Genomic DNA, 144179 nt, shown 5'->3' on the forward strand with positions numbered 1-144179 from the left:
GACAAAAGGCAGGTAACTATAGGCCGGTTAGTTTAACATCTGTAGTGGGGAAAATGCTTGAAGCTATCATTCAGGAAGAAATAGCGGGACATCTAGATAGGAATAGTGCAATCAAGCAGACGCAACATGGATTCATGAAGGGGAAATCATATTCAACTAATTTACTGGAATTCTTTGAGGATATAACGAGCATGGTGGATAGAGGTGTACCGATGGATGTGGTGTATTTAGATTTCCAAAAGGCATTCGATAAGGTGCCATACAAAAGATTACTGCAGAAGATAAAGGTACGCGGAGTCAGAGGAAATGTATTAGCATGGATCAAGAATTGGCTGGCTAACAGAAAGCAGAGAGTCGGGATAAATGGGTCCTTTTCGGGTTGGAAATCGATGGTTAGTGGTGTGCCACAGGGATCGGTGCTGGGACCACAACTGTTTACAATATACATAGATGACCTGGAAGAGGGGACAGAGTGTAGTGTAACAAAATTTGCAGATGACACAAAGATTAGTGGGAAAGCGGGTTGTGTAGAGGACACAGAGAGGCTGCAAAGAGATTTAGATAGGTTAAGCGAATGGGCTAAGATTTGGCAGATGGAATACAATGTCGGAAAATGTGAGGTCATTCACCTTGGAAAAAAAAAACAGGAAAAGGGAATATTATTTGAATGGGGAGAAATTACAACATGCTGCGGTGCAGAGGGACCTGGGACTCTTTTGAGTTGACCTGAAAAAAAAACATAAACATTAAACCGTGCCACCCGCCAGGGTGACACAGCAGACATTTTCAAGGTCCCTTTTTTCTCTCCTTTTTTTGTGTTTTTTTTTTCTTTTCTTTTTTTTGTGGTTTTTTTGGGCGCTAAAATCACATTTTTCCAAGTGCCCCCTATAAAAGGGGAGGGGGACACTAAAAGCACCGGCAATTAAAACAAATTAAACTTTAAAACGTAAAATCAAATTAAAATTTGCTTGCCGGGCGTGATGATGCACTCCAGTCCCTCCGGTGCCCACCTCTCGCGGAAGGCCGCGAGCGTACCGGTGGACACCGCGTGCTCCATCTCCAAGGACACCCTGGACCGGATGTAAGAGCGGAAGAGAGGCAGGCAGTCAGGTTGAACGACCCCCTCGACTGCCCGCTGCCTGGACCGGCTGATGGCACCCTTGGCCGTGCCCAGGAGCAGTCCTACGAGGAGGCCTTCGGACCTACCCGCTCCCCTCCGCACAGGGTGCCCAAAGATCAGGAGAGTGGGACTGAAGTGCAGCCAGAATTTCAGGAGCAGCCCCTTCAAATAATAAAACTCCTTGTGCATGAAACTCTTTTGAGTTTACCTGCAAAAACATAAACATTAAAACCATGCCACCCGACCTGGGTGACACAGCAGACATTTTCAAGGCCTTTTTTTTTTTTTTGGAGCGCTAAAATCAAATTTTTCCAGTGCCCCCTATAAAAGGGGAGGGGGACACTAAAAGCACGGCAATGAAAACAAATTAAACTTTAAAACGTAATCAAATTAAAATTTGGTTGCCGGGCGTGATGATGCACTCCAGTCCCTCCGGTGCCCACCTCTCGCGGAAGGCCGCGAGCGTACCGGTGGACACCGCGTGCTCCATCTCCAAGGACACCCTGGACCGGATGTAAGAGCGGAAGAGAGGCAGGCAGTCAGGTTGAACGACCCCCTCGACCGCCCGCTGCCTGGACCGGCTGATGGCACCCTTGGCCGTGCCCAGGAGCAGTCCTACGAGGAGGCCTTCGGACCTACCCGCTCCCCTCCGCACAGGGTGCCCAAAGATCAGGAGAGTGGGACTGAAGTGCAGCCAGAATTTCAGGAGCAGCCCCTTCAAATAATAAAACTCCTTGTGCATGAATCCTAAAAAGTTAGTTTGCAGGTGCAGCAGGTAATCAGGAAGGCGAATGGAATGTTGGCCTTCATTGCGAGAGGGATGGAGTACAAAAGCAGGGAGGTCCTGCTGCAACTGTACAGGGTATTGGTGAGGTCACACCTGGAGTACTGCGTGCAGTTTTGGTAACCTTACTTAGGGAAGGATATACTAGCTTTGGAGGGGGTACAGAGACGATTCACTCGGCTGATTCCGGAGATGAGGGGGTTACCTTATGATGATAGATTGAGTAGACTGGGTCTTTACTCGTTGGAGTTCAGAAGGATGAGGGGTGATCTTATTGAAACATTTAAAATAATGAAAGGGATAGACAAGATAGAGGCAGAGGTTGTTTCCACTGGTCAGGGAGACTAGAACTAGGGGGCACAGCCTCAAAATACGGGGGAGCCAATTTAAAACCGAGTTGAGAAGGAATTTCTTCTCCCAGAGGGTTGTAAATCTGTGGAATTCTCTGCCCAAGGAAGCAGTTGAGGCTAGCTCATTGAATGTATTCAAATCACAGATAGATAGATTTTTAACCAATAATGGAATTAAGGGTTACGGGGAGCGGGCTGGTAAGTGGAGCTGAGTCCACGGCCAGATCAACCATGATCTTTTTGAATGGCGGAGCAGGCTCGAGGGGCTAGATGGCTACTTCTGTTCCTAATTCTTATGTTCTTATGTTATGTTCTTATGTTCTTATGCCCGCTGTGTCCATTTGAAACTTAAAATAGCAATCGGGTTCCTAGAGCCGCCAATTTGCATATTGAGATGGGCCTACTGCCTGAATCAAGCAGGCACTTTAGGTACCTAGCTGTATGCCTCTTTCAAAATGGCACCATCTACATCGTCGCGGTTAATAGGTGTTAAGGCCACCAACCCCATTTTGCGGCCGCTATCACCCCTATTAACTCCTGGCAAAACAAGATAAAAACATCAACCCCATGAACTTGTCCAGCTCCATTTTAAAGGACTGCAGGGTATCTGTACTCATTGTCCATTGATTAAACCTACACAAAACATTCAGTATTCACTTACACAAAGCAATAGATTTTAATAGGAGAAAATTACGTGCACATTTAATTGGGCATTTCAGCTTTGAGTAGAAGCTTTCCACTGATCAAGATACACCATTAACTTGACCTGTTTTAGTATAAACGTGGTTAATGGTAATGTTCTGAATTCAGTCAGTTCATTGTTTAAGTGGAATCGTTGCTTAAACCAGAGGGTAAATACTGAAACGCTAAGCATTAAACGCATTGCAATTTGGTGCATGCATTATACTTTACAAATCATTGTAAGCATAGATGTGACCAAATTTACTGTGCAGCTGTAGAACTGGCTTTCATTTGTAAAAATTTGTGCTTGTTCAATTAGGGAAAAAATAATTTAAAAATTGCACTTAAGGAAATATATTAATCTGCTCTGCCCCTAGTTCAGTATCACACTTAATTTCTCTCGAGATGGAAATATAGAGACAAACAGGCAAACAGAAAGCCCTAGATTGCAAAATAAATATATTTATCATTTGAAAAAACACCTAAAGTCTGTTAGTTGGTCTACTTGACAGAGTTAGCCATTGACAGGATTAACGTTTTCTTTGGTACACATCTGCATTCACTTTGAAGATAATCTCAAACAGATGCACTTTCATCTTCTCCTTTCATTTACTTGGTTGCAAAGAAATCATGAACCTATAAACAGTGAATGGCTATTTAGCCTCAGTCAGTCAGATAGAAGATATCTGTCAATAACTGAACAGGCAAGTCTTAATTTCCAGGAGTAGGTGGGACTGCACGCATTGTAACATCTGTAGAATGAACCCCTGCCACATCAAGTGTTTCTGGATATTATACTATCACTTTTATTTTAAATCACCTTCTGTTGGGTTCATCGGTTACAGGAATCTTGCAACATTAACTGCCTCATATTAGAATTGAGACAGTATCACCCCACACATGTATGAATGACACCAAGATTATTAATCCAAAAATAAAAACCCATCTAAGTTCATCAGTTAATAGACACAGACAGTGTGTGTCCCTCTCCCCTAGAGGGCAGTCGGGACGTTTGCAAAGAAGTGAACTTCATCCACCACTGCAACACTTTCCTTTGGGTGAGGAATATTCAGGACTTTATTGTTGACAAAGTGACTCATAAAACTGGAATCCTTCTTTCATTTCTGAAAATTAAATGGCACACATACACGCACACAAGCTTCCATTTAGTTTGTTGTGTTAAGATTCCTCAGAGAGAGTGTATTCATGTTAAGAATTTTGATTCTACCCCCCTCCCCCATTTATTTATTGCATCTTTATGACTTGATACATTGAATGTTTCAAGAAATACAATTGTGTAAACACTTTGGATTACTCAATATAAGAATATAATAGGAGCAGGAGTAGACCATTCAGCCCTTCGAACCTGTTCTGCCATTTAGTAAGATGATGGCTCATAGCTGATCTTGTGCCTCAACTCCACCTTCCCTTACGATCTCCATATCCTTTATTATCTCATCAAATAAGGCCAAACAAAGTGGACAACTTCTAAAGGCAATCTAAAACATTGGGAATTTGAAGGTGCATTCACGCCAATGTCATTTGGCTTTATACCGATGCTGCAATCTAAACACAGCCTGAATCCAGCATCAGGGCTTGACCCCACATTAGATGTATATTGAGTGAGATCCCTTAAGGGTGGCATGGAGGGGTGCATTGTTTTAATCAGCTTCCCTTCAGAGTCAATTTGTGCCTTGGCAACTAATCTACATTCCAAATATAGCATTGGTGTGATGACACTAAACTTCTGAAGTGTGAATGCACTCTTAGGGTGTCTAACTGTAGTGTCAGTTGGAAACAGATTCTGCTTTGCACCCATGTTAAAGTTGTAGTGTGAATCCATAGATGGGGCCTTACACTGTATGGATGTACAAAAATGACAGGCAGAAAAAAGCCAGCTGGTCCATCAAGCTTGCCCCACACTCATTATAACTGGACAATCATGACTAGGTACCACCCCCACCCACCCCCGCAACTGCTCTTCTCGCCATGTAATCAACTGGGAGAGGCAAAAAAATCCACCAAGGTCAATAAGGAAAAAAACTGCTGGAAAATTCCTCTCCGACCCCCTCCAGGAATCGAAAACAGTCCAGGAGATCACATTGACCATATGTACATTAATTGTTTACCCACTTACCTTTTATATGATGCAATATCTGCCCCAGCCAAGAGGTATAAATACAGTGTGATGTTAATCCAAATGATAGAATACCGGGGACTATCTGGACATTTTTTAAACTTACCTGCAATTAATATAAATGTTTAGATAATGTGGCTACTGCTGCCTACACGATCTAAACTGACCAGGCCAACATTCCCAGCATTGAAGCACTGACCACACTTGACCAGCTCCGCTGGGAAGGTTGCATTGTTCGCATGCCAGACACGAGACTCCCAAAGCAAGCGCTCTACTCGGAACTCCTTCACGGCAAACGAGCTAAAGGTGGGCAGAGGAAACGTTACAGGGACACCCTGAAAGCCTCCCTGAAAAAGTGCAACATCCCCGGCGACACCTGGGAGTCCCTGGCCAAAGACCGCCCGAAGTGGAGGAAGTGCATCTGGGAGGGCGCTGAGCACATCGAGTCTCATCACCGAGAGCATGCAGAAATTAAGCGCAGGCAGCAGAAAGAGCATGCGAACCTGTCCCACCCACCCTTTCCCTCAACGACAATCTGTCCCACCTGTGACAGAGACTGTGGTTCTCGTATTGGACTGTTCAGCCACCGAAGAACTCATTTTAAGAGTGGAAGCAAATCTTCCTTGATTCCGAGGGACTGCCTATGATGATGACTAAACAACTGACATTTAATTGCTGGGAGGCACTGAAACCTGAACTGCAGCTGTGGATCTCAGGTTCTTGAAATCTCCAGTCATATTAACGTTCCTTGTTGATCTTGTCTAAATGTATCGATTCAGTAAAAATATATCCATGATGATCGATAAGAAATAGTGGACTATATTTTCCTCTAGATGCTAAATATGATCACAGAATCATGTAATGTTACGACATGGAAACAGGCTATTTGTTCCATCGAGTGTCAGTATTTCTCCACCTAGTCGAATCCCAGTTTCTTGCTCACTCCTCCACTCTTTAATATTACTCTACTTCAAGCAACTATCTCATTCTATTTTAAGATGAATTTATGGACTCTGCTTCATGGCAGATAATTCCACATTCTAACTATACTTTGTGTTAAGGAATTTTCCTAACTTTTAATTCCTTTTGTGATTATCTTAAATTTGTGACCTCTCATTATCATTTCGCTATTTATCTTTTCATAATCTTGAAGACCTTAATCAGAATGCTCCCTAACCTTTTTAGTTCTAATGACAAAGCCCTAACTTTTGAAGTCCCTCTTCGTACCGGTATCATCCCAGTGAATCTAACACAAGTCATGAACAAATTCAACATTACCTCTTTCTTTTTGCACTCCAAGCCTCTGGATACAAACTCAAGGAATCCATTTGCCTTTTTATGTCCTTATCTACTTGTGCCGCCATTTTATTGACCTCTGCGTCTGCGCAACTAGGTCCCTCTGCCCCTCTACTCCATTTAAAATCTTATTGTTTAGGAAAATGAATGAGTAGAAAGGAAAGCAAGACTTGTAATAAGTGAAAAAGAACCAAACATTTTTTAATTTGTTCTTGGAATGTGGACAGGCAAGACGTATTTATTGCTCATCTCCAAGGGTACTAAGAGTCAACCAAATCTAGCAGCATACATGGTCATTTGTTCTGGTGCTAGCGCACAAATGACCAGATTTATGGAATTCAATTTCACAACTTGCCATGGTGGGATTTGAACTCACAACCTCTGGGTTGCTAGGCTACTGTACCCAATTCTATTGCTAATCTGCGCCTTGCTCTTACTGTAAAAGAGGTAAAAGGCATTCATTAGAAATTCTTGTTAACTGCTTATTAAGGCCTTGTTTAAAAAAATCATGCAGCTTTGTCAAAGGAGGAAAGAAAACAGAAATTGAGGTGGGAATTCACAGCCCATTCTTAGCCATAAGGAAGAAGCCCAAGGTTTGGATACCTATTACTTGATAATAGTAAAGTTAGTAGTAGATTGAAAGAAAATGCTGCAACATCTTATGTATTAACCCGATCCTGGAGACAGCCCTAATTTGACAATTTATATTCACCTCTCCATACTAAGAGTGCCTGAATTGGCAGCTACATGTTCGTTTATATGGATGTGTTAGTTGCCAGCAGGGATCAAGTTGAGTCAGTGCTGGCAGCTGCATTCACTCCTGTTGGGTCAGAGCTGTCAGTGGATAGTTTAGGTTGGGGCATCACACATTTTCGATAAGCTATATAACAAGATCTCTATGTCTGTAAAAAAGGATTCCTAAATTTTTCAAAAGCAAAAACTGCAGATGCTGGAAACTGAAATAAAAACAGAAAATGCTGGAAGCACACAAGTCAGGCAGCATCTGTGAAGAGTTAATGTTTCAGGTCGATGATCAACAGTTCTGATGAAAGATTATCAACCTGCAATGTTAATTCTGTTTCTCGCTCCACAGATGAAGCCTGAACCTGCTGAGTTTTTCCAGCATTTTCTGTTTTTAGTTCCTGAATTTCATTGGGCAATTACAATACCTTGTGCAGTCCACAGCTGGATGAACAAAACAGTTACAAGTTGTGTATTTGGAAGAATGAGAAATGAGCATTATTATAGGTGTGCCAGTTTCATGACATTCCCATTTCACAATGCACGATGGATGAAACTGGTTGAAGTAAATTTGAGAGTATCTGCCCTTTTATATGGTGGCCATTAGATGTAATTAAACATTGAGTAAAAGAGAAAAATGTGTCCAAACTATTACAACAATTTTGCATAAAGAAGTTTTGCTTAGTTTAAGATTAACAATATCTACAAATGTAAAATTATCTTATTTTTTATTTGTAGATATTGTTAATCTTAATAATTTCGTCGGAGCCTAATGCAGAATGTCCTTATGTTTCAGGTTATCAGTCCAGATGTTCCCCTATTTTTTTGCTCAAAAGATTTTGCGCGCTTTCAACCAGTGTGCGAATTTAAATGTTCTGTATGCTTACAACACAAAAACAGGCCATTCGGCCCAACCAGTCAGTATGGGCATTTAAGCTTCCTGTGAGTAATTGACGGTTCCCTTATCCCTTTATCCTATTTTCTTTCAACCACATATCCAATCTAATCTTGAATGTTTACATAGAGGTTGAATTTCCCTCTTGTCTCCCGAACTTTGAAGAGCCACAGAACCCCATCCCCCCGACACACACCTCAAATAAAACAAGGTAAACACAATTTGTGCACTTTTTTCCGGACGTCTTCCGCTGTTGAGAGAACCCCACAGAAATGCATCCCCATACTTTCTGCCTCAATCACTATCAGTAGGAGAGCGCCAAAGTATCACAACTTGAATGCTCAGGACCGAACATAAAATCTACTTTTAGTTTTCCGACAACAACAACTTGCCTATATAGTGCCTTTAACGTAGCAATGCGGACACAACGTATCCGATTGAGAAAGTCTACTTCGAACGCTTGTATATTGCGCTAAAAACATTGCAATATTAGTGCAAGCCACCTTACTATGACAATCTGCGGTGCGCTTTCCCTTAGCAATGGCGCTCTGATACAGTCATGTAAACCTTTGTTTGGGTGAAAACACGTGTTTCTTGTCGCAGTCGTGCAAAAAATGGTTAAGAATGTGTTTCACCTTTGACAATGGCATGCTTTAAACTCAACACACTTGAAAATATTAACCCTTTGGAACACGAATAGCAGCAAATACAAGATCTCGGCTGGTGAAGTAGCAGATCCCATCTGTTTGCGGGAGCTGGGATGTGAAGCAAGGAAATCAAAGTCGCCTGAGGGAAAGCTTGCATTGAGTTGTGGTGACTGACATCCTGTGCCACACACATCGACAGATGGCGTTCTTCTGACACTATCCATACTACAGGACTGTCGGTAACACTGGGCTGGATAAAACGAGAAATCTGAAACCGATTATAATAAAATATTCAGAATTCTTGAAATTTTACTGAAGAAGTTTGCATTAATGAAGCAATGCTTTTTTTTCTCTGAAACAAAAGTGATACAAACTTTTAATTGCGCTGGGAGAAATGCAACATTGCCCCCTCCCCCCTTAGAAATTAAATAGCACAGATTTTAATTGTAGGAGATTGTCCTGCAACTGTCCACGGGTGACAAATGAAGATGCGGTGAAAAAGATATTGAACAGGGAGATGAATCGGGACTGACGTAAGGAACCAATTGGAATATCAAGCCCTCCTCCCTGTGGCTCCCTGTGGTACAGTCTTGGCGAACACACTATTTAAACGGCGGCTTTACAATACTCAACACGAAAAGCAATCAGCCTTTCCACAGTGAGCAGTCGCGTTCAGAGACCAGACCACAACCATCTCCTCTCAACTTTTGCAAAGTTAAACTTTTTTTTTCGCTTTTCTTTTCTCTCCCCATTCCGCCTTCGAGAAAGCATCCCCCCACCCCAAAACAAAACTGCTTCCAAAGATGCGATCTGTGTCAAGCGGTCGCGTCTTCTTGTACTCCACCGTGGTTTTCGTCGCTCTTGGTAGCACGGTCGACATCGACGTGCTGGTGCTGTTGCCGGTGGAGAGTTCCTACCTGTTCTCCATGAACAGGATCAAACCTGCCATCGACTACGCCATCCAGAACCTTGAGCCCAGGCTCAACTTCAGTGCGCGCTACTTGGACTCTGACTGTGGCAACAAGGCTCTGTTTCACCTGGTGGACATCAGTATGCAGCAGAAACCCGATGTGATCGTGGGTCCCGTCTGCGACTATGCGGCTGCCCCGGTCGCCAGGCTGGCGTCCCACTGGAACATCCCCATGGTTTCAGCCGGACCCTTGGCCTCGGGTTTCGTCCACAAAGTCCCCGAGTACTCCTCCCTCACGCGGGTCTCCCCGTCTTACACCAAGATGGGCGAGATGTTCGTGGCCATGTTCCAGCGCTACAGGTGGAAGAGAATGGCCGTGGTGTATGCCGACGACTATGAGGAGAGGACTTGCTTCTTCACGGTCGAGGGGGTCCACTTGGCCTTCGGTGGTAAAGATTATTACCAGCATTCAATTGTTATCTACGACGATGAGGACCAATACGACCACATCATGCAGGATATCCAGGACAATGCCAGGGGTGAGTGCACTTTTTAACAACTTTGCAAAACCAATGCATTTTTTTCATGCTTGCCACTGCGCCCTTACAAGAGATAGATTACTTTTGGTAAAAGTGGACTTTCTGGAAATAGGGTAAAATCCAACTGCAGATACTTATATAAACCGTACGTAGCATGCATACAGATAAGCACGAAGATGTGTAGAGAAAGGTGAAACCCGATCAGGCCGTTACCCAGTTGCGCCTATAAACAACTGAAGGTATAAAATGAAAGGGCAGATTAGGTAAAAGGATACGGATAAGTAGACGGCATGAAATAGGGATTGACACACACACGGATCTGACAGGTGGACGAAAGAACCATCGCAGTAAGCAGGCGCAAATTACAGGGAATTTATGAAAAGCCTGGCTGATAAGGAAAAGTGGTTCGCCTACCTTCTGTTCGAGGCCCGGGTGTAACATTACAGGGGCCAGATTAGATCACAGGGAGAGGATGCTGCAAGATTCAATGCCAGTTGGGTTGCGTATCAGCTCAACAAATAGATACTCTGCAAAGTAAATAATGTTTTGACTCGTTTCTTTAATGTAGTGAAGATCTGTGATGCCATAAAAGAGCGTGGGAGAAGTAATAGGACTTTGATGAAACTGCCTGCTTCAAGCGGACCTGCGTGCATTTCGTTTTAAATCCACACACGTTACTGTTGCCAATGACAGACAAGTTTGATATTTTGGGCTACATTTTATTCCAGATAAACGTTACGCATTAATATTTATTTATCCAATGATTTCAGCTGTGTTTAGTTTGAAACCTGCAGTTTGTGCAGCTAGGGATTGAAATAGTAATCCGCGCCAAAAAAGCACCTTAAAAAACTTACCATCCAACCTGTTAAAAGCATTCGGTTCTAGACCGCAGTATATACAGTATTGCTACTGCAAAGCGCGCAAGGTAACACTAGGCGCTACTATCACGTCACAAATCAAAACTGATAGCGCATTTAACCAGACCAGTAGACAGAAACAATGTGTATAGTGCGATCCATATTCAGAAGTTCATTGATTCTAAGGCAATTCACTAGTTGTGTGGCCAAACCTGCAGGACCCTATGACGTGACCAGAAGTGTTTGCAAAAACTCTTGTAGTTGGGTGCACAAACAGATTGGGTAAACAGGGATCTACTTCACTGCAGTGACACTGACTTCGCCGAGCATTCTATCTGATTTTTAAAAGAAATAGACGTTTAATGTTGCTTCTTATTTCTACATCGTGTAATATTCACGGATGTGGCTACTCCGGATCGACAATACAGTCATAATTGGAAAAACAAAAAAAATCGTCGAAGCAAGGCGAGAAATGCAAGGTTGAAAAGTATGATTCAAAACACCAGTTTGGAAAAGAATAATGAGCACATGGCAGGGAAGTGTCCAGAACGTGTGTGTAGGCCAGAGAGAATGTGTGCTTGGGTAATTCAATAGTGTGTGTCAGGGTATTTACTGTAACAAGGCTACACTTTCAACTTCAATGATAAAATTAAAATGTAAGTCTTTTTCACCACCATCGTTGAATAATAGCAACTGAACATCAGCATAGCTATTACACTGTAAAATACTGAGGGACCTCTACCTGCTTTAGGCGACCTAAATATTCATCCCTATTACCCAATGCTTCATCATTGCTCTCTCTCCAGTGAACTCTGCATTAAATTGCACAATTCACAGTCTCTTCAACCTCCTTTACTGGTATTGTCCAATTGTCTAAACATGCATTAACATTGGGACTGTGCATTATCCAACCTCAAAATCCAGTGCAATCTTGAACATTTATATTTACCTAAAGTAGCTCAAACCAAGACAAAGATGAAATCATGACTTTTTCTTTATTAAATATTTTGAACTATTATATTCCAAATATTAATTTCTCAAGTATAAAGTATCTCCAGGCTGGTCTCCCACCTTGCACTCTCCGTAAACTTGAGGTCCGCGATAACGCTGCTGCCCATATCCTAACTCGCACAAATCCCATTCACCCATCACCCTGTGCTCGCTAACCTACACTGGCTCCTGGTCCAGCAACGCTTCAATTTTAAAATTCTCATCCTTGTTTTCAAATGTCTCATGGCTTTGCCCCTCCCTATTTCTGTAACCTCCTCCAGCCCCACCACGCACCTAGATTTCTGCGTTCCTCCAATTCTCGCCTCTTCTGCACCCCCACTTTTAATTGCCCCACCATTGGTGGCTGTGCCTTCTGCTGCTTAGAAGATGCTCCTTAAAACCTACCTCATTTGGTCATCTGTCCTAATATCTCGTTATGTCGCTCGGTGTCAAATTTTGTTTGCGAGTTGCTCCTGTGAAGCACCTTGCGGCATTTTCTATTTTAGAGAAGCTATATTAATGCATTGTTGTTGTTCTTGTTGTTATTTTGTACTTCTTTCCATCTTCTGATGGAAATTTCTCCTTGACATCCAAATAAAATCCTGAAGATCTATCCACAGCCCCTATCTTCACTATTCAGCCATGGATAGTTGTTTTCTACAGATGACATTTTCTTGGTTCCAGAAGCACAGGGAATTCATGTTCCATAAAGTATTTGATTATCTTTAACTGTACCTTGTGCATGATTGAACTTAGCCTCCTCCTGGGTTCCCCACCATCAAAGATGCCAGACTCCACATGATATCAACAAACAGCTGAATGCACTAGATACAGCAAAGGCTATGGATCCCCATAACATCCCCGCTGTCATGCTGAAGACTTGTGCTCCAGAACTAGCCGCACCTCTAGCCAAGCTGTTCCAGTACAGCTACAACACTGGCATCTATCTGATAATGTGGAAAACTGCCAAGTATGTCCTGTCCATGAAAAGCAGGACAAATCCAGTCTGGCCAATTACCACCCCATCAGTGTACTCTCAATCATCAGCAAAGTAATGAAAGGTGTCGTTGACAGTGATATCAAGCAGCACTTACTCACTTACCTGCTTAGCAATGCTCAGTTTATGTTCTGCAGGATCACTCCGCTCCAGACCTCACTACAGCTTCGGTCCTAACATGGACAAAAAAGCTGAATTTTAGAGATGGAATATAATATTGGAAAGTGTGAGGTCATGCAGTTTGGCAGAAAAAAAATCAAAGAGCAAGTTATTATTTAAATGGAGAAAGATTGCAAAGTACAGCAGGACCTGGGGGTACTTGTGCATGAAACACAAAAGGTTAGTTAGTATGCAGGTACAGCAAGTGATCAGGAAGGCCAATGGGATGCTGGCATTTACTGCAAAGGGGATGGAGTATAAAAGCAAGGAATACAGCGTACAGTTACGAAAATATTACATATATTACTTGCTTTGGAGGCAGTTTAGAGAAGGTTCACTAGGTTGATTCCGGGGATGAGGGGGTTGACTTATGAGGAAAGGTTGAGTAGGTTGGGCCTCTACTCATTGGAATTCAGAAGAATGAGAGATGATCTTATCAAAATGTATAAGATTATGAGGGGGCTTGACAAGGTGGATGTAGAGAGGATATTTCCATTGATAGGGGAGACTAGAACTAGGAGGCATAATCTTAGAATAAGGGGCTGCCCATTTAAAACTGAGATGAGGAGGAATTTCTTCTCTCAGCGGGTTGTAAATATGTGGATTTCTCTGCCTTAGAGTGCTGTGGAAGCCGGTACATTGAATTAATTTAAGACAGAGATAGACAGTTTCTTAAACTGATAAGGGAATAAGGGATTATGGAGAGTGTGCAGGTAAGTGGACCTGAGTCCATGATCGGATCAGTCATGATCGTATTAAATGGCGGAGCAGGCTCGAGGAGCCGTGTAGCCTACTCCTGCTCCTATTTCTTATGTTCTTATACTCTTATGATAAATAATCCTTTTATTTAATTTTCTTGTTCTCCTCCACCTACTTTGCATCCTTCTCAGTATACACTCAGAGTACACCTCCCATGGTACAGAAGGATTTTCTTGGCTGAAGTTTCTGAAAGAAGTGGCATGCTTAGGCCCAGGTTAAGTCTATTGAAACAGATCTGACATTGTGCTTTAGAAGCTGATGGAGCTGTATATATTACCCAACATTATTAGTCTAACAAATGTCATTTAGGTAAAGGTCCAGCTGAAGGTTCTTATTGAAATACAATGGACATTCTTTAAAAGCGCTCTTTAAAAAATCTTAAGCATTCTGTTGGTCCATTTTACAATTCATGAAATTGTGTTGTTTTCTGTTGGAATGAATTTATGAAGTGCAAATAACGGAATACCCTCTGTGCCTGTTCACATTCTTGAAACTATGGTTTATGTTTGATTCATAAGCAGCAGAAAGGAATGATCACCCCATATATGTGAGGTTATCCACTTTGGTGGTAAAAACAGGGAGACAGACTATTATCTGAATGGTGACAGATTAGGAAAAGGGGAGGTGCAACGAGACCTGGGTGTCATGGTACATCAGTCATTGAAGGTTGGCATGCAGGTACAGCAGGCGGTTAAGAAAGCAAATGGCATGTTGGCCTTCATAGCGAGGGGATTTGAGTACAGGGGCAGAGAGGTGTTACTACAGTTGTACAGGTCCTTGGTGAGGCCACACCTGGAGTATTGTGTACAGTTTTGGTCTCCTAACTTGAGGAAGGACATTCTTGCTATTGAGGGAGTGCAGCAAAGGTTCACCAGACTGATTCCCAGGATGGCGGGACTGACATATCAAGAAAGACTGGATCAACTGGGCTTGTATTCACTGGAGTTCAGAAGAATGAGAGGGGATCTCATAGAAACGTTTAAAATTCTGACGGGTTTAGACAGGTTAGATGCAGGAAGAATGTTCCCAATGTTGGGGAAGTCCAGAACCTGGGGTTACAGTCTAAGGATAAGGGGTAAGCCATTTAGGACCGAGATGAGGAGAAACTTCTTCACCCAGAGAGTGGTGAAGCTGTGGAATTCTCTACCACAGAAAGTTGTTGAGGCCAATTCACTAAATATATTCAAAAAGGAGTTAGATGTAGTCCTTACCACTAGGGGGATCAAGGGATATGGCGAGAAAGCAGGAATTGGGTACTGAAGTTGCATGTTTAGCCATGAACTCATTGAATGGCAGTGCAGGCTCGAAAGGCCGAATCGCCTACTCCTGCACCTATTTTCTATGTTTCTATATGTCTGTGGATTTTGGAGTGTAGTTGAGATTAGAAAACTACACAATTCTTAAACAACCAGAGGTAAGGATGATTAATCCCCAAAAGCTGTAGATTACCAATTAAACTCCCAAGACCACAATCATCTACACAATTGTCTTCCATTTCAAAATATACAGATCACATATAATCACAGGCACATATGACAATCACATATAATCCATGCAACGCTAAACTTCAGCTCCCATTATGGCCCTAAAGTAGGATCCCAATTGCATAATCACTTTCATAAAGCGTAATATATTAAGAACACAGGAAGATCCAGAGCTAGAAAAGGACAGTCCTCTAAACAAACCCGCATCAGCCAGACTCCATGTACAATTATTCTATCATGGACCTCCCTTCCAAAAACCACCTGTTCATCCCTACTTTAGAGAGCATTACTTTACTTCCTCCACACTGGAAAAAAATAAGCACTGTTGTTCAGTAGCTCTATTATCCTCAATCCTGCTTCGCAGGTATTTATCCAGCTCTTTTTTAGAAAGTGCTGAAGTGACTCTGGGAATTGGCTCCAATTATTGACTGTCTCGCAGGATTGTTTTCTAATCTCAAGCTTTGATTGACACTTGTGAATATTGTACTGGTGTCCTCTAGTTCCACACTCATCGTCAAAGATAAATAGCTTGTTTATTTCCACCTTATCTATACATTTCATTATTTTAAAGATTTGTATCATTAATTTCTCCAGAAAAAGTAGATTTAGCTTCTTGCATCTTTCTTTATATTTTAGCCTCATCATTTCTGGAAGTGACCAAAGCTATACACTATGCTCCAGAAATGGCCTCATCATTATTCTGCAATGCTCGTGTAATTTGTTCTCACTTCTAGTCAATGCCTCTCCGATGCACCCCAATACCTTCCTTCCGGCTTAGTAACTTCCTCACAGTGACCAAATGCTTTGTGAGTTTGATCACTGGTTCGTCCCAAATCGTTTTTCCTTTTCAGCCTCTGCCAAAAAAGATATAAAATAAGACTCTTTCATGCTTGCTGATCTTGGTTAATCAATTTTTTAAAAATTAGAAAAACTTTACGGCAATAATGTGAACAGGGGCAAGATATGAACAAAAGAGGGTGAGTTTGATAGCAGGGTGAATCTATTCATTAAGTTGTTTATGTAGGCAAATAGCATTGTTAAGGATAAACATGTTCTAATTGTCACCTCAATACTCTTCATGACACACACCTGTGGACTTTTGCTGTAATAGAGTGCTCAACTGTGAGGAACATGCTCGAGTAAGAGTTTCATCAGAAGCTGTCAACAGAAATGTAATTAATATGGGAGGTGGGTAGTTAGAAGAGCTGGATGCATTAACAGAGCTACCTTAGCAAAAATTAATCAGCGTGGGTGCAAAAAGAAATCTGCTGCTATAAAGAAACAGAAATAAGTGACAGTGCATGAATTAAGTTGTGTGCATTAAAATAAATAATTGCAGAGCTGTTGGGATGAAATACAATCAGGACAGATTCATTACTGGAGGAGTTGGAAGGAAGATAAATCAGCACTATAAATGACAGACTATATTTGAAGCATCATAATCACATATATAGCACTAACAATATAGTGCTAATTCTGGTTTGGCCATAGTTTTCCCAATCATCTTAATAAAGGTAAAAGGTCAAAATAAATGTTTGGAATTCATCCATCAGGACAGGTCTATGGCCAAGAAAGCATTATATCAGTGAGTATTATCGGAAAGCACTACATGTAATAGTGTTATTACATAGAATTACATAGAATATATAGTGCAGAAACAGGCCATCCAGCCCAACTAGTCTGTGCCGGTGTTGAAACTCCACACAAGTCACCTCCCATTCCATCTACCTCAAATCAGCCTTTCAGCACCTTTATTCTCATGCACTCATTTAGTTTCCTTTTGAAAGCATCGAAGTTACTTGTTTCAACCACTTCCTATGGTAGCGAATTCCATAATTTAACCATTCTCTGAGTAAAGAAATGTCTCCTTATTTCTCTATTGGATTTACTAGCAACTATCTTGTATTTATGGCCACTAATTTTTGACTCTCCCAGAAGTGGAAACATTCTTTCCACATCTACGCTGTCCAACCCATTCAGAATTTTATCGACCTCTATCAGTAAGAGTTTATATAGGTACATAAAAAGGAAAAGAGTGGCTAAAGTAAATGTTGGTTCCCTAAAGGATGATACTGGGGAATTAATAATGGAGAACAGGGAAATGGCAGAGATGTTGAACAAATATTTTGAATCTGTCTTCAAGGTAGAAGAGGGAGGGAGGAACTTAATATAATCACTATCGATAATTGTGATATATTCACAAAGCACAGCACACACAGCTTCCTAACATGGCAGGCAGCTCTCGGAAGTCTCCGGAAATCTGCGGTTCTGTTTATTATTAACCCTGCACTTGCAGTACACAATACGTCCACATCCACAGTGTGGAGCTACAAACATTACAAGCTTGCAGACATTACACTGCTCCCTCCTTAATGAAGAAGCCATCATAACAAACATGATAGATAACTTTCATGTTGATACATAACACAGGATATAAACTTTTTTTTCATATTTACAAATTTAACTTTACCACTTGTTTTGTGTTTCGAAGAGGATACCTTCGCTCTCGAACAGAACCTTCCAAACATGGTGTCGAATTTAAACTCATTCGAGGCTCATCCTGAGGAACGTTTTCCTCCACGAAATTTTGTTGATTTTCATTTGAATTCACTCCAACTTCAGTCTCTTTATTTTCCTGACTCGGACTCAGACTTTCATTCCGATTCTCGCCTGGATTTGTTTCCAGTACATTGAATTTAGGATTTGCTACTGGTATATCAAAATTATTTGATGAGTCAGAAATAATTGAATCATTCCCACCTTCAACTCCTTCCATGTCTGTAGGTAAAATATGATCAATATGAACAAACCTAACCTGTCCATTATCAAACATCTTTACCAAATATGTGCGAGGACCACATATCTTCACCACTCTTCCTGGTAACCTATGGTGATGGTTCTTCACTCTCATCTTCTGGTTTAATTTCACACTTCTCTCTTGTACTCTATCTCTATCCTGATTCTCTTTCTGTCTTAATTGTGTCTCTTCTACGGACTGTGCCAAATTTGGCTTTAACAACGAGAATCTGGTTCGAGGCTGTCGTTTGAGAAATAACTCTGCTGATGTTCTACCAGTAGTTGTATGAGGAGTATTTCAACATGTAATCAAAAAATTAGCCAATTTGTGATCCAATGACAACTGTCGTTTCCTTGGATTTGGATCTGACATTTGTTTTATGTGGGCACATTTTACAATTTGTACAATGCATTCTGCTGCACCATTCGAAGCAGGATGGTATAGTGGAACCTTGGCATGTTTCACACCATTTTTGCTCGTGAATTGTGCAAATTCTGCTGAATGAAATTGTGGTCCATTATCCAAAACAATTTCTTCAGGGAGGCCAAATGAAGAAAATAATTTTCGTAAAATGTCCAATGTTTAATTGTTGTTATTTTCCACATTGGAAACACCTCAACCCACTTCCAATGGCTATCAATCACAATGAACAATTGTTGTCCTTCTAACTCAGCAAAATCAATATGTAGCCTTTGCAACACCCTGGGAGGCCATTTCCATGGCCGTACTGGTGGTGGTTGCTTGCTTACCGATTGACATGTCATACACTGACTCACGATGTACTCTATATCTTTGTCAAGACCTGGACACCATAAATAACTGCGTGCAAAACTCTTGGTCAAGCACATTCCCAGGTGCTGGTCATGGAGGTCTCCTAATAATTTGGACCTGAATTTATTTGGTATAACCACTCTTGCACCCCACATGATACAATCTTTATCGACTGATAATTCATTCCTACGAATGAAGAATGGATGTGTATCTTTGTCTGTTACATGGTTTGGCCATCCATTTGCAATATACTCATACACCTTTGACATCACTGGGTCACATTTGATTGCTCTACCAATCTCTTCAGCTGTGACTGGCAGTTCATCAATGTATGAAAAATAAAACATTTCTTCCCTATCGGGTGTAATTTGTGATGTGAAGGCAATCTAGACATTACATCAGCATTACTGTGATCAGCTGATCGTCTGTATTCAATATCATATGTATATGCTGACAAAATCAAAGCCCATCTCTGCATTCAGGCTGCAGCTAATGTTGGAACTGGGGACTTTGGATGGAGGATTGCTGTTCGGGGCTTATGGTCTGTAACGATAGTAAACTTACGACCGTACAAATATTTGTGAAACTTCTTGACCCCAAAAATTAATGCCAAAGCTTCCCTTTCAATTTGCGCACAATTACTCTCACTGGCACTGAGAGTGCGTGAAGCAAAAGCAATTGGTCTCTCCTCCCCACTACTTAATACATGAGAGATTACTGCCCGAACTCCATACGGAGAGGCATCACATGCTAGCTTAATCTCCTTAGATACGTCATAGTGAACTAACATGGTGCTCTCTACCAATTTGCTTTTACACTTCTTGAATGCTGTATCGCATTCTTTTGACCACTTCCAATGGACCTGTTTTTTCAATGGTTCATTCAGTGGATATAATACTGTAGCTAAATTTTGTAGGAACTTCCCATAATAGTTCAAAAGACCCAAGAATGAACGAAGTTCAGTGACATTCCTGGGAATGGGTGCATTTCTAATTTCATCCAATTTTTCCATGGTTGGATGTAAACCATCTTTGTCTACTCTGTACCCCAAGTACTCCACTGAGTTTTTAAATAACTCACACTTACGAGCAGGCACTCATATTCTGTGCTTCTCTAGCTGTTTGAGGACTTCATTCAACATGTTATTATTAATTTGCCTATTTGGTGCTGAAATTAGTATGTTATCCAAATAACATACTACCCCTTCAATACCTTGCAAAATGTGGTTCATCACCCCTTGGAATATGGCAGGGGCAGAAGACACTCCAAACGGTAGCCTATTAAATTGATATAGGCCTAGATGAGTATTTATAGTCAAACATGACTTGGACTCCTCATCTAGTTCAAGCTGTAAGTAGGCATTCGTAAGATCCAGTTTTGAGAAGATCTGACCACCTGTCTGTGTTGTGAACAAATCTTCTATATTCGGCAATGTGTTGGGGACATTACCCTCTAGAACCTGGTTTACGGTTACTTTATAGTCACCACACAATCTTACCTTACCATCGGACTTAGGTATAACAACAATGGGTGTAGCCCAATTTCATCGATCTATCTTACAAATAATGTTCTCAGTCTCTAGTCTTTTGAGTTCTTGCTCAACTTTCTCCTTGAGTGCATATGGTACGGAACATGGCTTGTAGTAAACCGATCTACCGTCCTTCTGTACCCTGACACTCACCTTGAAGCCTTGGATCAGACTGCCCGTTTCGCAGAACACCTTTGGATACTGCTTGATAACCTTATCCGTTGATGAAAATCTCGGCTTCCACACAGAAAACCTTAATCCAATCCAGCTTCAGTGAGCTCAACCAATTTCTTCCTAGTAAGGCCGGCTTGTCTCCTTTCACTACTATTAGAGGCAAGTTCTGAAATTGATCTTTATATTTTACCGGTGTGGTGATACGACCTACCACAGGAATTTTCTCTCCCAAGTAGCCTCGCAGCTCTATTTTGGATTTCTCCAGTTGGAAATCACGCAATTTGTCGCAATATAGTGACTCCGGTACTACACTCACTGATGCACCCGTGTCAATTTCCATTGGTATCCTGAATCCCGCAATATCTATGTGGATTTTGATGCTTTCCGAATTGCTGTACATTAACCTCGTGCTCCTGATGACGTGTAACTCTAACATCTCCTCATCCTGTTGTTGTTCTTCCATGCTATGTAGTCTCTTTGGATTTCTACTCATAGCTTTGAACGCTGGACTCTTAGCTTTGAAAACTGGTTTACGCTTCAGTTGGCATGCCTTCGCAAGATGCCCAGTCTTCCTGCAGAAGAAACACTCTGTCTTCACGTATGGACAACTTTGAGCAATGTGTTGTCCCAGGCACCTATAGCACGACTTCGACGCTCTGTTAGAACTTCCAGTTTTTGAGACTTTCGGCCATAACCGTCTTTTACTTTGAACCTGCAGGTGATTTACCTTGGTTGACTGATGACCGTAATCATTATTTAATTCTTGGGAATATTGTTCGGTCATGCTCATCGACCTCGTTGTCTGACAAGCAATCTCAAAAGTCAAGTCATCCGTCGTCAATAACTTCCTTCTGATCGCATCATTTTTCACCCCACAAACAAAACGATCCCGTAATGCTTGGTTTTGAAAGTTTCCAAAATTACATTGCATCGACAGCTTTTTTAATGCTACGATGTAATCACTGATACTTCCATCAGCCTTTTGATTCCGAATCCCGAAATGATAGCTTTCAGCAATTTCTAACGGCTTGGGGTTATAGTGCTGCTCCAGCTTCATTAAAATCTCTCTAAGTGTTGTGTCCTTTGGCTCGTCAGGCACAAGCAGATTTACAAGAGTGTCATATAATGCCGGACCTGCCTCCGATAAGATGATCGCTCTCTTACGTTCCAACACAGCCCGGTTCTGGACTGCATTGTCTGGAACTTCGATTATGCTATTTGCAATTAAATACATTTCTAGCCGATCCACATAGGCTTTAAAACGTTCCCGGTCGTGTCTACATTCCCCCAAATATCCGATTACACCTGCTATTTTAATTTCTAGCTGTTCACACCGTGTGCTGTATTTTACCTCGGATTTTTGTAGCTTTTTCCAAAGACAGAAACTTCCAAAGTCTCTCTGTCGGCTAGCTGAATCCTTCACCAACAAAATTTTTGCTTTAAATCATCCAAAAAAATCCCATCTCAATTGCCAAATGTGATATATTCACAGAGCCCAGCACACACAGCTTCCTAACATGGCAGACAGCTCTCTCGGAAGTCTCTGGAAATCTGCCAGTTCTGTTTATTATTAACCCTGCACTTGCAGTACACACTATAAGTCCACATCCACAGTGCAGAGCTACAAACATTACAAGCTTACAGACATTACAATAATGAAGTAGTACTCGGTAAAATAATAGCACTAAAGGCGGACAAGTCCCCTGGACCTGATGGCTTACATCCTAGGGTCTTAAAAGAAGTGACTGCACAGATAGTGGGTGTAATCTACCAAAATTCCCAGATTCTGGAGTGGTCCCACCGGATTGGAAAACCGCAAATGTAACTCCCCTATTTAAAAAAGGCGGCAGACAAAAAGCAGGAAACTACAGACCAGTTAGCCTAACATCTGTCGTTGGGAAAATGCTGGAATCCATTATTAAAGAAGCAGTAGCGGGACATTTGGAAAAGCATAATTCAATCAAGCAGAGTCAGCATTGTTTTATGAAAGTGGAATCATGTTTGACAAATTTGCTGGAGTTCTTTGAGGATGAAACGAGTAGGGTGGATAAGGGGGAACCAGTGGATGTGGTGTATTTGGATTCCCAGAAGACATTTAATAAGGCGCCACATAAAAGGTTACTGCACAAGATAAAAGTTCACGGGGTTGGGGGTAATATGTGCATGAAACACAAAAAGTTAGTATGCAGGTACAGCAAGTAATCAGGAAGACAAATGGAATGTTGGCCTTTATTGCGAGGGGGATAGAGTATAAAAGCAGAGAAGTCCTGCTACAACTGTACAGGATATTGGTGAGGCCACACCTAGAGTACTGCGTACAGTTTTAGGCTCCGTATTTAAGGAAGGAAATACTTGCATTGGAGGCTATTCAACAAGTTTCACTAGGTTGTCTCCGGAGATAAGGGGGTTGACTTATGAAGATAAGTTGAGTAGGTTGGGCTTATACACATTAGAGTTCAGAAGAATGAGAGGTGATCTGATCGAAACATATAAGGTAATGAAGGGGCTTGACAAGGTGGATGCAGAGAGGATATTTCCACTCATAGGGCAAACTAAAACTAGGGGACATAGTCTCAGAATAAGGGGCAGACCATTTAAAACAGATGCGGAGGAATTTCTTCTCTCAGAGTGTTGTAAATCTATGGAATTCTCTGTCCCAGAGAACTGTGGAGGCTGGGTCATTGAATATATTTAAGGTGGAGATAGACAGATTTTTGAGCGCTAAGGGAATAAAGGGTTATGGGGAGCGGGCAGGGAAGTGGAGCTGAGTCCATGATCAGATCAGCCATGATCTTATTAAATGGCGAAGCAGGCTCGAGGGGCCAGGTAACCTACTCCTGCTCCTATTTCTTATGTTCTTATCAGGTCTCCTCTAAGTCTTCTCTTTTCTCAAGAAAAAAGCCCCAACCTGTTCCATCTTTCCCAATAGCTGTAATCTCTCAGTTCTGGTACTATCCTTGTAATTTATTTTGCACTTTCCCCAGTGCTTCTATGTCCTTTTTATATTATGGAGACCAGAACTATACTCTAAGTGCAGCCTGACCAGGGTGTTATACAAGTTTAACATAACTTCAATACTTTTGAATTCTATACCCCTAAATAAATACCAGTGCTTTGCTAGCATTTTTAATTGTTTTGCTGACCAGCAAGGCTGCTTTTAATGATTTGTCCACTTGGATCCCTAGATCTCTTGATTCTTGCACCCCATTGAGTTTCTTATTTTCCACGGTGCAGGTCATGTTTCTGTTTTTCCTTTCCTTTCTGCATCGATTTCCATTCTCACCAAATTCCCATTGCGACTCTGATTAGCAAGCCATTGCTTTTAGTACTTTAGTATCACTCCCAGCTTTGTACCACACAGCTCTGTTATAAGATATTAATTCCTTTACTCCTTAACTTTGTTTCCTGCATAACTACAGTGACTACATTTCAAAAGTACTTAATTGACTGTGAAGTGTTTTGGGATGGCCTGAGTTTGTGAAATGTGCTATATAATGTGCAAGTTCTTTCTTTAGAAAGCTCTTCATTGACGGACTAAATAAGTGAGCTTGAATCCAAAAATGCACTATCACCATGAGTTATATAATTTTGGCAACACCCTTGACGTTAGAGTCAGTCCAAAGAGAAGCCGTTTTTGTTGGTAGTTGTTCATGATTCAGTCACCTTTGGAATCATTAAATAGGTTCTCTGATTTACTACAAATTTCCCTGATATTCTAGGAACAACATTTGGAAGCACAGAATCAGTTTTGACATGTATGTCAATGACACCCAGCTCTATCTCTGTGTCCCCCAAGATCTCATGGCCAGTATTAAAATCTCTCATTATCTGACCAGCATTAAGATAGGAACTGATAATTTCACCAACCAAATGTAGGAAAAACAAGAGCCATTCTCTCAGGCTTCCACCACCATCCATACAGCTCTGGCTTTGACTGCATCAACTTTACTGACTGCAATTTAAGTACAGAGGTGCGGAATATTGGCGTACTGTTTGATCCCCAATAGAGTTCCTTCCTCACATCTGATCTGTTACAAAGACTTTCTTCCACCTCTAAAACTGTCCACCACTGCCTCTCCCTCTTCCCACTGCTTCTGAAATCCCAGTCCAATCAAGGCTCACCTTCTCCAATGCTCTATTTGCTTGTCTTCCACTTTACTCTCCAAAAACGATCTTATTCACAAAGCCAGGGCTAACTCAGCAGAGACTCAAGAATCAAACCCGTCTTATGTCTCAGTACCACTCAAAGCAGAAAGGGGATGCCACAATGATTCAATTTTAAACTGTCCCTTTTCCATTTTAATTCAGCTGAAGTCCTTAATAGTGGAGAGCTTTTAATTTTCTTTGGTATTATTGTGTCTATTTGGCCCAGCCATAAGGTTCTGGTTTCGCAGGACTTGAACACATAATATAAGCTGACACTTCAGCACAGTGCAGAAAGAGTACTGCATTGTCAGAGGTGCTCTCCTTCAAATGAAACATTAAACTGAGGCTTTATCTACCTTTCAGGTGGACAATAACTATCACGTGGCCCAATTTGAAGATATTGTGGGAGTTGAAAATAGATTAACCTATCATTTATCTCACTGCTATTTATTGAATTTGTTGTGCAAAATGGCTGCTGTGATCGGCTACATTAACAACAGTGAACCTACTTCAAAGTAATTCATTGTTTGTGTGATGTTTTGTGATGCCCTGAGAGATGCAGTAAGATACTATGTAAAAATAAAGAAAGAACTTGCAGTTATAAGATACCTTGTGACAGCCTCAGGATATCCCAAAGCACTTTACAACTAAATTAATAACTTTGGTTGTGTAGTCACTGTTGTGGAGGCAAATATGCCAACTGATATACATGCAACAAAAGTCCCTAAAACTTCAATGAGATAAATGGCAAGATGATATGTTTTGCTGGTATTGGTTCAAGGATATATGTTGGCCAAGACACCGGGAGAACTGCCCCGCTCTTCTTTGAAGAGTGTAATGAGATCTTTTATGTCCACTGAGGTCAAATGGAACCTCAAGTTAATGCCTCATCTGAAAGACGGTATCTCTGACAATGCAGCACTCCCTATATAAAATCAATGCAAATTCTTTCTGATGGATATGAAGACATTTCTGTCTTTTTTGGTCCTCAATCCGAACATATAGGGAGTTAAAAATTGTTTTTGACGGTGGAGTGACAGCGAATTGTAGCTATTTTACACTGCCTGATTTTAATGGAAAAGAAAATCAGCTGATGTGTAAAATGGGCTGCCGATTCACTGTCGCCCGTTTTACTCTACTGCCCAAGTCAAATTTCACCCCCATTCTTGTCATTATACCTGCTTCATCATCTTAAAGATTAAGGGCTAGAAATTGCATAGCGCCCCTTTTGGGACGCTAACTTTTGCGGAAGCACAAAAGTATCGCCAGGCATTACCCAATTCCACCTCTCCCACAGAATTAATCTTGTGACACTCTCATATTGATAGTCTGGAGTAAATTATGTAGCCTGATGATGTCAGAAATGAGATGGTCTATTACACCAAATCAAATAATAAAGAAATAGAATTTTCTTGGTTCCAGTACTGAACCAATTTATCCATAGTGCATGCATGGCCTGAAGACAAACTGTATGGAATTGGCAAGACAATTGTTGGCTATCGGCTGGACACACAAAGTAATAAGAAGCATTGCCATGCATAAGTAACAGAATGTGTTATGCTAAATGATTGTGACAGGGGAGACATATGTGTTCTATGACTGAAGATCGTAAAGAAATAATTTGCATTTTATCATTCAATGCAATAAATCTGCTTTAGTTTTACCTAGTCAAAATCTGCCAAAAAGAGTAGAATTCAGCAAAGGAGGACCAAGAAATTGGTAAAGAAAGGAAAAATAGAATATAAGAGGAAACTAGCGAGAGACATAAAAACAGACTATAAAAGCTTCTATAGGTATGTACAAAGGAAAAGATTAGCAAAAGTAAATGTGGGTCCCCTACAGGCTAAGACAGGAGAAATTATAATGGAAGAAGACACAAAAAACCTCCGGGAAATAGTGGAGTACCAAGGGTCTAGTGAGAATGAGGAACTGAAAGAAATTATTATTAGTAAAAAAATAGTACTGGAGAAATTAATGCGACTGAAAGCTGATAAATCCCCTGGACCTGATGGCCTACATCCTAGGGTTTTGAAAGAGGTGGCTATAGAGATAGTGGATGCATTGGTTGTCATCTTCCAAAATTCCATAGATTCTAGAACGGTTCCCGCAGATTGGAAGGTAGCAAATGTAACCCCACTATTTAAGAAAGGAGGGAAAGAGAAAACAGGGAACTACAGACCAGTTAGCCTGACATCAGTATTAGGGAAAATGCTAAAATCTATTATTAAGGATGTGGTAACAGGGCACTTAGAAAATAATAATAGGAGTGGGCAGGGTCAACATGGATTTATAAAAGGGAAATCTGTTTGAATTTTTTGAGGTTGTAACTAGCAGAATAGATAAGGGGGGACCACTGGATGTCATATATTTGGATTTTCTGAAGGCATTTGATAAGGTGCCACAAAAGAGGTTATTGAACAAAATTAGGCTCATGGGATTGGGGTTAATATACTAGCATGGATTGGTTAACGGACAGAAAACAGAGATTAGGAACAAACGGGTTATTTTTGGGTTGGCAGGCTGTAACTAGTGGGTGCCGCAAGGATCAGTGCTTGGGCCTCAGTTATTGACAATCTATATCAATGATTTAGATGAGGGGACCAAATGTAATATATCCAAGTTTGCTGATGATACAATGCTAGGTGATGAGGATACTAAGAGTCTTCAAGGGGATATAGACAGGCTAAGAGAGTGGGCAAGAACATGACAAATGGAAAATAATGTGGAGAAATATGAAGTTATCCATTTTGCTGGAAAAACAGAAAAGCAGAATATTTTGTAAACAGTGAGAGATTGGGAAATGTTATTTTTCAGAGGGACCTTGGTGTCCTTGTACACAAATCACTGAAAGTTAACATGCAGGTACTGCAAGCAATTAAGAAAGCAAATGGTATGTTGGCCTTTATTACAAGAGGATTTGAGTATAAGAGCAAAGACATCTTACTGCAATTATATTGGTCCCTGTTGAGGCCGCAACTAGAGTATTGTGTATAGTTTTGGTCTCCTTACCTAAGGAAGGATATACTTGCCATTGAGGGAGTGCAACAAAGGTTCACCAGATTGATTCCTGGCATGGGAGGGATTGTCGCATGCGGAGAGATTGAGTAGACTAGGCCGATATTTTCTAGAGTTTAGAAGAATAAGAGGTGATCTCATTGAAACAGACACAATTGTTACAGGGCTTGACAGGGTAGAAGCAGGGTGGATGTTTCCTCTGGCTGAGGAGTCTAGAATCAGGGGTCACAGTCTCAGTAGAAGGGGTCGGCCATTTAGGCCACTCAGAGGGTGGTGAATCTTTGGAATTCTCTACCCCAGAAGGCTGTGGAGGCTTAGTCTTTGAGTATATTCAAGACAGAGATTGTTAGATTTTTGAATATTCAGGGAATAAAGGGATATGGGAATAATGCAGGAAAGTGAAGTTGAGATAGACGATCAGTCATGATCTCATTGAATAGCGGAGCAGGCTCGAGGGGCCGAGTGGCCTACTCCTGCTCCTAATTCTTATGTTCCTAAGTTTTTATGGTAATAGGATCATATAGCACAGAAGGAGACCATTCATCCTATTGTGACTTTGCCACTGCTAACTTTGTGTCCATTTCACTTGTTTTCTCTATAAAGTCCATTGGGATATCTTTTTGATATTGGGGCACTGTGTAAATGCAAATTGTTATGGTTGTCCCTGGGTTGCACTTAATAAGAGGTGATATGAATTTGTATCTTAAATTTGCAGAGAAGGGAAGAGAGCCAGACCAGCAATGCTTTATTTTGCTATGTTAAAGCAAAGGAAAGAACTGGCATTTATCTAGCCTCTTTCACGACTTTAGGACGTCCCAAAGTGATTTACAGCCAATGAAGAACTTTCTGAAGTGTAGTCACTTGTTGTTGTATACCAGCGAGAAATTCGGTTGTTTAGAGCCACCATTAGCACCAGAGAGGGGCGCTAAGGGGCCGCTAAACACCTACCGCCCGAGCGCTGGCGCTGACAGTTTGCGCTGCACTCGCTAGCACCGCCCACTCGGTCACCAAGTGTGCAATGCCTCCACAGTCCTGTGTTTGCAAAATGTACTCTTTTGCCTGTGGTAGCGCCTGGCGCTGACACCAGCAGGGAAAAGCAGTTGGTCCAGCATCGATCCAGGGGCGATATCGTCCGGAGTGCAAGGTAAGTGCTGAAATTTGAGGTTTTCAACTTCTATTTATTTGTTGCAGTATTGGGGAAGTGTGGGTGAATTTTATTGGCATATTCACAAAGATTTTTTTTTTCACCTTCTGGCACTAGGATGCCGGCACTCTGCACTCCACTCGCCTCTTGGGGCGACACAACTGAATATCGCATTATGAGGCAGTAGACATCGCCCAGCGCTAAAGTTAGCACCCCAGCTTAATCTTGTTCTGAAACTTACTTGAAATTACAGTGTGGAAGAGAAATCAGAAAGAAAAAGAGCCCAAGGTTAGAAATCAATTCAGTATCCTCTCCTGATTGGGTAAATACACTGCCCAGTATAATACATAATGTTAGGTTTGGCACGAGCACCAAAGATGAGACATAGAAACATAGGACATTGTAAGAATTATTCTTTCATGCAAAGGGTTATTAAAATAAGGAATGCATTATCACAAGTTGCTGTTGAAGCCAAGTCACTTAAAACATTTAAGAGTTTATTTGAAAAACATTTGAAAAAGAAAAATATTAGAGGTTACAATAGAGAACTGGGATTAGAGTAGGTGGCTCCAAAGTAAAGCTGGCACAGGTATGATGGGCTGAACATACTCCTTTTGTGTTGAAATTTCAATGATTCTAAGCCATATGGACTAGGCATTTGACGTTCAATTCCTGACCTCTCCTAAGTTAATTGATCTTAGCTGGGCTGGCATTTGGCCACAATATCCCTTCGGCAAAAGACTGAAAAAAATGTTAGGTTTCTTGCTCCTGATCATTATTCAATGACTATCACTGACAAGTACGCATGCACAGACATTAGAGGAGAACAAGATCAGGCTTGGTTGTGACGACTGCCTTGGTTGAATAGCTTGTAAACACACCCTGTCAATACTTTCATGTGAAGAATGGTCAGTTGGGAGAGCTGTCAGTATCTGTGGAACTGCATCCCAATATGATTCAGTATCATCAGCAGAGGGTGGAGAGGATGTTAATTCATTAGATGTTTGTTTTAAAGTTATCTCGGTGCTAAATTTGTGCCTTTCCTTGTGTAAAAACTGCTTTGCTTTATATCTTCAGTTGTGATTATATGTGCAAGTAGTCACACCATCCGGAAAATCATGCTTGCAGCACACCGCCAGGGAATGACCAATGGAGACTATGTATTCTTCAACATCGAACTCTTCAACAGCAGCATATATGGTATTTATAATTTTTTCCCTGTTTTATCCAGTGTTAATGATTTTCAGTAGTAATTCAACTCTCATTATTTTACTTGTTGTGATATAACACTGACTCCACAAAGAAGAACAACTCATGTTAAAAAAGTTACAGTGCACATTTTGTTTTATTGCCTCTCCAGTTTTCTTTCCTACTCTTCTGAAAACATTGAGCAACGCTTAAGTATGGGAGCTCCCTTCTAGTGCATTGCCCAAATGGCTTTTCTTTATGCATTAATCTTGACTTCATCTAGATTTTCTCTTTAACTACCACCAATTTTGGAGTGAGAAGTGGAGTAGAATGGGCTCTTTGAGGCCACTCAAATTCACTGCAAAAAATCTACACCTGAATTATTAAAAAAAAACACTAGTAATCTCCTTTAATGTCCTCTGGGAGCCTAATCCATCTCATGTAAATGAAATCAAGGGCTAACCATCAATCCATTTTCACTAACTCAGTCCCAAATAATTACCAACACTTATATAAGTGATAGTAGGATTTGCAGTAAGGTATGGCTAAGTCAGATATCAAATTGAGGAGGTCATTTTGTGTGCTGCTACTAAAGTTTAGTGTTACTTTGCCTGCATTTCAATCTATTTAGTAAATTGGAGGTTCAGTGAGGAATTTTATTGCTAGTTATACTCATCTCTACTCAAAGTTCTGCTTTGAATTGAGGAAGTAAATATTCTAATGGTAATATCCATAATCTTATGTTATGAGGAACATGAGAATGAAGATATGGAAGAGTAAAGATTTCATAGAATCATAGAATTTTACAGCACAGAAGGAGGCCATTTTGTCCCACCATGTCCGCACTGGCCAACCAGAAGCTATCCAGCCCCATCCCACTTTCCAGCTCTTGGTCTGTAGCCCTGTAGATTATGACACTTTAAGTGCACATCCAAGTATTTTTTTAATGTGGTGAGGCTTTCTGCCCCTACCACTCTTTCAGGCACTGAGTTCCAGACCCCCACCACTCTCTGGGTAAATAATTTTCCCCTCATATCTCCTCTATACCTCCCCCCAATTACTTTAAATCTATGCCTCCTGGTTGTTCACCCCTCTGCCAGGGGAAACAGGTCCTTCCTACCCACTCTAACCTCCCCTCATAATTTTATACACCTCAATCAGGTCTCCCCTTAGCCTCCTCTGTGCCAAAGAAAACAGACGCAGCATCTCCAATCTTTCCTCATGGGCAACATTCTCCAGTGCAGGCAACATTCTTGTAAATCTCCTCTGCACCCTTTCCAGTGCAATCACATATTTCCTGTAATGTGGTGACCAGGACTGCACACAGTACTCCAGCTGCGGCCGAACCAGTGTTTTGTACAGTTCAAGCATGATGTCCTTGCTCTTGTATTCCATGCTTTGACTAATAAAGGAAAGTATTCCATATACCTTCTTAACCACCTTATCTGCCTGGCCTGCTATCTTCAGGGATCTGTGGACATGCACTCCAAGGTCCCTTTGTTCCTCTACACTTTTCAATGCCATACCATTTAATGTGTATTCCCTTGCCTTGTTAGACCTCCCCAAATGCATTACCTCACACTCATCCGGATAGAATTCTATTTGCCACTTTTCTGCCCACCTGACCAGTACATTGATATCTTCCTACAGTCCACAGCTTTCTTCTTCATTATCAACCACACAGGCTATTTTAGTGTCATCTGAAAACTTCTTAATCATACCTCCAACATTCAAGTCCAAGTCATTGAGCCCTGTGGAACCCAACTGGATACAGCCTTCCAGTCACAAAGACACCCATCAACCATTACCCTTTGCTTCCTGCCTCTGAACCAATTTTGGATCCAACTTACCACTTTGCCCTGGATCCCAATGGCTTTTACTTTCGTGACCAGTCTACCATGTGCGACCTTATCAAAAGCTTTGCTTAAATCCATATACATTACGTACTGCCCTCATCAACCCTCCTAGTTACCTCCTCGCAAAATTCAATCAAGTTAGTCAGACATGACCTTCCCTTAGCATTTTCTGTTTTTTATTTCAAATTCCAGCATCCACAGTATTTTGCTGACTGTACTTGATTAATCCATGTCTTTCCAAATGGAGATTTATCCTCTCCCTCAGGATTTATTCCAATAATTTTTTGAGGCTATGAATCAGTCTTCACAGAAAGCATTTCTTCTCTACCTGCTCATACCCACTCACAGGGTCTACAGACCAAGAAGGTTTTAGTTAGACTCTTCTGACCGTCAGTGCCCTCAAAGGCTATGCTTCTCCCTGGAGGTTATTGTGGAATGTGTCAACAGCCGGCTAAATATGTTCCACCAGGAGATTAACATTGTTAGTACAAGTCATGGTCACCTCACCACTGCCTTGAATTTCTTTGCATCTGGAACCTTCCAGCCAGGATCACGTGACCTTTGCCAGATTAGTCAGGAAGACATTTCCTCCAGCTAAATATTAGGAAGATTGGCTTCGTTCTCCGGCACAAAATCTGTTCCCTTGCCATCGACCCCACCCTTCTCCCTGGCAATTGTCTGAGGATGAACCAGGCTGTTCACAACCTTGGTGTCATATTTGACTCCGAGATGAGCTTCCAACCACAAGGGAATAAGGGGTTATGGGGAGCGGGCAAGGTAGTGGAGCTGAGCCCAAGATCAGATCAGCCAAATTCTGGCCTCCAACATACCCGATTTTAGTCACTCCACCTTTAGCTGCCAAGGCCCTAAGCTCTGAAATTCCCTCTCTGCCTCTCTACCTCTCTCCTACTTTAAGACGCTCCTTAAAAGCCTATCTCTTTGACCAAGCTTCTGCCCTAATATCTCCTTATGCTCGGTGTTAAATTTTGTTTTATAAAGTCCCTTGGGACATTTTACTACGTTAAAGGCGCTATATAAATGCCAGTTGTTGGTGTTATCCTGAATGCCAATGCCAGATACCCAAGAAGCTGCCATGATGCTTTCATCAAATTGGTAGATATTGGTATGCATTTCGTTTATGCTTTGGGCATAAATATAGCACTGGGACGACCAAGGCTCAAACTGCATCGGCATTGGTTCCACTGCTAAATACGTGGGGGCCTTATTTTAGGCGTCCCGGGCAGATGCCTATAACAGGCGTTGGGCACCTTACATATGTAAATAAGGGGCCTAATGCATGTTGAACGAACCCTTTCAGAAATTCATCAGCGATGAAGGGGCAGACGTCAGGGCCTGGTTTGTTCAGGATTCTTTAGCGGCCCCTGTGACCTCCATCTCCATGTAAACTATGAGGGTAAACTAGCAAGAAATATAAAAACAGATAGTAAGAGCTTCTACAGGTATATAAAAAGGAAGAGAGTAGGTAAAGTTGTGATAAAGGGCCATCGACCTGAAACATTAACTCTGTTTTTCTCTCCACAGATACTGCCTGACCTGCTGAGATTTCCAGCATTTTCTGTTTTTATTTCAAATTCCAGCATCCACAGTATTTTGCTTTTGTATATATTATATTAGTTAAAGTAAATGCTGGTCCCTTAGAGGATGAGACTGGGGAATGAATAATGGGAAACAGGGAAATGGCAGAGACTTTGAACAAATATTTTGTATCGGTCTTCAAGTTAGAAGGTACTAAAAGCATTCCAAAAATTGATAATCAAAGGGTTATTGGAGGGGGGTGGAACTTTAAACAATCACTATCACTAGAGAAAAAGTACGAGGCAAACTAATAGGACTAAAGGTGGACGTCCCCTGGACCTGATGGCATGTATCCTAGGGTCTTAAAAGAAGTGACTGCAGAAATAGTGGATGCATTGGTTGTAATCTAACAAAATTCCCATGATTCTGGAGAGGTCCCAGCAGATTGGAAAATCGCAAATGTAACTGTTATGTTTTAATGCTTGGGGGTCACCAGACACCAGAGGGCACCGTGGTCAGAGGTCATCGGGCTGTACGCATATGGCATTGACTGGACTCAGCTTTGGTTTCGCAGCCTTAGTGTCCCAAGCTTGTCAAATGTCCTTTGGCTCATTATCGACTGGCTCGCACCCGTGTCCAGCTCCATTGATACAGGCACGCCATTCAGCTTCACATTAACGACAATCGGCTGGCTCTTGCTCAGGAATGAATACAGTCCATTTACTTCCTCCTCGGGTTGCGTATCCAGGCCACCACTGAACTGGTCCTCATCAACCACGTGGTGAGCCGCACCACTCTTGCTCTGTTGTGGAGACATCCTGTGAAGATGCCCCACTTTCGAACATCCATTGCATGAGTATTGTCTAAACTCTAAACTGATTTCTGCCTTAAATTATCATCCGTCATCATGCATGCCTGGGCAGTTGCGATGGCCTTTTTTAAATCCAGCATCTCTGCAGCCAACAGCTTCCTGAGGATCACATCACGGCTGATGCCTATCACGAAGACATCACTCAGCATGTCTTCCAGCATATTCCTGAATGTCGCAAGACGTCACAGGTCGGCAACAAATCACGCCACATCCCGGTCCTCAACACGAACATGCATGTAGAAACGGTAGTGTGATATGATGATCCCCTCTTTTGGCTTCAGATGGTTACCCACCAACGTACACATTTTCTCGTACCCTTTTTCCGCCGGACATATAGGCGAGAGAAGATATTTCACGAGGCTGTAAATTTCCGGATCACAAACTGTGAGGAGAACTGCCCTGTGCTTAACTGCATAGGCCTCTGCCTCCATGTCGTTGGCCACAAAATACTGATCCAGGAAAAATCCGCCCAATCCTTCCCTCCACGAATCTCTCCAGGATTCCAACAGTGCCCATTGTGCATGCGAAGATTCTTAAATTACCTCGTCGCCAATTGTAATGACTCAAGAGTCTGGTTACTGTAAACTCACTCAGGTGCAACCTGATCCATCTTTATTCCAGCCCAAGAGTGCCAGCGTGACAAAGACACACAGCTTATATACAGGTGACCAAGCACACATGCCACATACGCACAGCCCGATGACCTCCGACCGTGCCGCCCAAGCATCAATGCATAACAGTAATGCCCCTATTTAAGAAAGAAGGGGGATACAAAACAGGAAACTATAGGCCAGTTAGCCTAACATCTGTCATTGGGAAAATGCTGAAGTCTATTATTAAGGAAGTAATAGCAGGACATTTAGAAAATCATACTGCAGTCAAGCAGAGTTAGCATGGTTTTATGAGAGGGAAATCATTTTTGACAAATTTGTTGGAGCTCTTTGAGGATGTAATGAGCAGGGTGGATAAAGAGGAACCAGCAGATGTCATGTATTTGGATTTCCAAAAGGCATTCGATAAGGTGCCATGTAAAAAGTTATTGCACAAGATAAGAGCTCACGGGGTTGCGGGTAATATAGAAACATAGAAAATAGGTGCAGGAGTAGGCCATTCAGCCCTTCGAGCCTGCACCACCATTCAATAAGATCATGGCTGATCATTCACCTTCATGCATCTAACTTGTCCAGTCCCGTCAGAATTTTATGTTTCTATGAGATCTCCTCTCATCCTTCTAAACTCCAGTGAATACAGGCCCAGTTGATCCAGTCTCTCCTCATATGTCAGTCCTGCCATCCCGGGAATCAGTCTGGTGAACCTTTGCTGCACTCCCTCAATAGCAAGCACGTCCTTCCTCAGATTAGGAGACCAAAACTGAACACAATATTCCAGATGAGGCCTCTATGCCCTATGGCCCTCTACAACTGCAGTAAGACCTCCCTGCTCCTATACTCAAATCCCCTAGCTATGAAGGCCAACCTACCATTTGCCTTCTTCACCACCTGCTGTACCTGCATGCCAACTTTCAATGACCGATGTACCATGACACCCAGGTCTCGTTGCACCTCCCCTTTTCCTAATCTGCTGCCATTCAGATAATATTCTGCCTTCGTGTTTTTGCCCCCAAAGTGTATGACCTCACATTTATCCACATTATACTGCATCTGCCACGTGTTTGCCCACTCACCTAACCTGTCCACGTCACCCTGCAGCCTCTTACCGTCCTCCTCACAGCTCACACCGTCACCCAGCTTAGTGTCATCTGCAAACTTGGAGATATTACACTCAATTCCCTCTTCCAAATCACTAATGTATATTGTAAATAGCTGGGATCCCAGCACTGAGCCCTGCGGCACCCCACTAGTCACTGCCTGCCATTCTGAAAAGGACCCGTTTATTCTGACTCTCTGCTTCCTGTCTGTCAACCAGTTCTCTATCCACATCAGTACATTACCTCCATACCATGTGCTTTAATTTTGCACATCAATCTCCTGTGTGGGACCTTGTCAAAAGCCTTTTGAAAGTCCAAATACACCATATCCACTGGTTCTCCCTTGTTCACTCTATTAGTTGCATCCTCAAAAAATTCCAGAAGATTTGTCAAGCATGATTTCCCTTTCATAAATCCATGGTGACTTGGACCAATCCTATCAATGCTTTCCAAATGCACTGCTATTTCATCTCTTAATGATTGATTCCAACATTTTCCCCACTACTGATGTCAGGCTAACCGGTCTATAATTACCCGTTTTCTCTCTCCCTCCTTTTTTAAAAAGTGGTGTTACATTAGCAACCCTCCAGTCCATAGGAACTGAACCAGAGTTGATAGACTGCTGGAAAATGATCACCAATGCATCCACTGTTTCTAGGGCTACTTCCTTAAGTACTCTGGGATGCAGACGATCAGGCCCTGGGGATTTATCGGCCTTCAATCCCATCAAATTCCCTGACACAATTTCCTGCTGAATAAGGATTTCCTTCAGTTCCTCCTTCTCACTAGACCCTCGGTCCCCTAGAATTTCCAGAAGGTTATTTGTGTCTTCCTTCGTGATGACAAAACCGAAGTATTTGTTTAAGTGGTTCGCCATTTCTTTGTTCCCCATTATAAATTCCCCTGAATCTGACTGCAAGGGACCTACGTTTGTTTTCACTAATCTTTTTCTCTTCACATATCTTTAGAAGCTTTTGCAGTCAGTTTTTATGTTCCCAACAATCTTCCTCCCATACTCGATATTCCCCCTCCTAATTAAACCCTTTGTCCTCCTCTGCCCTATTACAAAATTCTCCCAGTCCTCAGGTTTGCTGCTTTTTCTGGCCAATTTATATGCCTCTTCCTTGGATTTAACACTATCCTTAATTTCCCTTGTTAGCTACGGTTGAGCCACCTTCCCCGTTTTATTTTTACTCTAGACAGGGATGTACAATTGTTGAAGTTCATCCATGTGATCTTTAAATGTTTGCCATTGCCTATCTACTGTCAACCCTTTAAGTATCACTCGCCAATCTTTTCTAGCCAATTCACGTCTCATACCATCGAAGTTACCTTTTTTTAAGTTCAGGACCCTAGTCTCTGTATTAACTGTGCCACTCGCCATCTTAATAAAGAATTTTACTATATTATGGTCACTCTTCCCCAAGGGTCCTCGCACAACAAGATTGCTAATTAGTCCTTTCTCATTACACATCACCCAGTCTAGGTTGGTCAGCCCTCTAGTTGGTTCCTTGACATTTTGGTCTAGAAAACCATCCCTAATACACTCCAGGAAATCCTCCTCCACTGCATTGCTACCAGTTTGGTTAGCCCAATCTATATGTTGATTAAAGTCGCCCATGATAACTGCTGTACTTTTATTGCACGCATCCCTAATTTCTTGTTTGATGCTGTTCCCAACCTCACTACTACTGTTTGGTGGTCTGTACACAAATCCCACTCGTGTTTTCTGCCCTTTGGTATTCCATAGCTACACCCATACCGCTTCCACATCATCCAAGCTAATGTCCTACCTTACTATTGCATTAATTTCCTCTTTAACCAGCAACCCCACCCCACCTCCTTTTCCTTTCTGTCTATCCTTCCTAAATGTTGAATACCCCTGGATGTTGAGTTCCCAGCCTTGGTCACCCTGGAGCCACGTCTCCGTGATGCCAATTACATCATATCCGTTAACTGCTATCTGCGCAGTTAATTCGTCCACCTTATTCCGAATACTCCTCGCTTTGAGGCACAGAGCCTTCATGGTTGTCTTTTGAACACACTTTACCCCTTTAGAATTTTGCTGTCATGTGGCCCTTTTTTCTTTTTGCCTCAGGTTTCTCTGCCTTCCACTTTTACTTTTCTTCTTTCTATCTTTTGCTTCTGCCCCCATTCTACTTCCCTCTGTCTCCCTACATAGGTTCCCATCCCCTTGGCACATTAGTTTAACCCCTCTCCAACAGCAAGAGCAAACAGTTCCCCTAGGACATTGGTTCTGGTCCTGCCCAGGTGCAGACCGTCCGGTTTGTACTGGTCCCACCTCCCCCAGAACCGATTCCAATGTCCCAGGAAATTGAATCCCTCCCTTCTGCACCAACCTTCAAGCCACGTATTCATCTGAGCTATCCTGCGATTCCTACTCTGATTAGCACGTGGCACTGGTAGCAATCCTGAGATTACTACTTTTGAGGTCCTACTTTTTAATTTAGCTCCTAGCTCCCTAAATTTTCTTGCAGGACCTCATTCTGTTTTTTACCTATATCGTTGGTACCTATATGCACCACGACAACTGGCTGTTCACCCTATCCTATTAGCATGGATAGAGGATTGGCTAATTAACAGAAAACAGTGAGTCGGGATAAATAGGTAATTTTCAGGTTGGAAACTGTAACTAGTGGAATGCCACAGGGATCAGTGCTGGGGCCTCAACTATTTACAGTAACCAAATTTGCTGTGATAGGTGGGAAAGCAAGTTGTGAGGAGGACACAAAGAATCTGCAAAGGGATATACATAGGCTAAGTGAGTGGGTAAAAATTTAGCTGATGGAGTATAATGTGGGAAAATGTGAAGTTATCCACTTTGGTAGGAGAAATAAAAAATCTAATTATTATTTAAATGGGGAGAGATTACAAAATGCTGAGGTACAGAGGGATCTAGGGGTCCTTGTATATGAAACAGAAAAAGTTAGCATGCAGGAACAGTAAGTTATTAGGAACGCAAATGAAATGTTGCCCTTTATTGCAAGGACGATGGAGCATAAAAGTAGGGAAGTCCTGCTACAACTACAGGGTGTTGGTGAGATCACACCTGGAGTACTGCATACAGTTTTGGTCTCCTTATTTAAGGAGGGATATACTTGCATTGGAGGCATTTCAGAGAAAGTTCTAAAGGTTGATTCCTGAGATGAAGGGGTTGTCATATGAAGAAGGATTGTGCAGGTTGGGCCTATAATCATTGGAGTTTAGAAGACTGAAAGGTGATCTTATTGAAATGTATAAGATTCTGAGGAGCTTGACAGGATAAAGACAGAGAGGATGTTTTCCCTCGTGGGGGAATTTAGAACTCGGGGGCATAGTTTCAGAATAAGGGGTGACCCATTTAAAATGGAAATGAGGAAGAATTTCTTCTCACAGAGGGTCGTGAATCTTTGGAATTCTCTTCCCCAGAGAAGTATGGAGGCTGGATCATTGAATATATTTAAGGTGGCGATAGACAGAATTTTGAGAGATAATGGTGTCACGGGTTATGGGGAGCGGGCAGGGAAGAGGAGTTGAGGCCAAAATCAGATCAGCCATGATCTTATTGAATGGCAGAGCAGGCTCGAGGGGCCAGGTGGCCTACTTCTGCTCCTATTTCTTTTGTTCTTATGTAAGTGGTTACATTTTGTTTGTTTAAAAAATCCATCCTGTGGAGCCAGGATTTATAGGATTTCTCCATCGACTCCATAGGGACCACGTTCGCCGTCCCCATCCCCATAGTCCGCACCAATTCCCCTTCCTGGGACTTAGTTGAGGGTCATTGCCTGTGAGTTGGGTGGCCCAATAGTAATGTCTTTGCTTGGGTGAGCTGCCTTTGGAAGCAGGTTGCATGGCTTATGTTAATGAGGTACAAGGACCAATTTGCATCGATTCCTGGGCGAGTGCTGGTCGTGCAGTGCTGAATATGGGCCTGCAGACAGATTGACAATCCCTGCTGAGTCCCCATTGATCTTATTTGCATATGTCAGTGGCCAGTGCCATAGCGCCTGTGAGTTTACTGGCTTTGCACTGCAAATGCACTCTGGGTTAATTAGACTGAGTTATATGAGGTGTCGCTGCTGACAGGATCACATGATCAAGATAGAAGTGAGGTGCTTTAAGCCTGAAGTGTCTGGAATGTTTAAAAAACAATTTCCACAGCTGAGAACTATTTTTTAAAGCATTTTGGGGAGATTTCTAACGACAAATACCTGCACTTGCTCATGATAGGGCTAGGTCATCGGCATATTTACAGACTCTTACAGACTAGTGTTTTATACAGTTCAAGCATAACCTCCCTGCTCTTATATTCTATGCCTCAGCTAATAAAGGAAAGTATCCCATATGCCTTCTTAACCACCTTATCTACCTGTCCTGCTATCTCAGGGATCTGTGGACATAGAATCCAAGGTCCCTCTGTTCTTCTACACTTCTCAGCGTCCTACCATTTAATGTGTATTGCCTTGCCTTGTTAGCCCTCCCTAAATGCATTACCTCACATTTCTCTGGATTGAATTCCGTTTGTCACTTTTCTGCCCACCTGACCAGTCCATTGATACCCTCCTGCAGCCTACAGCTTTCTTCCTCACTATCAACCTTACAGCCAATTTTTGTATCATTTGCATTATGCTTTTTGGAGGAGGAAGAGAATGAACAGTGATGACAGGCTGCACCAAAAGTGCTCTTCAACCTCTGCATGTATCCTCACAGCTATATCTGCAGTATCTTCTGCCGGTGGAAAAGTGTGTTTGAAGAACAGGCCCTCAAAACTGCCACCAAGCTCATGGTCTACAGGGCTGTAGTAATATCCGCCCTCCTGTACGGCTCAGAGAATGACCATGTACAGTAGACACCTCAAGACGCTGGAGAATTACCACCAACGATGTCTCTGAAAGATCCTACAAATCCCCTGAGAGGACAGATGCATCAACATTACTGTCCTCATCCAGGCCAACGTCCCCAGCATTGAAGAGCTGACCACACTTGATCAGCTCCGCTGGGCAGGCCACATAGTTCGCATGCCAGATACGAGACTCCCAAAGTAAGCGCTCTACTCGGAACTCCTTCACGGCAAACGAGTCAAAGGTGGGCAGCGGAAACGTTCCAAGGACACCCTCAAAGCCTCCCTGATAAAGTGCAACATCTTCACTTACACATGGGAGTCCCTGGCCAAAGACCACCCTAAGCGGAGGAAGTGCATCCAGGAGGGCGTTGAGCACCTCGAATCTCATCGCCGAGAGCATGCAGAAATCAAGCGCAGGTAGCGGAAAGAGCGTGCGGCAAACCAGTCCCTCCCACCCCTTCCCTCAACGACTATCTGTCCCAGACTGTGACAGACTGTGGCTCTCGTATTAGACTGTTCAAGCACCTAAGAACTCATTTTAAGAGTGGAAGCAAGTCTTCCTCGATTCCGAGGGACTGCCTATGATGATGATGATGATCTGCAGTACATACTTCAATTTCTCAAAAGAGTAATGTCTATAAATGCTGCAATTCACAATGGAAGCCATGATAGAGTTGTGTTGCATGCTTCAAGGTGAGCTACAGATAAACTCCCCATCGGCATGGCACTGCCAGTGGCTGTCAAGATCAAAAGTGCCCATAACATTTTTGCTGCAGCTTTTATTCTGTCTGCCACTGGAGTCATAATAAATAAATAATTTGCATTTATTTCGCAGCTTTTGCATCTTCAGCGTGTGTCAAAACAATTCAGAGCCATTGAATTACTTTTGAATTATAATCAAAATTTCAATGTAACAAATGTAGTAACCGATTGCACAGAAACATTCCACAAACAGCAATGAGAAAAATGGCCAGATAATCTGTTTTTAGTGGTGTTGGTCAGCACAGCAGGTGAACTACCCTGATCTTCTAACATGGAATTTCTTGCATCTATCTGAGTAGGCAGACAGGACCTCAGTTTAATGTCTCAACCAAAAGACAGCATCTGCAGTGATGCAGCACTCCTTCAGTCCTGCACTGATGTTTGCCTAGATTATCTGCTCAAGTATCCAGAATGGGACTTGAAGCCGTCTGACCCAGTGCTACCACAGAGCTAAGGCTGAGACCTAATAAGCTAATCAGGCACCCATAGCTGCACTAAACAAGCCACTGATGCCTTATTGGTTGAAGCAATTCCATTTTGTCTCCTTTCACAATGGGCAGCCCGCAGCGGAATAAGAAGGCATGTCATTTATACAGAGTGGCAGGATTCCTGAAAATTCAACAAGAGAATAACTGCATCCATATGACCTCTGTGCACCTGTGTACATGCCCCTGACAATTTCACCCGATCAATGTACAGCTTCTATGCGACTTTCAGCACTAAGTTATTTAAGTCAATGCTCACTTTCCAAGCAATTGTCACGATATGGTGGGTTGGATGCTGAGGGTCAAAGGTTACTCTCTAAGCCCTGGCTTGAAATAGATATAATGGGGTCCACTATTCCATTAGAGTCATCATGGAGCTCATAATTGGCACAGTGATGCAGCACTTCAAGTGCTTGGACTGGAGCATTATCATGGAGGCTCTGTATGAGGAGGACAGACAGATACATCAAGAAAACCAGTAAGCTAGAGCATGAAGAGCCCAAAGATGATTCTCACTGCAGACTCTCATAAAGGAGATCTTATCCTAGTATGAGAAGCTGCTAATTAATTAACAATCCTGTCTCCATTCCTGCATCCACTCAACTCCCAGGGCATCTCCTTGTGCCAATTGCTGAAATATGATGCTCAATCTTAGGAAGAACACTCTTCAAATAGTCCAATTTCAGTGCAAACACATCTTTAATGACAGTGTGATGTGTGCAAGTGCCTACGATTTGTTTTCAATTGGTGAATGTAAGAGGCATATAGCTTACTAAACCTCATTTTGTTTCAACTATTTTTGGTTGAAATTATAAATCAAGTGCCCCCTTATTAAAGGGGTACTAAAACCGACAAATTAAACAAATTACATTTTAGACATAAATGATCAAATTTAAATTTGGTTGCCGGGGGTGATGATGCACTCCAGTCCCTCCGGCGCCCACCTCTTCATTTTGTGTTTCAACTATTTTAGTTGTGCACTTTCAACAAATGCCCCTTCATTTTGTGTTTCATCTTGGTGAGGTGTGATTTGATGGTATGCCTCGCGTGTCATCTGGCATCACAGATAACCGCTTTCAGCTCTTGTTGGTGCTCCTTTGTCAAGTCCAGTGCTTCTAGACAACAGTACAAACCCATAGAGCTAGAAAGTAGAAAGAAAATTTGTAGCAACTCACTTTTAAATGAAAACTCCAACTTTCTGCATTATCCATCTGATAGAGCAATGGTGTGATGCATCTGAGAGAGAGTGGTACATTGAACGAGAAATGTATTATCCATTTAAGAGAAAGTGGCACATTGAACTAGCAATGCTTTATTGGTGCAATATGGGTTACATCAATTTTAAGTGCCAATCTGTCTGGGAGTGCAGCGAAGGTTCACCAGACTGATTCCTGGGATGGCAGGACTGACATATGAAGAAAGACTGGATCGACTGGGCCTGTATTCACTGGAGTTTAGAAGGATGAGAGGGGATCTCATAGAAAGATATAAAATTCTGACGGGACTGGACAGATTAGATGCAGGAAGAATGTTCCCGATGTTGGGGAAGTTCAGAACCAGAGGACACAGTCTAAGGATAAGGGGTAAGCCATTTAGGACTGAGATGAGGAGAAACTTCTTCACTCAGAGAGTTGTTAACCTCTGGAATTCTCTATCGCAGAGAGTTGTTGATGTCAGTTCATTGGATATATTCAAGAGGGAGTTAGATATGGCCTTTACGGCTAAAAGGATCAAGGAGTATGGAGAGAAAGCAGGAAGGGGTACTGAGGTGAATGATCAGCCATGATCTTATTGAATGGCGGTGCAGGCTCGAAGGGCTGAATGGCCTACTCCTGCACCTATTTTCTATGTTTCTATGTTTAATTGGTGTCCCACATGAATTCAGCAAGTTAGCACTTAAAGTAAAAATTCCAATTAGTCATTTTGTCACAGGTGGTAAGCAAATTCTATATAACATTTGCAACATGCTGGCCACTAGGCTACATTTTTCATCAGCTGTAAGCTTAATGCTGAGAGCAATATCCCAGCTAACATTACTAAGCCCTGAAGGTTAATATTTGTGAATTAATTTTTAATAAACAAGGCAGCTGATTATATTTGAACTTTGAAATAAGTTTGCATTATTGTAATCTATTAGTCAAAGTAAAATCTTCTATTTTATTCTTAGGAAATGGCTCATGGAAACAAGGAGATAAATTTGATCTTGAGGCCAAACAAGCATACCAGTCACTTCAGACCGTGACACTACTGAGGACAGCAAAGCCAGAGTTTTACAAGTTTGCCGCTGATATGAGAAATAAATCACGTCATCAGTATGATTTGACCTCTGAAGATGACAATGTAGTAAGTCTGGCATATAATTTTAAAAGAACCACTTACATACATATATATATTACATACATAGGATATATAGCACAAAAACAGGCCATTTGGCCCAACCAGTACACACCAGCGTTTATGTTACATTTGAGCTTCCTCCCGTCTTTCCTCATCTAAATCTATCAGCATAACTTCAGCATTTTTGGTGATAAACCCATTTCAGCTGTATTCATAAAACTGAACCAGGTTACCATTGTTAAATATATTAAGGAATACTTTTTAGTGGAAAGGACAAAAAATAAATGATTAATTTCTTATTAAATTGCTTGATTGCACTGGTTCATGGAAGATTTTACATTTGTAGTTATGCAAATGAATTTTAGCAGAAATTTGAAGTGTAAGCTAACTGGCACATTTTGGCCGCAATTTCCAGATTGCGTCCAAAGTGGAAACCCGACCCCTGATTGTCAAGAGTCAAGATCTAGCTCCGTACTCTAAAGGACGCACAGTGGCACTGCTGGAGTGCAGCCACCTAAAGTTTCAGCTTAGCTCAGTGCTAGCTCTCTTGCCTTGCAGTCAGAAGATTGTGAGTTCACTCCAGGGCTTGAGCGCATAATCTAGGTTGATACTCCAGTGCAGTACTGAGGGAGCACTGATACAAAAGCAAAATACTGCAGATGCTGGAATCTGGAATAAAAACAGAAAATGCTGGAAATCTCACCAGGTCAGACAGCATCTATGGAGCGAGAAGCAGTGTTAACGTTTCAGGTCGTGACCCTTCGTCAGAACTGCACTGCATTGTCAGAATTGCCATCTCTTAGATGAGATGTTAAACTAAGGCCCTGTCTGTTCAGGTGGATGAGCAAGATCCTATGACACTATTTGATGAAGAGGAGTGGAATTCTCCATTTTGAAAAATGTTAAGAAGTTTTACTGGCAGTCCTGAGGCATTACTAAACTGTGACAGGCCTCTAAAACTTGCTGCAGCAAATCTCCTTGTTGGAGGAGGCTGGGAGTCTGTCAGAACTACTTAAATGACCCTGAGGCCAGAAGGTCAATCACACCCAAGATTCACCTGCATTTTATGAAGCAGAAGATCTGTTGTTACAAGCCTGAGGACTAAAATGTTAGTATTCTGCCCTGCCATTGCAAAGGGGAAAACAATCAAATCTCTAAAAGAACAGTGAGTTACAAATAGAAGCCAGTTAAGCACTTGAAATAACACTGAGAAAACAAAGATGTAAAAAATTATCTTCTGCACTCTCAGCATACACTCGATAGGCATATTTAGAACGTGTGAAATACCAGCCTATCATGTCCCGTCCCTTTTAATAGATAGAAAATCATGGGCTGGGGTTGTACATTGTTGTGATATGTATTCTTGGTATGTCATTTTCATCCCAAAGCTAGCTTTTGATTTAATTATCACTCAGTGAGAAAAGCTAGGCGGTCCAAACCCTTCTGTGAAGATTCAAAGAGGGAAGGCACTCAAGTTAAGGGACAGTTGGGCACCTCCCAAAAGTATATAATGCAACATCTGAGTGAACACTGTCCTGGTTATAAACAGAGCCCAGCATAAAGTAACGATAGATACTGTTGAGAAAATAAGAATGAAGATGTGCGACAAGGTGTTTTGGGCCCAACTAGTTGTACTATACAGTTTATGAAATGAAAAAGCAGTGGCATTCTTTGGAAATTATCTGGAATAAATGCCTGGCACATAAAGATTCTTTATTGTATTGCTGGTACCTCTGCTAATTCCTCTTTGGCATTTTCAGCCCTTTACTCATGCTGAAGCCTCTTTTGCGGGTAAAGTTATGGAGAATGCAGATGACAGTCGGGGTTTGGGGGAGAGAGGCGAGACCTTAAGATTGTTCTCGATCAGTCAAAACATTTGAAGCACTACTTCAAGGTGTCATTATGCTACAACAATAATTCCAGTTGTAGCATAATATTTGGTGCATCTGTATTTTGTGTAGATGTCATAAGCTGTTGCAATATGGAGCAGCTTTGTTCTCCCTGAAGCTATCCTTTCAATCTTTATTCCCTTCAAATGATGTTGCCACTGATGATTGATTTAAAATGAAGATTTTGTGAAGAAGCAGGCATTGACCTGAATGATTCAGTGCTCGTCATCATATTATGTACACTTTGAGATTTAAAAAAAAAGTAATGTCATATGGCTGCATGGGTACAGTCGCTAACTCTCTGGACTCTGGGAAAGCCAGCAGTTCTGTGTTGCCTTCTAATGCCACTGTTAGTGGTGAAAGAGATGCTGTTAGTCTTGCTGAATGATGCACCTGACCTCCTTAATACATCTGTGGGCAGCAATCAGGCTGACGCCCTTTGTGGTAGCTTGGCAGGAGCTAAGCGCATTAAAATTGAGGGACATCGTCACTTTGATGGTCATCGGCAGTGCCATCCCTATATTCAAATCCGTCTGCAGGTCTTCTTGACAAACTTGCTATTATTCTGTCAGTGTCTTTGTGCTAAACCTCAGCCTTCAGAGATGGTGCTCCATTGCCAGGAAGCTGCTTTTGAGCCAATGATGAATGTCACAGCAGTAAATGCAGGCAATATGTCTCTGGTTTCATGTGACATCTCTGGACCTGCTTATTCTCCTCCACTAAATCAAGTGCTGTGAACTTTCTGACTGCATAAACTGAATGCCACTGCTGTACCTATCTTCTGATTCCTACTATGCGAGAACCTATCATGGCTGAGATTAGTACATCGCAGGTGTAATAAAATGCACAAAGATAGCAATTCTGTGGTTCTCCCCATTTAGTAAGCAGTCATCTCCAAATTTGCTTGTAGTCGAAAGCACAGTCTAAATGCTATAGCCTACTACCAGCCCAAAAGCACTAGAGCAAGTTCGTGACAAGAAATCATTCAGCAACATGGAATCGCACAAACGCAGATAACCAAAATTATTGCTCCGTGCTGCTTAATTGTCGCTAGTAGAATGCTTTATGACAACAGCAATTTCAATGACAATCTGTACAATGTATTGAACGAGTTCTGTTGGTTAAGACAAGCTCTCAGTTTACCAATTGAAAATATAAGAGATAAAAAGAGAAAGTATTGCAAATGTTTTAAATCTGGAGGCTGTTTCCACCCCGAATGCACGGGGATTTCTGTTTGGGAAATTGTGGGCTTCCAGCACCTGATTTTTCCATCCATTCAAATTGATAGATGGTAAAATCAGGCACTACGAGCCTGCAGTTTCTCAACTTTTTGTCCGTATGTTCGTATGAGAAATATTCAAAGAGATTTCTATATACAGAGGATTGTTAGAGCATGGAATATTCTGCCACAGGGAATATTGGAATCAGAGACCATTGCTTCTTTTAACAACAACGTATTTTTTATGAGATTAAAAAATTTGACACCGAGCTGCATAAGGAGAAATTAGGACAGGTATCTTGGTCACGGAGATAGATTTTAAGGAGCATCTGGAAGGAGGAAAGAGAGGTAGGGAGGCAGAGAGGTTTAGGCAGGGAATTCCAGAGCTTAGGGCCTAGGCAACAGAAGGCAAATTTGAAGGGAAAATTGTATAAATATTTAAAGATACAGGGCTATGGGGAATGTATTTCATTTTCAATTACAATTTTATCACCAAAGTTAGGGTTTGGGGTAGATTTTTGTCTGGGTCTGTTTTTGGCATGCGGAAGTCCAGTGTGTGTAGTAGAAAAGGCAATTATCCTAGGTGCAGCATTCAGAAAAAGAAAAATAGAATACTTATGTGGTGTAAACATTCATGGTTCTATGGGCATTTGACAAATTTAACGTACAAGATCATTTTTGATATATGATAATTGTCAAAAAATCCAGGAGGAAAATGAGGATTTAAAAAAAATTCAGTGAGTTGTTCCATGGTCTGGGATGCACTGCCTGAAAAGGTGGTGGACGCAGATTCATTGGTAACTTTCAAAAGAAAATTGGATATACACTTGTAAAGGCAAAGGTTGCAGGGCTTTGGGGAAAGAGCAAGAGCGTGGGACTAATTGGATAGCCCTTTCAAAGAGCTGGCACAGACACAATGGGCTGAATGGTATCCTTTATGTTGTATGAATCTATATGTGGAATGTTATAATCATAACTAAGAGTCTCCATATCGAACTACTGAGAATGCATAAAAGTCAAGTTTCTCTTTGCCCGATAGAAAAACTCTGTCCCTGTAGGAACACACTTCACATTTGTAAATCCAGATAGACAAGGTAAAAGACTAGACTAGACAAGGCTCAAAGACTGGTGTGGGAGAAATGGTTTTAGTTTGTGGGACACTGGCACCAGTACTGGGGTAAGAGGGAGCTGTTCCTTTTGGATGGGCTCCACTTAGACCGTGCTGGGACTAGGGTCCTGGCGAATCAAATAACTAGGCGCTGTACTAAACTAATTAGTAGGGAGGAGGATTCAGGTGAGCGAAAATTTTAAAAATCAAAGAATAAGGAGAAGGCAATAGAGCAGAGTAGCACTGGGGAAAATGAAAACCAGAGCTTGCCAGGGAGGTACAGAATGTATAAGCATAAAGGTGAATCAGAAAGTTGGGTCAAAGCAGGAGAAAATGGTAAAAAAACAAATTTAAAAGTTCATTATCTGAATGCAGCTAGATAGATAGATGAGTTGACGGCACAAATAGTTAAAAATGGTTATGATCTGATAACCATTACAGAGGCTGCAAGGTGACCAGGACTGGGAACTAAATATTCAGGGGTATTTGACAATTCGGAAGGACAGTCAGAAAGGAAAAGGAAGCGGGGTAGCACTGTTAATAAAGGATGAGATCAGTGCGTTAGTGAGAAACGATATTGGTTCAGTAGATCAAGTTATTGAATCAGTTTGGGTGGAGATAAGGAATAATAAGGGGAAAAAGTCACTGGTGGGTGTAGTCTATAGGCCCCCTAAAAGTAGCTACACTGTTGGACGGAGTATAAATCAAGAAATAATGGAGGCTTGTAATAAATGAATGACAATAATCATGGGCGATTTTAACCTTCATATTGATTGGACAAAGCAAATTGGCCAGAGTAGCCTTGAGGAAGAGTTCATAGAGTATATCCGAGATAGTTTCCTTGCAGAGTATGTTGCGGAACCAAACAGGGAGCAGGCTATCTTAGATCTGGTACTGTGTAATGAGACAGGATTAATAAATGATCTCGTAGTAAAGGATCCTCGAGGAATGAGTGACCATAACATGGTTGAATTTCAAATTCAATTGGAGGATGAGAAAGTTGGTTCTCAAACCAGTGTCCTAAGCTAAAATAAAGGAGACTACAAAGGTATGAGGGCAGAGTTGGCCAAAGTGGACTGGGAAAATCGATTAAAGTAGGGGATGGTTGATGAGCAGTGGCAGACATTTAAGGAGATATTTCATAAATCGCAACAAAAATATAATCCAATGAGAAGGAAATACTGTAAGAGAAGGGATAACCATCCATGGATAACTAAGGAAATAAGGAGCGGTGTCAACATGAACACAAGGGCATACAATGTGACCAAGATTAGTGGGAGACCAGAGGATTAGGAAATTTAAAAGCCAACAAAGAACGACTAAAAAAATGATAGAGAGGGAAGATAGATTATGAAAGTAAACTAGCACAAAATATAAAAACAGATAGTAAGAGTTTCTACAGGTACATAAAAGGGAAAAGAGTGGCAAAGAAAATGTTGGTCCCCAAGAGGATGAGACTGTGGAATTAATAATGGAGAACAGGGAAATGGCAGAGACGTTGAACAAACATCCCAACAGTGGATAATCAAGGGGCTATAGGGAGAGAGGAACTTAATACAATCACTGTCACTAATGAAGTAGTACTCAGTAAAATAATGGGATTAAGTCCCCTGGACCTGATGGCTTACATCCCAGGGTCTTAAAAGAAGTGTCTGCAGAGATAGTGGATGTATTGTTTGTAATCTACCAAAATTCCATGGACTCTGGAGCGGTCTCAGCGGATTGGAAAACCGCAAATGTAACGCCCCTACTTAAAAAAGGAGGCAGACAAAAAGCACAAAACTATAGACCAGTTAGCCTAACATCTGTCATTGGGAAAATGCTGGAGTCCATTATTAAAGAAGCAGTAGCAGGACATTTGGAAAAACAGAATGCAGTCAGGCAGAGTCAGCATGGATTTATGAAAAGGAAATCATGTTTGACAAATTTGCTGGAGTCCTTTGAGGATGTAACAAGCAGGATGGATAAGGGGGAACCAGTTGATGTGGTGTATTTGGATTTCAAGCAGGCATTTAATAAGGTTCCACATAAAAGTTTATTGCACAAGATAAAAGTTCATAGGTTGGATGTAATATATTAGCATGGGTTGAGGATTGGCGAACCAACAGAAAAAAGAGAGTCGGGATAAATAGGTATTTTTCCCATTGGCAAACAGTAACTATTGGGATGCTGCAGGGATCAGTGCTGGGTCCTCAACTATTTACAATCTATATTAATGACTTGGATGAAGGGACCGAGTGTATTTAACCAAGTTTGTTGATGATACAAAGATGGGTGGGAAAGCAAATTGTGAGGAGGAGCACAAAAAATATGCACAGGGATATAGACAGACTAAGTGAGCGGGCAAAAATTTGTCAGATTGAGTATAATGTGGGAAAATGTGACGTTATCCACTTTGGCAGAAAAAATAGAAAAGCAAATTATAATTTAAATGGAGAAAAATTGCAAAGTGCTGCTGTACAGAGGGACCTGGAGGTCCTTGTGCATGAAACACAAAAAGTTAGTATGCAGGTACAGCAAGTAATCAGGAAGGCAAATAGAATGTTGGCCTTTATTGCAAGGGGGATAGAGTATAAAAGCAGAGAAGTCCTGCTACAACTGTACAGGGTATTGGTGAGGCCACACCTAGAGTACTGCATACAGTTTTGGTCTCCGCATTTAAGGAAGTATATACTTGCATTGGAGGCTGTTCAGAGAAGGTTCACTTGGTTGATTCCGGAGATGAGGGGTTTGACTTATGAAGATCGGTTGAGTAGGTTGGGCTTATACACATTGGAGTTCAGAAACATGAAAGGTGATCTTATCGAAACATCTAAGATAATGAGGGAGCTCTACAAGGTGGATGCAATGAGGATATTTCCACACATAGGGGAAACTAAAACTCGGGGACATCATCTCAGAATAAGGGGCCACCCATTTGAAATTGAGATGAGGAGGAATTTCTTCTCTCAGAGGGTTGTAAATCTATGGAATTCTCTGCCCCAGCGAGCTGTGGAGGCTGGGTCATTGAATATATTTAAGGCAGAGATCGACAGATTTTTGAGCGGGAAGGGAATAAAGGGTTATGGGGAGCAGGCAGGGAACTGGAGCTGAGTCCATGATCAGATCAGCCATGATCTTATTAAATGGTGGAGCAGGCTCAAGGGGCCAGGTGTTCCACTCATGCTCCTATTTCTTATGTTCTTAGGCAAGACAAGGCGACTCCTAGATGTGTGCAGGTATACTGTTGGGAGTTCAAACAGCTAAAAATGTGCCGTTTATCAGCAAAGAGCATCAGTACATTGCACAGTGTTTGTCCAGTTAGGACCACCTACCGTTATGGTATTGGCTTCTAAGGTAATTTTGGACTGAGTGAGAAGAATTTCACAGTCATGGGTATTACCGCCCCCCCCCCCCTCCCTGCCCCCAGGTCCCATTAATGAGCCAGCCTGGCTGGTTAATCATCAACAGTGCTTCGGGTATTGCATACCTGACTGGTTAGGATATCAGATTGCCCATTCTGCCACAGAACACTACTAGAATTACATTACATAGAATTACATAGAGTTCACAGCACAGAGCCCAACAGGTCCATGTCGATGTTTATGCTCCACACATGTCTTCTCCTGCCCTACTTCATCTAACCCTATCAATATGTCCTTCTATTTCTCCCTCATTTACTTATCAAGCTTCCCCTTAAATGCAGTTGAATTGCTTCTGAACTTCTATCACCAGGAATGCCATTTTGGAGCAGCCTCATTCTCAAAGAGGCACAGTTTAAACTCCCATCATGCTCCTCTCCAACAATGGTAAGAGAACAATACAGAATTAATGTCAAGAACATAATTCATTTTCCATCATGCTTGAATCTGGGCTGGAAATTTTAGTTTCAAACATAGAAACATAAAAAATAGGTGCAGGAGTAGGCCATTCGGCCCTTCGAGCCTGCACCATCATTTAATATGATCATGGCTGATCATGCAACTTCAGTACCCCATTCCTGCTTTCCCTCCCTTTAGCCGTAAGGGCCACATCTAACTCCCTTTTGAATATATCTAACGAACTGGCCTCAACAACTTTCTGTTGTAGAGAATTCCACAGGTTCACAATTCTCTGAGTGAAGAAGTTTCTCCTCATCTCAATCCTAAATAGCTTACCCCTTATCCTTAGACTGTGACCCCTGGTTCTGGACTTCCCCAACATCGGGCACATTCTTCCTGCATCTAACCTGTCCAATCCTGTCAGAATTTTATATGGTGAAATGTCAGGATTACCAATGAACAATTTTATGAACAACACTAGAGTGGCTTCTGCCATAGCCAGTAAATATCTTGTTGCTGTTCTACGCCAACTTTATGGGGAAGATGCCTATTTATTCAGAAAGGGAACTATTGCCCTTCTGGAATAGCTTCAGTTGCCACAGTGCTGCATTTTTGACAGTAGAACAAAGGCTGTCACGTTTTATCAAATGCTGCTTGATTTTTAAACAACTCTGGATGTGAATGTTTCTGGCATCTAAATTTGCATATGTTGTGACTCACAAAGTTCATACAAACTGCTCTACCGAAGTAGTTGAACTGTTAGAATGGTCTCCTACACAGAAAACAGGTAAAAGCTTCTCTGATACATAATCATTTTGTCACCTCAAGCCTCCAACCTCTGTTTCTCTATTGCAATCTCTCTTGTCATTTTCGTTATTTTACCAATATTACTATAGCATTGCTTCTCTGAATTCTCCCTCTTTTGTTTATCCAGATCTTCAAATCTGCATCCCTCCTCCTTCTTACATAAGAATTAGGAACAGGAGTAGGCCATCTAGCCCCTCGAGCCTGCTCCGCCATTCAACAAGATCATGGCTGATCTGGCCATGGACTCAGCTCCACTTACCCGCCCGCTCCCCATAACCCTTAATTTCCTTATTGGTTAAAAATCTATCTATCTGTGATTTGAATATATTCAATGAGCTAGCCTCAACTGCTTCCTTGGGCAGAGAATTCCACAGATTCACAACCCTCTGGGAGAAGAAATTCCTTCTCAACTCGGTTTTAAATTGGCTCCCCTTATTTTGAGGCTGTGCCCCCTAGCTCTAGTCTCCCTGACCAGTGGAAATAGCCTCTCTGCCTCTATCTTGTCTATCCCTTTCATTATTTTAAATGTTTCAATAAGATCACCCCTCATCCTTCTGAACTCCAACGAGTAAAGACCCAGTCTACTCAATCTATTATCATAAGTTAACCCCCTCATCTCCGGAATCAGCCTAGTGAATCGTCTCTGTACCCCCTCCAAAGCTAGTATATCCTTCCTTAAATAAGGTGACCAAAACTGCACGCAGTACTCCAAGTGCGGCCTCACCAATACCCTATACAGTTGCAGCAGGACCTCCCTGCTTTTGTATTCCATCCCTCTCGCATTGAAGGCCAACATTCCATTCGCCTTCCTGATTACCTGCTGCACCTGCAAACTAACTTTTTGGGATTCATGCACAAGGACCCCCAGGTCCCTCTGCACCGCAGCATGTTGTAATTTCCATTATCATTATGCTGAAATTGCACTTTTCCCCACTTCAAATCATTGTTTCCCAGCATCTGTAAACAGCAGGACTCCTTTCTCCTCTCAATCTTTCCCTTCTTTCTGCCATCAACTATTTAAAATCCAAACTTGGTTTTCACTCAATCACTGCTGCTTGATGGACCTCATCCTCCCTCCTGTCCTTATCAACTATTGTAATCTGGGGCCTTGGCTCTTCAATTAGGTTTCTCAACAAAAAAAAGGCACGCAATCAAATCACCCTAATGATGCTACCTCGTAAGTGCAATGGTGGAATAATCAAGCTTGGTAAAGTTAATATTGTGAAATACAAATAGAGTGTTGATATCATTTACCATCAGTACAGTAACTGGGTTTGAACAGGACTAGAAAAGAGCATTGTAGCCAATCTGACCAGACTCAAAAGTTCAAAATACTTTTTTTCCTCAATAAAATAAATAAACAGAGCAAGCCAGTCATTCGCTGTGTGAATTGACCCAACATCGCAATGCTGTGCATCCTCCCTTTGCTTCAGCCACAAGGCCGAGCAGAGACACTTGATTTGTAACTTTGTTTGAATTCAACAAATTCAGTATCAGAAGTAAATACATAAAAGAAATCAATATGCCAAGAATCAATTAAGACCATTTAAGCTGTACGTTCGGACTACACAGTAGTTTAATAAAAAGTGGTACAGTTTAACTAATGCTTCCAGCCATTTCATTTCAATTAGATTTAAATATATTTAAGAACCAGATGGAGAGTTTGTGACTGCCTGCAGCTCTGCAGCTGACGCATGATGTTTACAATTACATCAGAATTATTAAATATAACCATTACTTATCTAACATCCCACAGATGTCACAAAACAGTTTTCTCTCTGATACACATGTAGGAGCTAAAATATCCGAACTATTGCAAAATGCTTCTCTTTCTGCCCTGTGTTATGAAGAAATTCATGTTTCAGGTCAATTTCAGGCAGGTTCAAGAGACAATTGGGTGAATTTTGGAACTAAGGAATGTGGTGTGAAGCCAGGTAGGTAGGCTTGATCTCTGTCAAAGGGGTAGCCATGATGACCTGGAAATTCGATGGAACTGCACCTGTTTTTTGGGCACAAAATGCACATCAAAGCATCCAATATGGCGGGTGAGGTGTCTTGCTTATTATGTGCCGATAGTTTGCCACACGCTATATAGCGTCTGTGCCTGAAACAAGCATTAGATCCTTTGAATATGCAAATAAGGGGCCTAATATCTGCTTGTGGCCCCCTTTTCAAAATTGGGATGCTCGCAATGCAGCCGGCACTGGTAGGGTGAGCATGAAAACCAGGTCTACATACCACCTAACCATCAGTCCTTAAAAGCACCATGGGAGATTGCCACCAAAATGGTAGTTTAAAAAAAAATCACCCAAATGTGGAGTCGTGAGGAGCAGGAGTGCTCCTTCCTGCTGCACTGCAGTGCCAAAGACCATTGCTCATCCTTGTGGAGCCATAGGGCACTAGGAATGGGCAATAAATGCAGCCTTGCTAGCATCACCCACATCCAGCGAACAATAAGCAAACAGCAATAATAGAGTAAACAGCAATCAACATTGCTTCAGAATGGACAGATCTAGTCTGACCAACCTCCTAGACTTCTTTGAGTCAGTGACAACTCAAGTAAACTGTGAGAAACCCAAAGATGCAGTGAAAATGCATTTCCAACTGCCTTCATCAGGCTGACATAAAGGCTATTAGTTAAACTCAAAACTGTATGGTTTATCGGTAAATATTGAGAATGGATAAGATATGGTTACAATTTAGGCAGATGGTACCAGACTACTTTTATCAAATCCCTTTCATTTAATATCAACTGGAATATAATTGCAATTGATGGAAAGTACATTTTAAAAGGTCCACCTAGGAGTAATGTTTCATTTTTAACTTTTTCAATATTAGCTGAGAGTTGACTTGCTGCTTAACATTGAAATTTAATGAAATTTTGGAACCCGCTGTGTATTTAGAACACAAGAACATAAGAATTTGGAGCAGGAGTAGGCCATTTGGCCCCTCGAGCCTGCTCCGCCATTCAATAAGATCATGGCTGATTTAATAGGTTAAATAGTTGATTGAAGGAAAAGGGATATGGGAACAGGGCGGCAGATGGGATTAAGACTGTTGCTTGTGTGGAGGCTAACCACCAACCTGAACTGGTTGGGCCCAATGGCCTGCTTCCTTGTTATCATTTCTATGTAATTCTATCCAATTATATAGCTCCTTTCATGTCATCAGGATGTCCTAAAGTGCTTCATTGGATATATTCAAGAGGGAATTAGATATGGCCCTTATGGCTAAAGGGATCAAGGGGTATGGAGAGAAATCAGGAAAAGGGTACTGAGGGAATGATCAGCCATGATCTTATTGAATGGTGGTGCAGGCTCGAAGGGCTGAATGGCCTACTCCTGCACCTAGTTTCTATTTTTCTATGTTTCATAGCCAATTACTATGTAGGCAAACATGGCAGCCGATTTGCACACATCAGGGCCCCATAAATGGGGGTGTTTTGCTGGTGTTGCTGAGACATAAATGTTAGTCAAGACACTCGGAGAACTCACCTTCTACAACTAGTGCCACGGGATCTATTACATCCACCAGAACAGGTTAAACAACACACCTACTCCCTCAGTACTGCACTTAAGTGTCAGTCCAGATTATGTGCTCAAGTGAGGCTTGAACCTTTTGATATACTATTAACCCAAACTGACATCTTTGAAAAATAAAAAACAAGGGCTGCTTGATAGAGGAGTAATATCGAGGTGAGGGGAAAGTTCTAAGTGGCATGCCTCAGGGCTCAGTGTTGGAACCACTACTGTTTCTAATTGAAATTAATGACTTGGATTCAGAAACTAAATGAAAAGTCATCAAATTTGTTGATGATACCAAACTGGGAGACCAGTGGAATTGAAGAAGCCAGATCAGAAATTATAGAAATAAGTTGGGCAAAATATGTAAGTGAACAGAACAATCGGCGATGACATTTTACGCTGACAAGTGCAAAGTATTGTGCATAGGAAGGTAAATTGGGTGACCTGGAAATCTGAGTAGACTCGACACTCAACATAACAAAGCCAATAGAATGCTGAACTATATAGCCAAAACAGTAGAATACAAGTCAGAGAAAATTATTATCAAACTGTACAGGGCTCTCCCCAAACCAAATCTTGAGTTATGGTGGCCAAGAAGCAAAGGAAATTCATCTCACAGCTTTCCGTTTTATGCCTGGAAAATGGGTGGCCAGGAGTTGAAAATTGTTGGGTGCGGAGACACGTCAGCCAGCCCATTGATGCCCAAAGCTTGCCTGAGAGCATATTCAGGCAGGCCTGAAAATAGATGAACAACCTGCCTGCCTCAAACAGGCTTAAGGCTGCTTTATTATGCAAATTGGGGAGCTACGCTGGTTGTAGGACACCAATGTAAAATTCAGGAACAAGTGGCTGGAATTCATCTTGACCTAACTAGTGAGCTGAATTAGAATTTGGCTTGGGCCTCAGCTCGACAGACACACAGATTAATTGCTTCGATGACATGTTGCCCATTTTGGGCGCAAGTCAAATTTCTTTCCCATTGAGTCACTGGAGGCAATGCAGAACAAAAGTATAAGGTTGATCCCACATGTTAAAGGGCTAGGTTATGAGGAAAGACAGGAGAAACATGTGATTTTTGGCTTAGAAAAGGAGGCATCTAAGATATATAAGATAGTGAATTATATGGAAAAGTCAAATTTAGAATATTACTTCAAATCAAATTCCAAGGGGGCGAAATTGCCTTGTGCCCTGATTGGAGCCGGCTGCCTGCTGGTGCCGGGACTTCCTGTGCCCGGCATAGAAGTCCCGCCCTGGCCTCTGAATTGGGCTTACTGACCCTCAAAATAAATGGAGTGCAATCTCGTGCGTTCACTTCCTTTAGGGACGGAATCAGCCGAACTAACGGGGCGAGGATTGCAGCGCTACACAGAAGCTCTGCATAGTGCTGACGCGCTTCAATGCCCCCTCCCCTTCGCTTAAAGGGGAGGGCTGCTACGCACACTGAAAGGCCTCTGATAGCCTCCACTAGGTCACCAGGGCAGTGTGGTGCCGAGGCTGCAGCCCGGCACCCAAAATGGAATGTCGGGCTGCAAGATGCCCGGACCATGCAAAAATACAGGTAACGAAGCCGATCTGAAAGTTGCCAAAAAAAAGTAAGATAGCGGCGCGCGGCACTGGGACCTCCCCTTTAACTTCCGCCCAGCAAGTGGATGTCGGCCAGCTTTGTGACCCGCAAAGCTGGCGTTGACACTCGCTCGTGCGAGCCTCATAGGCCAAGGGGCAATTCGCTTAACAGGTCGGCACGCAGCGCTGAGCAGTTGCTGTGCACGTTGCTGACGTCTTTGGCGGTTGAGCAGCTGCCTGGGGTGCTACCCGTGGGGCGCGGCACTACCATGGGAAAACTCTCAAGCAATTTCCCAGGAGCCAGCAGAGCCAACCCTCCCCCCCTCCCCCACCCCGGGCGAAAAGTGTCTTTTCCCCAGAGGCGCTAACAGGCTTCTGGAAAAGGGATAATTTCGGCCCCCATGAGTAAAACATGAAGGCATTATAACTGACATGAAGCAAAAGAATATGATAAAGTACCACAGAGACTGAGGCCTTCAGCAAGTACGTTTTGCAGATGAAATAAAGGGAGACTGGTACAAGGTTCACTCCATCCATGGACTTTGGGGTTTTACCATCACCACGCGGGGTTGAGAGAAGTTCTGGCTGGGGTGGTGAGGAGCAATAGCCCTCGTTGCCCAATTTTGCCTACTTTTCCACTTCAATGGTATCTAGCTTGTGTGAGGTACTGAAGCATCCAGCACCAGCTCAACTGTGCCCAGCTTGTTTTTAGGAGAGAAACAGAGAAAAGTGAACAACTAATTGCTCAGCTGAGTCAGTTGTGATAATCATGCATCAAATTCTACTCAACTAGCTACCACTGAGTGAAAAAATAATTACCTGCCAAAGCAAAAGTCTAGAAGCAAGTGCCAATAATCTGTTAATAATTTACAGTTTCAAATGCACACAGTGCTTTGAGTCTAATGTCTTCTTTCACACAAATTAAACCAATGCTTGGCTTTTAACGAGTGATGTTGCCATGGTAAGCTGTGCGGCACTTTATAGTGTGCATATGCCGAGAAGAGCACAATCACATGATAGAATGGCATTATATTGTCAACTGTGTTTGGCATTACAAATATACTAATATGTGTCTTTAAAAAGACACTAGCAAAAGGATGCAAAAGCTGTGGAATCCAGAGTGCGAGGAAGAGGCTCCATTTGTTTAAATACTTAACTCGGTGAGTCGCTGATCTTAGTCATGCTGAAGTTGTTGAGACTCAAGAGAAGGTCAATTGCTTTCTGACAGGAAAGGGAGGAAATGTCAGAGAGCTAATTAATCTTGAGCCATTCTGGCATGTCTCCCAGTTGCTGTGACAGAGGCCTGATTATAGATCTGCAGCTCATCCGCTTTGACAGAGAAGGAACATGTTGGGAGAGAGTGGGGGAGTAGACATAATCGGAAAAAAATACAAGTTAGCAAAAAAGTGTAAAAACAGGTAAAAAAAAGTTCCTGCTACACTGAGTATAACGGGTAATTTATGAAATTCCATTCCCGGTGCAGATGCTTATCCACTTGGAGTGCATATCAGATTTTGCGACATGCGCTCCCAACAATTTTCCATCCATTCATTTTATTTTAAAATAATAACCGGAAAATTGGGGGAGCTGAAGATGAGGTGCATTCATTCTCGATTGTCGATCCACTGACCGATCAAATGAGTTCCACGTTAGGAGCATTGATTCACCAATTTGAATAAGAGCAGGAAGTTCTCTTGATGTTCTGACCAACATTGCTTCCTCAATCAGCATCACTGAAAATAGATTAACTGGTCTTTCATTTATTGCTGTCTGTGGGATCTTGCCATGTGCAAGATAACTGCCATTGCCACATTTTGCTACATAACAACAATTACTGCACTTCAAAGTACTTCATTGCATGCAAATTTTTTTCTCACTTGGCAATGCTGCATTTATTGCCCTGAAAATGATTATTTTATAACTGAGTGCCTCGGTAGAGGACATCAAGAGTCAACCACATAGTGTAGGGCTGCAGTCCAGAACAGATAGAGGTGGCAGATTTCATTAGTGAACCAGTTAGGTTTTTATAACAATCTGGCAGCTTTCATGGTCATTATTCTCAGGTGCTAGCTATATAACATTACCAGATTTATTCAGTTCAATTTCACAATATCCACTGGTGAGATTTGAAATCATAACTCCCATGACTCCCTCCATATGCTTCTGGAGTCACAGCACGCAGGGAGGTTCTCTTCCCTTCCAAAGGGCGGAGGAGATCTCTCCAGAACACCAACACAGCCTGTTATACATTACACAGGAGGGCACAAGCAGGGATGTGGTCAGTAGGACCTGGCTGCAGTGGCACAAACCTTTCAATAATCTCAGTCAGTCACAAAACGTTACTGCAAAGCCACATTCAACCTCATCCTGCTGTGCCACTCATCACATCCCCATCACTCTGCCTTCCCTACCCGACTCTTGCACATCCTTACACCAACTTACCTTACACGTCCACCCATCCCTCATTCTTTCTTTCTACATTATCACTTCCTCATGTCACCAGCCACCCCTCACACTCACCCCTTATCCTTGTCCAATCATACCAACTAACAATACATAAGGGTAGACACTTGGGTATTTTAGCCAATGTTCATGTAATGTTTCTGTTAATGTGTTGCCAAACATTGAAATCTTTATTTTCAACACTTTGCCTTCTTGGACAGATTTGTGTGCACCTTTGGAAGTTGCTCAATGACTTGTAGTGAATTGTGAGACATTACGGTACGCCCCGCAATGGTGAATGTGAAAGGAATGGCTTGGGCATTGTAGGAATTCTTTATTGGTGTGGGGTGGTGTCAACCTGGCGCATTATGTGGCAACCAGTGTACAGCATCAAGTGAAGTCATTCTGGCCATGGTGAGGCTATCCCTGGCCTCCCCAGCAGTAATGTGGTCAGGTGCTGATGCCGTGTATCCTGTACAGCATCAGGTGATTGCAGAGCATGTTGGTGTTGTTGTTGGTGATGCTGGTGTGCCTGGTGATGTTGGTGTTGGGGCTGATCGTGGTGAGATTCTAAGGACCAAGGTGAGATGTTTTCAAGTGCACCGATGCTGCTGGAATAGATGACCGCTGAAGTTGTGATGACAGAAGAGATCTGTCAATGGTGAGAGAGCTTGCTCCAATGGGGTGACAGTGGTTAGAGAGTTTACTCCAAACACTTCCAACCTTCCTAAAGCTGAAAAGTGTATTCCAAATCCTGAAGGCTCCAGCTTCTAACATTGGAATGTGAACAGCTGTGAAATGGTAGCTTTTATACTACTTTTTCAGCTGTCGCCTATACAGACCAATGGAAAGTCACTGAAAACTCAACTTACTTACCTGATGTGATCCCCGAGCGCCGTTAAACTCATCAAAAAGCTGGAAAAATGGTAAATACATGGTAAAATGCTGTTTAATTATCTTTTAACTAGCTTTTAACTATGTCAATTGGCTCGCCTGTTACTTGGTATCAGGTCTGTAAAGCGCAGACAGACCCAATATTTGGGAAACTGACATGGAGGTGGGTTGACATCCCGACCCACTGTCAATCTTTTATATTTTGACAGTGGACCCGTCTCCAAACCTTGAGCGCCGGCAAAATTCTGACCTAGTAGTCAGACCAATTACAATATATGTTCAATTTCAAAGCAAGAGAAATCTAAGAAGAAGCAAAGCAGAACAAAAACATAAAGTAACACAGAAGCTACGGTTACAAACAAGGGTGGACCTGTATCACATTTTTTTTTAATTATCTGTGAATGCATCTGAACTTGTGATGTAACTTAAGACATTCAATCATTCAGCGCTGGAACTTTCTGAAATCTGTGGTAAACATTACATCATGCTGATCTCTTAGATGCCATTTGTGATAAATAGGAGCTTAACAGGTATGCTAATAAATTACAACTTCATTTGTAACTAATTTGCTGCGAAGAATGTAGAAACATATCGAATCATAAATGCCTGACTTGTTCTTTAATGTGCTTAGCCAAGCACTGACTACTGATAGACAGTCCTTTGTGTCTCCTGCAATCATAAGAATAGGAAGGAATGCTTCAGTATGACATTGGATAATTTGTCACAATGAATGGCTCTATTCAGTAGTCACAGTACTTTTGAAGCAGCATCATACCAAATAAAATGAACAAAGTAGTCCTGCCTAAAACTGTGAATTTCTGAGAACATATTCTAGGCTTAGTATTCACATCCTTTCACCCATAACTTAACCGAAACACTGAGTTAACCATTGACATTCATCCTAATTATTCCCTACTTCTTGAAGCATTATCTTAACAATGCATTTTGTGACTGAATAGTATAAAGATGCAAGCACAGAAAAGTGTCCTGTGGATCGCAGCCTCTTCGTGTTTCAAAAATATTGATACGCGTCGCAGGGCAATGTTGCAGAATTTTAAACAATCTTTTTATTCATGTGGGATAACAACAATAACAACAACAACTTTTATTTATATAGCACCTTTAACATAGTAAAACATCCCAAGGCCCTTCACAGCAGTATTCTAAGACAAAATAGATAAATTTGACACCAAGCCACATAAGACGAAATTACGGCAGATTACCAAAAGCTTGGTTAAAGAGGTAGGTTTTAAGGAGAGTCTTAAAGGAGGAAAGAGAGGTAGAGAGGCAGGGAGGTTTAGGGAGAGAGTTCCAGAACTTAGGGCCCAAGCAGCTGAAATAAACCTTAGAGTTCACTAAAACAAACTTGTAACAGCTAGAAGACTTGTGTTTCTCCTCTACATGCTGCCACTCAGCAACATCATCCGAAAGCACAATGTCAGGTTACACATGTATGCTGACGACATCCAGCTCTACCTCACCACCTCTCTCGATCCCTCCGCTATCTCTAATTTGTCCCATTCCTTGTCTGACATCCAGTACTGGGTGAGCAGAAATTTCCAACAATTAAATATTGGGAAGACTGAAGCCATTGTCTTTGGTCCCCGCTACAAACTCTGTTCTCTTGCCACCAACTCCACGCCTCTCCCTGGTTACTGTCTGAGGCTGAACCAGACTGTTTGCAACCTCAGTGTCGTACTTGACACTGACATGGTCTTCCGACCACATATCCACTCCATCACCAAGCCTGCCTACTTCCACCTCCGTAACATTGTCCAGTCCTGCACTTGCCTCATCCATGCCTTTATTTCCTCTGGACTCGACTATTCCAACAGTCTCCTGGCCAGCTTCCCATCTTGTACCCTCCATAAATTCAGGGCAAGAGTTTCCCTTATCCAAAACTCTGCTGCCCATGCCCTAACTCGCACCAACTCCCGTTCACCAACTACCCCTGTGCTCGCTGAGGTGCATTGACTCCTGGTCCAGCAAATCCTTCATTTAAAAATTCTCATCCTTGTTTTCAAATCCCTCCATGGCTTTGCTAGTTTGAATCTGGTTATTTTAACTCTGAGAAAATGTTATTTTCCAATTATTTTTCAAAATGCTGCTCCACTTACATGAATTAAATTCAATTTCCTCACATTGTATAAGGGCCAATAAGGTACAAGTAGGTGGAAAAGATTGATCATGTGATTGATTATGCACTGAGTCCTGCTCATCTATCACTTCATCCCAACTAACCTTCACTGGCTCCCTGTCCCCCTAAATTATTTCACCACACCATTCAGCAACCTTGGTCCAGACTCTTAAACTCCCTCAAAAACCCCCGCACTTCTCCACTTCCCTCTTCTCCTTTAATAGCCATCTCAAAAGCTATCTTTTCAATCAGGCTTTCAATCACTACTGACCTCTCCTTCTATGGCTCATGGATTCCCATTATGTTAAATTTTAAATCCTTCTGTGGAAGAATCAGGGTTCATGACAAGGACAAAAGAGACCTAAAAACTTTATTTTATTTAAAAACATGCTCAATCCTTTAATTTCTGACATAGTTCAGATCCCCTAATGGCTTAGTTGGCAAGTGTAGTAACCAGTATGTTGCTAAGTCATAAGGTCCAGGAATGTGCCAGATTTGATCCCTAGTCAGTGTTGAATTCGATAATTGGTGACTTTTGGAGGGTTAATATTGCCCTTAGCACACTGGGCAAGGAAAGGAAAAACGGTCAGGTTTCTCACTTCCGATTGCTATCCAGTAACAATGTTGGAAAGAGTATGTGTGTGAGTGTATCAGTTGAAGACAGAATTTTGCTTGGCAGTCCCCATTGTCCGACAGCTTGCTGACACTCATTGTCCAGATTCACATGTGGAAAATGGTACTTGGGCATGATATGAAAGGTGGCTGTTGAACCTGTTGAATTTTACACCAGCATGAGTCAATGAGAAAAAGGGTTTTATTGTACATACATCTGACCTGTGGTAGAAAAGGAGCAGAAAAAGGGACAGGAAATTAAAAAAAGGCTGAAAAACTCTGACATTTTGTGATACATATTTTAAAACAAAGCAATTTCCCATTATTTGGACGATGCAGTTGTGTTCTCCAATTGTTAAATAAATTAAAACCAACTAAAAATAAAACTGACTTACAATAAACAACAGACTAGATGTGATTTCTATTGTCTTCTGTTTGTTTGTACAGTACCGTCTAACCAGGTCCAAAATCAGCAAGGACAGAGTTCATTAAAGCAATGGGTGCTACTGCACAGTTACACAGACTTCCTCTCATAGACAACAAACCGAGAACAGATTGTTTTTGCGTGCTGATACTAAAATGTAATTGGAATATTGGGGCATGAATTGGGTGATACATTTGAAGATGCTAACTTTTTATTGGCAGTAATTGTTTTGCGAGGGAAGAGTACAACTTCTGACATTGTTGCTTTATTAAAGTTGTGCATTGTTTTGTAAAATCTAACTTTTTGACTTTTAAAATAACTCACAGAAATTGTTACTTAAAGTTTAACTGCAGAAAATGGATCTTAATTAGGAAAATGCTAGAATCTATTATTAAGGACGTGGTAACAGGGCACTTAAAACATAATAATAGGATTGGGCAGAGTCAACATGGATTTATGTTTGACAAATTTATTAGAGTTTTTTGAGGTTGTAACTAGTAGAATAGATAAGGAGAAACCAGTGGATGTAGTGTATTTGGATTTTCAGAAGGCATTCAATAAGGTGCCACACAAGAGGTTTTTAAACAAAATTAGGACTCGTAGGATTGGGGTAATATATTAGCATGGATTGAGGATTGTTTAACGGACAGATAACAGAGAGTAGGAATAAGCGGGTAATTTTTGGTTGGCAGGCTATAACTGGTGGGGCGCCGCGAGGATCTGTGCTTGGGCCTCAGGTATTCACAATCTATAGCAATGATTTGGATGAGGGGACCAAATGTAATATATCCAAGTTTGCTGATGATACAAAGCTAGGTGGGAATGTAAGTTGTGAGGAGGATGCAAAGAGGCTTCAAGGGGATACAAACAGGCTAGTAAATGGGCAAGAACATGGCAAATGGAATATAATGGGAGAAATATGAAGTTATCCACTTTGGTAGGAAAAATAGAAAAGCAGAATATTTTGTAAATGATGAGAGATTGGGAAAGGTTGGTGTTCAGAGGGACCTGGGTGTCTTTGTACATGAATCACTGAAAGTTTACATGCAGGTACAGCAAGCAATTAAGAAAGCAAATGGTATATTGGTCTTTATTATAAGAGGATTGGAGTATAAGAGTAAGGACGTCTTATTGCAATTATATAGGGCCCTGGTGAGACCACATCTGGAGTAATGTTTACAGTTTTGGTCTCCTTATCTAAGGAAGGATATACTTGCCATGGAAGGAATGCAACGAAGGTTCACCAGGCTGATTCCTGGGATTGGGGGGATTGACCTAATAGGAGAGATTGAATAGACAAGGCCTATTATTCTCTAGAGTTTAGAAGAATGAGAGGTGATCGCATTGAAACATAGACAATTCTTACAGGGCTTGACAGGGTAGATGTAGGGAGGATGTTTCCTCAGGGGTCACAGTCTCAGAATAAGGGGTCAGCCATTTAGGACTGAGTTGAGGAGAAACTTCTTCACTCAGAGGGTGGTGACTCTTTGGAATTCTCTACCCCAGCGGATGTGGAGGTTTAGTCTTTGAGTATATTCAAGACAGAGATTGATTAGATTTTTGAATATTAAGGGAATCAAGGGATATGGGGACAGTGCAGGAAAGTGGAGTTGAGGTAGAAGATCAGCCATGAACCTATTGAATGGCGTAGCAGGCACGAGGGGCCGAATGGGGTTCTCCTGCTCCTAATTCTTATTAATGCACAACTTTGGTATAAAGAGTTACTCATCAGGAATGGGAAGTGCTGCAATAGGCTACAAAGGACCAGATGCAGCAAGAAAGCAGAAAAAGGATTGGAAATAGAGAGGTGGTTGCTCAGCCTTTGCTCCAACATATTTGTCTTGTGTTCATAGAAATAAAATGCAAGTTCTTATGCAGATTTGAGTCATTTAAATTCCCAAACCAGCACCCATATACATGCTGCATTTTGGTTAAGGTGTTGGGGTTTAACAGCTAGCCTCTAGTCATGTTATATTGATCATTGCCAAATACATGGCATGCTTACCATGCTCCTCTGTCCCTTCCAATATACGAAAAACAATGCCAACATTTGGTCACATTTATCTACAGGTTAATTAATACAAAGAAGCCACATGAAACATCCAGATGCTGAATGAGTATGATGTTTAAAAACAATTGCCATTAATTTCTGCAGGGGCTCTCTGGTGGAAGATGGCGTAAGCTGTTAAAATTGGAAATTGACACCTTTTCTCCAGAGTTTCCTCAGAGCATCCGATGAAGCTATGGCGTGAGATTGGGAGAACCTCGTGAAAATTTTGGGTGGAATGAAATTAGGATTTGTCTATAAAGTGTTAACGTATCCATTTTGCAATATATTTATGAAGATGTATTTCTGACAAGCAAAAACTTATGGTTGAAGCAGGTTTGTATTTGGCTAGACTTTCCAGATGTAATGTTGTATGCGAGTGATGTAACTCTCGATTCGTCCATGGATATCTGCTGGCAAACGTGTGGAGGAGCAGGCACCACTGACCTCTGCTCCTGATGATGCTGGCGTATATGGAGCCAGGGCATATGTTGGGTGGGCACCTGGGCCAGCAACAGTGCATATTGGATGCCCACGATAGGAGAAAGTGCAGGAAAAGCAGTGCTGGAAAGTGGTTTATTGAACACCATCAGCTCAGAAAATAGTTAACTTTTGCCCAATTGGCCCCCTTTATCACCCTCTTTTCATCCCTGTGTCTAGGTTACAGGGTATCAAAGAGACTGTGGTGGTTGATATTCTGAGCTTTCCCTGTTCCTTCTGATGTCATGGGTCATTTCTGGTTCTACCTGCCCCAGGCTCTGTTAGGTGTTGACTGCAGTCTCTCAAAATTTCCATTTCCATTATCTCCTGCATCTGACTCCCATCTAGGATCCACCATTGGTCTTGAAGATCCTTAGGCCCTGAATTTCTTGGCAGTTACTGTTTGCCAACTGGAAAATGACGCATTTATCCCGGCTCTCTTTTCTGTTAATTAGTCAATCCTCTATCCATGCTAATATATTACCCCCAACCCCGTGAACTTTTATCTTGTGCAGTATTGAATGCCTTCTGGAAATCCTAATACACCACATCCACTTGTTCCCCCATTATCCGCCCTGCTCGTTACATCCTCGAAGAACTCCAGCAAATTTGTCAAAATGATTTCCCTTTCATAAAACCATGCTGACTCTGCTTGATTGAATTATGCTTTTCCAAATGCCCTGCTACTGCTTCCTTAATAATGAACTCCAGCATTTTTCCAATGACAGATGTTAGGCTAACTGGTCTATAGGTTCCTGCTTTCTGTCTGCCCCCCCTTTTTTAAATAGGGGCGTTACATTTGTGGTTTTCAAATCCACTGGGACCTCCCCAGAATGCAGGGAGTTTTGGTAGATTACAACCAATGCATTCACTATCTCTGCAGCCACTTTTTTTAAGACCCTAGGATGCAAGCCATCGGGTCCAGGGGACATGTCCGCTATTAGTCCCATTATTTTACCGAGTACTACTTCATTAGTGATAGTTATTGTATTGAGTTCCTTCTTCCCTATAGCCCCTTGATTATCCTCTATTGGGAAGTTTTTAGTGTCTTCTACCATGAACACCAATAGAAAATATTTGTTCAAAGACTGTCATTTCGCTATTCCCCATTATTAATTTCCCAGTCTCATCCTCCAGGGGACCAACATTTACTTTAGCCACTCTTTTCCTTTATATGTTCCTGAAACTCTTACAATCTGTTTTTATATTTTGTGCTAGTTTACTTTCATAATCAATTTTCCCTCTTTTTTTTAGTTCTTTGCTGGCTTTTAAAAGTTTCCAAATCCTCTCACCTCCCACTAGTCTTGGCCACATTGTATGCCCTTGTTTTCAATTTGATACCATCCCTTATTTCCTTAGTTAGCCACGGGTGGTTATCCCTTCTCTTACAGTCTTCCTTCTCATTGGGATATATTTTTGTTGTGAATTATGAAATATTTCCTTAAATGTCTGCCACTGCTCATCAACTATCTCACACTTTGATCTATTTTCCCAGTACACTTTAGCCAACTCTGCCTTCATACCTTTGTAGTTTCCTTTATTTAGACTTCGGGCACTTGTTTGAGATCCAACTTTCTCACTCACCAACTGAATTTGAAGTTAAGGGGTCGGCGCTGGGTGCTGAGGGGTCACTGCGCACGGCGATGATGTCATCGTCAATTGCGCAGCGTCCCAGCGCGCTAAATGCAGGGTGCAGAACGACCATGGCAGCGCCTCCGCAAACTCCCGAGCATGTTCCTGGGTGGTGATAGCGCCCCCCCCTCCCCTGGGCGAAAAGTGTCTTGCCCCCAGTCATGCTAATGGGGCTATAAAAAGGGGCAATTTCACCTCCCCTATCTGTTTTAACTATTTCAAAACAGTATGAAATAACAACAGAAGTTTCTCAGATTTGTTGCTGTGTACATATTTCTGCTAAGTCAGGAATTCATTATTCCCAGTTCACCAAATTTGGAAAGTGGCTTATCCAAAGCAAGTTGGTAAGAAACAAGACATATTAAAATTCCATTCTTATAATGCTCATACAAAAAAACATTTTGCGGAAGCTGGAAATCTGAGATAAAAACAGAAAATACTGGAAATACTCAACAGGTCAGGCAGCATACATGGAGACAGAAACAGATTTAATGTTTCAGGTTGATGACCCTTTGTCAGAACTGGAAAAAATTTATAACAGATGTTTCAGTGTAAAGTCAATGGTTAGCATTCTATAATTTTAGCAACAGCACTATATGTATTTACTGTCACAGTAAGTACTGGTCATTTTTTGCCCAGTTATGAAAAAAAAGAGAAAATAGATTGCAATTTTAATGTACAAATGGGTGGATGTTAGTCGGCATGCTAGTGTGCGATGAACGGCCTAATTAGTTGTCCTTAAAGCTGCTCAGGTAAAGGTAAGCTTTTTTTTAAAGACATTGTGGGGACAGGAGAAGCACCTTCTGGCCTCCTGCCAGCCCATTCTCACCCCTCCCCCTCCCCAGCTCACCCACCAAGGCATCCACTCACCTCCCAACAGGCTCTCCTGACAGACAGCTCAGAAACCGCAGAGCTGCAGCCAGTGCCTGTTTTGCGCCCACTGCTCGCCGATCAAATTCAAATGAGGTCCGACTTTTGCCTGTTTTGGGCCGAAGTTGGGAAGTTAACTTTCAATTACTAGCCAAGTAGCTGAATCAGATATTAATTAGGCCTCAAAGGGAGGAACTAAATATCCACCTGCACCATCTCAAGTCTCCTGTTAGCTGGTAAGAAACAGCATTGGTATCGAAGCCATAGAATAGTCCTTAGCTGAAGAGAATGGGATGTTGAGGGGGAACTAAGAGGAGAAGGGCAGAATTTGCACAAGACTATGTTATGCCATTACACACATTCACATTTTTCTTTTTATTTGATAGACGCATGCGAAAGCAAAACACAATAGTGTAGAAAGCAGTAAAAATTAAAAGTTATGTATTTTCCTCTGTTAAATAATACTGCCGAGGTCTCAGGTTTGAATTTGGCATGAAAATTGCACGAATGTGGAGACAATGTCAAAGGAATGTGCACAATGTTTTTGTGGACATTAGACATAATTGCTAAGACCCAGACTTATTGTATAGTGGCTTCTATGCTGGCCATTCTCCTATGCGATTTGTGATTAGAATTGGCATTACAAGCAGCCAGGGAATTAAAAATATTCAATCAATTTCCAAGAATGAGAGACTTTAACTTCATAAAACAGAATAGATTTTCTCAGGCTATATTATTATAAAAATATTGGAAGACAGCCTGACTTCACCAATTTTAAAAAAAAAACCTACCTCAAACCCATTAAAACAATTCTTGGATTCTTTGTTGCTCTGTATTTTCAGACTAAGCTCTGTGGTATCTTTTCAACATGTTGCTTATTCTCTCTAGTGTTTGCCTGGTGGTTTAGGGGTAGATATCATTCAAGTACCACTGCTACTGACATGTGCCCTATTGTCAACTGATTTATTTTTCATTTAACTCATTTATTTTAGCAATAGATGGCTGAATTCACTTTCATCAAAGCTAAAAAGTACCTTGCTTCCTCCTTAGCTTCCCTTCTGTAAGATCTTTTGTCTCCATATATGCTCTATCTGAGAGCATGGGCCAGTTCAGTTTAGTTTAGTTCACAAGCTTTTCCATGAAAACTGGCAATGGAATTCCATAATTAAATGAAAGAAGGAACCCTTCTAGCAGGTCAAGACTGTTTTTCTCTACTCCCCTTGAGATATACATCACAAGATCAGAAGATAATTATGGAGGGGAATGGCCATTCATACCATTTTATTTCAGCAATCCGGTGAGATCATAAATTCCTCCCCCCCCTATTGTATTATACAATTGTTTGTTAAATTATTCCAGGGTTTTTGTGTTTTACTAGTACGAACCTTTGCCCCTTGTTCTACTCCCACAGTTTAATTTAAAATAATATTTTGGGTTAACTTATCTATACCCTTAACAGTCACATATACCTCTATAAGGTAATCGCTCAGGCACCTCCTTTCCAGACTGAAAAGCATGAGCCTTGCTGGTCTTTCCTCATAACTCAGACCCCTGACACTAGGGGTCAGCCTTGTGACTCTTCTCCGAAAAGCTTCCAGGGCTGGAATAGGATCATAGGGACAGGACAATGATTGTTGAACGATAGGGGAGTCAAGGGTTATGGGGAGCAGGCATAAAGTGGAGGTTAGGCCAAGATCAGACTAGCCATGATCTTATTGAATGGCAGAACAGGCTCGAGGGGCCAAATGGCCTACTCCTGCTTCTATTTCTTACGTACTCATGTTCTTTGAGCTTCTTTTTCTTACATACTTATGTTCTTATGAGAAGGCCATTCAGCCTCTTGAATCTGTTCTGTCATTCATTTAGATTATGGCTGATCTGTACCTCAACTCCTTTCTTCCATGTCCCTTGATACCCAACAAAAATCTATCGATCTCGTCTTGAAAATTTCAATTAACACAGCGTCCACAGCCTTTTGAGGGAGCAAATTCCAGATTTCCATTACCCTTGATGTGAAACATTCCTTCCTGATTTCACTCCTAAATAGCCGAGCTCCTATTTTAAGATTCTGTTTCTTGTTCTGGACTCCTCACCAGAGGAAATTGTTTCTCTATATCTAATCCCTTTATCAGTTTAAAGACCTAAAATTAGACTTTAACTTTGTAAGCTCAAGGGAATACAAGCCAAATATACAAGCTAGCCTCATAATTTAACCCTTTAAGGTGTGATTCTGGTGAATCTGTGCTGTACCCCTTCCAAGGCCAGTATATATTTCCTGAGATCGAGTGCCCAAAACTGAATGCAGTGCTCCAGATGGGGTCTGATCAAGGCTCTGTGCAACTGAAGCATCATTCCTCACCTTTGTATTCATCACCCCTTGACATAAAGACAAACATTCCATTCGCCTTTTTGATTACCTTTTGTACCTTTTCTCCCTTGTTTCTTGGTGACCCAAGCTGAACGCAGTATTGAAGGTGCAGTCTGATCAGAGCACTACAAAGACTGATCACTACATCCTCTGACTTGTGTTCTATTGTTTTCACTAGGTAATTCAGCATCCCATTGACTGTTCGGGCATGTTTAGCATTGAGCCCACTAGTCTCTTTCAGCTGCATCCCCAGCTATTTCAACACCATTCAAGGAGTACACGTTGCCTATTTTTCTTCCTATCTGTAGCACTTCTGTGTTAAATTTCATTTGCCTGCTCTCATATTTTGTCTTAACTCATTCTGTGATTCATAGCTGCCTCATCCGATTACACTATGTGAATTAGAAATGAATCAAATACTCCCTTTGAGATCTGAATAAACAGGGGGAGCGAGATTGCCCGGTGCTCAGTTTGGGGCGCACAATTTGAATTAAACGAAAATTTAGTGCCCAGCAAGATGGGCAGCTAAATGTCCCAGAATTGGGGACTTTGAATCAAAAAAAGCTGAGGGGCGGTATCAGAGGCATAATTACCCGCGGAAAGTCCTTATCATCCCGTTAGCACCTCCTGGAGGCACTAACGAACCTTTCGGAAAGTGGCAATTTCGGTCCCAAGGGTGTATAAAAGAGCTTTGATGCTTGAAAGAAAATTTTCAAAGCATGGAGTCCTCTGATGGTCATATTTTATAAAATCCTGTGTACAATAATTGTTTAAAAGACTGAGAAAGACAAAGTTATGGATCTCATTCAAGCAACCTAATACATTAAAAGATAGTTTATATTTTAGGAATAGATGATAGGATAATGTGTATCATTATAATGACATATATTAAACTTTACAAACTGATCCTAATCATAGATCATAGCTGTTTATAAAATGCACTATTATGAGGCATCAGGCAGGAAATTATCAGTGCTGTTCTTATAGAAATTCTTGACATTCTCATATCTAATGTCACTTTGTTTTAATTTAATACAGTCATTAATCCATTTAAAGGGGAAGATCAAAATTTCTATTCTACAGTTAAAATTCAGAAACTATTTTAATTTGAGGCGACAATCATTCAGGTGGGGTCGAGGTCGGTGGCAAACCTTCCTGATGTTGGCAGCGTGAGGCCCAGGAGATTTTGGGGTAATTTTAACTTTCCTGGTGAGAAAGTGATCAGATCGCCCGTTTCTTTTACACGACGCGCAATATTGATTTCCATTAACTTCAATTTAGTGTTAAATGGGCGACCAATCTGATCATGTCACTTTCCCACTTTAACTCCCGGGTCTCATCTGTATAATCCAGTCAGTCTGCCACCCGAAAGCAGCTGCCAGGTGGGAGCAAAATGTCTGGGGGCAGGAGGCCATCGTTGGGGATTGAAGGAACAGTCTCCAGGACTCAGGTACATCGCAGGGAGAGCGTTTGGTAGTGCCTTGCGATCAGGGTAAGGAGGGAAACCTGCGGCACGGGAGGCCTAAGCTTTCCTTGTGGGGTCCAGAGAATTCCTGCTCCTCCTGGCCCTAAAAGGAAAGTCCAAAAAAGTCAAAAGATGTCTCTTTGGGCCTCTTCTGGCCCCGACTCTGCTTCTTGCTGGCATGACCTGCTGGTTAAAACAACAGTCGAGCCCTGATGACATCACTGGAGCTTGATCTACATATTTAAAAAAGGACACCGACAGTTTCCAGCGGGTGTCTGTCTCACCTGCTTGAAGAGTAGATTAAAATCAGAACCTGCGGGATCTCGGTGAGGGACAATGGAAGGTGAGTCCACCTGCCTGGTTTCTGCCAAGGGTGCAGGGTTAAGTTTGGCTCTTAGACTCATATATCCAATTTTCATGATCCTAATATATAATTCAAGCTGTTAAAAGGGATAAAAAGTCAGAGTGGTTACAATGTTCTAATTTGTTGAGGCAACTTAACTCTATTTATAAAAAGAGGGTCACACAGTTTAACCTTTGGCACTGGAGACCAAGGTCGATTCTAACATTTGGGCAGCGGACCGACAGAGTGAGCAGCAGCCTGCCCTGTGTCACAACAAAGAGGCCGGAGCCTTTTTGAAGCCTGGTCCTCATTTAAATCAATCCCATGAGCTGTGGGCGCCAAATGGGCATCCCTTGATGCAATGTGCTGGATCCAGGCCTACGCAATAGTGGGTAGGTTGGAGATTGCTGTGCCGGCAACTAGGTAAGTCCAGAGGAGAGTGGAGTCGTGATTGCAGGGATGGGCAATGGCCCAGCTTACATTTGTGGGACCTGAAGGTACTCTCCTGCTCCTCCTGAAGCCACAAAAATAATTAAAACTTGCCTGTTGAGGGTCACTTCAGCTTTATTGCCGATGAAACTAGTCGGAGCCTGCATGGCACGCAGTTCTTCCTTAAAATGTCAATCGCTGTCTTATGTAAGTCATTAAAGACCATGGAAAATAAAATCGGATTGCATTTAAGATGGGCGGGCAATCTGATCGCGTCAGTTTCCCATTGGATGGGTTAGGTAAAATGCCCTTCGAGGTTACCCAGCTGAGAATCATTCCTGGAGCCTCTATATCTCCTACCATGTGATAGGAGAATCTTCTTGCAAGTTTTACCTGTGATTATTCACCTTGATCATGCGATGAAATCATTTTGAATTGTCATCATAATGCAAATTATGCATTATTCATGAGGGGTGGGACAATTGGACTGAATATTCTGTCCTAGCCATATTATTTTGATTATTTTTATATCCCTTTAATAGTTACAATTGGAACGTCAATTCTGCAGCAATCTATTTATATTTACGTAAGAACATAAGAAATAGAAGCAGGGGTAGGCAATTTGGCCCCTCGAGCCTGCTCCGCCATTCAATCAGATCATGGCTGATCTGATCTTGGCCTCAACTCCACTTCCCTGCCTGCTCCTGATAACTTTTCGGCTATCTGTCAGGATGTGTCTATTTAGGGGAATTCCTTACAGGGAGTAGACTTTGTGATCATAAAGGGACAGATCAGGCTAACAGGTCCAGCTTAGCTGCAGGCAGCTTTTCTCAAGGAAACTCCTTTACTCCCATTAGAAAATGATTATCAAGATGTAAACACTCCCCTATGTATTAAATTATAATAATACATATTTGGGGGGAGAAATTGGCCCTCATCATACCTGATATCTGCGCAAAAAATAGGAGTTGGGGGGACAATTTCATGGTGCAACCTCCTGTAAATTACACCCCTCCCCTGTCCACTGGGAAGTGCGCCGATTGCCAAATTGGGGTTCCCATTTTGAATGTGATAATCATGGCCTAACACCTGTTTTAGGACCCTTTTCCAAAATTCGACAAAAACTGGGTCACACATGCTCCCCTCCCTTTTTCCGGGTCGACAGCGGCCGCAATCAGCGGTCCTTTAAGCGACCTCAGGTCTCCGCCAAAGATCAGGTATGCTCCTTCTGACTCCACAGTAATACAGCCAGTCGCTGCCAGCCCATGCTCACCCCACGCCCCTTCGCCCTCACCACTCCCCTCCCCTACACAAGGGCCTAGCTGCAGACTGGTTTGGTGTTCACGATGGACAATTTTGTGAAAGCCCAGAATGGCAAGCTGAATCATGACGCTTGATTGGCAACCATAGTTCACTAGAATTATGTAGATGAGGTCCGTCCCTAATTCCACCAAGCCTCGGGCCTCCATCTTTGGACATGTGTTGCAGGCACACCACCCATTTCACACTGGAAACTGACATGGGGCAGGGGGGGGCAAAGGAAATGAAAATTGATTCCATTATATTCATAAAAGGATTCTAGTATTAGAAACTGCTGACTGGCATCTAACTTCACTATGGCATGTGAATTCACATCAAATTCTTGGCTATTAAACACTGCAAGAAAAATTCAAATTCAAAAACTGGCAAATGTAACAAGTGTAACTTTTGAAGTATAATATTTTGTTCAAACATATTCCTGGACAACAGTAACATAACAAATACACCTTTAAAACGGTTCAGAAGATAGGATGGAGCTCTGAATTTTTATTTATAAATGATTGTTTTATTCTGTCTTGTAAAGCCTACATTTATTTTCCACTATTCTATTTGCTCAAACTGGTTATGTCTTCTGCAGGTAAACATGTTTGTTGAGGGGTTCCATGATGCCATTGTTCTTTATGCAAAAGCACTTCAAGAAGTTCTGAAGCGAGGATACAGCAAAACCAATGGATCAAAAATTCTACAGAAGATGTGGAATACAACCTTTGAAGGTAATGAAATAAATATACAATGATTAGGACTTACTTCCACCTCAACATACCACGTGACATGATTCCAAAGCCAACTCATTCTCTTTATAAAAACAAAAGATCTCCGAATACAAGCATTAGTAAAAACCACTTCATAATCTGACAAAGAGTGAGCTATGTAAATTAATGCAAATGTACTAAGAGTGAACTCTGATAGAAATTAGAGAATTAAAACAGGTTGAATACAGTTCAGTAATAATGGGGGGAATTTTCTCATGAAAAAACGGTTGGGTTGGAGGTGGGGTAGAGCATGGGGAAGTTAAAGTTTGAAAAATCTAAAACCCGACTCCAACCCGCCCACTTTCACCTTTTACCCAAGCGGGACTGGGGGGCAAGCAGTCAACCCGCTGCCAGGAAGTGGGTTGTTACTTTAAATATGATAATGAGGCCTCAAGCTCTGCTTTAACCTACTTTGCAGGTTTAACTGCAGGCGGCCGGAGATCCTGGGGCTCTAGATTCCCGGTAGTTACAGCGAGGTGAGTGCAGCCTCGGAGAGCAATCCTTGTGAGTCGGGAGGAGCAGGAGTGCTTCCTCCCAGCCCCCTAAGCTCACCCACCAACAGCCCGCACCCCCCCGGGATCAACCTCAAACCCCGGGATTGAGGATTGGATCCCACCCTCCGCCCACCGCCGGGTTTGGTCTCACACTCTGGGGTTGGGGATCGGATCCACCCCATCCCCTGGGATCAATCTCACCTTACCCCGAGATTGGGGATCGGATACCCCGTCCCCAGAGGATCAATCTCACCCTGTCCCAGTGTTGGGGATCGGATCCCCCCATCCCCCAGGATCGATCTCACCTTATCCCGGTGTTGGGGATCGGATCCCCCGTCCTCCCAGGATCGATCTCACCTTATCCCAATGTTGGGGGTCTGATCCCCCATCCCTCCAGGATCGATCTCACCTTACCCCGGGGTTGGGGATCGGATCTCCCCATCCCCCCGGGATCGATCTTACCTTACCCCAGTGTTGGGGATTGGATCCCTCCGTTCCCCCAGGATAGATTTCACCTTACCCCGGGGTTGGGGGTCGGATCCCCCGTCCCCCGGGATCGATCTCACCTTACCCCAATGTTGGGGATCTGATTCCCCATCCCCCGGGATCGATCTCACCTTACCCCAATGTTGGGGGTCAGATCCCCCATCCCCCGGGATCGATCTCACCTTACCCCAATGTTGGGGGTCAGATCTCCCATCCCCCGGGATAGATTTCACCTTACCCCAATGTTGGGGGTCTGATCCCCCATCCCCCAGGATCGATCTCTCCTTACCCCAGTGTTGGGGATCGGACCCATCCCCCGGGGATTGAACCCCCCCCCACCCCCCTCCTCTCCAGGATCCTGCACCTACCTGGTCCTGCGGCATCCTGGTCAATGTTCCCTGCCTGACTGGAAGCCAACCTGTCACTCAGGTTGACCTGCGGGCATACGGGGAAACCCAGAACTCCGAGTTTCCCGCGATCGACTGCCACCCACCCCCCCGCCCCCTACCCCCCCACTCCGCCTCCGCTCCAAGCAGGTGGGAAATGACAACAGCCCAATGAGTTTCAGTCTAAATTCTTAATCCAAATTAAATCAGGCCAATTCAAATCTGTTGAGATTTTCATTTCCCATTATGCATTTTTGGTGCTCATTCAGCCTTTCCCAGGCATGTGTATCAAAAGATATGGAAACAGATAACAACTGAAAATGCTTAAAATACCAATTGCACTAATAATATATCTCAAACCACAGTACTGAGCTCATAGCCCCACAATATGATGAAAGTAAAAAAATTGTGCACAACTGAAGATTTAAGAAAATGTTCAGCCTATCAGAATACAAGATGGTAACTAATAATGATGCATTCACTTCAATTGACTATGTTAATTGCATCAATCGTTAATTGAGAAATGACGGGGTGATGCCCAATTTACATTAGCTGCCAAAGTTAAGATTACCTCCTTATTGTCAAGTTTCATTCTGTTCCAGGTCTTTAGACCTTTCAGTAGTCATTGGGTGCGACAGAAGAGCTGAATAACTCAAAGTTTTAGTGATTGATTTGTGTTTTTTTTGTGTAACACTCCTTGGCAACCTGGGGAATGATTTCCTTTGTGTGTCTCATCTTTAGAAACAGGTTAGAAATTCACTGCATGCAGCACACAGGAAATCATCCCATTGGTTTTTCACTTGTCATTATTTAACCGTGTTTTGAGAAATGATACACCATAAAACATTAGTACAATCATTTATACTGTAATAAACTCAAGATACCAACAAACATAACCATATAAGTCAACAATGACAAGGAAGAATTTTGGGACTTAAGCATATCTGTGCACAAATGATAGACTTTGCAAGAAAACTGTTGGGGCATAAAAGTGGGTAAGAGATTATATTTGAATTAATTTGACACATGATTTTAAATTTAATTGATGTAAGATCAAAGCAGCACAATCACTGAGTCAGAATTATTGCTTATATATTTATGTTCTTTCTTTCCTAAAATGGGAACATTTAAGCAGGTCAATAAGGCTGGTTCATGTTTAACAAAGCAACCTACTCCTGTTCCTATTTCTTATGTTCTTAGACACCTTATCAGATGAAATATCAGCAAAAAATTCTAAACTGTAGTACAGATTCATCAGAATGATATTGGGGCTTAGAGGGATAAATTATGAGGACAGGTTACATAAACTTGGCTTGTAGTCCCTTGAGTATATCAGATCTGATCAAGGTGCTTAAAATATTAAAAGGATTCAAAAAGGCAAAAACAGCAAAACTTTTTCCTGTGGTAGGGAACCAAGAACAAGGGGACATGATTTTAAAATTAGATCCATTCAGGCCATTCAGGAGCAAAATCAGGAAGCATTTTTTCACAAAAAGGGTAGTAGAATTCTGGAGCTCTTTCCCCCAAAAGGCTGCGGATGCTGGGATAATTGGAGCTTTCAAGAGTGAGATAGATTTTTGTTAGGTAAGGGTATGAAGCGACATGGAGCGAAGGCAAGTAAATGGAGTTGAGATGCTGATCAGCCATGATCTAATTGAAGTTCTTAAGGGGTGAATGGCATACACCCAATATTCCCTTTAAGCTGCACGGGCAAGCAGCGCTCTAGGGTCCCGTGCAGCCCGTGAGCAAGCTTTTAAATTGAAAAAAACACGCATGCGCGGAATTTTGAATGGGCAGCCCAACAAAAAAACTTCAGGGAACATTGCCAATGCCTGTTCCTAATGTTCCTATGTGGCTGTCTGTGGACCAGATCCTTCTCACAGTGAAGGCTGGTGAAGTTCTATGGAGCTAATGTGATATTGATATGCCATGACAGTGGATTATTGTGATTTAGGCATACCTCAGCATAAGTGATACCGTCCAAGTGATCTGGCTACCTGGGAGTAAGCAGATTGTTGAGTTGTCCTTTCCAGTTTTTGGTGAACTCTTCAACAATTGAACTTTGGAAGGGACACAGTTCATGGCCTGTTTTTGAGAAACACATCACAGTGCACCGGAGGGAGTGTGGTGGAATTTTTTCTGTCTGTTCAAACATATTTCAGAGAAATCTCTGTTTGAATTGGCTTCTATTCAGAATCCCAATACCTAAAAAAAAAACAATGGCAAAATAGTTTTAATACCTCTAATGTTAATTATTGTTAAAAATAGTTATTCATTCTAATAGCTGGAATTATCTAGATTTCCATTCGTTAAATTAGAAATAAATGCGGTATCCGGAAAGAACACAGACATTAGAAAAAGAATGACAATTTCTTCACGAATGCCAATAAAAATGATGGAAGACGAAAGGGATTTCCTGTTGTATATTTCTTCATAAATCTGTTGAATCATCTCTTGTTTCATTTGGAATTGAAGAATCTTTTTAGTGAATTGACTTAATCATTTGGTGCATTCCATTTATCAGGCATAGCAGGCCAGGTATCAATTGATGCCAATGGGGACAGATATGGAGATTTCTCTGTGATAGCAATGACGGATCCTGGAACAGGCAGGCAAGAGGTAACTAAAGTAGTTACTTTTCTGTACCATTTGTGTGATGCGTATCAAAAATGATGATAAATATTTGCATATGAATGGATTAGCTGTAAAAGAAAATTGCTGTATATCGTCTCCACTACTGATGCCATACAAATCTAAATTCTTGCTCATTGGAATATTCAGTTGATTGTTTAAATTTGCATAATATTTTACTTAAATAATTGCAAGGAAATATTGTTGAAAATAAATATTGTTGGAAATGTTATTTACTGCTCTCCTATTTTTGAAGCTTACCAACAGTATTTTGGGTATAAGATTTATGTGTTAATTTGGATGATGGGTTAATAACATGCATTTAACTCAGACAATGGGTATTTGTATATTTTCTTTAAATGTTGTCATCAGAAATAGGGGGGCAAAATTGCCCTTTTTTATAGCCCCATTAGTGCCTCCGGAGGGCGCTAATGGGGCACAACGAGGTTATTGCCCAGAGGAAGGGGGTCGATAGCGCCTCCAATGAAATTGCCCTGGAGGTTTGTGCAGGGTTTGTCCACGCTGACCCCTTTGTGCCCCGCAGGGCAAATTGCCCCACGGGCAGTGAGAATGGCGCTGGCTGATGTCACCACCAGCATCGCGGGTGGCAAAACTGGAGGATATCTGCCGCCGGGGTGCCCCTTAAAGGGAAGGCCATTTGCGCCGTGGGCCACCATATTTTTCTGTCGGCTCTTTTCTTGGTCCGACAATGACGGCCCTCATCTCGACTGGGCCATCATCCTGCAGTCCCGCACTCTGTTATGGGTGCCAGGCTGTTGGCCCGGTTGATGGCGTCTCTGGTAGCCCAGTGGCAGCCGCTAAAGGGACTGCAGAGCGCGCAGCGGCCCTCCTTTAATTGCAGGGAAGGGGCGTTCTGCCGCATCAGTGCTACATGGAACTTCTGCGTAGCTCTAACGTTGCCAGCGGTGCACTGGGCTCCGGAGTCTACCGCCCCGGGAGCGGAACTCCACGAATGCAGAGCACCTCCAATACCTTCCGTTGAGGGGCGGAAGGGTCGATTTCCACTTCAGGGATGGAACTTCTGGACTGGCCGATAAATGTCCCTGCACCGGAAGGTTACTGCCTCCAAACAAGGCATAGGGCAATTTCACTCCCAGGATTTCTATGGTGGCCAGAGAGTTTGTAGATTGTGTTATTGTACATAAGATTAATGCATTGCAAAAGCCATTATGTGGCCCACTCTTTTCACCTGTTGGGTAACAAGGTCAAGTCACATAGTTCCAAAATCACAGAGTACTTTGCAATAATACTCATTGCTTGCTATTGGATGGATTTAATTTTCCATTTCCTGGTACATATTATAGTAAATATGATATAATCATAGTTGCCAACTGTTGACTTTTTGGGCAAACACCTAGCATTGAAGCATCACATATGTAGTAGATATGTTTCTATGTTTCTAAGCGATTACTATCTTTTATTTACCTTGGGTTGCTAGTCCATTGCCAAAGCCACTACACTACATATGTCGCTTTGTATCTCTGATGATGTGCCAAATGGTCTACATTTGTGTAAATTTCTATGATTCTACCTGCAGATACTAATTCAAACATTTATCTTTCAGAAACCAATCAAAAACACTTACCTCATTTTTGTGGTTGTTTGTTGGACTGAAAAATTGCTTAATTGTTTTTAAACTAAATTCCAAACAATGAAGTTGAGTAAGCAGAGAGAATAAATAAATAAAATATATTATAAGAGACCATAGATGTGGTGAAGAGCGCCATGCAAATGTAGCCTATAGCACAGTGGGGTGAAAGGAATTTTAATTACACAAATCCTTAACGTTTCTGAGTTTCTGTGTTTATAGGTAATTGCTGACTACTATGGCCTGAATGGAACCTTTGAACTTCGGCCAAATGTGAGACTTCCCTGGGCAAATGGAATACCACCTCCAGATGAACCTAGCTGTGGTTTTTCTAAGGACCATGCTACCACCTGTAAATCATGTAATTTTTCATTAAACATTAAACATTTTCTCCCATTTCAGAATGATTTGGGGAATGTATTTTGAAATGCATTCTTTCTCAAACCAGAATCGTAATCTAACATGCCGCATCACTGGTAATATACAACCTCAGACAAACTGGAATCATTCTGCAGTGATATTTTTAACTTGCATTGAGTTCAGGCGATGTGCTCATTGCAGAGCAGCATTTTGAATTCAGATTGGAGTACAACAAAATTTGAAATGGATCAACAAAAATCAGTAATCATGAAAAAAATTTTACTTATTTATATATTAACAAAAATTAGTTATTAGAGAAATGCATTTTCTGAATAGCAGCATTGTTTTATCTGAATAAATACTTGATGTGAACAGTAACCACTTGTCTTGTTCTGCGTAGGTGGGCTTGGAGAGTCTGCAGTCACAGGCATTGTAGTCGGTTCATTGTTGGGATGTGCATTGCTGCTGGCATTTTACTTGTTCAGGTAGGACGTGCCATTTGGGAATGGAGCCTGGAGGAGGGAACTAAAACAAAACATTTCATTTTCTTTTTATTAACAAATGTATTCAAAGAATTATTCTTTTATTTAAAGAGGACGTACAGTTTAAGGAAAGAGCACTTTTTGCTCAAAGTGCTGCTCTCATTTGTACTTTGAAGAAAATATGTTGGTGAAAATGTGCCTTGGCATTTTGTTAAACGTCACATTTCCCACGATAATGAATACAGGGTTGCCAACTAGTTGTATTTCCCTGGGCCCAGGTGGCTCTGCATGGGCCTCAAGGCTGGTTTGAATGAATGAATAAAGCTGCTCCAGAATACTAAGAGGTCCTCCCCGACAGTGATGTCATCAAGCAGGTGACATGCCAGGTCTCTGCTGAGGTAAGAACTGTGACGTTTTAAAAATAAATATCAAGGCATATTTTAAGAAGTAATACATATATATAAAAATATATATCAAGTTGATGATAAAGGTGTATTTTAAACATATAGCACTCCTTGAACTTTAGTTTAGTTGTCACAACTTATTTCATAAGTTTTCTTTTTAAGCTAAAATAGCAGAAAGAATAAACAGAAATATCCTTCCAAAATCCTTCCTCCTGACCTTCCAAAGAATCAGTTTTTCAAATAGACTGACTTGGAATTAGCGTTATCATTTCATCTCCCCAGTGGATACCACACTCCAGTGTTAATGGTGGAGGGTAAACTGCAATGGAACGCAGTGTTACTGACTGAGGTCAAAGTGTGACAGCCTGAGGCAGGGTTCTGTAATTTGAGGGCAGAGTGCAGCACAAGGGCAGCACAAAAGACGCGGGTTTCCCATTGCCATTTATCAGCACCACTTCATAAGCTTTCTCTGCCTTTCTTCTTCCTTTATTAACGTAGGCGTCATATAATCGACTATGTCTATAGGAAGTAGGGGCCCATGTCTCCAAACCAGGTCAGTACATGTGTTACTGTAGGTAGATGTTACTAGTCACAGCAATCCTTCATTAAATATGGTCTCCAACTCTGTCTGCCTAATCTGTCTGGGTGCAGCTAATAAACGGACACAATTAGAATACACATCCAAAAAGTTATCAAAGGCTTTTCTAGACTGAACTATTCAGACTTTCACGTCACAATACTTCATGCTGATGATATTGTAGTGTACATCCCAACAACCTGAATAGTACTGGAAAGGCAAGGAGGGGGAGCTGCAGGGGAAGAGATAGTTATCACTGTGGCATGAATACTTTCTCAGTAAAAAATTCCAAAATAAAGGAGGTTGAATTCATTATATTTTCAAACAGGGGTCAGTAACAAAATTACTGTCTTCTATATATGAGTGGCCTGGAGGACATGATGAGATAGAACATGAAGCCACAAGTTCATTGACTACAGAGATGTTGTAAGGATGTGCTTTGATCTCCAGATGTGCTTAAAAGTTAGAGATTAAAGGTGTAATTATAGATTTACCACTCCCATGTGGGAGGCAGCCTTGCCCTCTGAGAGTACAAAGTCAGAAAATTACCTCTTAGAAGTATATTTTCCTTTATTCATAGAAGAAGGCCCATTTAGATTTTTCAAAGTATTAAAGGAGCAGGAACCCTTAAAGGAACTCATTCAATGCAAAGTTTTTGGGTGAATTAAATTATTGAAGTGCATGAAAGATGGAGTATAGTGCAGTATTTTTACATTTTCTGACCAACCAGATGGACTGCAGTGGACTGTTCTGGTCCTGTACTTCACTATCATTGAATCATAGAATGATACAGCACCGAAGGAGGCCATTCGGCCCAGCGTGCTGTTTGGTAGAGCTGTCCAATTAATCCCACTCTCCTGCTCCTTCCCCATAGCCCTATACATTTTTTCCCTTCAAGTATTTAACCAATTCTCTTTTGAAAGTTATTATTGAATCTGTTTCCACCACCCTTTCAGGCAGTGCATTCCAGATCCCTTAATTATCTTAAACACCACAAAAAAATCACCTCTTAATCTTCTACACTCAAGGGAATACAAGTCTAGTCTATCCAACCTGTCCTCATATTGAACACTTTTAGCCCTTGTATCATTCTGGAGAATCTGTGCTGCACGCGCTCCAATGCCAATATATCTGTCCTGAGGTGCGGTGTACAGAACTGAATGCAGTGCTCCAGATGCGGTCAAACCAAAGATATATACAACTGTAACATAAGTTCTACCCCTTTGTATTCCAGCTCCCTTGAGATAAAAGCTGATATTCTATTGGGCTTTTAAATTATTTTTTGTACTTGTCCACTTGACTTTAGTCATTTCTATACATGGACCTATAAATCTCTCTGCTCCTCCACACTTCCTAGCTTCTCACCACTTAGAAAATACTCTGACCTTTCTTTCTTAGGACCAACGTGGATGATCTCACATCTCCGCACCTTACATAAGAACATAGGAAATAGAAACAGGAGTAGGCCATACGGCCCCTTGAGCCTGCTCTGCCATTCAATAAGATCATGGCTGATCTGATCATGGACTCAGCTCCACTTTCCCGCCCACTCCCCATAATCCCTTATCCCCTTATCGTTTAAGAATGTAACTAGTGGGGTGCCGCAGGGATCAGTGCTGGGATCCCAACTATTTACAATCTATATTAACGACTTGGAAGAAGGGACTGAGTGTAACGTAGTCAAGTTTGTTGATGATACAAAGATGGGAGGAAAAGCAATGCGTGAGGAGGACACAAAAAATCTGCAAAAGGACATAGACAGGCTAAGTGAGTGGGCAAAAATTTGGCAGATGGAGTATAATGTTGGAAAGTGTGAGGTCATGCACTTTGGCAGAAAAAAATCAAAGAGCAAGTTATTATTTAAATGGCAAAAGATCGCAAAGTGCCGCAGTACAGCGGGACCTGGGGGTACTTGTGCATGAAACACAAAAGGATAGTATGCAGGTACAGCAAGTGATCAGGAAGGCCAATGGCATCTTGGCCTTTATTGCAAAGGGGATGGAGTATAAAAGAGGGAAGTCTTGCTACAGCTATATAAGATATTGGTGAGGGCACACCTGGAATACTGCGTGCAGTTTTGGTTTCCATATTTACAAAAGGATATATTTGCTTTGGAGGCAGTTCAGAGAAGGTTCATCAGGTTGATTCTGGGGCTGAGGGGGTTGACTTATGAGGAAAGGTTGAGTAGGTTGGGCCTCTACTCATTGGAATTCAGAAGAATGAGAGGTGGTCTTATCGAAATGTATAAGTTTATGAGGGGGCTTGACAAGGCGAATGCAGAGAGGATGTTTCCACTGATAGTGGGGGAGACTAGAACTAGAACAGAGTTGGTGAGAGGGGAGCGACCTGTCAAAAGCCCAGCGGGAGATCCAGCCAGCGGCAGTTGGTGAGAGGGGAGCGACCTGTCAAAAGCCCAGCGGGAGATCGAGCCAGCGGCAGTTGGTGAGAGGGGAGCGACCTGTCAAAAGCCCAGCGGGAGATCGAGCCAGCGGCAGTTGGTGAGAGGGGAGCGACCTGTCAAAAGCCCAGCGGGAGATCGAGCCAGCGGCAGTTGGTGAGAGGGGAGCGACCTGTCAAAAGCCCAGCGGGAGATCCAGCCAGCGGCAGTTGGTGAGAGGGGAGCGACCTGTCAAAAGCCCAGCGGGAGATCGAGCCAGCGGCAGTTGGTGAGAGGGGAGCGACCTGTCAAAAGCCCAGCGGGAGATCGAGCCAGCGGCAGTTGGTGAGAGGGGAGCGACCTGTCAAAAGCCCAGCGGGAGATCGAGCCAGCGGCAGTTGGTGAGAGGGGAGCGACCTGTCAAAAGCCCAGCGGGAGATCGAGCCAGCGGCAGTTGGTGAGAGGGGAGCGACCTGTCAAAAACCCAGCGGGAGATCGAGCCATCGGCAGTTGGTGAGTGTGGAGCGACCTGTCAAAAGCCCAGCGGGAGATCTAGCCAGCGGCAGTTGGTGAGAGGGGAGCGACCTGTCAAAAGCCCAGCGGGAGATCGAGCCAGCGGCAGTTGGTGAGAGGGGAGCGACCTGTCAAAAGCCCAGCGGGAGATCCAGCCAGCGGCAGTTGGTGAGAGGGGAGCGACCTGTCAAAAGCATACCGGTGCAGCTACAGCGGGAGAGAAAGCAAAATAGAAGTAGAAAGTAATCAAAAAGTGACGTAACAGCCAATGGGGTAAGTGATTGGCTGGTGTTGGGTGAGTAGCTTTTCTTTTATTTTTTATATCAGTAAGTGAACTATAACATTGTTATTACCAATTTAAGGGTATCTAAGGTTAAGACATGGCAGGAGAGCTCAGTCATGTGATATGCTCTTCCTGTACCATGTGGGAACTCGGGGACACTTCCGGTGTCCCTGACGACTACGTGTGTGGGAAGTGTATCCGCCTCGAGCTCTTGACGGTCCGCGTTGCAGAATTGGAGCTGAAGGTGGATTCACTCTGGAGCATCCACGATGCTGAGAATGACGTGAGTATCACGTGTAGTGAGTTGGTCTTACCGCAGGAGAAGGGTCCACAGCCAGATAGGGAATGGAAGACCAACAGGAAGAGCAGTGCAAGAAAGATAGTGCAGGAGTCCCCTGTGGTCATCCCCCTGCAAAACAGATACACTGCTTTGAGTACTGTTGGGGAGGATGATTCATCAGGGGAGGGCATCAGCAGCCAAGTTCATGGCACCGTAGGTGGCTCTGCTGCAAAGGAGGGCAGGAAAAAGAGTGGGAGCGCGATAGTGATAGGGGATTCGATGGTGAGGGGAATAGATAGGCGTTTCTGCGGACGCAACCGAGACTCCAGGATGGTATGTTGCCTCCCTGGTGCAAGGGTCAAGGATGTCTCGGAGCGGGTGCAGGACATTCTGAAATGGGAGGGAGAACAGCCAGTTGTCGTGGTGCACATTGGTACCAACGACATAGGTAAAAAAAGGGATGAGGTCCTACGAAAAGAATTTAAGGAACTAGGAGCTAAATTAAAAAGTAGGACCTCAAAAGTAGTAATCTCGGGATTGCTACCAGTGCCACGTGCTAGTCAGAGTAGGAATCGCAGGATAGCGCAGATGAATACATGGCTTGAGCAGTGGTGCAGCAGGGAGGGATTCAAATTCTTGGGGCATTGGAACCGGTTCTGGGGGAGGTGGGACCAGTACAAACCGGACGGTCTGCACCTGGGCAGGTCCGGAACCAATGTCCTAGGGGGAGTGTTTGCTAGTGCTGTTGGGGAGGAGTTAAACTAATATTGCAGGGGGATGGGAACCTATACAGGGAGACAGAGGGAGACAAAAAGGAAGCAAAAGCAAAAGACAGAAAGGAGATGAGGAAAAGTGGAGGGCAGAGAAACCCAAGGCAAAGAACAAAAAGGGCCACTGTACAGCAAAATTCTAAAAGGACAAAGGGTGTTAAAAAAACAAGCCTGAAGGCTTTGTGTCTTAATGCAAGGAGTATCCGCAATAAGGTGGATGAATTAATTGTGCAAATAGATGTTAACAAATATGATGTGATTGGGATTACGGAGACGTGGCTCCAGGATGATCAGGGCTGGGAACTCAACATCCAGGGGTATTCAACATTCAGGAAGGATAGAATAAAAGGAAAAGGAGGTGGGGTAGCATTACTGGTTAAAGAGGAGATTAATGCAATAGTTAGGAAAGACATTAGCTTGGATGATGTGGAATCTATATGGGTGGAGCTGCAGAACACTAAAGGGCAAAAATCGTTAGTGGGAGTTGTGTACAGACCTCCAAACAGTAGTAGTGATGTTGGGGAGGGCATCAAACAGGAAATTAGGAGTGCATGCAATAAAGGTGCAGCAGTTATAATGGGTGACTTTAATATGCACATAGATTGGGCTAGCCAAACTGGAAGCAATACGGTGGAGGAGGATTTCCTGGAATGCATAAGGGATGGTTTTCTAGACCAATATGTCGAGGAACCAACTAGGGGGGAGGCCATCTTAGACTGGGTGTTGTGTAATGAGAGAGGATTAATTAGCAATCTCATTGTGCGAGGCCCCTTGGGGAAGAGTGACCATAATATGGTGGAATTCTGCATTAGGATGGAGAATGAAACAGTTAATTCAGAGACCATGGTCCAGAACTTAAAGAAGGGTAACTTTGAAGGTATGAGGCATGAATTAGCTAAGATAGATTGGCTAATGATACTTAAGGGGTTGACTGTGGATGGGCAATGGCAGACATTTAGAGAACGCATGGATGAATTACAACAATTGTACATTCCTGTCTGGCGTAAAAATAAAAAAGGGAAGGTGGCTCAACCGTGGCTATCTAGGGAAATCAGGGATAGTATTAAAGCCAAGGAAGTGGCATACAAATTGGCCAGAAATAGCAGCGAACCTGAGGACTGGGAGAAATTTAGAACTCAGCAGAGGAGGACAAAGGGTTTGATTAGGGCAGGGAAAATGGAGTACGAGAAGAAGCTTGCAGGGAACATTAAGGCGGATTGCAAAAGTTTCTATAGGTATGTAAAGAGAAAGAGGTTAGTAAAAACAAACGTAGGTCCCCTGCAGTCAGAATCAGGGGAAGTCATAACGGGGAACAAAGAAATGGCAGACCAATTGAACAAGTACTTTGGTTCAGTATTCACTAAGGAGGACACAAACAACCTTCCGGATATAAAAGTGGTCAGAGGGTCTATTAAAGAGGAGGAACTGAGGGAAATCTTTATTAGTCGGGAAATTGTGTTGGGGAAATTGATGGGATTGAAGGCCGATAAATCCCCAGGGCCTGATGGACTGCATCCCAGAGTACTTAAGGAGGTGGCCTTGGAAATAGCGGATGCATTGACAGTCATTTTCCAACATTCCATTGACTCTGGATCAGTTCCTATCGAGTGGAGGGTAGCCAATGTAACCCCACTTTTTAAAAAAGGAGGGAGAGAGAAAGCAGGGAATTATAGACCGGTCAGCCTGACCTCAGTAGTGGGTAAAATGATGGAATCAATTATTAAGGATGTCATAGCAGCGCATTTGGAAAATGGTGGCATGATAGGTCCAAGTCAGCATGGATTTGTAAAAGGGAGATCATGCTTGACAAATCTTCTGGAATTTTTTGAGGATGTTTCCAATAAAGTGGACAAAGGAGTACCAGTTGATGTGGTGTATTTGGACTTTCAGAAGGCTTTCGACAAGGTCCCACACAGGAGATTAATGTGCAAAGTTAAAGCACATGGGATTGGGGGTAGTGTGCTGACGTGGATTGAGAACTGGTTGTCAGACAGGAAGCAAAGAGTAGGAGTAAATGGGTACTTTTCGGAATGGCAGGCAGTGACTAGTGGGGTACCGCAGGGTTCTGTGCTGGGGCCCCAGCTGTTTACATTATACATTAATGATTTAGACGAAGGGATTAAATGTAGTATCTCCAAATTTGCGGATGACACTAAGTTGGGTGGCAGTGTGAGCTGCGAGGAGGATGCTATGAGGCTACAGAGTGACTTGGATAGGTTAGGTGAGTGGGCAAATGCGTGGCAGATGAAGTATAATGTGGATAAATGTGAGGTTATCCACTTTGGTGGTAAAAACAGAGAGACAGACTATTATCTGAATGGTGACAGATTAGGAAAAGGGAAGGTGCAACGAGACCTGGGTGTCATGGTACATCAGTCATTGAAGGTTGGCATGCAGGTACAGCAGGCGGTTAAGAAAGCAAATGGCATGTTGGCCTTCATAGCGAGGGGATTTGAGTACAGGGGCAGGGAGGTGTTGCTACAGTTGTACAGGGCTTTGGTGAGGCCACACCTGGAGTATTGTGTACAGTTTTGGTCTCCTAATTTGAGGAAGGACATACTTGCTGTTGAGGGAGTGCAGCGAAGATTCACCAGACTGATTCCCGGGATGGTGGGACTGACCTATCAAGAAAGACTGAATCAACTGGGGCTTGTATTCACTGGAGTTCAGAAGAGTGAGAGGGGACCTCATAGAAACATTTAAAATTCTGACGGGTTTGGACAGGTTGGATGCAGGAAGAATGTTCCCAATGTTGGGGAAGTCCAGAAGCAGGGGTCACAGTCTAAGGATAAGGGGTAAGCCATTTAGGACCGAGATAAGGAGAAACTTCTTCACCCAGAGAGTGGTGAACCTGTGGAATTCTCTACCACAGGAAGTAGTTGAGGCCAATTCACTAAATATATTCAAAAGGGAGTTAGATGAAGTCCTTAGTACTCGGGGGATCAAGGGGTATGGCGTGAAAGCAGGAAGTGGGTACTGAAGTTTCATGTTCAGCCATGAACTCGTTGAATGGCGGTGCAGGCTATAAGGGCTGAATGGCCTGCTCCTGCACCTATTTTCTATGTTTCTATGTTTCTATGTTACTGGTTACCAACCAGAGAATGAACCATTTATCTCGACTCTCTATTCTCTGTTAGTTAGCCAATCCTCTATCCAGGCTAATATATTACCCCCAACCCGTGAACTTTTATCTTGTGCAGTAATCTTTTATGTGGCACCTTGTCAAATGCCTTCTGGAACTCCAAATACACCACATCAACTGATTCCCCTTTTTCCACCCTGTTCGTTACATCCTCAAAGAACTCCAGCAAATTTGTCAAAAATGACTTCCCCTTCATAAATCCATGCTGACTCTGCCTTACCGAATTTTGCTTTTCCAAATGTCCTGCTACTGCTTCTTTAATAATGGACTCCAACATTTTCCCAATGACAGATGTTAGGCTAACTTGGCTATAGTTTCCTGCTTTTTGTCTGCCTCCTTTATTAAATAGGAGCATTACATTTGCAGTTTTCCAAACTGCTGGGACCTCCTCAAAATCCAGAAAATTTTGGTAAATTACAACCAATGCATCCATAATCCCTGCTGCTACTTCTCCTAAGACCCTACGATGCAAGCCATCAGGTCCAGGGGATTTATCCGCCTTTAGTCCCATTATCTTACTGAGTACCACCTCCTTAGTGATTGTGACTGTGTTAAATTCTTCCCCCACTATGTGGCACATTGAAGTCCATCTGCCACAGTTTTGCCGACTCGCTTAATCTATTAATGTCCCTTTGCAACTTTCTGCTCCCATCTGCACTACTTAATGTGCCACCTAACTTAGTGTTATCAGCAAACTTGGAATTATGGCTCGCTATTCCTTCAATTATGTCATTGATAAATATAGTGAAAAGCTAAAGTCCCATTACAGTTCCCAGGGGAACACCATTTGTCACATCCTTCCAATTGGAGTATGAATGCCATTCTCCCTACTCTGTCTCCTATCTCCTAACGAATTCCCTACATTTAGTTCCATCTGAGTATATACTGGATGTCGCAAGGAAGTTTTTGATTTTGAGCTAATCTGGGCCCCCCATGCAAGTGATGTTGAATTTTGTGGGTAAGGCGGGTAATTTTTCTTTCACTATTTCCCCACAATGGGGTATTTGTGAGACTAAAATGTGTGCTGACTTATTGCTAAATTCCCAACCGTTCTAATTTTCAGGTGTACCTCAATCCAGGCAGCCAGAAATCTGAAGAATATATGTTAATCAGGGTCAGATGATGCAGTTAGGACCCTCCAATACCATTTTTTCTGCCGGCCTCATTACAGCCAGTTCCTCCTCCCACTCAACAAACATAGGCAGTGCAAGTCAGGAGGCAGCCATTTGCAGCATTCATTACAGCCATCCTCAGTTCATAGAATCATAGAATGATACAACACATAATGGAGGCTATTTGACTCATTGTGCCTATGCCAGCTCTTTGGTAGAGTTATCCAACTAGTCCCACTCCCCCACTCTTTCCCCATCGCTCATGAAATTGTTTTCCCTTCCAGTATTTATCTAATTCTTTTTTGAAAGTTACGATTGAATCTGCTTCCTCCACCCTTTCAGGCAGTGCATTCTAGATCACAACCAGCTGTGTAAAAAATGTTTCTCATATCGCCTCAGGTCCTTTAATTTGTGTCCTATGGTTCCTGACTCTTCTGCCACGAAAAACAGTTTCTCATAATTTACTTCATCATAACCATTCATGATTTTGAACAGCTCTGTCAAATCTTCTATTAACGTTCTCTGCTCTAAGAAAAACAATCACAACTTCTCCAGTCTCTCCACATAACTGGTACTATTCTAGTAACTCTCTTCGGCACCCTCTCTAAGACCTTGACATCCTTCCGAAAGTTTGGTGCCCAGAATTGAACACAATACTCCAGCTAAGGCCTAACCAGTGTTTTAGAAAGGTTTAGCATAACGTCTTTGCTTTTGTACTCTATGGGGCCGAAATTACCCCGTGCTGGGTTTGGGCCAGTCAATTCGCTATATGTGATTTGTTTTTACACCAGCGCATTAAGAGCCAGCCCCGGTGCAGAAGTGGTCTCTTTGAGTAAGAAAAAAGTTGCTTGCGGTAACAGAGCATTTGTCCAGCGCTCGCGCAACGCTCGCACATCAGTGCAGTGCTCATGACGTCAACGCAGTGCAGACATGCCGTGTTACACTGACGCATCACAATGTCCCTCCCCTTTTAATGGAGAGGGCCACTGCAGACTCTGCAGCCTCTTTAGTAGTACCCACTGGACCACCAGGGAGGGTGTCAGTCGGGCCAGCGGCCTGGCACCGAAGAGGGGGTGCCGGGCTGCACACCAGTGGCCGCTATTGTCAGGCCTATTGAAAAGCCAGCCGATAGTAAAAAGATGGCGGTTGCCGCGCTACCACCTCCCCTTTAAGGGCAGCCGGGGCGCCACAGCCAGCACGGCTTCTTGCACTGAGAAGCTGTCAGTGGCATTGCCCCATGCGGGTCGGTGTGCACGGAGATGATAGCATCACCGTGCGTGCACTGCGCCGATGTGCTAATCACGGGGTGCGACACAAACCACATTTTGCCGCAGGAATCCTGGGGCAATTCTGGAGGGGGTGTGCTCTGGCCACCACTACCTGGGCAAAAACTCTTTAGTGCCCCGTTAGCGCATCCCGTAGGTGCTAACGGGCTTTTCTGAGAAGGACAATTTCGACCCCTGCACCTCCATTAATAAAGCCAAGGATTCCATATGCTTTTTTAACAGCATTCTCAACTTAACCTGCCACCGTCTCTAAAAGTTTCCCCAGCACTGATGTTAAGCTGACTGGCCTGTAGTTGACGGGTTTATCCCTCCCCTTTTTTTTACTGCAGTTGCTTGTGGGATTTGAACCTTACAGGCTTCAATATTTAATGCCTTTGCTGCCTGGGTTCTGCAGTGGTGTTGGCCACTCAATTTCTCACCTCCAGATTGGTGAGCTGCCTATTGAGGAGCATGCTTTGCAGTGGCTGCTCTACGAATACGTTATAATGAGGACCCAAACCAAAATGCTTCCCATTCATATTCCCAACATGGAGTTTTCCATGCTGGCAGCACATATCAGAACATGTTACTGCTTGCAACTTACAATCTTGGCATGTTATGCTTCATGCCGAGAGCACTAATTTGTAAAATCTATCATTCTTAAAAGTAATGTATCTTTGGCGACTAAGGACTGAGATTACTTAGGGGCGTTTGTCAAAAAGTACCATATTTTCTTTCCTACAAAATGAATTTCTACTTTCTTACTGGGTTTTTGGTAGGATACTGTATGGAATTCATACGGGAATTGGAAATTCAACTTGTGAAAAACCATGTAGAATCACTTATGTATCTCCTTGTATTTGGTTATAGACAACTTTAGCAGAGACCTGGGACCAGATTATCAATCTTTCCCCCTGGTAAATCCATTGCATTTAGTTCATTTTTTTTAATTCTCTAATTTCACCCTGCACCCAGCCCATTTCAACCACCCCCACCCCTGCCCACACAAAATGCTAACTGTTCGATGGTGTGCGCAATCAAAAATCTCAAGGAGGGGTGAAGAAGAGAGGGAAATGATAAATTATTTTTTGAAGATTTGTTCTGTTCAGCTTTTCTGCAAAATTCATAAACATGTTCCAAAAGGACATGCTTAGGATTCTATTAGGAATACTGAACAGAACAAATCTTCCTGAAGGCATTTAACAATGTTGCTACACATAACGACCAGAGGATTTCTTACTGCATGGTAAAGGGGAATTTTCTTCTGGTTTTCATTAATCTTTATTTGAAATGCCAATAAATACTTCATTTCATTAAAGAGTTCATGTGAGTATTTTGGTGAGCACCAAGGGGTAAATTTCCAAATATGCACTTGTGATGGGCAACCTCGCCCTTCCCATATTGCAAAATCACAGGCAGCATTTTTTAATATGTGCTGGTGGCAGATTCCCTGTTGCCAGTCCACGCTGGAAAATTACCCCTATTATGTTAAAAATGCAAAAAAAACACACAATTTGAGACATCTATATAAATTAAGAATGTCCTGTAGCATGCTTTATTGATTTTGGAAGTATTCTAGTAAAGAAACCGAGCACATCGGAAACAACCTCTGTCAAATATTTGTCCAGGAATGTGCTCTGAAGTCATTTCAAATTCAGATTGATCTGAAATGAAGCCAATTTGGATCTGTTTAGAATTATCCCAATTTGTCCAGTTTGGACCTGTTACAATTTTAGACACAGTTCACTGTCTGGTTCAGTTCAGTGCAGCTTCAGATTTTTGTAGCACAGCCTCAAACAATCAGAGGCTGGCTCCAGAAAGCTGGTCAAAAAAATTGCATTCTAATTTGAACTCAGAATGTTTCCTGCGGCTTAATAATCGGGATTCAATGGACCCTTCAGTTCAAATGTTCAGTCATTGAAGAAACTAAAGGGGGCTATTTTCCTCTGGGTGTAAAGCTGGAGAAAACAATTCTTCCATTAAACAGTTATGACTCTGTTCCCTCGAAGCAGGGGACTTTGAAATACATTGTTCACTACATGTGTTGACTGTAGAATGACTTGTGAAGAATAAAAACTTTATTTTTCATGAAAGTAAACATATTATGGACTATAAAATGTGTTTAGATGCATGTTGTCTTTCTGATAAATGTGCTTAATTTTAGTTTGAGTTATCAATTCAGAAATAAGAACCAAGTGGTCTATTTTTATGTTTCTGCTGGGATCCTCACTACATGTAGGACTTTGTAGATAAATTAAGATTTTTTTCAATTTTAAATTCCACCATTATGCACAATAATTATCCACTCTTTATTCACAGAATTTCCAGAATTTACACCTGCTAAATCATCTCTAGTTGTGCTAGAGGCATCAAATTATGATTATTATGGGTGCGATGTGATTGGCTGGTTTTTGTTCATTTCCACTTTTGAAATTACACCCAAAAATGTGTGTGCTGCTGTCATGTGGTTCGCTGGTCCTAAATATCTATGAAAAAAGGCAAATCCCAGTGCTCTTTCTTCCTGCTTCTCATGTGGCAGCTAATGAACTCTTTTTGCATTGCCAACAATGCATCAGTAACCTCCTGCCAGTTGGCCATGCGCATAGCAAACTAACTGATGTTTCTGATGTCTCGGAAAGCAGTTTGTAAGCAGCCAGAGGCACAAAGATTTAGCGCCATGCAGACTTTCACGACCACAGGCAGTGCAGTACATGTCCTGGTGTTGGGCTCCAATTCCCACTCCAACAAGTGGCACAGTTAAGTAACGGTCTCCCTGTTGAAATGCAGCCGCCTCACACACTGCTCCCATGTACATATAAGATACAGTGTTCTACTTCTGTAGACCCACATGCTGGAAGGCCTCCTGCACCCTCTTTTTGAAGCCTCTGCAGGGCTTTGGTGCTGCTCTTCCTCCTGATTTGGGTGTGACCAGAACAAGCCCAGAAGCATTTCCATGTTCAGCAATTGAAAATAAGCAAACCCTAAGAAAGAGTACAGGACCTCCACAAACTCTTTTTTATAAAGTATGGCACAGCCAAAGCATGGACGAAACAGTCAAAAACTTGCATTTATTTCAGGAGGCCGCCAGGAATGCCTAACAAGCACCCAAACCAATATTTGTCTGGTGCACTTCCAGCACCGGATGTCTCGCTGCAAAATTTGACCTCTGGCTTATGTTTTGGACCCATAAAACGGGTGAAATGCATACCAATTTTTTTAAATGGCTTTTAAAAAGGTCATGACCTCTGGATATCTAAAATAAAAACAAAATAAGTTCTGAAAATGGACAGCTAATCTGTCAGCATCTGAAAGAGGAAAACTAGTTCAGCATTGTATCTCTGAATCATGAGCCTTTATATCTTTTTTAAAATGTGGAATGAACTGCTTAAACTGGAGTACAAAATGAACCTTTTAACATTGTTATGCTTTCTTTGTAGGAAGAAATACAGGATAACTATTGAGAGACGAGCACAATTGCATGAAGCTGACAATGGTAAGCACCACCACTTGCGAGAAGACTCTGTCCGATCCAATCTGTCAACAGCTTAAACAATAGAACCGAATCTTCCTTTATAAACTTTCAATTTTTAGGGAGATTTACCAAAGGTGTTACTGCAAACAAAGAAAGGCTGATTAGAATTTCATTCATTTGAAGACTAGGCTATTAATTGTCATAGTTTTTTTTTGTTTTTGAAAACTCAGGAAAAATTCACTTATTACACTGCACCACTGTACCAGAAGCTGCATCTCTGTGAAGATGATAAAATGTGATTCAGCCTGTTTCATAGAGGCCAGCAGTGACTTACACTGGCAACTGAAGAGAACCTTCAAAAGAAAATATTTTTAGACCGTTGTTTACCCCAATACATATTTCATGGGAACTGCCCAGTATCCATAATAAAATAAATCATTAAACCTTATTGAATAAAATTGACCGAGACAACTACCTTAGGAAGGTTCTGAAATTCATAATTCGTACCAACAGATGTAATTGTGATGGCTTCAGAGCCACTGTAGGGTAGAAATAATCTTGGAGATGCTATTGTATGAATGCTTAATGTACTTAAATCAAATTTCTCACTTCGCTATTATAATAGAGGTGTTAACCTGTTCATTTCAAATGGGTCCATGCCTTCATTAAAATAGCAGAAAGAGAATTTGGCACAAGCATTAAGTATTCACACAGTAACCTTGATGACAGAAATTTCTACCCTCCTGCAGCTTAAAAAAATATATTTCTGTGCATTCATCTGTGTGAATACATGTTTCCTACTTTGCATGTAAAGCACTGCAATTTGTACTTTGCAGTTACTGCATAGACCAGAGAATGCTCACTGGAACCATGCTGCTGTTTGCTGTGTTATAAAAGTAACTTGGTTTTTCTGTCATGATTGTTAAAGCTTCAGTGATAGATAAATAACAACAATAACTTGCATTTGTATAGCGCTTTTAATGTACAAACCGACCCAAGGCGCTTTATCATTATTGATCCTGTAAATGTTACTGCTGTGTCCCATTTGTAAGACTGTAATCAGTGGCTCAATCACTGACAGTTACGGATCATTTCTTTTACACAATAATTGTTGGCTTTATTTACCAAGGATTGTAATCACTGCAATTTTGAAAACTATAGTGCAGTGTTAGAATGTAGTTACACTTTTCATAAACTATGTGGACTGTACAATGAATATTGACTTTCATCTTTGACAATAAACCTTTGAAAAATTTGGGGATGCAGTTTTAAAGGGATATACGGCAAATAAGTCAATATTTTTAGACTACAATAAGAAAAATATTAAGTAGTTCTGAGTATTGGCAACAATATGCCAAACAATATTTTGTACATATTAAATAATATGGATATACTTGTACAGTATTAGAGCAGTTGAGCCTTTCATGCCTGGTTTAGAAAGGTTCTTGAAAATAATATTCTTTTATTATACAAGTTGATTTAGTTAGATGCTGCTATTAGTATTTTAGTGGGCACCTGACAATATAAACCCTGCAGGAAAGACCCCGGTAAAGTTCTTATTGTGGAAGGCAGGGAAATTGGTTACATACATTGGTAAATGTATACATATTTGTCTCAGTGGAAAAGTTCTTGAATATTACGAGTTAATTGTGCCTTGTAATGTCTTCACTAGATTCTAATTGCAGCAGCAAAATTTGAGCAAGTTGTAACATTTTAACATGTGTTGTGAGCTGTATAAAAACATTTACTTCACGGTATTGTCGTTCATTTTGCTCACTTTAAGTGAAGGACTTAGTCATTTGTTTATTCATGTATTTCTGCAAGCAAGTAATATTGTATTTGCCCCAGGAATACATACTGTACATCTGATGCAAGTGTTGTTAGAAAATGTCTGATGGATTATGTAATGGATTATGCCATCAGATTATGGTTGTGAGTTCATTGCATAACTCTCAACCCAACTGCAACAGAATCAAAAATGGCTTTTAAAATCAGGAAATCAAGAAATCTAAACAGAAAAAAAGTCCTTCTTAAATATATATTTGAAATAAGTATGGAGTGCTGAAGTTGAATTGCAAATTAGGTGTGTGAACATTTGCATCATGCTTTCTTCAGATCATTATTTTGAAATGCACCTGAATTCAGAAGAAAAAAGACAGTTTATTTACTGAAGTAAAGATTTTATGATTTTATATATTTTGTCACTTCTAGCATGTATCACTAGAAACAATGTTAGCAACTGATGCTATGAAATGGACAATTGTGCATTTGCTGGTGCTGTCAATGTTCAGATTGTGAGCTGCTGTTTTTAATATGTAATTAAAAATGGAAAGAATGTGGGCTGGTTTTTCGGTTGGTGGCTTTTTAGGGCGCTAATGGTGGCGGGGCGGTACATGGTTTGCATCGGCATCCACAAAATTCAGCAGCCGGGCCTGAGTGTGGAGCGGAGTGCTAAGGGAGACGTTCCACACCTTTCTTAGGGCACTAGGCTGGGTGAGCAACTGAAAATCCATTGCTGAAGAACCGGCCTCGGAGTGCCTTAAGAGAAGCCTCCTGCAAAAAAAAATCGGGACACAAAATATAGAAAACATTCCCAATATATTACTGACCCCAAATAAAGATAAATTGCAAAAAGAAAACCAAACAAGCCAATCACACTTACCTCATGCAGACATCATTCCTTCCCTCACCGCCGCTGGAACAGCTCAGACCGCCTGCTTTCCCTAGCGGTCCCACTGTGGGGCGCTATGGGTGCCGCTCCGACCAAATTTCACAACGGTGTCGAAACCGTGGACATTGCACACCGGCACGGCGCTCCCGGGCGGTACTACTCAATGCTACCGCAAAACCGGCACCAAATATCCCAGTGGGGGACTGGAAGCTGGCCGCCCGGGCGGTAACCATTTCCAGAGATATTGCCGCCCCTCTGGAGGTGGAATCGGAGCGAAAATCCAGTCCTGTGTGTATTAAGGTTTAGCAATTTGAGAATACTGGAAAAAAAACGATTTAAGTTTTGATTGGTATGGATGTTTTAAGTGCAAATGCAAGGTGCCATACAGTATAGCAGTAATATACTGGCATAAGTAGAAATATCTGCATATAATGTGATATTTATTTAACAGTTGTGTAGAATTTAATATTCATAACTGTAGATAGAGTTTTTCAAATTGCTATTGTGTTATTTTTCATTCAAGATGAGTTGGTCAGTTTTAGATTATGTATACGCTGTATTGATGCATTTTTGGTGTCTATGGACTTTAATGATGTGTAAATGTCTTTGTAAACTATTTTATTTTCTGTAAACCAATATGTCATATATTCTTACTAGAATATTAAAGCAAGGCTGATATTGGCAATAAAATAATGTATAAGTGAAAATCTTTGCTCCTTTGTCTGTGTAATTCTGTAAAGTACATGATGCACACACTATTGTTTGCAAAATGCTTAGCATGCTGCAGCTTCAACAATATGTTAGTAAGTTTTTTGCTCCAATGAGTAATTCACCTGATCAAGCAATATTTAAGTGCCCGTGCAGGTTTGCTTGTTCCAACTGTACTCAGGGCTAACTGTGTCATTGGTATCATGTACATCGATCACTTTTAACTGCATGACGAAGAATGCTGGGTTGTATTTGTTAACTTACTATTGTATACATGCTATACAATAATTAAGCAATCTTGTAATCATTGCTTTTTAACCTCTTTACTGCCGACTCTCTATTAAGAATTCACTTTTTAGAAATGTAATATTTACAAGATTTGTCACTTGCAGTAAGGGGGTTAACACGTGCTTCCCATTTTATCCCCTTAGGTCCCCACTGCTGCCACCCAATGCTATGCTTCCTCCTTCAGCTGAGAGCACGGGATGATCTGGGTCACAATCTACTCCATAGCCACCATTAATGTCTCACCGTAATTGGTCAACAGGAGGTGCACGTCTGCAGGATAGGACTGGTCCTGCCAGTTCTTCCTCAAGCTGAGATGAAATGTGTCATTGCTTCTAAGCCTATACGTGCTCAAATTTACCCATTGACTTATAACTTTCATAAGTGTTTAATTTTCAAGTGAAATGTGAATATTTGCATGAATGAAGTTCCAAAACTCCTATGTGTTAAAATATTTGCTGTGGATTCCTACCTTCCAAAACATGCTACCAACTGCTTTCAATCAAGAAGATGCTCTCCCCAGTTAGCATCTTAAATATTTCTCACAATGGGTTAAACCGAAAGACCTATGAACAATATCAACAGATTTTATGATCTCATACCTTGGTTCTGCCTCTTTCCAAGAGATATTTTCTCAATAACGTTGTTCTAGCTTTTGAACAGTCATCTAACTGTTGACAGAGACTTGGTAAATATTAAAGTGCTGATATTTCTACAAATCCATTCCCATTCCTTCAACAAATTAGAAATTTCCTGAGTCTTGTTTGAAAAGCAACCCATGTCAGTGACATGTAGTAGGTCAATAGTACGCTATACAAAAACTGACCAGAAAGCCAGGTTTCTGATATATCTATGATTGCTGACATCAGCTTCAGAATTAAATTCTGCTCTCTAAGGTGGACATAAAAGATCCCATGGCACTATTTTGAAGAAGAGCAGGGGAGTTATCCCCGGTGTCCTGGCAAATATTTATCCCTCAATCAACGTAACAAAAACAGATTATCTGGTCATTATCACATAGCTGTTTGTGGGAGCTTGCTGTGTTAAAATTGGCTGCTGTGGCACGTTTCCCACATTACAACAGTGACTACACTCCAAAAGTACTTCATTGGCTGTAAAGCGCTTTGAGATGTCTGGTGGTCATAAAAAGTGCTATATAAATGTAAGTCTTTCCTTCTTTAAATTATTTAAAGTTGAATTTGATTCAAGAGAATAAATATCCATTGAAAGCTTTAGAAAATTCTGTATAAAGTTTCTTAAAGCAACAATAACTACTTGCATTTATATAGCATCTTTAATCTACAAAAGCATTCCAACATACCTCACAGGAGCAATTATTAAATAAAATTTTGAAGGCAAGCCACATAAGGAGATACTAGGACAGGTGACCAAAAGCTTGGTCAATGAAGTACATTTTAAGGTGTGTCTTAAAGGAAGAGAGAAAGGTTTGGGTAGGGAATGCCAGAGCTTAGAGCCTAGGTAACAGAGAACATGGAATCCAAGGTGGTGCGAAGAAAATTGGGGATACACAGAAGCCAGAATTAGAGGAGCTCAGCGATCTCAGAGAGCTGGAAGAGGTTACAGAGATAGGGAGGTGCTAGGCCATGGCGGGATTTGAAAAAAAAGGATGAGAACTTTAAAATCGACGTGTTGCTGGGCCAGGAGCCAATGTAGTTCAACAAATCAGAGAAGGTTAACATACAGGTACAGAAAGCAATTAGGAAAACAAGTGGTATATTATTCTTTATTGCAAGGATGTTGGCGTATAAGAATAAAGAAGTCTTGCTGCAATTATATAGGGCTTTGGTGAGACCACACCTCGAGTACGATGTGCAGTTTTGGTCTTCTTACCTAAGGAAGGATATACTTGCCTTAGAAGGGGTGTAACAAAGGTTCACTAGATTGATTCCTGGGATGAGAATGTTATCCTATAAGGAGAGATTGAGTAGAATGGGCCTACATTCTCTGGAGTTTATAAGAAATGAGAGGTGATCTCATCGAAATGTATAAAATTCTTAGAATGTTTGGCAGGGTAGATGCTGAGAGAATATTTCCCCTGGCTGGATAACGGTTCGGCCAATTAATATTGAGATGAGGAGAAATTTCTTCACTCAGAGAGTTGTGAATCTTTGACATTCTCTACCCAAGAAGGCTGTGGGTGTTCAGTCGCTGCGTATATTCAAGACTGAGATCTATAGATTCTTGGGCACGAAGGGAATCAAGGGATTATGGGGATAGGGTGGGAAAGTGAAGTTGAGGTAGAAGATCAACCATGATCTTATTGCATGGCAAAGCAGGCTCGAGGAGCCGTATGTCCTGCTGCTGCAATTATTTTCTGTGTTCTTTTGAGCACAGGGGTGATGGTGAACGTGACTTAGTGTGACTTGAGTTAGGATACAAGTAGCAGAGTTTTGGATGAGCTCAAGTTTACGGAGGATGCAAGGTACGAGGTTGGCCAGGCGAGCATTCGAACAGTCGAGTCTAGAGGAAACAAAGGCATGGATAAGGGTTTCAGCAGCAGATGACCTGAGGTGGGCAGGGACAGATGATGTTACGGAGGTGGAAGTGGGTGCTCTTCGTGATGGTGAGAAGATGGGGTCAGAAGCTCAGCTCAGAGTCAAATAGAACAGCAAAGTTGTGAATAGCCTGGCTTAGCTTCAGACAGTGGCTAAGGAGAAGGATGGGGTCAATGTCTAGGAACGGAGTTTGTGGCGGGAACCGAAGACAATAATGGCTTTGGTGTTCCCAACATTTAATTGGGGATATTTCTGCTTAACCAATATTGGATGATGCACAAACAGTGTGAAAAATCAGAGGCAGTCGAGGGGTCGGGAGAGGTGGTGGTGATGTAGAGCTGGGTGGCGTCAACATACATGTGGAACCTGACATTGTGTTTTTGGTTGATGTTGCCGAGGGGCACCAAGGAGCATAAAGTAGTTCATGGGAGGGGCTAAGTGTTGTGTATCCCCTGCTACTTGTTTCTTGAAAACACCTTGAATTAATTTTGATATGCTCATAAATATGATTGGTGTGCTTTCATGAAATCTGGATGGTGTGGCTCAATGACTTCTTCTAGTTGATGGTTGTCCTTTTGTATTGAACTCCCGAAACCTTTCAGAATGTTGGACAGTACTTCTCTGTCACGCCTATATGGAAATGCAGGGCTGCAATTCACATCCATTTTTCCAGAATTTAATAATTCAATTCATTCTGGAACTTTTTCACTTCTGTAGTGTATCTCCAATTGCCCCTCATGCCTTCTCCAAGCTCATCTTGTCCATGAGACCTACCCTCTGCCCCTTGACCATATTCCCACCAGAGAAACATAGAAAATAGGTGCAGGAGTAGGCCATTCGCCCCATCGAGCCTGCACCGCCATTTAATGAGTTCATGGCTGAACATGCAACTTCAGTACCCCATTCCTGCTTTCTCGCCATACCCCTTGATCCCCCGAGTAGTAAGGACTTCTTCTCACTTTTTGAATATATTTAGTGAATTGGCCTCAACAACTTTCTGTGGTAGAGAATTCCACAGGTTCACCACTCTCTGGGTGAGGAAGTTTCTCCTCATCTCAGACCTAAATGGCTTATCCCTTATCCTTAGACTGTGACCCCTGGTTCTGGACTTCCCCAACATTGGGAACATTCTTCCTGCATCTAACCTGTCTAAACCCGTCATAATTTTAAACGTTTCAATGGGATCCCCTCTCATTCTTCTGAACTCCAGTGAATATAAGCTCAGTTGATCCAGTCTTTCTTGATATGTCAGTCCCGCCATCTCGGGAATCAGTCTGGTGAACCTTCGCTGCACTCCCTCAATAGCAAGAATGTCCTTCCTCAAGTTAGGAGACCAAAACTGTACACAATACTCCAGGTGTGGCCTCACCAAGGCCCTGTACAACAGTAGCAACACCTCCCTGCCCCTGTACTCAAATCCCCTCGCTATGAAGGCCAACATGCCATTTGCTTTCTTAACCACCTGCTGTACCTGCATGCCAACCTTCAATGACTGATGTACCATGACACCCAGGTCTCGTTGCACCTCCCCTTGTCCTAATCTGCCACCATTCAGATCATAGTCTGTCTCTCTGTTTTTACCACCAAAGTGGATAACCTCACATTTATCCACATTATACTTCATCTGCCATGCATTTGCCCACTCACCTAACCTATCCAAGTCACTCTGCAACCTCATAGCATCCTCCTCGCAGCTCACACTGCCATCCAACTAACTGCCCTCGGCAAATTTGGAGATATTACATTTAATTCCCTCGTCTAAATCATTAATGTACAATGTAAACAGCTGGGGCCCCAGCACAGAACCTTGCGGTACCCCATTAGTGACTGCCTGCCATTCTGAAAAGTACCCATTTACTCCTACTCTTTGCTTCCTGTCTGCCAACCAGTTCTCAATCCACATCAGCACACTATCCCCAATCCCATGTGCATTAACTTTTCACATTAATCTCTTGTGTGGGACCTTGTCGAAGGCCTTCTGAAAGTCCAAATACACCACATCAACTGGTTCTCCCTTGTCCACTCAACTGGAAACATCCTCAAAAAATTCCAGAAGATTTGTTAAGCATGATTTCCCTTTCACAAATCCATGCTGACTTGGACCTATCATGTCACCTCTTTCCAAATGCACTGCTATGACATCCTTAATAATTGATTCCATCATTTTACCCACTACCGATGTCAGGCTGACCGGTCTATAATTCCCTGTTTTCTCTCTCCCTCCTTTTTTAAAAAGTGGGGTTATATTGGCTATCCTCCACTCCATAGGAACTGATCCAGAGTCTATAGAATGTTGGAAAATGACTGTCAATACATCCGCTATTTCCAAGGCCACCTCCTTAAGTACTCTGGGATGCAGTCCATCAGGCCCTGGGGATTTATCAGCCTTCAATCCCATCAATTTCTCCAACACAATTTCCCGACTAATAAGGATTTCCCTCAGTTCCTCCTTCTTACTAGACCCTCTGACCCATTTTATATCCGGAAGGTTGTTTGTGTCCTCCTTAGTGAATACCGAACTAAAGTACTTGTTGAATTCGTCTGCCATTTCTTTGTTCCCCGTTATGAATTCCCCTGATTCTGACTGCAGGGGACCTACGTTTGTCTTTACTAACCTTTTTCTCTTTACATATCTATAGAAACTTTTGCAGTCCGTCTTAATGTTCCCTGCAAGCTTCCTCTCGTACTCTATTTTCCCTGCCCTAATCAAAGCCTTTGTCCTCCTCTGCTAAGTTCTAAATTTCTCCCAGTCCCCGGGTTCGCTACTATTTCTGGCCAATTTGTATGCCACTTCCTTGGTTTTAATACTATCCCTTATTTCCCTTGATAGCCACGGTTGAGCCACCTTCCCTTTTTCCTTTTTACGCCAGACAGGGCTGTACAATTGTTGTAGTTCATCCATGTGGTCTCGAAAGTCTGCCATTGCCCATCCACTGTCAACCCCTTAAGTATCATTCGCCAATCTATCCTAGCCAATTCAGACCTCATACCTTCAAAGTTACCCTTCTTTAAGTTCTGGACCATGGTCTCTGAATTAACTGTTTCATTCTCCATCCTAATGTAGAATTCCACCATATTATGTTCACTCTTCCCCAAGGGGCCTTGTACAATGAGATTGCTAATTAATCCTCTCTCATTACACAACACCCAGTCTAAGATGGCCTCCCCCCTAGTTGGTTCCTCGACATATTGGTCTAGAAAACCATCCCTTATATACTCCAGAAAATCCTCCTCCACCATATTGCATCCAGTTTGGTTAGCCCAATCTATATGCATATTAAAGTCACCCATGATAACTGCTGCACTTTTATTGCATGCACTCCTAATTTCCTGTTTGATGCCCTCCCCAACATCACTACAACTGTTTGGAGGTCTGTACACAAATCCCACTAACGTTTTTTGCCCTTTGGTGTTCTGCAGCTCGACCCATATAGATTCCACATCATCCAAACTAATGTCCTTCCTAACTATTGCATTAATCTCCTCTTTAACCAGAAATGCTACACCACCTCCTTTTCCTGAATGTTGAATACCCTTGGATGTTGAGTTCCCAGCCCTGATCATCCTGGAACCATGTCTCTGTAATCCCAATCACATTACATCTGTTAACATCTATTTGCACAGTTAATTCATCCACCTTATTACGGATACTCCTTGCATTAAGACACAAAGCCTTCAGGTTTGTTTTTTTAACACCCTTTGTCCTTTTAGAATTATGATGTAGTGTGGCCCTTTTTGTTTCTTGCCTTGTTTACTCGGCCTTCCACTATTGCTTTTTACCTTTCTACCATCTGTTTCTGACTCCATTTACTTTGCCCTGTCTCGCTGCATAGGTTCCCATCCCCCTGCCATATTAGTTTAAACACTCCTGAACTGCATTAGCAAATGTTGCCCCCAGGACATCAGTTCCAGTCGTGCCCCAGTGCAAACCGTCCATTTTGTACAGGTCCCACTTCCCCCAGAACTGGTTCCAATGTCCCAGGAATTTGAATCCCTCCCTCTTGCACCACTGCTCAAGCCACGTATTTATTCCAACTATCCTGCTCCCTCTACTCTGATTAGCATGTGGCACTGATAGCAATCCAGAGATTACTACTTTTGAGGTCCTACCACTGACCACCCAACTTCCCTTCTTGGCCAGAATGTTAGTTGCTATTGTTAATGCTTCTCCTCAGTTATTGGCCCCTCACCATCAAATCTTCACTCATTATCGTTCTCTTTAAAAAAAACCCTTAACCCCTCCAACCTTTTAAACTACCGCCCCATCTCCAACATCCCTTTCCTTTCCAAAGTCCTTGAACCTGGTGTCTCCTCCAAAATCTATGTCTGTCTTTCCCAGAACTCCATGTTTGAATCCCTCCAATCAGGTTTCCACCCCTGCCACAGTACTGAAATGGCTTTTTATCAAATTCAAAATGACATCCTATGTGACTGACAATGGGAAATTATCCCTCCTCGTCCTCCTCGACCTGTCTGCAGCCTTCGACACGGTTGACCACATCATCCTCCTCCAATGCCTCTCCACCATCATCCAGCGGGGTAGGACTGTGCTTATCTATCCAGTCATAGCCAGAGAATCAACTGCAATGGCATCTCTTCCCACTCACGCACTGTTACCTCCAGTGACCCCAAAGCATCTATCCTTGGCCTCCTCATATTTCTCAGCTACATGCTGCCTCTTGGTGACATCATCAGTAAACACAGCATCAGTTTCCACATGTACACTGATGACACCCAGATCTACCTCACCACTGCTTTTCTCGACCCTTCCACTGTCTTTTCTTCCAATTTCTTCCAACTAAATATTGGGAAAACTGGTACCCACTACAAACTCTGTTCCTTAGCCACTGACTCCATCCATCTCTCTGACAATTGTCTAAGGCTGAACCAGACTGTTCACAACCATAGTGTCATATTTGACCCCAGGATGAGCTTTTGACCACATAAACGCCATCACAAAGACTGCCTATTTCCACCTCTATAACATCACCCGACTCCGCTACTGCTGCAACTCATCTGCTGCTGAAGCCCTCATCCATACCTGTGTTTCCTCTAGACTTAACTATTCCAACACACTCCTGGCAGTCTTCCCATCTACCATCCACCATAAACTTAAGGTCATACAAAGCTCTGCTGCCCGTATCCTAATTCACACCAAGTCTCGTTCACCTACTCCCCTGAGCTCGCTGACCTACATTGACTCCGGGTTAAGCAATGCTTGGATTTTAAAATTCTCATCCTTGTTTTCAAATTCTTCCATGGTCTTACCCTTTACTATCTCTGTAACCATCTTCAGCCCTACAATCCTCCAAAATATCTCGACTCCTCCAATTTTGGTTTCTTGCGAATTCTCATTTTAATCGCTCCACCTTTGGCAGCCAGCCTTCAGCTGCAGAACCACAAGCTCTGGAATTCCCTCCCATTTCTCTCTGCCTCTCCACCTCACTTTCCTCCCTTAAGATGTTCCTTTATCTGTTCTAATATCTTCTTATGTGGCTCGGTGTCAAACTTTAAAAAGAAAAAATGACTTGCATTTATAAAGTGCCTTTCACAACCACCAGAGCGCTTTACAGCCAATGAAATACTTTTTGAAGTGTAATCACTGTTGTGATGTAGGAAACATGGCAGCCAATTTGTGCACAGCCAGCTCCCACAAACAGCAATGTGATGATGACCAGATTGTGGGCTAGAAATTGTTCTCCTTAGCGCCTGTTATCACATCTGGGGGGCGATAATGGGGGGGCTAACCGGGTTCCGACCGAGTGCAGTGATAACATTGACTCCTGCCATGTTCGGCAGCAGGTTTGCAGCAGCAGTGCAGCATTGCGCCACGACCTCCTTTGCCTGGAGATTGTGATGTCCTCATCACTTGGATCACTCTGTAGCGCCCCAGACCCGAACTTGGGTTCCGGCCCCTGCAGCATCGTTGGGCGAAAACAGTGGCAGCAGCAGGAGGCATCCATCGGGAGGCCGGGCGCTTCGAGGGCGATACTTAAGGGCGAGGTGGTCGAGGAAAGTAAAACATTTTTTACCTTTTCTCCTCCAAGTTTCTAGCTGGTCTTCTTTGGCCGCGATTGATCAGCCCAGCACTCTGCTTGAGTGCATCAGGTTGATCAGGTGGGATCGCGGCTGCCATCGGGCAGACCATAAGAAATAGGAGCAGGAGAACGCCATTTGGCCCCTTGAGTCTGCTCCGCCATTTAATAAGATCATGGCTGATCTGATCATGGACTCAGCTCCACTTCCCTGCCCGCTCCCCTTTATTCCCTTATCGCTCAAAAATCTGTCTTATCTCCGCCTTAAATATATTCAATGACCCAGCCTCCACAGCTGTCTGGGGCAGAGCATTCCATAGATTTACAACCCTTTGAGAGAAGAAATTTCTCCTCATCTCAGTTTTAAATGGGCGACCCCTTATTCTGAGACTATGTCCCATAGTTTTAGTTTCCCCTATGTGTGGAAATATCCTCTCTGCATCCACCTTGTCGAGCCCCCTCATTATCTTATATGTTTCCATAAGATCGCCTCTCATTCTTCTAAACTCCAATGAGTATAGGCCCAACTTGCTCAACTTTTCTTCATAAGTCAACCCCATCATCTCCGGAATCAACCTGGTGAATCTTCTCTGAACAGCCTCCAATGCAAGTATATATTTTCTTAAATATGGAGACCAAAACTGTACGCAGTACTCTAGGCATGACCTCACCAATATCCTGTACAGTTTTAGCAGGACGTCTCTGCGTTTATACTCTATCCCCCTTGCAATAAAGGCCAACATTCTATTTGCCTCCCTGATTACTTGCTGTACCTGCATACTAACTTTTTGTTTCTCATGCACAAGGACCCCCAGGTCCCTCTGTACTGCAGCACTTTGCAATTTTTCTCCATTTAAGTTATAACTTGCTTTTCTATTATCTCTGCCAAAGTGGATAACCTCACATGTTTCCACATTATACTCCATCTGCCAAATTTTTGTTCACTCACTTAGCCTGTCTATATCCCTTTGCAGATTTTTTGTGTCCTCCTCACAATTTGCTTTCCCACCCATCTTTGTATCATCAACAAACTTGGCAACATTACATTCAGTCCCTTCATCCAAGTCATTAATATAGATTGTAAATAGTTGAGGACCCAGCATCGATCCCTGTGGCAACCCCACTAGTTACTGTTTGCCAACCGGAAAATGACCCATTTATCCCGACTCTCTGTTTTCTGTTAGTTAGCCAATCCTCTAGGAGAGGTAAGTTTTTTTTACAGAGTCTGGACTGATGGCCCTTCCCTTTAAGGGAGGGCAGGAGCCTGTCCACACAGCATCATTACACGGCCCGATGTACAGCGCTGCTCCACTTACCGCCCCACCTGCTGCCGATTGCGCTCCAGGAAGGAAGTGGAGTGCCTGATTTAGCGCTCCACTTCCTTCCTGGAGCACCACCCCCAAATTATTTAAAAGTTGAAAATGATTAGCGCCTGCCGCTAATTTTTTCTACTTTTAGAAGTTAGTGCCCGAAACGGAACGCTCCCGAATTTCTCCCTCAATATGTTTTAGTGATGTTGATTTAGGGATAAATATTGGCTAGCACACTGGGGATAACTCCCCTGCTCTTCTTCGAAATAGTCTCATGGGATCTTTTAGATGTACTTGAGAGAACATACGGTGCCTCGGTTTAATGTCTCATCTGAAAGACTGCACCGTCAACAGTGCAGCACTCCATCAGTACTACAGTGGAACGTCAGCCTGGATTATTGTGCTCAAGTCTCTGGAGTGGGACTTGAAGCCACGACCTTCTGACTCAGGCGAGGGTGCTGCCAACAGCCTCGGCTGACACGGCTTTGTTTGATAATGCTCCGCGCCTTATGGTATAAACATGTTGTTGTTGTTGTTTCATTCTTATTTCAAATCTACATGGTAGGTCTTGGAGGAAATTTCCAATTCCAAATATCCCTGTTTGGGAACGTCACAATGATTACTTTAATCCGTACAGATCTTATTTTACTATCACCTAAAGCTAATAAATATTGTAGGAAAAAGCTAATGTTTTATGGTAGATGTATCTGTTTGAATCTTAATAGCCAGAATAGTCTACGGTCAGCACTGACCAGTCCTCCAATAATACTGATGTAGTATTGTACTACTTCATCCTGATTTATTGCAATAGCTTTAAATAGTTCAGGGCTGGAATAGAGTCAGTTTCGGAAAGAATTCACCTTAGATTAAAGACAAATGATAATGGAAATTGCACTGCCTCATCGAGACTAGCCACATTGAAAATAGTTTGACAGGAACTTGCTTTGAAATCAGATGGAATTTGAATTTGGCACTGTCCTGTGAAAACGTTTGTATGGATTCCATGAAGTGATAGCTGCCATGCTTTCTTGATGAGCCCAGATGGAAGTGAAGTAATGCTTTACGCAAATAAATGTAGAAAACGTTGGAAATATACAGCAGGTCAGCCAATATCTGTAGAAAAAAAACAACAGACTAAGATGTTTTGGGGGAGCATTTCTTCATCAGAACTACATATACATTTTGTTCACAACATTATCATCCAGTGCATTATGGTACTTCAGAAAAGGAGGTAACATAAGAAATACGAACAGGAGTAAGCCATACAACCCCTCGAGCCTGCTCCACCATTCAATAAGATCATGGCTGATCTGATCATCAGTGAAAACATCCTCGCTGCATCCACCTTGTCAAGCCCCCTCATAATCTTATACGTTTCGATAAGATCACCTCTCATTCTTCTGAATTCCAATGAGTAGAGGCCCAACCTACTCAGCCTTTCCTCATAAGTCAACCCCCTCAGCCCCGGAATCAACCTAGTGAACCTTCTCTGAACGGCCTCCAAAGCAAGTATATCCTTTTGTAAATATGGAAACCAAAACTGCACACAGTATTCCAGGTGTGGCCTCACCAATACCTTATATAGCTATAGCAAGACTTCCCTGCTTTTATACTCCATCCCCTTTGCAATAAAGGCCAAGATACCATTGGCCTTCCTGATCACTTGCTGTACCTGCATACTATCCTTTTGCGTTTCATGCACAAGTACCCCCAGGTCCCGTTCTACTGCGACACTTTGCAATCTTTCTCCATTTAAATAATAACTTGCTCTTTGATTTTTTTTCTGCCAAAGTGCATGACCTCACACTTTCCAACATTATACTCCATCTGCCAAATTTTTGCCCACTCACTTAGCCTGTCTATGTCCTTTTGCAGATTTTTTGTGTCCTCCTCACACATTGCTTTTCCTCCCATCTTTGTATCATCAAACTTGGCTACGTTACACTCAGTCCCTTCTTCCAAGTCGTTAATATAGATTGTAAATAGTTGGGGTTCCAGCACTGATCCCTGTGGCACCTCACTAGTTACTGTTTGCCAACCAGAGAATGAACCATTTATCCCGACTCTCTGTTCTCTGTTAGTTAGCCAATCCTCTATCCATGTTAATATATTACCCCCAACCCCATGAACCTTTATCTTGTGCAGTAACCTTTTATGTGGCACCTTGTCAAATGCCTTTTGGAAGTCCAAATACACCACATCCACTGATTCCCCTTTATCTACCCTGTTTGTTACATCCTCGAAGAACTCCAGCAAATTTGTCAAACATGACTTCCCCTTCATAAATCCATTTTGACTCTGCCTGATCAAATTTTGCTTTTCCAAATGTCCTGCTACTGCTTCTTTAATAATGGACTCCAACATTTTCCCAATGACAGATGTTAGGCTAACTGGTCTATAGTTTCCTGCTCCTTTTTTAAATAGGGGTGTTACATTTACAATTTTCCAATCTGCTGGGAGCTCCCAGAATCCAGGGAATTTTGGTAAATTACAACCAATGCATCCGCACTCCCTGCCACTACTTAAGACCCTTGGATGCAAGCCATCATGTCCAGGGGATTTATCTGCCTTTAGTCCCATCATCTTACTGAGTACCGCCTCCTTAGTGATTGTGATTGTATTAAGTTCCTCCCCCCCTATAGCCCCTTGACGATCCACTGTTAGACTATTTTTAGTGTTCTCTACTGTAAAGACTAATACAAAATATTTGTTCAGAGTTTCTGCCATCTCCAGGTTCCCCATTACTAATTCCCCGGTCTCGTCCTCTAAGGGACCAACATTTACTTTAGCCACTCTTTTTGTTTTTATATACCTATAGAAACTCTTGCTATCTGTTTTTATATTTTGTGCTAATTTACTTTCATAGTCTATCTTCCCTTTCTTAATCATTTTTTTTGCAGGTACAAATTATATTTATTTGATTTAGAGGGAGAAAATACAGTTCTGGTCCAATGGAACAAAAATCTGCCAGTAGACCAGAATGTCAGATATCGATTTAATATCATCATCATCATAGACAGTCGTTCGAAATCGAGGAAGACTTGCTTCTACTCTAAAAGTGAATTCTCAGGTGACTGAACAGTAATGTAACAGTACATGAAAAGGAAAAATAGTACTGTATGCGGAAAGATAGGTGGAAGTGGTAGTAATTCTCAGATTAACAATGAATTGCATTCGTGTCATACTTTTGAGATCATGCACAGCTTGCAGAGCTGAATGGCATGCACAATATCCTAGCACTTTCCACTGAATTAAATGATAAGTAGATTTTTAATTTCATTGGTCTCAGCGTTGGAATCCAGGGGGGGGCTGGGGTGTGAAACAGAGCTTTTATCCCAGTTAGTGTTAACAGTTGACTGGTTTTGTGAGTAATAGAAATAGAAGGGTGAAATGCTAAAAATAAAGAGCTACTCAATTACTTACCTTTCCCTCACAGATGCTTATCACATGTTGTGTGTATATTAGAAATAATGCTCTAAAACATAATCAAAGGCCATTAAATTAAATCTTTTCCTAATATTTTAAGTATTTCCAAAACTTTAAAAGAATACTCTTTCCCAACAACTCATGCCTTGTTCACGTAAAATACAGGAGCAGATTTTCCTCTCTTGCGCTGAGCACACATAGGAAAATAACGGAGCTAACTTCATTTTTTATCAATTTAAATTAATTGCCGCCAAGGTCAGATGTCCATGGATTGTCTACAGTTTGACAGATTCTGTAACCATAAGGTGAGAAACCTGTGCAACATGCACTGCAATCTGAAATGCTACCTGTGGACAAAGCTTACCTCCTTCTTTGGATAACGGACTCATGCTTGGTAACATTAGAAATCCAGGCACAAGTCTCGAAATTGCATTCTCTAGGGACACGGAATTCTGAAGGAGTAGTGACCAGACAGTCAGAATTTGGAGTGGAACTCAGATCCGCCAGGTTGCCAACCCATCAAAATTGCCCAAGAAATCCTGATCCAGCGGTTGAGGGAGCAGAAGCTTCTTCTACTTACCCTACTCATGCCAAGCCAGCACTTTGGTGGTGTATCTGAGGAGGGGGGTGTTCCCAGGCTATTCTGCCACAAGCGCCCCTGATAGGCCCAGCAGGATCTATGCCAACTTAGAGGAGGTTTAAATCTTGTTTTGTTCCGAATGAAAATCCCAAAAGTGTTCAGAATAATAGTAATTGCCAGCCATTTGGCATTTTTTTTTAAGTCTCTCCTTTTGCTTTGGTGTTATTTGGCTCCCAGGCTCCACTCCAAGTTCAATTTCCTCCATGGCTCAGACACTTCTATTGTTGTCCACTGTTCCTATTATTTGAATTGCCTCATACCCAGGATTTGGGACAGGGTTTCTAGTAGTTCTAGTGGCTGATGGAAGCACTTCTACTGGCAAAATAGTGCTGCGCAATCTCTTTATTGGATATATATTCTTAGACCATAAGGACTTTTACAAACAGGCCCAACAAGACTACCTCAAAAATAAGCAGCTACAAGACTTTAGTAACTCAAGGTCATTAAACATGTTTGATATTTGCCACTTTACATTTACAAATATTCTTCGAGTAGATAAGTATTTTGAATTTGTCCTGTGCTTACTCATGATTACCTTAATGGACAATTTTAACAATCATATTAAAAATCTGTGCAAATAAAGGTATTGGAAAAAAAAAATTCACACTGAAAAATGTGTATATTTCCAATAATGAAGATTTAAACTTCCAATTTTGAAAAAACAGTCTTAAAATAACGTGTACTTAAGTGCATTTATTCTTGATTTTCAAGAATAAGAATTTTTGCTAAGATTCTATGGGCTAGACATTCCCTAAAGCCCCTCACCGCTCGATTGCCACCCAGAAACACAGTTAAGGTTCTGCAGCTAACGCTGGTGAAAATTTCCATAATAAAGGTAAGAAATACTGCCCGGTGAGAAAATGGATCTTGCACCAAGATTCTCGGCGGTTTCTCGGCAGTTAAAGATGAAACTAGGGAAAATGGGTGGTTCTTTTTTTTTCATTTAACACACTTATTCATACATGAATTCTTTAAATCTGGAGGGTGAAGACAGTAACATTTTGCAATTTGGACTAATCCAAACTGAACTACTTTTGTTTTAGTAAACAAACTTAAAAATACAGTTATTTTTAATGTTCCAGTGACAATCGATCATTTACTGTCCAGTTTGACCTTGGTGCTCCAGTTGCTTTTAAACATTTGGATAACATTCCCCTCCAGACACAATCTATGATCACTGTGTAACATCAACTGCAAAAGGAAGTCCTAGGTCAGAAAACAAATGATATTATTTGAGCCTATTCAAATTTGATGAGCCATTTAAGATTAAACCATTTTGTTTGTAACCAGTTAGAACTGTAGCAAATGTCCTTCCACCTCTCTATCGGAATGGACGGTAAGTATTTAAAATTTAGTCTGAGGCTACGGTTGGGCCCAGGGAGGGAGAAAAACGTAAAAAATACTTTTACACTTCAAAAAAAATTAAAAGTTATAAAACATTCTTAAGACAGTTTTAAGATAATCACCATTTAGAATTTTAAAACTAATAATAAAAAACCTCTAACTTACCTTTCTTTGCAGAGTACTCACCTACTGCCCTGTGTCAGGCAGATTCTCGTGGGCAGTTTTCTCAGTGATGTGTCAGGGCCCCCGTTGAGGCCAAGCTTAGAACCTGGCGGTTTTCGCGGTGCTACACGTGGGCGGCTGCTCCCTGGCGATCTTTTGAAAATGTGGGCGGAACTCTTTAAAAACTAAGGGGGAAACTTTCACCGGGCAGTTTCTCATCAAAAAATAGCTGTACTGCTGAGAAAACCACTGAAAATGAAGGCGAAAGTCTACCCCATTATTACAACAGTGACTACACTTCAAAAGTACTCCATCGATTGTAAAACGCTTTGGGACGTCCTGAGGTCGTGAAAAGCACTGTATAACTGCAAGTCTTTTGTCTTTTTTACACAAACCTTTTTGTTGTGTCGGTGGTTTGCCTTGATGGTTCTGAATTACCCCAGCCTATGGTTCTAGACATGGGAATTATTTGGGGGAACAGAAAACTGAACCAGAGACAGGTCTTTCAGCCTCAACCGTACAATACTTTATTCGGTTCCACACACACACACCAGTAAAAGTAACATCTGGTGGCATAAACGAAACAGTACAACAGTACAAAAACTGGCCCGTCCTAACTGGCCCCTGTGGCAATTTAAGACAACTAAGAAAACAATACACTATGGTAATGTACAGAGTATAACTGGAATTGTCTAACAAATCCCAGCTTACACACACTATAATCACATGCAGCACCTCCCCACTAAACCCTTAAGGTTTGGTTTGGGACACATGATACCCCCTCACATTCGATTTGATGGTCTGAACGGTGCATGGTATTGGATAATGCTCACCCAGATTATCTGTTGGTTTACTTGGGGAAAGCTTTCTCTTCTGATTCCGTTGCAACCGCTGCCGTTGTAGCATTCAGGTCCTGGTCTCGAGGGTCCTTACAAAGGTAGAGCAGCGAGGCTCTTGGTCCCTTGTTGGTGGGTTTTCTCTCCGTCCTGGACGGAGTGCACAATTCTTGAAGCGAAGAGAGAAGAGAGAGAAATGGCAGCAAACTGCCTTCTCTTATACGTTACAGTCCGTGCTTCTTCCTGCCAAAATAGAGTATTTCCTTTCTCTGGGGCGATTGTCTGAATGGCCCATCATCCCAGATCTTGCGTCTGTGTATTGTTGATGGTTTTTGATGGCTTCTGCTTCCACTGGATCTGGGACTTAATGGCAGTTCTTTGTTCGGTTTCCTGCCTTTCGGGGGTATCTCATCCAGGGAATGGCGTAAGTGGCCATTGATGGGTTTCTGCTTCACACCCGATCTTGGGCTAAGCGGTTTCCCATTACTGAACAATCCTGCCAATCGCCTGGCTATTGTTGCCCAGAGACCTCGGTCTGCTCCAGACATTAATACAATATCTTCTTTTCAGCAAACAGTGAAACACAATGGGCTGGATTTTCCTTTTAAATCGCCCCTCGCCCGATCCTTAGCGGTGTTCCGCGGTTGCATCTTTTTCAACCGCCGGAATGCCGCTGGTGCGCGCTCCTGTGGATTTCAGGTGCTCCATGTCGGCGGCAGCGAAGCGGTGCGGGAGAGAAGTGCAGCGGGCAGTGTGCGGCTCGGGAATCTTCGGCTCCCAAGTTGTGTGCATGCGCGCGTGGCTGTCAAGCTCTGCCCCCCCTGAGAGGTACCGACGAGAGGCCAGAGACTGCCGACCTGAGATCACTGTGGGGGGAGAGGGGAGAGTGAGATGGCTGTGGTGGAGGGGTGGGGGGTGAGATTGCTGTGGGGCTGGGGGAGGGAAGAGAGTGAGATCGCTGTGGCGGGGGGGGGGGGGGGAAGATCACTGTCACGATGGGAGAGATCGCTGTGCGGGCGGGAGGGGGGAGAGTGAGATTGTTCTGGGGGAGGGGGAGAGAGATCGCTGTGGGGGTGGGGGAGGTGAGATCACTGTAGGGGGTGAGACAAACTGGGAGGTGAGATAGACTGGGGGGGAATAGACTGGGGGTGGGAGAGACTGGGGGTGAGAGAGACTGGGGGTGAGACTGTGGGTGGGGGGAGACTGGGGGTGAGAGAGATTGGGGTGAGAGAGACTGGGGTGGGGGAGAGACTGGGGTGGGGGAGAGACTGGGGGGTGAGAGAGGCTGGGGGTGAGAGAGACTGGGGTGAGAGAGACTGGGGTGGGGGAGAGACTGGGGGGTGAGAGAGGCTGGGGGTGAGAGAAACTGGGGTGGGGGAGAGACTGGGGGGGAGAGAGGCTGGGGATAAGAGAGAGACTGGGGTGAGAGAGACTGGGGGGGAGAGACTGGGGGTGAGACTGTGGGGTGGGGGACACTGAGGGTGAAAGAGACTGGGGGTGAGAAAGACTGGGGTGAGAGAGACTGGGGTGGGGGAGAGACTGGGGGGTAGAGAGACTGGGGGTGAGAGAGACTGGGGGGGAGAGACTGGGGGGTGAGAGAGACTGGGTTGAGAGAGACTGGGGTGGGGGAGAGACTGTGGGGGAAGAGAGACTGTGGGGGAAGAGAGACTGGGGTGAGAGAGACTGGGGGGGAGAGACTGGGGGGGGAGAGACTGCGGGGGGGACGAGACTGGTGGATGAGGGACTGGGGGGTGGAGAGACTGGGGTGTGAGAGACTGGGGGCGGGAGTGAGACTAATGCGAGTGAGACTTGTGAGTGAGAGACTAAAGGAGTAAATAAGGCTTTATTAGACCATTTATATCATTGATTAACACTAGAAAATACTACAATCCATTTAAAAATACATCAAACTGTGGAGAACTATAAAGATCTGTCAAACAAACCTGTCAGATCTGTGTCCATACCGCCCACTTATGATCCACTTAAGATCCAGTAAGACCTGCTTTTTCAGGATGGTATTAAGGTCCGGTGGTAAACAGATCTTAATGATTAAACTTCCATTTTGGGTGGTATTTGGGCGATATTTGGGTGTTAATATATGGGCGGACAGTATCGAATACCACCCAGCGGCAATGACTGGAATTTGCCGCCAGGTGGTAAATGGGCGATTTGAGAGGAAACTTGTATTTCTGGCCGGTAACTGGGCCGTAAATGAGTGGTAAATGGGCGATTTGAGAGGAAACGCTAGCCCAATATGTCCAAAACTCCCAATCTTTGCGAAACAGTAGTGTCCAGCATGTTCTTTAATAAAAACTTTCTGGTGTAAGCAATTTGTCCAATATCCTTTAATATCTTCCTGGGGCCTGCGCCGATGCTTACAGTGGGGATGATCACTTTATGGGCCCAAGTTTTCCCCCACGCTTAGAACGGCGCAACTCCGTGAGCTGCGCTGACTTTTTAGAACAAAAACCGTGCCTAAAACTTAGCTCGGTATTCTCCCCGCTGCTGGAACGTTGCAGGCCCTTAGCACAGCGCAGCATGAGCTGTGGGGGGCAGAGCCAGGTCCCAGAGCTGAAAATAGTGCCGGGGCCTCTGCACATGCGCGCTAGAGTAGCTCCAGGCTGCCGAGGCTGTGTGGGAGGGGCCCGAAGCATGACGCCCCTAGCCCTGGCCGAATGGGCTCAATGGGACAGCAAAGATTGGACTCGGGCCTCCCTCCTCTTTATCTTCAGCTCCTGCTCCAGATCCCCCACCCCCCAGCCCCATTCAGATCTGCTCCCGCTCCCCCCCCTCCCCCCCCCACCGTGTTCAGGTCCGCTCCCGCTCCCGCTCCTGCTCCCCCCCGCCCCCCCAACCGTGTTCTGGTCCGCTCCTCCCGCTCCCCCCCTCTCCCCCCACCATGTTCCGGTCCACTTCCCCCCCCCCCGAACCCCCCCCCCCCCGGTCCGTTCAGGCCGCTCTCGCTCCCCCGCTCCCCCGCATCCCCCACCGTGTTCAGGTCTGCTCCCGCTCCCCCCCACCGTGTTCCGGTCCGCTCCTCCCGCTTCCCCCCCCCGTCCCCCCCACCGTGTTCAGGTCCGCTCCTCCCGCTCCTCCCCCGCCCCCCCACCTCCGGTCCGTTCAGGCCCGCTCCCGCTCCCGCTCCCGCTCCCACCTCCATCCCGTTCAGGCCTGCTCCCGCTCCGGCTACCACCCCGCACCATTCAGGTCCGCTTCGGCTCTCCCCCCCGTTCAGGTCCGCTCCTGCTCCAGCTCCCCCCCCGCATCCTCTCCTCACCCCCGCCTCCTCTCCTCTCCGCCCCCATCCTCTCCTCTCCACCCTCCTCTCCTCTTCCCCTCCCTCCTCCCCCTTCTCTCCTCTCCCTCCTCTCCCCTCCCTCCTCCCCCCTCCCCCCTCCCTCTTCTCCCCTCCCTCCTCTCCCCTCCCTCATCTTCCCTCCCTGTTCTATTCTGTTGTATGAATAGATATTTCCATTATCGCTCCAATATCCAACAGCACAAACTTAAAAACTTTGAAATTTTGTAATTCATTGATGCAAATATATTGCACCAAAATATTTTTGGCCCTGTTAGGACAGTGTTTTATCATCAATGTACACATCACATTAAATAATAAAGAATGTCCTTAAACTTTCTGCATGATGCTGTTATTTTTTTTAAATTGCCTCTTTTCTCATATTAAATACTTAATATCTGTCCACATTAAACTTCAAGTTTAAAAAATTGGCTTCCCTCAGTTGTAGTTATAGCAGCCCAAGACTGACGCCAGTACAGCTGCAACCATACTGTGATTCTTGCACCACTGTGAAAAAGAAAGCGCTTCTGAATGAGACTAAATGTTAGCAACTGCATTAAAAGAATCACAGCACGTTGCTTAGGCTTGTTTTTTGTTTGCTGTAGCAATAGGTCATTTAGTTAAACAACATAAAGTTGAATACTAGTTTAATTGCTTTGTCATGAAGCCTACGGATGCCAAGGGACACAGTGTATATTATTACACGCATTTTTGATTTGGTTCTTTGAGAAGATTACAGAAATTGTCTCAGTTGCAGAAAAACTGTTCTCTTTTACTCGCTTGAAATAAATATCAGGACTGGCATAACCCTGATAAGTTGAAGCTTATTCGCTATGGAGTAAAGTTTTGTCCCCAACACTCCCAGCTCAGAGCTTTGCTTTCCAGGAATGCTGAAATGAAAATGTCATCATCATCATCATAGGCAGTCCCTCAAAATCGAGGAAGACTTGCTTCTACTCTAAAAATGAGTCCTTAGGTGACTGAACAGTCCAATATGGGAATTACAGTCTCTGTCACAGGTGGGACAGACAGTCGTTGAAGGAAAGGATGGGTGCCACATGCTCCTTCCGCTACCTGCACTTGGTTTCTGCATGCTCTCGGCGATGAGACTCAAGGTGCTCAGCGCCCTCCCAGATGTACTTCCTCCATTTCGGGCAGTCTTTGGCCAGCGACTCCCAGGTGTCGGTGGGGATGTTGCATTTTACCAAGGAGGCTTTGAGAGTGTCCATGAAACATTTCCTCTGCCCACCTTGGGCTCACTTGCTGTGTAGGAGTTCCGAGTAGAGCGCTTGCTTTGGGAGTCTTGTGTCAGGCATGCGAACAATGTGGCCCACCCAGCAGAGCTGGTTGAGTGTGGTCAGTGCTTCGATGCTGGGGATGTTGGCCTGGTCGAGGAAGCTAACGTTGGTGCATCTGTCCTCCCAGGGGATTTGCAGATCTTGCGGAGACATCATTGGTGGTATTTCTCCAGCGATTTGAGGTGTCTACTGTACATGGTCGATGTCTCTGAGCCATACAGGAGGGCAGGTATCCCTACAGCCCTGTAGACCATGAGCTTGGTGGCAGATTTGAGGGCCTGATCTTCAAACACTGTTCCTCAGGCGGCCGAAGGCTGCGCTGACGCACTGGAGGCAGTGTTGAATCTCGTTGTCAATGTCTGCCCTTGTTGATAATAGGCTCCTGAGGTATGAAAAGTGGTCCATGTTGTCCAGGGCCACGCCATGGATCTTGATGACTCGGAGGGTAGTGCTGTGCAGAGGAGGACCTTTGTCTTATGGATGTTTAGTGTAAGGCCCATGCTTTTGTATGCCTCAGTGAAGATGTTGACTATGACTTGGACTTCAATCTCTGAATGTGCGCAGACGCATGCGTCATCTGCGTACTGTAGTTCGACGACAGAGGTTGGGATGGTCTTGGATCTGACTTGGAGATGACGAAAGTTGAACAGGTTCCCACTGGTTCTGTAGTTTGGTTCCACTCCAGCAGGCAGCTTGTTGAGTGTGAGATGGAGCATTGCAGTGAGGAAGATTGAGAAGAGGGTTGGCGCGATGACGCAGCCCTGCTTGACCCCGGTACAGACGTGGATTGGGTCTATAATGGATCCATTGGTCAGGATCATGGCCTGCATGTCGTCATGGAGCAGGCGGAAGATGGTGACGAACATTTGGGAGCAGCCGAAACACAGGAGAACGCTCCATAGTGGCATGCGGCAAAAACATGATCCTGTAAATGGGATGGAATTGGCTAGAATGCCCCCACTGTTGACTAGCTTGCTAACCCTCACTGTCTGTGCTCGCAAATAAATGATTGAGGGGGATAGTGCGCCCATAGAACGGTATGCCAGGAAGAATCCAGTTTCTGCAGGAGAGGAAAGGAGAAAAGAGAAAAAAATGTTACTATACATATAAATAGTAAATTTGAATATTTATACGATGGGCTTTTTTAACTAAATATATTTTACTAATTATTTCAGCAACAACAACAACAAAATGCATTTATATAGTGCCTTTAACGTAGGGAACAGAGTTTGTGGCAGTGACTGAAAACAATGGCTTTAGTCTTCCTAATATTTAGTTGGAGGAAATTTCTGCTCATTCAGTACTGGATGTCGGACAAGCAATTTGACAATTCAGAATTAGGGGGGGGGGGGTCAAGTGAGGTGGTGGTGAGCTGGAGCTGGGTGTTGTGAGCGTACACGTGGCAATTGATGTGTTTTTGGATGATGTCGCCGAGGGGCGGTATGTAGATGAGAAATAGGAGGGGGCCAATGATAGATTCTTGGGGGACATCAGAGGTTAACAGTGCATTAGTGGGAAGAAAAGCCATTGCAAGGAGATTCTCTGTCTCCAACTGGATAGATAAGAATGGAATCAGGCGAGTGCAGTCCCACCCAGCTGGATGACGGTGGAGAGGTATTGGAGGAGGATGGTGTGGTCAACAGTGTCAAAGGATGTGAACAGGTCGAAAAGGATGAGGAGGGATAGTTTACCTTTATATGAACAATTGAAATAACTTGTGTTTTATATATAACATTTTGAGCAGATTTCACAAGATTAAAAAAATGGTCATTCCAAATATTTCATAATTCCTATCAATCTGCACAGAAGCTTCAGTAAGGATGTGAAATTGTGTTTTTAATATTAAGCAAATCGTGCAGAAAACAGCAACCACACATCAGATGGAAAATAAGACTTTGCTTAAGAATTCCTCATGGGCTTACAAGTTGCTGTGGCAATAATTTCTGGACTGTAAAACAGTTTTTGTACAGACTGGCATACCAGTCCTAACAGTGACAATCTGGCAGAGCCGATATAACAAAGAAACTTCTTATTCAAAGAATGAACTTTTCCACTATATCGTCTACATGCTAGCTGACACTTATACGCAATGTTACACAGGAAATTTTCATCAATCCTGGACCTTGTCTCTAGCAATCAGTGTTTGCTGATATAATGTGGATGTCACAAGGAACAAATGGTTAAAAATATTTACAAGATTCTTTCAAAGATAAGCTTTCTTTGATGAGCTTCCCTGCTCTGGGTTGGTTAAGATTAATTGGGGGTAATTTTGACTTTGGGTGATAGTGTAAAATGGGTGATATCAATTCAGTCACACATTATACATCCCCGCCCCCTCACCCGATTTTCATTTCCATTAACTTCAGGAGTGATGTATAATGGGAAGCTGAATCGATATCGCCCATTTTACACCTAACCCAAATTCAAAATGACCTCCATTGCGTGACGAATTTGGAATAAACATCCATCGTTGCCACCAAAACAATGCATGATTTAACACATTCCATGTGTAAATTAACGGCTTATGGCAAATCAATGAATCAAATTAAAGGTCTTAATAGATTTATTTGAAAATGTACTGAATTCAGAACAATGAAAAGAGGCTTGGGTAGATTCTCACAATTCAAGTTAGTACAAAAATGAATAGATTTGATTAAATATCCTTTCAAGTAACGAAAGGGATATAGGATTATCCAGTTTACAGGCTATATTAAATCAGAAGTGTTGGGTTCCATTGCTCGATGTTTGCTGAATAGTGCACTGGACCAGTATTGAGTGGGTTCTGATGCAGACCACAATTAGTAGGCACATGGGTAGGCATAGAATTAGACAGACTAAGGTGAGTTCAACATAATGTAGAAATTTAAGGCAAAAAAGTATTAGTGTTAGGAGACTCCTGATACTAGTACAGGCAAAATTAACCAGATAACCTGTGGTGAAAGGTCAGTATTGACTGAGTTCCGGTGCTTACTGAATTAGAAGTTAATTATGGGCTGGGTTTAGGATAGTTTCTGTTATCAGCAGCATGTTTTTTATTTGTTCCTGTGATGTGGGCATCACTGGCAAGGCCAGCATTTATTGCCTATCCCTAATTGACCTTGAGAAGGTGGTGGTGAGCCTTCTTGAACCGCTGCAGTCCACGTGGTGAAGGTTAGTCACATAGTGCTGTTAGGGAAGGAATTCTTGGATTTTAACCCAGTGACAATGAAGGAATGCAATATATTTCAAAGTCAGGATGGTGTGTGACTTGGAGGGGAAATTGGAGGTGATGGTGTTCCCATGTGCCTATGGCCCTTGTGCTCTAAGTGGTAGAGGTTGCGGGTTTGGGAGGTGCTGCCGAATAAGCCTTGGCGAGTTGCTGCAGTGCATCTTGTGCGTTGATGCAGGAGGGAGTGAATGTTTAAGGTGGTGGATGAGGTGTCAATCCAGTGGGCTGCTTTATCCTGAATCTTGTCAAGCTTCTTGAATGTTGTTGGAGCTGCACTCATTCAGGAAAGTGAAGAGTATTCCATCACACTCCTGATTTGTGCCTTGTAGATGGTGGAAAGGCTTTGGGGAGTCAGGAGGTGAGACACTCGCTGCAGAATACCCAGCCTCTGACCTGCTGTATGGTGCAAATGCAATCAGGTTGCCCAATGATAACCTAAAGTCTCTAATACCATATTGTTTGCATGCAGTGGGCATGATTATTTACAGTCAATAGAGGAAGCATATAAGATAGTGGATCTTACTGGGTGGGCTCTGGGATTGATCTTTACTTAGAATGAATATCCTGGGCCTACAATTGGGAGGAGGTGGGGTTATAGCCCACTGAGGATATTGTATTGCCTAGAATTGCATAGCACATTCATTTCATTGGGTGTTTATTTTTTAAGTTTACAGATTTTCTAGGATACTATCACAAATAGGATGGCAGTGCCTAGTATCAATATTATTGCCTCTTGATCCAAAAAAATGAGAATATCTGTTGCATTTGTAACACCAATGCATGTCTAAAACCTACATGATAAATAACTGATTGATGTACTGCAATAACAATGCTAATACTAATGAATACAAAGAGGGGGGTACCATTTTTAGGTTGGTTAGCCCTTGGTCGGCTGGCATAGACACAATGGGCCGAAATGGCTTCCTTCCCTGTTGTAAATTTCTACGATTCTATGATTAGTTCTAAAACAATACTTTTATGTTTGAAAAGGAAGAACTGAACTGGCATTTTCACATTTTTGTTATTTTACAATGAGGAGTGTTTTCACATTTTTTTTTAAGTGCTTGCACCAAAGGTCAAAAGTAGTTCTAGTATTTCTTCAACAATTGACCCACATCTGTTCACCATTTCTCCAACCAGCAGGGAGAAAGGCTTATACGAAAGTGCTCAATCTACACTCTTTATTTTGTTTTCTGGAGCTGACCTTTGTTAAATGCCCTTGGAAGAGAGAATGCAAAGAGAACAACTCATTAAATATCATTGTAATGATCTTTCAAGCATGAAATTAATTTGTCAAAATTATAAGCCAAAGCCTGAGTTATTGGTACATCTATGACTGGATTGCCAATGACCATTAATAAAATCTATTTCCTTTTAAAAATTATTAATCAACATTTTTGTAATTTATCATTAAAATGTATGGAGCAGGTTAGAAGGATTCCAGTACAACTAACTGAGTTAATCTAACAACTATGGATGAGATTCATCGGGTCAATTGAAAAAACCTATGTATATTATCACCAGCAGCACCCCGGGATTCAGGAAGATATAATTATTGACCATAAGAACATAAGAACATAAGAATTAGGAACAGGAGTAGGCCATCTAGCCCCTCAAGCCTGCTCCGCCACTCAACAAGATCATGGCTGATCTGGCCGTGGACTCAGCTCCACTTACCCGCCCGCTCCCCGTAACCCTTAATTCCCTTATTGGTTAAAAATCTATCTATCTGTGATTTGAATACATTCAATGAGCTAGCCTCAACTGCTTCCTTGGACAGAGAATTCCACAGATTCACAATGCTCTGGGAGAAGAAATTCCTTCTCAACTCGATTTTAAATCCCCGTATTTTGAGGCTGTGCCCCCTAGTTCTAGTCTCCCCTACCAGTGGAAACAACCTCTCTGCCTCTATCTTGTCTATCCCTTTCATTATTTTAAATGTTTCTATAAGATCACCCCTCATCCTTCTGAACTCCAACGAGTAAAGACTCAGTCTACTCAATCTATCATCATAAGGTAACCCCCTCATCTCCGGAATCGGTGAATCGTCTCTGTACCCACTCCAAAGCTAGTATATCCTTCCTTAAGTAAGGTGACCAAAACTGCACACAGTACTCCAGGTGCGGCCTCACCAATACCCTGTACAGTTGCAGCAGGACCTCCCTGCTTTTGTACTCCATCTCTCTCGCAATGAAGGCCAACATTCCATTCGCCTTCCTGATTACCTGCTGCACCTGCAAACTAACTTTTTGGGATTCATGCACAAGGACCCCCAGGTCCCTCTGCACCTCAGCATGTTGTAATTTCTCCCCATTCAAATAATATTCCCTTTTACTGTTTTTTTTCCCAAGGTGGATGACCTCACCATGAAACCATATTGTAGAAATTCTGATCAATGGAATTAATGTAGGAATGATAAATGCTTTATTTTAATGCTTAATCCCTATGTAAAAATAATACATCGAATCAAATGCTCATATGTGAACTTTGCCAAAGAAAATGTCTACCCTTATGCATTTTTAAAAGGGGAGGCTATGTAGATTCTCTTCCGAACCTGAGAAAAAAGAAAAGACTTAAGCCTGGAATTTGGGTATCACCCCGTTTGTGGGTGGTAACATCCAGGAGGAGGGACATTTAGCAGCAGGCGTGGAAGTGGAGCACTAAATCAAGCACTTCACTTCCTTCCTAGGGCGGGAGCGGGGCGCATGGCTCAGCAGCACTACGCACTGGGCTGTGTCGCCCTGCCACGTATGACGGACTCTTCCCTCAATTAAAGGGAAAGGCCCAAGCTGTATAATCTGCATAAGTAGAACCCACCTACCTGGACCACATGGCAGAGGGGGTGCTGCACAATCAGCCAGGCTGAGCGATCGCGACACCGACCCCGCGACCAAAGCGCAAGCAGAGCGGCAAGCAAAACGGCAGATTTTTTTCGGCAGCAGCCAATCATGTCCCCCTTAAATTTCGCCTGGTAATGGCCGACCACCAGTACGCGATCCCCGACACTGTCACTGATATTGTCCGGTGCAGCTTCAGGGGGTGAAACCCAATTTAGGGGCTGTGGTGCTACCGGGGCGATGACATGGCAATGATGTCACGATCTCTGGGCGCAGGACATCGGGGCACAACGCCATAGCGCCGCAGTTAAACCCTGCCGAATTTAGCGGGAGTCATTAATGGTGCCAAAGTACTTTACTCCCTGTTAGCTCCCTCCGTGGGTACTAATGGGAGGTGCAAGTGCACCCAATTTCTCCCCCTTAAATTTATATTATGCTTCATCAAGTCTCTCAGAAGCATCTTAAAGTACTTCACATATTATTAATTGTTTTGAAGTACGGTGACTGTAGATATGTAGGAATAACTGACTGACAATTGTCACACACATAATTTAAATTCTATCTTCACGGCATTAGTTGAACTATTAGAACTCCCTGCTCTCCTTCAAATAGCGGCATAGTATTTTTAATGTCTATCTGAACAGTTAGTCAGGGCCTTAATTTAAATTTTCATCCAAAGATGAGCATCTCTAATTTTGCAGCACTTTTTCAGTACTCCACTGGAGTGCCAGCATAACTCATAGGCTAGAAAGTGCTGTTGGAGGACTACTTAAGAGTTACTGTGCGGGGAATTGGACCCATTTGCGTTGGCCATTAAGGCTGGTTTGAAAGAAAAATGGTGGCTGCCTCACTTCCCGCCGTGTCCGGCAGGTCCCGCTTGGTCCACTGCCAGTGGCTCTCAAGGTCACCATGGACCTCAATGTTTTCACCACTGGATCCTTCCAGTCTGGAAACACAGCTAACATCTCACAGTTTGCCGTCCATTGCTGCATCCGGGAGGTCACAGAGGCATTGTACTCCAGGAGAAGGGACTTCATTGTCTGAACAGAGAGAAGTAGGAGGAGCGTGCATATGGCTTTGCCAGGATATCAGGCATGCCCATGGTGCAGGGAGCCATGAACTGCACACACTTGGCTTTTCGGATGCCGCATACCAATACTGAATTCTTCCTTAACCACAAAGGCTACCACTCATTTAATGTGCAGTTGGTGTGCAACCATGCCCAGCGCATCATGATGGTGAATGCCCGATATCCTGGCATCAGTCATGATGGTTCATCCCTGTGCCAGTCCGATGTGTCAGCAATCTTCCAACCTTGGCCCAAACATGGACAAAAGAGCTGAATTCCAGAGGTAAGGTGAGAGTGACTACCCTTGACATCAAGGCGGCATTTGACCGAGTGTGGCATCAAGGAGCCCTAGTAAAACTGAAGCCAATGGGAGTCAGGGGGAAAACTCTCCACTGGCTGGAGTCATACCTAGCACAAAGGAAGATGATTGTGGTGGTTGGAGGTCAATCATCACAGCCCCAGGATATTGCTGCAGGAGCTCCTCAGGGCAGTGTCCTAGACCCAACCATCTTCAGCAGCTTCATCAATGACCTTCCCTCCATCATAAGGTCAGAAGTTTGGATGTTCGCTAATGATTGCCAGTGTTCAGTGTTCAGTGTCATTCGCAACTTCTCAGATAGTGAAGCAGTCCATGCCTACATGCAGCAAGACCTGGATGACATTCAGGCCTGGGCTGATAAGTGGCAAGGAACATTCGTGCCACACAAGTGCTAGGCAATGACTACCTCCAATAAGCAAGAGTCTAACCACTGTCACTTGACATTCAACGGCATTACCATCACTGGATCCCCCACCATCAACATCCTGGGAGTCATCATTGACCAGAAACTTAACTGGATCAGCACATAGATACTGTGGCAATAAGAGCAGGTTAGAGGCTGGGTATTCTGCAGCAAGTGTTTCACTTCCTGACTTCCCAAAGCCTTTTCACAATTTACAAAGCACGAGTCAGGAGTGTGATGGAATACTATCCACTTGCCTGGATGAGTGCAGCTCCAACAACACTCAAGAAGCTTGACACCATCCAGGACAAAGCAGCCCACTTGATTGGCACCTCATCCACCACCTTAAATATTCACTCCCACCACACCCGCATATCGTGGCTGCAGTGTGCGCCATCTAGCCCGACTTCATGAGACAGTTAGAGGAGCAATTTAGAATGCGAGACTGGAGCTATGGACAAATCAAAAAAAGCCCGACTTCATGGGACAGTCAGAGGAACAGCTTGGAGTTTGGAGCACGAGGCTGGAGCTGTGGGCAAATCAAAAATGCTAGCCACCGTAGCAGAATCAACAACGCGAAGGTCGAAAATGGTGAGGAGCAGAGGTCGGAATCGGGGAGGAGCGGAGGTCGGATGCAGCATATTGCGGAGTTTGGAATTGGGGAGAAGCGGAGAGAGGGACCGACGAGGAGTGAAGGTCGGGACCGGCGAGGTCCGGAGGTCGGGACTGGAGAGGTTCAGAGGTCGGGACAGATGAGGAATGGAGGAGCGGAAAGATTGGAGCCCAGAGTTGGAGCAACATGGTCAAGACCAAGGGAAGGCACAGCACAGCCAATAATGAAGTGCAACCCCACCACTCGTGGCCAGCACTCATATAATGAGAGCCATGCTGCCAAAAGGAACTTCATCGAGCAGGCTATCAGGGTGGTAAAACAATGGTTCTGCTTCCTTGATCAGGAGCCCTCCAGTATACACCTGAGTGGGGGAGAATCAGGTGGAGGAAGACAAGGGGGAGGAGGAAGAGGAGGAGGAGGAAGAAGGGAGGAGGCAAGCAACAGATCCCCATTCTGAGGGGATGTCCGTGAGCACATCATCAAAATCCGTTTCCAATGAATGAAACCCCAGATCTCTGTTGCTTACTATCCCTCTGTCACAGAACATCACAGCTTCCTCCTGGGCACAAAGCTGAAATGAGAACTACCACATAACAAACCTTCCAAACGTAATTTATAAATTTATCAAATCTAAATCAACGAATCAACCTTGGTGTCTGTCTTTCATGTTGCCTTTCTTGCTCATTTTGCTCCAATGAAGTACTTCCCCATGGTGCAGCGTGGCTGATGGAAAGCTGATGACTTTCAGTGGGGGAGACTGCAGATGGCCTTGCAGGACAACCTCAAGCAGCTCTGGCCTGGCTGTGGACTGCACCACCTCAGCATGGGCGATAGCAGTCTGGGCTGGCTATATAACAGTTAGCAGCAAGGGCACTGGCGGAGTGGTAGTGGTAAGAGTACAAATGCTGAGAGGATAGCAGGTTCTTGCTCCACGGAGCCACTGCCACTCCCCCGGGGTGGTACTTCAGCATTTCTAACCATCTGTTGGAGAACAGATTGCTGGAGTTCTGTGAGACCCTGCAAGTCCCTTTCCACACTCGTAAACCCAGCCACTGCAGCACTGAGATGTTGGCTCACTTCCGCCTGTGCTGCAATAGAAGCTTTGACAGTCATTTTCCAACATTCCATTGATTCTGGATCAGTTCCTATCGAGTGGAGGGTAGCCAATGTAACCCCACTTTTTAAAAAAGGAGGAAGAGAGAAAACAGGGAATTATAGACCGGTCAGGCTGACCTCAGTAGTGGGTAAAATGATGGAATCAATTATTAAGGATGTCATAGCAGCGCATTTGGAAAGAGGTGATATGATAGGTCCAAGTCAGCATGGATTTGTGAAAGGGAAATCATGCTTGACAAATCTTCTGGAATTTTTTGAGGATGTTTCCAGTAGAGTGGACAAGGGAGAACCAGTTGATGTGGTATATTTGGACTTTCAGAAGGCTTTCGACAAGAGATTAATGTGCAAAGTTAAAGCACATGGGATTGGGGGTAGTGTGCTGACATGGATTGAGAATTGGTTGGCAGACAGGAAGCAAAGAGTAGGAGTAAATGGATACTTTTCAGAATGGCAGGCAGTGACTAGTGGAGTACCGCAAGGTTCTGTGCTGGGGCCCCAGCTGTTTACACTGTACATTAATGATTTAGACGAGGGGATTAAATGTAGTATCTCCAAATTTGCAGATGAGACTAAGTTGGGTGGCAGTGTGAGCTGTGAGGAGGATGCTATGAGGCTGCAGAGTGACTTGGATAGGTTAGGTGAGTGGGCAAATGCATGGCAGATGAAGTATAATGTGGATAAATGTGAGGTTATCCACTTTGGTGGTAAAAACAGAGAGACAGACTATTATCTGAATGGTGACAGCTTAGGAAAAGAGGAGGTGCAACGAGACCTGGGTGTCATGGTACATCAATCATTGAAGGTTGGCATGCAGGTACAGCAGGCGGTTAAGAAAGCAAATGGCATGTTGGCCTTCATAGCGAGGGGATTTGAGTATAGGGGCAGGGAGGTGTTGCTACAGTTGTACAGGGCCTTAGTGAGGCCACACCTGGAGTATTGTGTGCAGTTTTGGTCTCCTAACTTGAGGAAGGACATTCTTGCTATTGAGGGAGTGCAGCGAAGGTTCACCAGACTGATTCCCGGGATGGCGGGACTGACCTATCAAGAAAGACTGGACCAACTGGGCTTGTATTCACTGGAGTTCAGAAGAATGAGAGGGGACCTCATAGAAACGTTTAAAATTCTGACGGGTTTAGACAGGTTAGATGCAGGAAGAATGTTCCCGATGTTGGGGAAGTCCAGAACCAGGGGTCACAGTCTAAGGATAAGGGGTAAGGCATTTAGGACCGAGATGAGGAGAAACATCTTCACCCAGAGAGTGGTGAACCTGTGGAATTCTCTACCACAGAAAGTTGTTGAGGCCAATTCACTAAATATATTCAAAAAGGAGTTAGGTGAAGTCCTTACTACTAGGGGGATCAAGGCGTATGGCGAGAAAGCAGGAATGGGGTACTGAAGTTGCATGTTCAGCCATGAACTCATTGAATGCTTCTTCCTGAATCACCAAGACATGAAAGAATGAGACTTGAAGAAATTTGTTAAGCCAACAATAATGTAATGTATTGCAAGCATCTACTGTCAGTAGACATATAGAAGTCAATTCTATTAACTAATTAGAGCAAGAAATGGTGGAGGTTGAATGGGAACTCTGAGGATATGAAGTCCCATTCAACCATCACCCTTTGCTCGCTGACCTACATTGGCTCCTGGTTAAACAATGTCTCGATATTAAAATTCTGATTCTTGTTTTCAAATCCTTCCATGGCCTCAGTCCTCCCTATGTCCTAGGCGGAGTGTTTGCTAGTGCTGTTGGGGAGGGTTTCAACTAAAATGGCAGGGGGATGGGAACCTATGCAGAGAGGTAGAGGGAAGTAAAAAGGGGGCAGAAGCAAAAGGTAGGAAGGAGAAAAGCAAGAGTGAAGGGCAGAGAAATCAAAGGCAAAAATCAAAAAGGGCCACATTACAACATAATTCTAAAAGGACAAAGAGTGTTAAAAAAAACAAGCCTGAAGGCTCTGAGTATCAATGCAAGGAATATTCGTAATAAGGTGGATGAATTGACTGCGCAGATAGCTGTTAACGGATATGATGTAATTGGGATTACGGAGACATGGCTCCAGGGTAACCAAGTCTGGGAACTCAACATCCAGGGGTATTTAATATTCAGGAAGGATAGACAGGAAGGAAAAAGTGGAGGGGTAGCGTTACTGGTTAAAGAAGAGATTAACACAATAGTAAGGAAGGACATTAGCGTGGATGATGTGGAATCTATAAGGGTAGAGCTGTAAAACACCAAAGGGCAGAAAACATTCGTGGGAATTGTGTAGAGACCACCAAACAGTAGAAGGGAGGTTGGGGATGGCATCAAACAGGAAATTAGGTACGCGTGCAATAAGGGTACAGCAGTTATCATGGGTGACTTTAATCTACATATTGATTGGGCTAACCAAATTAAGCGCAATACTATGGAGGAGGATTTCCTGGAGTGTATAAGGGATGGTTTTCTCGACCAATATGTCGAGGAACCAACTAGAGAGCAGGCCATCCTAGACTGGGTCGTGTGTAACGAGAAGGATTAATTAGCAATCTGGTCATGCGAGGCCCCTTGGCAAAGAATGAACATAATATGGTCGAATTCTCCATTAAGATGGAGAGTGACACAGTTAATTCAGAGACTAGGGTCCTGAACTTAAAGAAAATAAACTTCGATGGTATGAGATGTGAATTGGCTAGGATAGACTGGAGAATGATAGTCAAAGGGTTGACGGTGGATAGGCAATAACAAACATTTAAATATCACATGGATGAACTACAACAATTGTATATCCCTGTGTGGCGTAAGAATAAAAAAGGGAAGGTGGCTCAATCGTGGCTAACAAGGGAAATTAGGGAAAGTGTTAAATCCAAGGAAGAGGCATATAAATTGGCCAGAAAAAACAGCAAACCTAAGGACTGGGAGAAATTTAGAATTCAGCAGAGGAGGACATATGGCATGCTGGCCTTCATAGCGAGGGGATTTGAGTATAGGATCAGGGCGGTCTTACTGCAGTTGTACAGCGCCTTGGTGAGACCACACCTTGAGTATTGTGTGCAGTTTTGGTCTCCTAATCTGAGGAAGGATGTGCTTGCTATTGAGGGAGTGCAGCGAAGGTTCACCAGACTGATTCCCGGGATGGCAGGACTGACATATGAGGCAAGACTGGATCGGCTAGGCTTATACTCACTGGAATTTAGAAGAATGAGTGGGGATCTCATAGAAACTTATAAAATTCTGATGGGACTGGACAGGTTTGATGCGGAAAGAATCTTCCCGATGTTGGGGAAGTCCAGAACCAGGGGTCACAGTCTAAAGATAAGTGGTAATCTATATAGAACCTTTTTCACCCAGAGAGTTGTGAACCTGTGGAATTCTCTGCCACAGAAATTTGTTGAGTCCAGTTCGTTGGACATATTCAAAAGGGAGTTAGATGTGGCCCTTATGGCTAAAGGGATCAGGGAGTATGGAGAGAGGCAGGGATGAGGTACTGAGGTTGCATGATCAGCCATGATCATATTGAATGGCGGTGTAGGCTCGAAGGGCTGAATGGCCTGCTCCTGCACCTATTCTCTATGTTTCTATCACCTCCTTCAGCCCTATGATCCCCTGTGATATCTGCGCACCTCTAATTCTGGCTTCTTGAGCATCTCTGATTTTAATCATTCAATGATTGGTGGCTGTCACTTTAGCTACCTCGGCCCTAAGCTCTGGAATTCCCTCCCTAAACCTCTCTGCCTCTCTACCACTATTTCCTCCTTTAAGGCACTCCTTCAAACCTACCTCTTTGACCAAACTTTTGTCATCTGCCCTAATTTCTCCTTATGTAGCTCGGTGTCAAATTTTGTTTGAGAACACTCCTGTAAAGCGCCTTGGGATGCTTTGCTATATTAAAGGTGCTATATAAATGCAAGTTGTTGTTGTTGTTTACTTCAAATTACCTGTTCCCAACAACAATCTTTAATGGGGTTCATACAAGGAAAATGCATCTTAAATTGCTAGCATACATGCACCATTTTCATTGTACTGTGCAAGTTTAATAGCTCAGTTTCCTTTGGGATAAGATTGTATTTAGTTTGCACAGTTGGGTGGGCCAAACATTTCAATCCTCTCACCCCTTTCAAAGATGCTGCCCTGAAAATCATAGACTATAAGAACAGAGAGAATAGGGGACAATGGAGTTGAAGACATCTCTTGAGCTCATGATTAGTACAATAATATGCTGTCTGAGTGAATCCATGCTTTTCGAGACTAAGCCTCGTTCAATTTGGCCATTAGTTGAGAGTGCTGGATTCAGTGATTTAAAAAAATGTATGTACTTTAGGATGTCTTGCAAACAGTACCTGGGAACCTCACTGGATATTTTAGTTTGTTTGAAGCTTAAGAAAATTAATTCCAGCAGTAGCAGCTAGGTGTAGTCAAACCGGAGTGGGGTTTATGGATGGCCGAAGTTATCAGGTTCGTCAACACTGTAAGTGCTTTACAGCTGTTCACTGAGCTCAAGGCTGAAGGTGACAGTTTTGGCTGATGGTAGCACTCTCACGCCTGATCAGTGGGTTGTGGGTTTAAGTTCCATTCCAAAGTCTTGAGCACATAATCTAGGTTGATGTTACAGTGCAGTACTGAGGGACTGCTGCACTGGCAGATGTGCCATCTTTTTCTTTGTTTTCTATTTCTATTTGGAAGGATCTGAATTGTGCTGTTCTCCTGAAGGGAGCATTGGTGACCTTCTTGATACAACAGTGAGTAGCTGCTTGATTAATATGGCCTGATGCTGTCAGGAAACAAAACAAAATCAAGGCAGTGTTGACCTTGACTGGTATCAGTCAAGCTGTTCTCCTGGTGGAAGTGGGCTGCAGGTTTTTAGCCACCTGTTACCATACTTCCCCAGGAGAGAAGTACAATCTTTTAAAGTCAGAAAAGTCTTCTTTTTTATTCGTTCCTGGAATGTGTGCATCGCTGGCAAGGCCAGCATTTAATACTCATCCCTAATTAACCTTGAGAATGTGCTGGTGAGCTGTCTTCTTGAACCACTGCAGTCCACATGGTGAAGGTACTTCCACAGTGCTGTTAGGGAGGTAGTTCCAGGATTTTGACCCAGCGACGAAGGAAGAATGGCGATATAACGTCTAAGAAAGATACTGATGAGCAATGTTCCCTTTAAGCTGTACAGCCGTGTAACTCTCTGAACCTCCCCCGCAGCTAGTGAGTCGGCTTTTCAAAATGAAATTTTGTGCATGCGCTGTATTTTGATTGGGCAGTGCAGCCCCTTAAAGGGGCCGAGCACCCAGAAAAAAATAAATGGGAACATTGCTGGTAAGTAGGAATAAGTGCATAGGGAAGGTATCCCTTCCGTGAAGCCTGATTCTAAGAGCCTCCAGTCTAGCTTCTTCTATTTCCTCATCATCCTACTCTTCAAAGCATAAGAATAGAGGAATTCCCATTGAGAAATTCATGTCCACAGTACAGAGCAGTACTTTGAACAGAATGAACAGCAAAAGTGTGACTGAATCTAAAAAGTGCTAAAGAGATCGATATGCAGGTAAAGTAGCAGGAATGAATAGTACTCCTTTATCTTACTGTTTGTGGGACTTACATATTACAAGTAATTAATTGGCTGTGAAACACCTTCAAACATCCTCAGGATGTAAGAATGCAAGTACATTCTTTGCTGCATAGTTACAAAATTCTAATAGTAATAATTAAAGTCTTAATGTAAATGTTGTAGCTTGCAAATTTATTCTATAGACACATTACATTTTAAAGCTTTTTTTACTTTCAATTGCTGGCAGTATCTTAAGTATCTTTCTGAAACTTAAGAAGTACATATTTGAAAACTTGCTAATTTAAATCAAGTGCTGGTCACCCTTGAAAATATGCAGCAGTTCTGCTTATAAAGCTAGAAAATGATTTTGATCCCTGGCAATTTCACTTCAGTGTGGGGATAGAAGATAGCCAATGGGGAACAGTAATACAAAGAAGAGGCCATAGCTGCTGTTGCTTCTTATGGCCTCTGGATTCCTGATATCACCTTGGTTTTGGTTTCAGGTCATGTGAGTATCAGTTTTCTGAGATGCAAGATGAAGCCAGTCGTCTTTTAAATGGAACGTGACAATAAAGAGAAAACAACAGAACTCAGGTGCTGAGGTCAAATTCTTTCCTGACCCTGAGGAGGAAACTGATATTTTGATTTACCAAGGTATTATGCATCTACATTCTGACAAAAGGACATTGACCTGAAACGTTAACTCTGTTTCTCTCTCCACCGATGCTGCCTGACCTGCTGAGTACTTCCAGCATTTTCTGTTTACTTCAGATTTCCAGTATTCACACTATTTAGATTTTGTGCTATGCATCTATGTTTTCTCGAGGTATATATTGATGTGCCAGTAACATAGGTTGAAGTACAATTCCTAAAAAAAGATGGACAGATATACTTTGACATTCTCTACTAATACTTTGCTATATACTTTGCCTGATGGGAAATGTGAGCAAGATTGATTGTTGTCTGTTGAAGTATCCTGTAGAGGGCACTGTTTTATTGTTCCAGATTTATAAATATCAGCAGTTTTTAAAAATTCATTCACGGGATGTGGCGTCGCTGACAAGGCCAGGCCAGCATTTATTGCCCGACCATAATTGCTCTTGAGAAGGTGGTGCTGAGCTGCCTTCTTAAACTGCTGCAGTCCTTGTGGTGAAGCTACTCCCACAGTGCTGTCAAATTAATTGTTTTGTCTTATAAAACTCTTGTGAAGCACCTTGGGACATTTTACTACGTTAAAGGCGCCATATAAATGCAAGTTGTTTTTGTTGTTGTTAAGTAGAGAGTGCCAGGACTTTTGACTCAGCGACGATGAAGGAACGGCGATATATTTTCAAGTCAGTATGGTATGTGACTCAGAGGGGAATTTGGAGGTGGTGGTGTTCCCATGCGCCTGCTGCCCTTGTCCTTCTAAGTGGTAGAGGTTTGGGAGGTGCTGTTGAAGAAGCCTTGGTGAGTTGCTGCAGTGCATCTTTAGATGGTACACGGTGCACTGGTGGTGGAGGGAGTGAATGTTTTTTAAGGTAGTGAATGGAGTGCCAGTCAAGCCAGCTGCTTTGTCCTGGATGGTATTGAGCTTCTTAAATGCTGAGGAGCTGCACTCATCCAGGCAAGTGGAGAGTATTCCATCACACTCCTGACTTGTGCCTTTTAGAGGGTGGAAAGGCTTTGGGGAGTCAGGAGGTGAGACACTTGCCACAGAATAGCCAGCCTCTGACCTGCTCTTGTAGCCACAGTATTTGTGTGTTAAGTTTCTGGTCAATGGTGACCCCCAGGATGTTGATGGTGGGGGATTCGATGATTGTAATGCTGTTGAATATCAAGGGGAGGTGATCAGACTTTTTCTTGCTGAAGATTTAACTCTTAGCAGATTGATGGCAGGGTAACACACCACATTCAAACAACAAACACCATGGTTCTCCAGTCCCTCTGCAGATGTATCTAGTACAGTTCAACTGCTTCCCCACAGAGACAGAGGGAAAATCAGAGCAACTGTCATCTCCAGGTCATTCTTGCACATTATCCAGCAGCCAGCCAAAGAGCAGAATTGGCAATGACCTGGCAACAGATTACCTATTTATGCTCACACTTACAGCAGGTACCAGAATGGGGGAATGGTTGAATTGGATGCTTGTATTATTTAAATTCTAAACCCATCATAAACCTTGAAATGACTTTGTTTGAGTTTTTAACCAAGTAACCATACTTTAGTATTTGGCTACCTGACTATACAGTGGCTCTGTATGTCTCTCTGAAATGAGGACCCACTTTGCACTAATTATTTTCCTAGTCTAATGCATATTATGCTTTTTGAAGTCCATTACTAACAATCAATATTTCAGGGATAAGAGACCAGAAATACAACAGTACCACAATGACAATTATGGGTTTTCATCTGTCAACAAAACACTTTGCTGCCTTTCTGATAGCTCAATTGAGTAATGTCATTTAGACTAGAAAGTGGTGGTGAAATTGATAAGTTTTTCTGCCAATTCATTTATTTTTGCCGAATCTTCCTTTAAAAGATGCAATGGTCTCTGCCTCCACCATTCCCTGTGGTAAAGCATTCCATGCTTCAACAACCCACTGCATAAATTTATTTCTCCTAACCATGCTACTCACTTCTTTAGTAACATGCAAACAGCTCAGATACTTCCGTCACGGAGGATGGGGAGATATTGGACAATGTTAGTGAGGAAGTGGCATTAGGTGATTCACAGAGCCTTTTGTAGCTAAGGATCAGCCAATACTGGCTCTCAGGTTGCACTAGAAGAAAAAGAAAGAAAGGCAAGGTGTGAGGAAGGAGCAGGATGGCTTTTGTTCACCTTTGATTTGCTTGTACAGGTTGGACCTCTCTGGTCTGGGATTCTCGCGTACGGAAACATCCATGGTTTGGCTTCGGCATCGGCATCAGTTTCCCGCGCTTCCTGGCTCTGTGATCAGTGCGCAACTGCCGCTTTGCGTGGGTGGCGTCCTGGTTTCCTGCGCTTACGGGAGATTTCTACATGGCGAGAGAGAACGAGGCCTAAGTTTTGCAGCCTGAGCCAGAGCCGGAGCATGGTGGAGGCGTTCAGGAGCCCGGGCGCTGTCTACAAGTACTGGTAAGCCTAGGCTCGACATGATCTCCCATGGTTTGGAAAATTCTCTGTTCTGGCACCTGTCAGGTCCCGAGAGTGCCGGACCAGAGAGGTTCAACTGTAGTAAAAGAGAAAAAAGTGATTATTTCCAAAGTGTTGTGAGTCCCTCTGCGCATGTGCCCCCATTGGGGGTGCTTGAATAACGTCTGGGGAGCCTGAAGAAGAGCATGCATACATACACATCATCATTGTCATGTATGTAACCAGCATACTACTGTAAACCTTATACAATTGTAATCCTCATGTAACCACTACATACTGTACATACTTACTAGAAATGCACACCTTGACCACAGGGGGTGTACTTGTGGGAGACACTCCTTACCTGAGATTCAGGTATATAAGGGGAGGTCCCTCGCAGGGCCAGCACTCCTTGGTCCCGGTAATAAACGTATGCGCTGATGAAGGACCTGCTCGCACCCCACAAACCGGCCGACAAGTCTTTTGAAGAGCTCAGCCAGCGGATCAGTGAACACTTAAAACCGGCGAGCAGCATACACATGGCCCGGCACCAGTTCTACACACACCGATGTCGGCAAGGGCAAAACATCTCAGACTTCGTGACAGACTTGCGGTGCTTGGCCAGCCTCTGTAAGTTCTCAGACGCCTGCAGGGGGGAGATGTTAAGGGATTTTTTCATTGAGGGCATTAGCCATGCCAGGATCTTCAGGAAGCTCATAGAGACCAAGGACTTAACTCTAGAAGGGGCAGCATTGATAGCTCAAATTTTCATAGCGGGGGAAGAAGAGACCAAGAGAATTTACGCGAGTAGTCCTGGGTCCAATGTAGCGACGGACCAAGGAGTTAACGTGATAAACGCGGCTCAAGATCTCGCAGTCAGGCAAAGGCATTTTGAAACTGCAGCAGTCAGACAAAGGCATTTTGTAGCTGCCCAAGCTGAAACCGACTCTAAGGTGAGCCCCCGACAGGGACAATGGAGAGGGGAGCGGCAATTCACGCCATCAAGGGGACCATTAACACCCACCATCAGAGTGTTTAGAAACAACCAAGGGAACAATCAGAGAGAAATGCCTGCTAACAGTCCTTTTGTGAACAACGATCTCAGCCAATGCTGGAGATGCGGGGGCAGACATTATGCGAAAAGCTGCAAATTTCAGCAGTTCGTCTGTAGGAATTGTAATGCCAGAGGACATTTGGCTCGGGTTTGCAAACAGCCGGTAGCGAGGCTAATCTTTGAAACAGAGGAATCAGGCGAGGGGCTTGTAGTGCAGGACAATGCTTGGGGTAAAGCCATGGATGTTGAAGTTCAGCGGGTTCATGTGGCATCCACAGCTCATACACCAAAACGCCACCCATGATGATGAAAGCTTTATTGAATGGCATCCCGGTGCACATGGAGCTGGACACGGGAGCCAGCCAGTCCCTCATAAGTGCACAACAATTTGAGAAACTATGGTCACACAGAGCTAGCAGGCCCAAACTGGAACGAATTAATACGCAGCTACGGATGTACACCCAAGAGATCATTCCAGTGCTAGGCAATGCAAAAGTGCTGGTAACACACAATGGGTCATAGAACCGACTGCCACTCTGGATTGTTCCGGGAAATGGCCCTGCGCTTTTGGGAAGGAGCTGGCTAGCTGAGATGAACTGGAAATGGGGGGATGTGTTCACCATTTCATCTGTGGAGCGAAGCTCATGCTCACAGGTACTACAAAAATTTGGGTCACTGTTTCAACCCCGTGTCGGAACGTTCAAGGGCACAAAAGTAGTTATACGCATCACCCCGGACACCAGACCAGTGCACCACAAAGCCAGAACGGTGCCGTACATGATGCGTGAGAAAATAGAGAGTGAACTGGACAGGCTGCTCGGAGAGGGCATAATTTCGCCCGTTGAATTCAGTGACTGGGCAAGTCCCATTGTTCCTGTCCTTAAAGCGGACGGCTCGGTTAGGATCTGCGGTGACTACAAAGCCACCATCATCCGGGTGTCCCTGCAGGACAATACCCGCTCTCGAGGGCGGAGGACCTTTTTGCCATGTTGGCAGGTGGCAAGCTGTTCACTAAATTGGACCTCACTTCGGCCTAACATAACTCTGGAACTGGCTGAGGAATCCAAGCTTCTGACCACCATCACGACGCACAAGGGTTTATTCATCTACAACAGGTGTCCTTTTCGCATCCGTTCAATGGCCGCCATCTTTCAGAGAAACATGGAAAACTTGCTGAAATCCATTCCCGGCACAATCGTATTCCAGGACGACATCCTAATAACGGGTTGAGACACCGAGGAACACCTCCACAACCTGGTGGAGGTGCTACGCCGACTGGACCGGGTAGGCCTGCGGCTGAAGAAGGCCAAGTGTGTGTTTTTGGCTCCAGAGGTCGAGTTTTTGGGCAGGAGGGTTGCCGCAGACGGGATCCGGAGTTGCGATCGTTCCTGGGACTTTTGAACTATTTCAGGAACTTCCTGCCCAACTTAAGCACATTGTTGGAGCCGTTACACGTGCTCCTGCGTAAGGGTTGCGAATGGTTTTGGGGGGACTGTCAAGAACGGGCTTTCAACAGTGCGTGGAACCTGCTTTGTTTAACAAACTGTTAACGTTGTATGACCCCTGTAAAAAAACTAGTTTTAACATGCGACGCATCATCATATGGGGTTGGGTGTGTGTTGCAGCAGGGTAATGGAGACGGACAACTCCAACCAGTGGCTTATGCCTCCAGGTCGCTCTCCCAGGCAGAGCGTGGGTACGGCATGGTCGAAAAAGAAGCACTCGCTTGCGTTTATGGTGTGAAAAAAATGCACCAATACCTTTTTGGCAGACCGTTTGAATTAGAAACAGATCACAAGCCGTTAACTTCTCTGTTGTCCGACAGCAAGGCGGTCAATGCAAATGCGTCAGCTCGCATACAGCGATGGGCTCTCACTCTGGCTGCGTATGACTACACCATACGGCACCGGCCAGGCACTGAAAACTGTGCTGACGTGCTCAGCAGGCTTCCCCTGGCCACCACCGAGGGGGCGGTGGAGCAAAACGCTGAGATGGTCATGGCCGTTGAGGCTTTTGACACCGCAGGCTCCCCCATCACAGCCCACCAGATCAAACTCTGGACCAAAAGGGATCCCCTCCTATCCATGATAAAGAAATGTGTCCTGACGGGGGATTGGGCGCCAACGCATGGGGTGTGCCCCAAGGAGGTCAGACCGTTTCAGAGACGGATGGATGATCTCTCCATCCAAGCCGACTGCCTGCTATGGGGCAGCCGAGTGGTCATGCCCCAGAAGGGGAGGGAAGCATTCATCAGAGAACTCCATAGTGAGCACCCTGGCATCGTGCTTATGAAGGCCATTGCCCGGTCACTTGTATGGTGGCCGGGGATTGACTCAGACCTGGAACACTGGGTTCGCAGGTGCACGACATGTGCCCAGCTGGGCAACGCCCCCATGGAGGCCCCGCTCAGCCCGTGGCCCTGGCCCACCAAGCCATGGTCACGTATTCACGTAGACTATGCGGGCCCGTTCATGGGTAAAATGTTCTTGATAATTGTCGATGCATACTTGAAATGGATTGAGTGCATCATATTAAACTCGTGCACGACATCCATCACCGTGGAGCGCCTGTGCACGGTTTTCGCGACCCACGGCTTACCGGACATTCTGGTCAGCGACAATGGCCCGTGTTTCACCAGCCATGAATTCCAGGAGTTTATGTCGGGTAATAGCATCAAACATGTCCGGATGGCGCCGTTCAAGCCGGCTTCCAATGGCCAGGCGGAACGTGCAGTCCAAGTCATAAAGCAAGGCATGCTCTGCATCCAAGGACCCTCTCTGCAGTACCGCCTATCGTGCCTCCTGCTGGCCTATAGGTCCCGCCCGCACTCGCTCACGGGAGTTCTGCCAGCGGAACTCCTCATGAAACGTACGTTCAAAACGCGGCTGTCCCTCATCCACCCAACCCTGGCAGACATTGTTGAGGGCAAGCGCCAGTCCCAAACTGAGTGCCACGATTGTAACTCAAGGGAGAGGTGTATAGAAATGAATGATCCGGTATTTGTACTGAACCATGCATTGGGACCCAAGCGCCTGGAGGGCATCGTAATTGGTAAAGAGGGAAACAGGGTCATAGTGGTCAGACTCAATAATGGGCAGATATGCCGCAAACACTTGGACCAAGTAAAAAGGTTCAGCATAGACAC

At 43.0% G+C, this 144179-nt stretch overlaps 1 protein-coding gene across 3 annotated transcripts; it reads left to right on the top strand.

Annotated features, from left to right (window-relative positions):
• The first annotated feature begins 9284 nt into the window (after window positions 1-9284).
• On the top strand, window positions 9285-101634 carry npr3 (natriuretic peptide receptor 3). 3 transcript variants are annotated; one of them, XM_070868406.1, is made up of 9 exons: window positions 9285-10100; window positions 29999-30121; window positions 44338-44513; window positions 76458-76593; window positions 80523-80617; window positions 82461-82599; window positions 82999-83083; window positions 97241-97296; window positions 101086-101634. In XM_070868406.1, the coding sequence occupies exons 1-9, from the start codon at window positions 9455-9457 to the stop codon at window positions 101175-101177; spliced, it is 1548 nt and encodes a 515-aa protein (XP_070724507.1). In that variant the 5' UTR covers window positions 9285-9454; the 3' UTR covers window positions 101178-101634. The 3 variants fall into 3 exon arrangements, with proteins under 3 accessions (XP_070724507.1, XP_070724508.1, XP_070724509.1); XM_070868407.1 differs by having other exon boundaries at window positions 82461-82590; XM_070868408.1 differs by lacking the exon at window positions 101086-101634 and adding an exon at window positions 99199-100510.
• Window positions 101635-144179: the final 42545 nt, after the last annotated feature.

Source organism: Pristiophorus japonicus, chromosome 2 (genome assembly GCF_044704955.1).
Source record: "Pristiophorus japonicus isolate sPriJap1 chromosome 2, sPriJap1.hap1, whole genome shotgun sequence".
Lineage (NCBI taxonomy): Eukaryota > Metazoa > Chordata > Chondrichthyes > Pristiophoridae > Pristiophorus > Pristiophorus japonicus.

What these genes read in the sequence shown, in the direction of transcription:
- npr3 (XM_070868406.1), top strand. Translation starts at nt 9,455, where the DNA reads ATGCGATCTGTGTCAAGCGGTCGCGTCTTCTTGTACTCCACCGTGGTT. An exon ending in TATCCAGGACAATGCCAGGG is followed by an intron (nt 10,101 to 29,998) that starts GTGAGTGCACTT and finishes TTATATCTTCAG; the next exon opens with TTGTGATTATATGTGCAAGT. An exon ending in CTGGCATTTTACTTGTTCAG is followed by an intron (nt 83,084 to 97,240) that starts GTAGGACGTGCC and finishes CTTTCTTTGTAG; the next exon opens with GAAGAAATACAGGATAACTA.